Source organism: Nerophis lumbriciformis, linkage group LG35, assembly GCF_033978685.3.
Source record: "Nerophis lumbriciformis linkage group LG35, RoL_Nlum_v2.1, whole genome shotgun sequence".
Classification (NCBI taxonomy): Eukaryota; Metazoa; Chordata; class Actinopteri; order Syngnathiformes; family Syngnathidae; genus Nerophis; species Nerophis lumbriciformis.
This window is the reverse complement of record NC_084582.2, coordinates 18,841,421-18,985,599: the sequence shown is the minus strand read 5'-3', so window position 1 is coordinate 18,985,599 and position 144,179 is coordinate 18,841,421. Positions and strand designations below refer to the sequence as shown.

The window sequence follows — 144,179 nt, the reverse complement described above, 5'->3', positions numbered from 1 at the left end:
GTTAAGCAGGTCGGACACTTTGGAAAGTCCACTTCAGCTAAGTGAGCATTTAAAAGGTGTAATTTATTTGTTTGATAACGCCACCACAGATAAGGATGGGCGATATGGCCTAAAATCTATATTGAGATATACAGTATATTGCAGCCTCCTGCCATAACAATATACATAACAATATATTTTTAGGTATGTAAATGATAATAGACCCATTTCAAAACGGGTTACAAAAGCTTCTAATTTGGAGGCTGACATAGGCAGTAACATTGCATCATTTTCGGTTGTTTTATTTCACCAAAACAATTATTAATCTACTTGCAAAATCACTGTTAATGAATGATTTTGTGTTGAAACATGTTTCTATTTGCACTTGTGTTAAAATATAATAAACACTTATTTTTCTGTTGTTTTGATATTTTACAATAGTTTTGGAGGATACTACAAATGTGGGTATCGATGCAATACCAAGAAGTTGCAGGGGTAGTATTGACCATACCGATAATGTTTTTTTCAAGATCATTGTATGATAAAAATTTCGATCACATTTATAATCAGACAAAAACACAGGAAGGTGGTGTAACAAAATCAAAAACACAGGAAGGTGGTGTAACAAAATCAATCAAATATTTAAATTAATTCTTATTATTGGGTCTGATTTATATATTTTGTTTTTTGTCCTTAAAGCCCTCCTGTACACATGGACTTATGTCCTGAGTTTGTTAAGAATAATGACAAAATATTTTGTGATAATAAAAAAGTACCAACAATATACTGATATAATACCTGGTATCATTACTTTTGTTATTTGTGTCGAGCAACCCACCTTTGTTGTCAACATACAGCAGTTACCTTCATTTTACCCTTGCATGACCATTTTCCACTTCCTTGAATGCTGTGCGGTGTTTACAACAGAACTGTAATGTATTTCTGTTATTGGCAAAGTAAATAAACAATAATCAAATGTGTTCTGCACAGGACGCTGGTTCTCAGGAATACACAAACTAAGAATCATAGTGAAGGGAAAAGTCCTGCCTCCCCCGGTCCTTAGCTTTTTGTAACTTTGACCCCCTCCAGAACAATGGAGTTGAATATCCCTGATCTAGACCCCACGCACTACCCACAAACCTGCCCTCACAGTCTTATGAAAAATGTTGACTCTTGGACAAATACAAATGAAGGCTATTGGTTATTACAGTTAATGAAATGTTTTTTTGAATACAGGAAATGTTTTTAAATACCAACAAAATCCAGGTCCAGCATCAACAAATGTACTGTGTTCAGTCTTTAGGATTCCACTGTAAATTAATTACAACTGAAGCTTTGCAATGTGACCATGGAAAGAAATACAGTAAACATTTCCGTGAAGGAGGATTTATTGCAGGACACTGGTGTTGTACTCGATTATTTGATCTGGGTCACGCGAATGAAGCCGACAAAGAGGGACGTCATTGACCGTCAGACAGCAGCCGCAGCTGACTCTATAACTCAATACAGCTTAAAAATCCACAACCCAAGCGAGATGGTTTCATTTTAGAGTGCCATAAAAACAGCTTTTTTTGCTCAACACACACAAGTTCCTGCTCGCTGCATGTAGGGAGCTGTTGAAACATATTCTGCATGGCTTAGAAATTCACAAGGCATGTGTCAGAATAGTGTTTCAACAAGTAAATTGGAATCCTAAATTAACACATTTGGGATAAGATAACATCGGTTTCTCCTTGCATGTGATAAGGTGAACATACCCTTTTAGAAGCATGAAGAGGATCTGTTGGTGCGTGGAGATGTATTCCACCGTCGGAGTGCGGGTGCCAATCTGTCGTCTCACAATGTTACTGAACAGGTGAACCACATCTTTCTTTCCCTGTGTAAAAAAAAACCAAACCACTAAATCGAATGATCCTAATGACATGAACAGAACAGTTTGCTTTGGCCTGGCACACATAATTGCTTGCAAATGGGGATAAGTACCAATACTCGGTTCCATAATGGCACTTATGCAAATGTAAACATGAGTAACCAGACTGAAAAACTAAGTCGCTATTGTGTGTCTTTTCTGTGCTAAATGTAGCAAATTTCATTTAGCTATACAAAAAAAAGTGCAGTTCCCCTTTTAAACAAAGTCAGCCGAATGACAATGAAACCAAATTACATGAGTCAGCCTTTTATTGGCATGCACAAAACACCTATAGTTCTTATAGGACAGACATAATCTATACTTCCAATTGACTAAAAACTCTTCTTCACTCTCATGCTGGCCTCAATTCAGCAATGCAAACATTACTGCCCCCTAAAGCCCAACCTATGAATGACAGCTGAGAACCTTGCACAATACTGTGCTCCTGTCTCTACACAACTGTGAAAACTAGCATATTTTCAGTGTTCTGTATTGCTACTGCTTTTGTTTTGTTAATTATGACAATGTGTTGTGGATTTTAGTTCATGCAGATTAATGTATTACTTGTTGCATTTATATAGTGGCAGTATTTAAATTACTATTATTTTCAAGTTGCATGTCCTAAAATTCAGTAAAAACGAAAAAAGGTACGGGTTTGGAGAAAATAGGTATGATTTACTTCCTTAAAAGCACCGGCTTAGACATCGGCACTGTTTCGCCACAGGTATCGCTTATTATGTCAACAATAGCCATTCCTACCTGCAAACCCATACTTTTTGACATAACGAGCGTGTGTCCTACCTCAAAGTCAATCCGCTGCAAATTTGCAATGAGTGAAATGAGGAGGTTAGTGTTGTACAGCTCCTGTGCGAGCTGAGCCACCGCTTCAGTCTGAGGTTCCTTGTCACCTGTTCCGCTAAGAACCTCCTTCAGAGAAGCTAGATTTTTAGATGCCTCCTCTGCAACCTAAGAAGTGCATAGTGAATCTTCAAGTTATATACAGTGATCATAAACTAGCGTTTACCTTTACACATTCTCAAGGCATTCAATCGATCGCAACTGGACTGTTTAGTTTGTCTTAGAAGACATTTCACCGCTCATCCAAGTAGGCCTCAATAGTTCATGCTCTTAGATCGGTCAGATCTAAGACTTTAGATTAGTCAGATTTATTGGATTGGATCTATCTTGGTCAAACTAGATCTGGCCAATCTAAGTTTATGAGCAAGAACTGATAAAGCCCACTTGGATGAGAGGTGAAACGTCTTCTAGGACAAACCAGTACAGACAGTTGTGATCGATTGAATACCCTGAGAATACAATGACCTGGATGAAGAAGGCAGATAGACATCTTACCTTTTCACACTTTTTACTTTCACCAGCGTCCAGCTTTTCCATGTATGCAACATTTTCCTTCAAACTCCTCACTATTTCTGCTGGACTCTTCTGAGATTTACCAAACGGAAAAGGCATGACTGAGTGGGTAATCTATGTGAAAAAGAAACACATAGTGAGGAAATGGCTGCAAAACGCACACCTGAGAAAAGCAAGGCCACGGCTACCGTACGTTACTGCTTGCTGGAAAGTCGCTACTCTATGTAATAAACTATTGAGACCTGTGCGAGGCAAATACATAAACCTACCACAATTTCTTCCAAAGAGTGACGATTAACTTGACGTTTTAATAATCGCCACGTCTCGTTAAAGAATATATTTCCGAGCTGCAGCAATGTTCTTCGACAAAAGTTGGGCTAGCTTGTGACCTATAGCAGCCATAGCGAAACACGATGTTTAATAGTAGACGGGCGGTACAGAAAACAACATTATTTATATCAAATACTCTGAGAAGTGTCAAAACTCACCGAACGAATGTGATGTGAAGTTTGGAAGTTGGTGTACGCTTGCTGGCTAATAGTAAGCTAGCAGGCTAGCAACTTGTCCGACTTTCCGGTTTCACGGTTAAGTTGCGTTAAACGCGAGTAACCTTATCTCAGATCAGTAGCTTTTAGTGTCTAACTCCGAAGCAAAAAACGGCTGTTAATGTGTCTTACGGACGACCGTCATAGCGATGCTGCTTAAACTAAATTGGGCTACTGTGGACCGCCTGTCACCAACCTAGCTAGCTAGCCTGACAACTTAATTTCCCTGTTGTCGACTGTTGAAAGTCTCGTCCTCTTCTCGGTCCTCATCCCGAGTCAGTGGGTATGTTTTGACCCACGGAATGATTGACGTAGGTTTAAGCCAATCGTGTTTACAGTAAGCTACATTTGTTATTTGGTTGTTTTTTTAAACGCCCACTCAAACGTTACCCTTGTTTTATAAATACATGTGTTTTGTTTGGAGAGATCAATTCCACACTACATGACAACAATTAACAGGGATGTCCTGAAATAGAAATAAAGTACATCTAAAGTTTAGCTGTAGGACATGTATCACGTTTAATACCAATATTCTGTTGCGATACTGCCAATTTTAGTATCAATCAATCCATCCATCCATTACCGCTTGTCCCTTTCGGGATCGCGGGGGGTGCTGGAGCAATAATAAGTAAATGTAGTATTGCTTATACTTTTTTATTAAAAAAATAATAATAATCCAAATATTTAATGATTTTGTGATTGTGCCTTCATTGTGTTGATCATGAATATAATCAGAATAAAACACAGAACAAAGATTTTAGGCAAAATGTGTTTCTTTTTTTCTTTTTTCTTTTTTTTTTTAATTGACATCCAGCATCAGACATTCCTATCCATTACATCATATTCACATAAATCATATATCTATTGTCTGCCCTAAATGTCAAAATATGTTTGTTTATATCCCACCCATACCACCCCCCCCCCCACCCCCCCAAAAAAGAAAGAAACAACAAAAAAAACAAAGTAATATCTACAAATACATCGATTAAATAAACAGAAAAAAAGAAATAATAATACATTAATAATAATAATCAGAAATAAAATAAAATATAAACAGATACATATATATATATAAACATACACACACATACACATATATAAATATATATATATATATACATATACACATATAGGGAGTAATCCCTTTGGCAAAATATGGTTCTATCAACAGAACTTAACACTGTATAACTATTTATCAACAAAATAATACAATTGTTTATGTTTATTGGATGCACATACAAACAGTACAAAATAAGTAAATAACATTTAAAACTACTGGGCTCTATTTCAAATAATTTAAAGCTCCAATGAATGATTTCCTGAGTTTGTAAATGACACAACACGAATCATGTTGATATATGTGGAAAATAGACTTAAGAGAACAACAAATATCGATCTCACCACAGTAGTATCGATTCAATATTGATAATATCCTGGTATCGATATTTGTATCGACCCGCCCACCCCTACTGGCAAGTTGGAATGTCAACCTTTCTTTATGTTCTCAACTTTCAAGAAAGTTGTTTTGCTTAACAACACAGTAAAGCTGCAACACTTTTAGGTTTCAGTATTGCGGAGTGCCTTAAAGTCATATTTAAAACACTGATCAACTTCTGTACAACACGCATAGGTGTTTTTTAGGAGAAAAAACATATACTTCCTGGATCCTTCTTCCAAAAAGGAAGAATACACCACACAGTTATTTCTCGATATATGTTAGGATCAGTAACACCGCACTAATCTTAATACAATTTCCAATTTAAAATATGTAAATTATATAAAAAGGAATACCCAGTGTCAGCATAGTCTGATAGTATTTGCATGGGCTATACAATAAATATATCTGTTCTTACAAATATTGAACATACACTACATGCACTAAAAAGAAATACCAGTGTTACACATTTGTGTTTTAGTGCCTCCTGCTGGCGTAGTCTCTCCCCTGTGCCTTTTTATGTTTCACTTGCTGGAGCCAATTGACCTCCACCTATTTAGTCTCCCCTCATGCACTTGTTTGGTGAGGGATCCACGTAGTCGCTACTCGTGACGCCACGTCTATTTAGCTTGCTTCCCGGGTTTCCCCTGTGGTCTCCTTTTGTTTCTTGCTTGTTTTATTTGTCCTCTTTTTCGTGTCACTGGCTGTTTCAGTCCAGTGATATGAAATATGACATTGTTTTTGTTACTAATTTGCAGGCTTTTATAATCCTTGCCTTTCCAGTCCGGATCATCTCCTTTTGTTATTTGTCACTTTTTGTGAAATTAAAAGGACCAAATTGTATTTCTGCCTCTCTGGAATTTTGGGGGATTTCCTCTGGAGTCAAAGCATAACAACCTGTTTTTTTAACAGAGCATGAACTAAAGTCGTCTACTCGGATGAGAGGCAAAAACTCTTCTAAGACAAACCAAACAGTCCAGTTGCGATCGATTGAATTCCCTGAGTATACATGATGCTGTATTATTAAAAGAAATTCTGCATGTATCTTTCACCAGATTTACATTAGGGGTGTTCAAAGTGCAGCCCGGGTTGCCTTTTGCAACCTGTGGTTAGATTTTTTTATTTTTTTTTTGGTCTGTGGCTAATTAGTCTACTATTATACAGAACTGAATTGTGTGTGGGGCAGCACGGTGCCAGAGAGGTTAGTGTGTCTGCCTCACAATACAAAGGTCTTGGGTTCGATCCTGCGCTAGGGATCTTTTTGTGTGGAGTTTGCATGTTCTCCCCGTGATTGTGTGGGTTCCCTCCGGGTACTCCGGCTTTCTCCCACCTCCAAAGATATGCACCTGGGGATAGGTTGATTGGCAACACTAATTTGGCCCAGTGTGGGAATGTGAGTGTGAATGTTGTCTGTCTATCTGTGTTGGCCCTGTGATGAGGTGGCGACTTGTCCAGGGTGTACCCCACCTTCCGCCTGAATGCAGCTGAGATAGGCTCCAGCACCCCATGCGACAAGCGGTAGAAAATGGATGGATGGATGGAATTCTGTGTGTGTGTGTGTGTGAGTGTGTGTGTGTGTGTGTGTGTGTGTGTGTGTGTGTGTGTGCGTGCGTGCGTGCGTGCGTGCGTGCGTGCGTGCGTGTGTGTATATATACACACACATACATATGTATGTGTGTGTATATATATGGATATGTTTATACATGTGTGTGTGTATATGTATATATGTGTGTGTGTGTATGTATATATATATATATATATATATATATATATATATATATATATATATATATATATATATATATATATATATGTATATATGTATATATGTATGTGTGTATATATATATGTGTGTGTGTATATGTACAAACCCCCTTTCCATATGATTTGGGAAATTGTGTTAGATGTAAATATAAACGGAATACAATGATTTGCAAATCCTTTTCAACCCATATTCAATTGAATGCACTACAAAGACAAGATATTTGATGTTCAAACTCATAAACTTTATTTTTTTTTGCAAATAATAATTAACTTAGAATTTTCATGGCTGCAACACGTGCCAAAGTAGTTGGGAAAGGGCATGTTCACCACTGTGTTATATCACCTTTTCTTTTAACAACACTCAATAAACGATTGGGAACTGAGGAAACTAATTGTTGAAGCTTTGAAAGTGGAATTCTTTCCCATTCTTGTTTTATGTAGAGCTTCAGTCGTTCAACAGTCCGGGGTCTCCGCTGTCGTATTTTACGCTTCATAATGCGCCACACATTTTCAATGGGGGACAGGTCTGGACTGCAGGCGGCCCAGGAAAGTACCCGCACTCTTTTTTTACGAAGCCACGCTGTTGTAACACGTGCTGAATGTGGCTTGGCATTGTCTTGCTGAAATAAGCAGGGGCGTCCATGAAAAAGACGGCGCTTAGATGGCATCATATGTTGTTCCAAAACCTGTATGTACCTTTCAGCATTAATGGCGCCTTTACAGAGTTACCCATGCCTTGGGCACTAATGCACCCCCATACCATCACAGATGCTGCCTTTTGAACTTTGCGTCAATAACAGTCTGGATGGTTCGCTTCCCCTTTGGTCCGGATGACACGATGTCGAATATTTCCAAAAACAATTTGAAATGTGGACTTGTCAGACCACAGAACACGTTTCCACTTTGCATGAGTCCATCTTAGATGATCTCGGGCCCAGAGAAGCCGGCGGCGTTTCTGGATGTTGTTGATAAATGGCTTTCGCTTTGCATAGTAGAGTTTAACTTGCACTTACAGATGTAGCGACAAACTGTATTTAGTGACAGTGGTTTTCTGAAGTGTTCCTGAGCCCATGTGGTGATATCCTTTAGAGATTGATGTCGGTTTTTGATACAGTGCCGTCTGAGGCATCGAAGCTCACGGTCATTCAATGTTGATTTCCGGCCATGCCGCTTACGTGGAGTGATTTCTCCAGATTCTCTGAACCTTTTGATGATGCTATGGACCATAGATGTTGAAATCCCTAAATTTCTTGCAATTGCACTTTGAGAAACGTTGTTCTTAAATTGTTTGACTATTTGCTCACGCAGTTGTGGACAAAGGGGTGTACCTCGCCCCAACCTTTCTTGTGAAAGCTGTTTTTATACCCAATCATGGCACCCACCTGTTCCCAATTAGCCTGCACACCTGTGGGATGTTCCAAATAAGTGTTTGATGAGCATTCCTCAACTTTATCAGTATTTATTGCCACCTTTCCCAACTTCTTTGTCACGTGTCGCTGGCATCAAATTCTAAAGTTAATGATTATTTGCACAAAAAAAAATGTTTATCAGTTTGAACATCAAATATATTGTCTTTGTAGCATATTCAACTGAATATGGGTTGAAAATGATTTGCAAATCATTGTATTCCGTTTATATTTACATCCAACACAATTTCCCAACTCATGGAAACGAGGTTTGTATATATATATATATATATATATATACGTGTGTGTATATACATACACGTGTGTGTGTATAAACATATATATGTGTGTGTGTATATGTATATATAAGTAACCTACCAACCGCGGTTATAGTTTTGGGCTTTGGTTTTGTTTGGAAAATGTTTCAGTCATAAAATTTGATTCTTCAAAGTAAAACATAATCTTTCTCATTGAACTAATGATTTGAAATTATTAAGCAAAACATGAACAATTTAAAAACATAAGCAAGTTATGACAATTTGAAAACATCAGAAAGTTATGATTTTTAGTAAAAGGGCTGTTTGCAACCCTAACTCTATTGATTAATGAGCGCAAACTTTTCACTGTGTGTTTGTTAAGCATTATAACGTCTGGCTTCGAAAACATAATAACATAACTACACCTGTGCGTAACACACGCTCATGCATTAGCTTTGTGTATTGTTGGCTCATGACTGCAATTAGGATTGCTAACATTAGCTAACATTGAATATCTATTCTATCGTAACAACAACATGATTGCAAATTGTTAGTTGCTTCTCTTAGACTGCTTTTGTGTATGCACATACTCCCTGTTCGTGTGTGCAAGACGGCGGTGAGTGACAGGGCTGAACAAACAAATTCCTCAGACTGACAATCAATTTCTATTCAAAGCCCCACTCAAGAACTTTGAGTTTTGGTTGATTTTAGCAGCGCCAGTGACCAATGCAGTAGTGTTTTGCCTGAAGGAAGACCACATTTCCCATGAGGACCAGCGCACAGCGTCGTAAATAGTCAGAAACTACTATCACATATATACAAACTGACACGATAATACCACAATGATTCAGTATGACTTATCTTTCCACTGTAGGAACCAACATATTTTACTCAAACTATATACTTGCGGTTTGCAGTCATCGCATTGTATTTTCTTAATACAGTACTTTTGAGTTTGTTACGTGGCTAGTCGTGTCAGTGTGGAACTATCAAACTGGTGGCTAATCCAAAGAGGTTCATTAGGTCTTCAAAAAATTATGCAATTTGTTATTCTTATAGCCAGACCTGTGTGTTCACTTCCGTACCTGACGGTTTCGGCAACAATTGTAGCCGAAACCGTCAGGTACGGAAGTGAACACACATGTCTGGCTGTAAGAATAACAAATTGCATAAGCTGATGGCTATTTATTGCTATCACGCAAATTTCATTAGCATTATCATTTTGATTTAAGCATCCAAAAATCATTTACTAGTTGAGGAGTCACAGAGCTAAGGCTGCATTGAGTCGAAATTCCCTCGTCTGTGAGCTCACTGGTGTGAGCTCACAGACATTGATCCATGACTCAATGTTGATCCATGACTGTCCTTTTATCCGGGTAGCCTCCCTTTTTCTTGTTTTTGTGTCCTCAGGCAAAAGTTTTCATTTCTTAGGTTGCTTTGCAGCTTCCACCATGATAGCAGCATAATGTTGCGTTCTATTTACCTGGGAAGTCAGAGCTGGGAATGGTGTCACTGCCGAGTCCAGTTTCGATGTCGGAAATCGAGATTGCCACATCCATGAAAGCTAATTTTGCGCTTGTCTTGTCTGAATACAAACAATTTATGTGAAAATATGCGCTCTTTCTGCAACCTTCACACACGGTCGAGGAAGAGAAAACAGATGCTATTCTTGACTGGTGTTAGACTGATTCTGGTATGGTGCAGACTAGCAATTATACGCTCCAACTGTTTCACCAAGTTAGCCACACTGTCATGTTTTTGAGGTTTTCTTTCTTTAATTCAATTAATATCATCACATTCTTTTTCTCAGCAATGTCTTTTACACGTTCGTCCTTCCCATGCTTGGAAAAACAAAGTTATGTCAATCTCTAATATGAGCAAATGCTATCGATTATGTCGAGATGTTTTGGTTGGATCTTGCAGGGTTCACTGTGACATTTGCTACGGCACGGTGGGTTCTAATTTCAATTTTGTGTGCAACTTAAAGGGGTCATATTATGATTCGGTTTTTGTTTTTTTCATTCAAAACACTTCCTTGTGGTCTACATAACATGTATTGGTGGTTCTATGGTCAATATTTTACATAGATTGTTTTACAGACCGGTCATAGCGGCTTTCTGACCGTCTCTTCAGGATGTGCTGTTTAGTAGGCGGTCATACTGTATATACGTGCCTCCATTTCGACTGCGTCTTCTCCTCGTCATCCATGTTGTACTTTTTAACCCTTTCATATTTAGTCTACTTAAAGATATAAGTTAGAACCATACACTACTTTGTACTAGGAATGGCAACATCAGAAGTTGCGTGTGCACGTACGTGCCAGTCTGCCATACAAAACAGGATAGAAAAAAAGACAGAACTTACTGACTACAGTGTCGGACTATAATGGCGGACGCGTGCAAAGCAGTTTGGGTAAATGTATACCATATATGGATAATCCGCTGACATCATTGCTGCAAAAAACATCACAGGTTGTGCAAATTCCAAACAGCTTATTTGGCGGCAGTTTGAATAAAGGCATGAGACAAAATTTTATAAATATCTCCGCAATGCCGCCGCGGTTTGATTTCAAGTTTAATACACAACAGCAGGTACCAATAGGTAGGAAAAGTTGTTTTTGAGTAATAGGGCCTAATAAAAATTAGGTGATTGTCACACACACACTAGGTATGGTGAAATTTGTCCTCTGCATTTGACCCATCCCCTTGTTCACCCCCTGGGAGGTGAGGGGAGCAGTGGGAAGCAGCAGTGCCACACCCGGGAATAATTTTTGGTGATTTAACCCCCAATTCCAACCCTTGATGCTGAGTGTCAAGCAGGGGGGTAATGGGTCCCATTTTTATAATCTTTGGTATGACTCGGCCGGGGTTTGAACTCACAACCTACCGATCTCAGGGCGGACACTCTAACCATTAGGCCACTGAGTAGTAGGTTATCTGGTCTGAAAATTGTCAGAGAGAGTGGAAAGAAAGTACCTTTTTTGTTTGTATATTCAATTGTTCAAAAGAAAAATGGTACCATTAACCAATTTTTGTAATGATAAAAATAAAAAATATATACGTAATCATCGAGTTAACAGTAGATAGGCATTGTATGATGTATAAAGAATATACAAAAAATAGTAGGTTCGTAATGATTGATCAATATATCGATTTATATTCCTAAATATTAAGTACCGGTATTTTGATCTGTGCTCGACAAGTTTGCCTTCCGGAAGATAGGTATCGATCAAACATCGTTTTAAAAGGAATTGATTAATTTCATCGACACCTGAAAAATATAAACATTAGATTTAAGAACGGCAGGCTTTATATGAAGTTTAGCACTTTTAATGGAATTTATATTAAACGTTAAGTCTGTCTGCCCGTCTGTGGCATTATCAACACAAAAATGGCAGATAGCTCCAGTTGTTCAGAAAAGTCCTAATCAATTCAAACGCCACAAGACATCAGTAATTACAACACAAAAACTTTCAGCTATACAGCCTGATTGCAAAAGCCACAACAAATAAAATGACACAACACAATAATGTAAAGCCACAAGTTAACTTTAAGCCAAAAAGGATGCAACCGACACAACACAAGTAACAGCGGCGCAAGTTGCGGCGACGTACCGACTTCCGGAACACAACAACATGAAACGATAACAACTGTCTCCCGAAGAAAAGTCATTTACAAGAAATGGAGGAAAGAGCAATGGAGATTAGGAAGCATGGAGCATTCACCATCAACAGAAATGTGGGGGCACACATGCTTTGCACCTGGGACGCTGTCCTTCATCGGCGACGCCAGGGCGGAGAACAGATACTGTCGGGGAACTTTATTTGGCAGGCAAATCTACTGTTAAAATGTTGGTTATCGTAGTTTTATTGAAAATGATTTGAATATTGAAAATGTAAGCAGAAAACGATTCCACTTGTTCATTCGACCTTCAAGTGTTGGTTGCAATTTATTCAAATAAGATGTGAATGGACAGAATTTCTAGGCGCAGTCAGGGCGTTGAGGGTATCTGGTTTGGTGGCTGCAGGATTAGGTCTCTGTTATTTGCAGATGATGTGGTCCTGATTATTTCACCTGGCCAAGATCTTCAGCTCTCACTGGATCGGTTCGCAGCTGAGTGTGAAGCGACTGGGATGGGAATCAGCACCTCCAAGTCCGAGTCCATTGTTGTCGCCCGGAAAAGGGTGGAGTGCCATCTCCGGGTTGGGGAGGAGATCTTGCCCCAAGTGGAGGAGTTCAAGTACCTCGGAGTCTTGTTCACGAGTGAGGGAAGAGTGGCTCGTGAGATCGACAGGCGGATCGGTGCGGCGTCTTCAATAATGCGGACGCTGTATCGAACCGTTGTGGTGAAGAAGGAGCTGAGCCGGAAGGCAAAGCTCTCAGTTTACCGGTCGATCTACGTTCCCGTCCTCACCTATGGTCATGAGCTTTGGGTTATGACCGAAAGGACAAGATCACGGGTACAGGCAGCCGAAATGAATTTCCTCCGCAGGGTGGCGGGGCTCTCCCTTAGAGATAGGGTGAGAAGCTCTGTCATCCGGGGGGAGTTCAAAGTAAAGCCGCTGCTCCTCCACATCGAGAGGAGCCAGATGAGGTGGTTCGGGCATCTGGTCAGGATGCCACCCGAACGCCTCCCTAGGGAGGGGTTTCGGGCACGTCCGACCGGTAGGAGGCCACGCGGAAGACCCAGGACACGTTGGGAAGACTATCTCTCCCGGCTGACCTGGGAACGCCTCGGGATCCCCCGGGAGGAGCTGGACGAAGTGGCTGGGGAGAGGGAAGTCTCGGCTTCCCTGCTTAGGCTGCTGCCCCCGCAACCCGACCTCGGATCAGCGAAAGAAGATGGATGGATGGATGGAAGATGTGAATGTATTGGCCATTAATTGTTGTTTACTTGCTTGTTTGTATCCATAGTTAATTAACACCTAATTCCCCTACAAAAAATAACTGGAATATAGGAAACCTTGCTTGTAGTTTCAATATTAATTTCACAGCAACACTGTTTGATATTTTTTTTTTTGCTTAAAAGTTACTGAATCGATTTCAACTCACTGAATAGTTTCGGTTGGTGTCGTTGTGAAAAAATAATATTGTCTCTGAATCGTATCAGCAATCACAAATTATGAATCACATTGTTTTTAAATGAATCGTTACACCCCTAATAACTATATAAATAACTAATGACAAACATGGAAGTATCGTTACCATTCTTTGTTACACAATGCATTGAGATTAAGTACGTGCGTTTGAAATTATACTTTCGCATTTCGAAACATCAGAATGCAGGTAGGCGCCAAAAGCTTTATTTTGAAGTGCGCACCCGGAAGTAGCTAGAGCAAGGCCTTTGTAGCTACTAGCTTCACGGCGGTAGAGTGAGAAAAAGCACACAATCACTTGTGAAGGACGGGGGAGAAATTCAGTCGCCGCTCGCCACACTTTCCCCCTCTTCTTCACCTCTTGGCGCCGTAAGATAATAGTTGTAAGGTAAGACTTTTGTGTCGTGCTCTGGACGAAAGCCTCCGGGTTTCGTGGCCTGCGGTGGCTTGAGGGCCGTTGTGCTCGGCGCTGAAGCCGCTCGCTGCTCTCTCTGGTCGGGGCTACATCACGTATGGCGCTCTTTGCAAACACCCGCGCCTGGCAGCTCTATAGTCCTCATTTAAAGGGAAATATTCCTGCCTTTTCTGCTTAGGACTCACACACAACCACAAATAAGTCGCATTTTGTACACCAGTGGCCTTAATATTTCCCCACATTCAAAGCGGCCCAAGGAACATCGGGAGGTGTTGAAATGCTGAAAATGAGAGCAGTTTGTAGGTAGTTTGTTGGAGAAGGAGACACACACCCCCTTTCATTCAAAACTTTGTCAAGAAACATGGGGGAGTTTCCTCTTTTCACTTAAAACAATTGCACACGTTCGTCGTTGTCGCCATCTCATATTCATTTTGAGTGTGGGGAGTATTTTAGGTGGATACATAATAATAAATCATATTTAAGTTATTTACAGGAGGGGATTATTGTGTGTTTTCACGCCGCCGCAGTGAGGCAATGGTGGCTCTGCGATCATGGCAGTAGTGGTTCGTCCAAGACGTCGCAGCACATTTTGTGATTTATTAACAAAAGAAAACAAAACATCCACTCTCATTCGAATGTAAATATTAATATTGAAATGGCCCAGTGTGCTGCAACATTTATGGCCACCATTTAAAAAAATCACACACTGAACAAAAATGCACACATTTCTAAGAGGCGCATTTGAGGCTTGTTTTTCAAACATGCATAAGGCTAACAGTTTTTGCAAAATAATACAAAATATATTTAAGTAAGCAAATGTTCAGCAATTTTTGAAGGATCCTATTTTTGCAGATAGAATGGATACTAAATGAGTCAAACGTATTATGCTATTAGTTTATTTCAAACATGCATAGATTTACAATGTGGTGCTACACACATTTCCAGTTTCTCATTACATGTCCGAAAAGGAGTGGGAAGAAGCAGAGCTCATATAATCCTACTCCTTTGCCGTTTCATAGCAATTTGGTACAACACGTTTGTTTGTTCACTTCCTGTGCTTAGGCTGTAACAGACAATTAAACTATAAAGTTTGAATTAACAGTTGTTGGGCTTCACATAATGAGATGAATAAGTAGTTTTTTTTTAATGATATTGAAGATGTTTATGCTACAAATGTTAATAGATATTGTTTGTAATAGATATTGAAGCATTCTCTCTGAGCACAATGAAACACATTGGATCATTTTAGTATTGCTTTCACCCAGGCGGCTGCTTTTCAGATGTGGTTAAATTGATCCTGACTTAACCCTGAATGTTCCTATCCAACTTTTAATGACTGCTGATGTTGTGTTCACAGGTGTTTGCTGTTGTTGTTTATCATTTTGGGAAACCCCACATTCATCCTTCATTCTCTACAAATGCATCAGCAGCAGGGCTGTTGTAAAAATCACACTTGTAATTTAATTTGTAAATCAAAACCAAGCGAGCTGCATCGGAAGCAAACACTTGAAATTTACTCGGGGAATCATTTGCATGATAGCCACCACATGCTTCCTCCTCGCCCTACCCATCCACAATCAAACGTCTTCGCCGGTCAGGCTGAGTTGGTTTTACTGCCCTGGGTTTACCCACTGACGGCCGACGTCACTGGCGAGACATTGCTATCATTCATCAGCTTGCAGGTGGAGAAATCGTATTTATTACTTTTCTTTTGACTTTTCTTTATTACGAGCCTGAATGTACTGTCCTGTGGCTGAATGTGTCATGTTTTGACTGGGATTATTATTATTTGATGATTATATTAAAACAAAAAACTGTCCTTCTAGGACCTTCCATGAGAGCATTGGATATTTGTTTAAAGCAGAACAATGAGAACCACAATCGCAATTCTAAGCAAGAAAATCATGATTGTCTTTTTGCGGAATCTTGCAGCTTTAATTAGCAGAATAGATGATTCAGCATTTATGATCCGTGTTTTAACTAGCTACGTCTTAAACAATGTGTAGGATGCTCCTGTCTTGTTTTTTCCTTTTTCATTGCTTGTTTATTGGAGTTTTGTGTGCACAGAGTTTCTTATGGCGTATTTCCCCATATATTAGCAGATTGTGCCATTTACATCATTTTATGTCCTGCACATTCATCACATTCTATACTTTGGGTTTTAGTAAATTAAAACAAAACAAAACAGTTTTATTAGTATTATTATTTGACTCCTTAATGTCTTGTTTTGCTTTGAAGAGACTTAATTGGTCTTCTTTATGATGTTCTTCATGAGAGGTCCCAGAAGGACCGTTGAGAAAGGGGACTTATTTTGCAGAAAAACCATGGCATGCTTGCTCACTCCACAATACGTTCATGCATGTAACGATGACAATGATGGTCAGCACACCTTGCTGGCCAGGGTAGCCGAGTCAATTCGCCCTACCCAGCGAGACTCGCTGGGGTCAGGCACAGTGAGGAAGAAGAGTCAACAGCACGTAGTTGTGATTTAACTATACAAAAAGAAAAGTTTAGATATTTAGAAAGAAGATCAGACTTTAGTGGATGCAAGTGTGTGAATCACTCACACTCTGGTCTTACTTAAAGCAATTTCAATCAAGAAAAGCAATCGTCTTTGAGCGCCATCACGTCCTTACACTTATTTTCTCTTTCATTTTTACATTAGAAGGTGGCCAACCCTTAAAAGCCCCGGGCCATGTCTGGACAGAGGAAAGGTGCTGCGGCTCGTCTGCCTAAATGTGCCTTCTGCCGAACCAGCCGGGAAAAAGAGTGCGGGAAGCTACTGGTGTCCGACAGCCAGAAGGTGGCAGCCCACCATAAGTGCATGGTAAGCACAACACAACAAGATGACCACTCATTGCTTTTAAAAATTACATTAGCTGTCACTTGTGAACATTGCTACATAGTTTTGTCCAGAGGAAATTTTATATTTTATCCTGATTTGTTTAGCTTTTTGAAAGTACTTTTTTCAACCAATTACGGTAAATAATGTATGCATGTTAGCAAACACTGAAGTTATAGCCACATTTCAGCGGCAAAATATAATTGCTTTTGACATTATCACACCTAATGGGCAGAGAAATCAATACAAAAAAACAACAATACTAACAAAATAATTCTTCAAAAGTGATGATGAGACCAATTTTATAGCTATAAGGTTATGGAAGGCAGTTATTTAGGGAAATTAATCAATCAATCCCTCTGTTTGCAATGGATGCCGTGTGGATACGGTTACCGGTAATAATGTGAGAGTCCAGTCCCTAGTGGGGCCAGCAGGGGATCTTCTTGCATGTTCCACAAACAATCATACATATACAACTCAAATGCATAAAGGGAAAAAGTGTATGCATATACAGCATTTTTTTTAATACCACTTTAAAGCTGTTAAGTGACCAAGAACACAAACTGTCATTTTTTAATCTAGCTGCTGTCACACGTACTGTACTACTACAATAATGATGAAGCATTTCTTCACCTCGCCCTCCCGAATAATTTACTTGTTTATTAAATATATTAGTCTGCATTTATTAACTTATGAATCATACTCTTTCTTCTGCTTTTGATATGTGCATGAGGAGTTGCATGGCCTTACTGTCTATGAAATGCCCATTTTGACCCATTCACCTATTTATACTACTACTTGGGGCTTTTATTGTGAAAACTTGCATAGGATGCTCGCTGAACAAACTAGAAAGCATTGACAAGCAGGTAGTCTAAATACAAAATAATAAGCTGCCATGTCAAAACAAAATACTGGGTGTGTTAAGTCTTTATTTACCGGTACTCTGTATTGTCTCATCTTGCATTTGTCACGTGTAGAATGTTTGGTATTGTTTTAGATTACCGTTAGATAATTTTACAATATTTATGGCCCTTCCCTAAAACAAATATGATCTTGAAAGACCTATTTGCACCTCCAGATTCCTGACTTTTTTTTAATGAAATGGTATGTCTTTAAAAAATAAAATTATTCATATCAAAATCTCCTCTTGCCTTTATCATTGAGGAGTAAACATGTGAATTGTTGGGGGGTTAGTTACAATTTATCTTTTCGTTTCTAAGGGCTGTTTGTACTTGATTCTGAAGAGAGCTCTGAATTAAAATACATTTTAAACCTTATCTATGATAAAGGTTGGAAAATACTAACTTTTTGGGCAGCGTTTACATGCAATATATCTTGAAATTATGTTATCTTTATAATAAAAATGTAGCCTGTCAGAAAAAAGGTGTTTGTGGTATTAACTTATTTATTTCATGAAATACATTACCATTTTTTATATATTGATGCAAACACATCATGACAAGCCACACTCTTGAATTGAGGTAATTTCACCTTTTATTCAATGGTCTTTGAACGCACCATAATTGTGTGCTGGAGTGAAAATTACTGGCCCTGCGATGAGGTGGCGACTTGTCCAGGGTGTACGCCGCCTTCTGCCCGATTGTAGCTGAGATAGGCTCCAGCGCCCCCCGCGACCCCGAACGGAATAAGCGGTAGAAAATGGATGGATGGAGTGAAAATTACCTATAACCTTCTTTGATGGTGCCACATTACCATTTTTTCACCTGGTTCCCCAAATACCGATGCTCTGAGTGTCAATTCATAAAGGTGAGATTTCATTATGTCATTGCATCTTTGTTGCGTGCTAGTGCACATATTTAAGTTATCTGCCTGTAGCCCTGTGACGATCACATCATTATCCGCAACCTATTTGGCGTTCTGGACTAAGATCGTTTCACCTTCTCAACCCATCCCAGGATTCCCCGAAATGTTTAGTATGTTTAAGCTTGACTGGAATTTTGATTTCGTTTGGAGCTGTCTATAAACATACAGCATGTTAATTACACATATTGTGTCTCGTTTATCTGTATGTCTGTACAATACAGTAAAATTGAGCATATTTAAGATATAGTTTCAAATGGTGAGTAATCATAATTATGTTATAAATTGTGATTGATCTAATTCAAACGAAAAAAATCAGCTGTTAATCTTGCTTATATTTAAGCTCTTTCAGTTTTGATTAATAATAGGGATGTGAATCGTACAACAACTCACGATTCAAATGGATTCCTATTCTTGGCGTGACTGTTCAGAATCAATTCTTGAGTCAAACCAATTCTCATAAAGTATATTATTTGGTATATAAATGATAATAAACCTTTCAAAACAAGTTACAAAAGCTCCTATTGGCTTCTGACATATAGTGTATACATGCAGCAAGTAAGCTAAAAAAAATGTCTATTTAAAAATTGATTTGTGAAAATGATGTATTGATTCGGAAGTGTATGTAAATCTATTTTTGCTAGTACCCAACAAACAATTTCATTTTTTTTTGTGTATGTGTTTTGTATGATGCAGCTTTTCTCTTCGGCCCTGGTCTCGTCACACTCTGAGAGCGAAAACATTGGAGGGTTTTGCGTTGAGGATGTGAAGAAGGAGATAAAAAGGGGAAACAAATTGGTGAGTCTTTTTCAACATTGCAGTAGCAATAGCAAAAGATTGTGGGATCTGCTCATTTTTGTAGTTTCTCATTATACTTTTTTGTGCTTGTATTGTTAAACATTTTCAGAGGACCAAATAACTGATCTATAGAGTCCAACTTTTTTTGCTGTTGATTCGTTGTGTGTACTGTGGTACAGTAGTGGCAATGTTGAGCTACAAACATTGCATGACATTGTCTGTAAAATATTTTCCACAAACGTATCCTATTCCTCTTCTTAGCTGACGTCATTGATGTAAATTACTACTAGTATGTACACTTTTCTGTCTAAACATAAGCCATACATTCAGAATCTAGAACCTGCATACCGTCCTGTGTTCGTCTAAGTCAGTGGTGTCCAAACATTTCCACAGAGGACCGAATACTGAACATTCAAAGGATACAGGAGGCCGTTTTGATATTTTTCATATTGTGCAAAAGGCTAAAACCATCCATCCATTTTCTACCGCTTGTCCCTTTCGAGTTATCCAGGGAATAATGCATTAAATATATGTAATGAAAAAAACGGCTAAACCCTTGCAGTGTTTCGTTCGTGAGTGCGTGCGCGAAACAGAGAGTACAGACTGACAAGAGGGTTTTATTTATTCTGCTAGTTACCTTGAAAAGTGTTTGACAGATATTCATCTAACTTTTAGGAAATGTTTGAAATGGGGTCAGGAACAAGTTATTACATTTTGAAGGTTGTTTTTTTTTAGATCCCTGTTGATTCAGGACTGTTTTACTATTGAGAGTTAGGGCTGAGCAGAGGTCTGTGTTCCCAGAGTGCTTTTCTAATTTGTAATTTCCCATCCATCCATTTGCTACCGCTTATCCCTTTCCGGGTCGTGGGGGGTGCTGGAGCCTATCTCAGCTGCAATCGGGCGGAATTTATAAACCGCAAATACATTTCGACCGCCACAGATAGATTTGCAGCTCCCTGTTTATACTCACTCAAAAACACATAATCTGACTGTCTTGGATGTTGCTTGTCATAAAAACTCTGTTCAGTATATGGCATTGTCACTGTGATTTGTAACACGCACAGTCTGTGACATACCACATCTCTAGATTCCCTTCTGTTTAAAAAACCAAAAAAAAACAGTTGGCAAGAAAGTCTATCTTTTTAGGGGACTTTTGGAGATTGTAACAAAAGCATGTACCGTATTTTCCGCACTATAAGGCGCACCTAAAAACCACAATTTTTCTCAAAAGCTGACAGTGCGCCTAATAACCCGGTGCGCTTTATTACGATTCATTTTCATAAAGTTTCGGTCTCGCAACTTCGGTAAACAGCCGCCATCTTTTTTCCCGGTAGAACAGGAAGCGCTTCTTCTTCTACGCAAGCAACCGCCAAGGAAAGCACCCGCCCCCATAGAACAGGAAGCGCTTCACCCGCCCCCATAGAACAGGAAGCGCTTCACCCGCCCCCGGAAGAAGAAGAAAAAACGCGCGGATATCACCGTACGTTTCATTTCCTGTTTACATCTGTAAAGACCACAAAATGGCTCCTACTAAACGATCCGGGTCATAAAAAGACGCAATCTCTCCATCCGCACACGGATTACTACCGTATTTCACAGCAACTGAACCGCACTGTGGAACGGGAGCACGTACGGTGAATATTCGCTCCACAGGGAATGAGAAGTCATCCTTCACTGTGGTTCTAGCTTGCCATGCTAACTTCCACTCATGGTGATATTCAAAAGGAAGACCTTGCCAAAAGAGACCTTTCCAGCCGGCGTCATCATAAAAGCTAACTCGAAGGGATGGATGGATGAAGAAAAGATGAGCGAGTGGTTAAGGGAAGTTTACGCGAAGCGGCCGGGTGGCTTTTTTCACGCTGCTCCGTCCATGTTGATATATGACTCTATGCGCGCCCACATCACAGATGGTGTCAAAAAACAAGTGAAGCACACAAATACAACACTCGCCGTCATTCCGGGTGGATTAACCAAAGAACTCCAACCGCTGGATATTGGTGTCAACAGGGCATTCAAATCACGACTGCGAACTGCGTGGGAAAAATGGATGACCGAAGGCGAACACACCTTCACTAAGACGGGCAGACAACGCCGGACAACATACGCCAACATCTGCCAGTGGATTGTAAATGCCTGGGCAGATATTTCTGTCACAACTGTGGTCCGAGCTTTCCGGAAGGCAGGATTCACAGAACTGCTGCACAACAACAGCGACACTGAATCCGATGATTTCGAAGAGACGGAGCCCGCCATTTTGGAAGCCACGCTAGCGCAACTTTTCAATTCGGACACCGAAGACGAAGAATTCGAAGGATTTACCGGTACGAATGAAGAATAACTTCAGAAAGTGAGCGCTATGTTTATTTTGTGTGTTGTGACATTAACGTTCGAGCAACATTACCGGTATGTTGCTATTGCTCTACACCATTTTGAATTTTACTATGTTTGTGATTGCACATTTGTACATTTTGGGACAGAGTTGTTAGAACGCTGGTTTTCAATATATTATTAAAGTTTGACTGAACTATCTGACTGTTTTTTTGACATTCACTTTAGCGCAGCGTTTTTTTGACATTCACTTTAGCGCAGCGTAGGCGCGGCTTTTAGTCCGGGGCGGCTTATTGGTGGACAAAATTATGAAATATGTAATTCATAGAAGGTGCGGCTAATAATCCGGTGCGCCTTATAGTGCGGAAAATACGGTATGCCTTTTTACCACCCAGCAACGCGTCACCCACATGTAAAACACGTAAGTCACAGGCAGCTTTGTCTTTTAATTTGTATTTCTAACTTCACAGGGCTTCCGCGGGTCATGAAAAAACAAAAGTCATTAAATTGATTTTGCGAAAATTAAGCCCTTTAAGGGGAACTGCACTTTTTTTGGAATTTTGCCTATCGTTCACAATCATTATGAGAGACAAGAACACACGTCTTTTTTTTTTCTTCACGATTTTAAAGATGATAAAAAACACTTGAAAGATGTGGCTAATGGAAGGGACCGTTGTAGCCTTCAAAGCCCTCTAAAACAATTTCCAACCCTACAGCCATATTTTATATACACAGTGCAAGTCTGGTTCCCATTTTCTTTTCGAGTTCATTTAACAATTGTACTTATTGTTTCTAAATGCTAGCACCAAGAATCCTGCCTTATCTTATTGAGCTGTTGCAGCCTTATTTTCCCAGCAGGACCCTGAGGTCTTCAGGTCAGCTCCTCCTGGCTGTCCCTAAAACCAGACCCAAAACCAGAGGAGATAGAGCCTTCTCAGTGGCAGGGCCCAGACTGTGGAACAGCTTTGCACTAGCCATTATATCCTCCCAGTCTCTGAGCCAATTTTAATCCAGGTTAAAACATTTTTACTTCCTGGCGTTCAAATCCAGTTAGGCAGGATATTTTGATTGTTTTAGTTCTTGTTTTGTAAATTTTTTATTTATTAAATTTTATTATTTTAGTTGATATATTTTGCACATCTTTTTGTCATGACTTGGTCCTGGGTGTGTGCTTTTCCGGGATGCAACGGAAAGTTGGCACGGGCGAGACTGGAATTAAGGTACATGATTTATTTAAAGACTATAAATACAAAAAAAAGGATCAAACAAAAAGCGCGCACAGTGGTGGAGAATAAACTATGAAACCAAAAGACTATAGCAAAAAAGTACAAATGAAAAGCATGCACAGTGGCGGAGAACAAACTATGAAACACAAAAAGACTATAAACATGGAACAAAAACTTACTTGGCTTGGACAAAAATAGTTGCATGAAGAATGGACATGGAAAGAATGGACAGAGAATAAGTGTGGTGAGGTCGTCAGAAAGACAAACTGAAAAACACTGAACTTAAATACTACAGACATGATTAACGAAAACAGGTGCGTGACTCAAGACGTGAAACAGGTGCGTGGCGTGACGTGACAGGTGAAAACTAATGGTTGCTATGGTGACAAACAAGAGTGCACAATGAGTCCAAACGTGGAACAGGTGAAACTAATGGGTAATCATGCAAACAAGACAAGGGAGTGAAAAGCCAGAAACTAAACAAAACATGACTTAAAACAAATGACACAATGATTACACAGACATGACACTTTTAAGGTATATTTTACTATTGTATTTTATTCATCCTTCTGTGTTACAATGTAAATGTGATAGTGCGTGCACTTGGAATTTCTTTTGTCTTTCAAATTGTTTCTTATGTCGGTACAGCACATTGGCCAACTGGGGTTGTGTTTAAGTGTGCTATATAAATGAAGAAACTCAACTGAACTATATATAATGTAATAACAGACACGTTCAATACAATATGTAATATGTTCAATATTTACTGTATTTTGATCAATTTAATCATTTACGGTACTGATTTTTTTTCCACTCATTGATTTCTGTTTCCGTAGCAGCGCACGACTGACTTCTGACATGTGTGTTCCTACTTCCGTAATCAAACACTAGTGTGTTTTATAATCATGGCAGACTTGGTAATAGACAACAGAGATAACTATTTTTGGACAAATTAGGATTTACAACCTTATACTTTTGAAGGTAAATATACTGCTGCTTATAGAAGCGAGCACGAAGGAAGAGTGAGACGTTGGAGCAGATGGAAGCCGGGAGAGGGGGATGAAAGCGATTTTGACGCTATGAATATGGAACTGGGAGCCAAGCTAATTCGACGAAAATGGATTGCTTACCCAAAATCAACAGGAAACGTCCCCGGCCAGCCGGACAAGACAAATATTCATCTTAATCAGGACATTAAAACTAGATGTTTTTCGAACTGAAATAAATTAAAGTTTTTCAGTTAATCATAACTTTCCAAAATATTGGACAATACAATTGGTATTCAGCCCACCGATCTCTTTTACGGTTGCCTTTTTTTTCCTCCCTGAAAATAACCTTGAATGCAAGTAAATGTTCGACACTATCGGAAAATATATTTATTGTGGTAAAAAAACAATTATTTAGTCTGAAATTAGAAAAAAGCAATACTTTTTTAGAAATGCATTCTGGGTGATGTTATTTTGACCTATTGCATTAAGATTAAACATTGGCAGCCACCTTTGTATTTCAATAAATATTGTGTGAAGCTTCACATTGAAGTAATTTTGTAAAGGCAAAAATCCATCTGCGACATGTCTAATGGTGCAACATGTAACATTGGGTGATTTATGGACCTAAGCACAAAATTACATAATAAAGACCACATCCTCTTTATCTCACCTGTAAGAACTCTGGGTAATCAATTCAACGTTGGGACGCTACCATGACAACTTGGACATTTAGCCGAATGGGTAATACATCTGCCTTTCACCCAAACAATGTTGGTTCAAATCCCGGAGGGACCAAATGCACCAACTATTCTTAAAATAAATTTACATCTTTAATTCATATAGTTTAATTATTACTATTACGACAAACATTTATCATTTCTATAGTCATAGTACATTTCAGTATAGTTTCCGATTTTCAACATTGAGATAACTTCTACTTTTCAAGTATTTCTATATTCAAACAATTTTACAGTTAATAAGTGACAGTCCAGTTCATAGTAAGGCCAGCAGTGGATCCTCTTGTATGTAGACAGGTTAACAGCACAGAGACATCACTAAATGTTGCATAGAGTAGTGGTCCATCCCGGGTCCCAACCTGAAACAGCTAGCGCGTCGTCCGTGGAAACTAATCTGTGGCCACCTGATAACCTCTCCACGCAGGAGAGGGGGGCAGAGCAAAAAAGAGAGATGGCAGATCAACTGGTCTAAAAAGGGGCCTATCAAAGGCTATGATGTATAAATTAGTTTTAAGATGGGACTTAAATGCTTCTACTGAGGCAGCATCTCTAACTGTTACCGGTAGGGCATTCCAGAGTACTGCAGCCCAAAAAGAAAACACTCCATAGCCCACAGACTTTTTGGGCTCTGAAAATCACTAATAAGCCGCAGTTCTTAGAACGCAGATTTTTGGCCGGGAAATAGGGTACAATACAATCAGCAAGATAAGATGGAGCTAGACTGTTTAGTATTTTATTCGTAAGTAGTAAAACCTTAAAGTCACATCTTAAGTGCACAGGAAGCCAGTGCGGGTGAGCCAGTATAGACCTAATATGATCAAACTTTCTTGTCCTTGTCAAATGTCTCGCAGCTGCATTTTGTACCAACTGTAATATTTTAATGCTAGACATAGGGAGACCCGAAAATAATACGTTACAGTAATCGAGACGAGACGTAACAAACGCATGAATAATGATCTCAGCGTCGGTGGTGGACAAAATGGGACAAATTTTAGCGATATTACGAAGATGAAAGAAGGCTGTTTTAGTAACGTGTCTTTTTCGCGTGGTGCACCTAAATTAATTTCGATCACATCTAGGAATTGATATGGTGGGGACCTTGAGATTATTTGCTTGGTGCTGCGATAGATTTAATGTTTCGTAATTTGCCACCTCAGTATAATGCATGTCTGCCCATGGCACTAAATTGTTTTTTTGCGTTTAAAATGGTTATTTGTAGGGATGTAACGGTATCAAATCTCACGGTACGATATCACGATATTAAGTCCACGCCACGGTACGATAATATTGTGATATGTCCAAAAAAATAAGGCTTAAAAATGTTACAGTGAGTAAAATGAAGTGGCAGGAATGTTAAGGATAAATACACTTAATGTCATTGAAGACAAACATAATGCTAAAATGTTCTAATCATATTTATTACTACAAACATACATTTTTAAATACAAAGAATTGTGCAGGGACTGCCACTGTTCCAAGCAAATGTTTAAAAAAAAAAGTTAGTTTTGTGTCTTTAAAGTGACAAATGTAAACATCTTTACAACTTTCAACTTTTACTTACTGAGAAGCAGTGTCCTCCACAGACATGTTTATATCAGTCTGGAAAATGCTGTTTCTCAGAAAAGTAAACTAAGAATTAAACTTTTGATAATGTAAATACCTCACAAACTGATGTTTGGTTTCGCAGGCTTCAAATATACTTTCTGGATGACAGTTAATGAGGTGGCGACTTGTCCAGGGTGTACCCTGCCCTTTTGCCCGAGTGCAGCTGGATAGGCTCATTGTTATGAATCAAATCAATGAATCAAATTTTATCACATTTGTGCTCGATTTAGTTAATGTAAACTTGTTAAACTATTCAACATTATCATCTGTCAAAGGCTTACAATTTTGTCTCTACAGGCAATTGTAAGCTATTGACTTTATATAATAACTATCTGAAGTAGAGGTGGGGAAATAATCGATTTTTAGATGCATCGCAATTATAAAATCGATTAGTAAATGTCGATAATCTATTTATTTATTGTAAATAAAGCAATGCAGACAGTTCTAAAATTTGGCTGACTTCATCGAGCCACCTCACCGAAAAATCGACTAACTCATTTATTGTAGGGCACTTACCGTATTTTCCGGACTATAAGGCGCACTTAAAATCCCTTTTTTTCCCCTCAAAACTCGACAGTGCACCTTATAACCCGGTGCACCTAATGTATGGAATAATTCTGGTTTTGCTTACCGACCTCGAAGCAATTTTATTTGGTACATGGTGTAATAAGTGTGACCAGTAGATGGCAGTCAAACATAAGAGATACATGTAGACTGCAATATGATGACAGTATGATTCAACTAAATGGATTGTGGATGGATTGTCAGCGCATTAAACATACGAGTATTAATATGGTGTGTGTGTATAAGGTAAGACATACGTATCTGGCGTTTTGTTTCGCAATATTACGGTATGCAAAAGCAACTTTTCTTACCTTCTAGTACCTGATGTGTACACCCAAGTACTTAAGCTGTTTCTAGACATTTTAAAAGGAATATAAGTATTGGGAATATCAAAAGCAAAATCATTTACAGAGGAACACTCACTCTTAGCAAAGTTCAATTTGTAACCAGAAAAAGTTCCAAAAGTGTTGAGCAGATCAACTATCTTAGGAATTGTAGATATTGGATCCGAAATGAACAGTAACAAATCGTCTGCATATAGGGAAAGTGTATGTTCCAAACCGCATCTACTGATTCCTTTGCTAAAACTAGCTGATTTTAGTGCAATGGGTCGAGGTTAAATGGCCATAGCGAACAACGGGCTCAGGAGACACCATTGACGGGTTCCCCTGCTAAGTGAAAAATATTGGGATTACATCCCATTAGTGTTTACGGACGCTTTAGGGTTAGAATATAATAGTGCTATCCAAGATATTTAATTAGACACAATGCAAAACCTTTTACTTTTAAGACTTCTAACAAATAACTCCACTCCACCCTGTCAAAAGCCAATCCATTGATACCACCAGTTCTGGTGTCTTCCCAGATGATGGGGAAAAATAATATCAAGGAGGCGTCGTATTTTGGAATAAGAGTGTCGGTTTTTCATAAACCCTGTTTGGTCTGGTGAAATGATACTTGGCATAATCGTTTCAAGTCGCAAAGCCGGTGCTTTTGCTGGAATCTTGTAATCAACATTTAAAAGAGAAATGGGGCGATATGAACTGCATTTAAATTTTACTTTACCCGGTTTTAGAAGCAATAGCTTGTGCAGTCAACTTTCTTACAATCCGGGTTCTTAGACTAACAGTATGACCCAGCGGCCTGCGGAGCTGTGGAGCCACCGCTAGTTGCAATCGAGGGGGATGCAGGCGACCCACAGCAGTTGCAAACATGGTTTTAATGCAAGCCCGACGACTAAACTAAGGGCTAAATCGTAACTCTTACCTATACATTTTTTATTTTAAAAAAAATGGTGTGCGGTGGTGTATAGTATCTAGGGCTTGAACATAACATTTACACAGATGCCTCGTGGGTCACAACTTTCTTATGTATTTTACACAATATAGCCCGCCCTCTTACGGCTTCTCGTACGTAATGATGTACGGTAATTACGTACGAACGTAACACATTACTGCACATTGGCTTTAGGTATTGTTAGCTAATAATAGCAATTTGGATAGGTAACGTTAGCTGTCACTGAATGTATATTTTATCATAAAAACATGACTGCAAATGTTTGCTGCTTCTCTTGGTCGGCTTTTGTAAGTGTGCTCGTGCTTCCTGTGCTTACATGTTGACGAGACCGGGTGAGTAATAGCCGTAAACACCAATCATTTTATTCAAGCCGGCAAAACATTTTTATTACCGGTACATAAACTTTGTAATTGTGACAAATATTGACAATTGTCAAACATATGTTCCGTTAAACCACTAATGGTAGCATTAGCTAGCCGGTGGTGTGTTTTTTTGCTTTGAAAAATGTTACTGTGAAGAAGTTGCAAACGGCACCTTTAAACTTTTATTGTGCTTTTATGCAATGTTTGCTTCATTCGCCGTAAATTAACAATGGCGATTGAAGAGAGACGGGAAGGATTAATGGAGCTGAATCTATCCATCCATCCATTTTCTACCGCTTGTTCCTCTTGGGGTGATGGGGGGGCTGGAGCCTATCCCTGCTGCATTTGGGAGGAAGGCCATACACCCTGGACAAGTTGCCACCTCATCGCAGGGCCAAAACAGACAACATTCACACTCACATACACACACTAATCTAGTAATTATAACACTCATTTTAATTACAAATGTTGATACAAAATCAGAAGAAAAGCTGGCAGGAGGGATTGGAATATTTGCGACCAGTGGCACCTTGATGCAAACGTTTTAGTGGCGTTACAATTACTAGTTGTTTTTTTCTAGTCATGAATAGCGAGGCTATGTTTTATTTATCTGTAATCATTCATTCATGTCTTGTGTCATCATTATTGTTCTTATTTTGAAAGAAACTAAAACCGCTCCATGTCCCACAACAGATGTGCTCTTCCTGTCACCGGCCAGGGGCTACTATCGGCTGTGATGTGAATTCATGCCGACGGACTTACCACTATTACTGCGCTGTAAAGGACAAAGCCCAGGTTAAAGAGAATCCATCACAAGGACTTTACTTGTAAGTGACTTTGCCATTGGACTCTGGTTTTGTCGGATTTTGTCATACGTTTATGTTCGCTCCTAAATGTAGAGTTTACTGCCGCAAACATCGAGATGCTTCCAGAGATGACATTGAAGGCAAGTTTGCTCTCTCTTTACTTTGTGCCGTAAATAATTATTTTAGAAACTATGTTAAATATGAGTAGAACGTCTCTCTGGTGTTTCGTTTCAGATGAAGAGGAAGGTGTGGCCAATGACTCAGACTCTTCGCCTCCACAAAATAGGGGAAGAGGAAGATTCGAAAGGGGGAGAGCCAAGGTTCGCGGCCAATCAGAAGACGCCCGCTCCACCTCCTCCCAGGCTGCAGATGAGGAGACTTCCTCACATGTAGGAAAACTATCATTTGCTTGGTGGGTTGACTCTCCAAATCTAGGTCTGAGAGGTGTACTGTGTTTTTGCTAGCGGGAGAGGTCACCTCTTCGGGCCAGTCCAGGTGATAGCGGCCAGCGCTGTGGCTTTTGTCATGCTGGAGATGAGGAAAATGAAATGAGGGGAGTGCTTCATACCGATAATTCCAAAAAAGTGGCTGCTCACTACAAGTGTATGGTAAGGGTGCGTGCGTGCAGTGTACCTGCATGTGAGGCTAACCTGTTTCTGCAACGCACTTCAGTCTCATCAATGTGCTGTGTTCTTCATTACAGCTGTTTTCATCTGGAACAGTTCAGCTGACCACCACATCACGGGCCGAATTTGGGAACTTTGAAGTGAAAACAGTAATCCAAGAGATTAAAAGGGGGAAAAGAATGGTTATAACAGCTTCTATATTAAATTGTATCCATTCATAATTGCCGTCAGATTTCAAACTAAAAATAATGATTTGCCTTACTTGTTGCTTTTGAAGAAATGCACGCTCTGCACCCAGCTCGGTGCAACCATTGGGTGTGAAATCAAAGCATGTGTGAAGACCTACCACTATCACTGCGGTCTGCAGGACAAAGCCAAGTACATTGAAAACATGGCACGTGGAATCTACAAGTGAGCAACACTCTTACTGCAAAAAGTATTTCTCATTCAAAGTTTAATATTTCCCACGGGTAAACTAAGCCCCAACATTTTAATTATTATTGTGCCATGTTGGTTACGAATCGTTTTATATTTTAGGCTTTATTGCAAGAACCATAGTGGAAACGAGGAACGGGATGAGGAGGATGAAGAACGAGAGAATCGCAGTAGAGAAAGAGCAGCAACCGACCATGGAAGAACACCGTCACTGCAAGTGAATGGCAACTAAGTGTGAGTTATTAATGCACTTTATACTCTTAACATTGCCTACAACGCTTTTACAGTAGAAACTAAGAGTGGTGTGTGTGTGTGTGTGTGTGTGTGTGTGCGTGCGTGCGTGCGTGCGTGCGTGTACACTTCACAATGACATTTTTAATGTGTATACTGGCAAGTTAATTTCTGTATTAAGCGAACATCGCTAGTAATACAAGGCCCAGAATGCACCACACTTGGTGTGTTATGGGCTATCTTTCTGTTCCCTGCTTCTCTGTACAGTACACTTGTTAGCGCTTATTTAACTCTTTTAGATTAAAGTTCATTAATAGTTTTTTTTTTTTAAATAAAATACTCCACAAATTTCAAGGTTATATACAAGATTAATCTGCATCTGCAGTGACTGTAAAGTGGGTCTTTGGCTCCCCATAAAACCCAACACTTTTACTGCAATTTAAGTACCGGTACAATACTGAATGCAGCTGATAGGCTCCAGCACCCCCCGCCACCCAGAAAGGGACAATCGGTAGTAAATGGATGGATGGAATACAATACAAAATTCATACATCTGAAAAAATACTTTCTGACTTCCAGTATGCAACAAATGGTACTGAGCAGTGGTTTGGTGGTTGGACTTCCTAAAGTTGTGAATGTGACGTGAGAAATGCAAAACAAGTTTTGGAAATCTTTTGAGGTTCTCCTACCCAACTGTTAAGGAGATTTAGGAATGTCAAAAAAATATAAGCAAGCAAACACACACACCAACCCTATGATGTGGCTCTTCCACATCATGTAGAACAAGAGTATGGCATTTTAAACGTATACAGTGGGGGAAAAAACTATTTGATCACCTGCTAATTTTGTATGTTTCTCCAACTTTCAAAAGATGTGAACAGCCCAGAATTATAATGACAGTTTTATTGTAACAGAAAGAGACACAATGTAGAATAAGTAACATTAAATAAAGTTTATGAATGAATTTGTATTTTATTGAGAGAAATAAGTGTTTGCATTCTGACCCCCACAGACAAATTATGTGCCCATGATGCACACAAATTACTTTTGTAACTTTTTAAGAAAATACTCTTTAAGGGGAACTGTACTGTTTTGGAATTTTGCCTATCTTCACAATCCTTATGTAAGACAAGCTTACGTGTTTTCTTTTATGCATTCTAACTAGTAAATACAAATACCAGCAATATAATTATAGAGCCCGGTCCAGTTTTGCACACATTTTCATTGATTAAATAAATGTGATGGGAATTAATTTGTTTCTTATTACAAATGCACTGTTTTTAAAGTTGCAAGTGATAAATGCTTATTTGTTTAAAATGAAAAGAAATGTGAAACTACATTATTATACAAAAAATGAAGGTGCATCAAAAATCGATTTTTAATTGAATCGTAGCTACTGTATCAAATCGTGAGGTGCCCAAAGATTCCCTCCTCTAATAATATGTAATATTTACATATTTTGCTCATTGTTATTATACGGGGGTACATTAATTTCACGAACGCATTACGGCGCTGGCTTTTCACTTTAAAAACATCACTGAATACAGGATGTTATTTTCCTGTTTAGATGAATGACTCATAATCCTCACGTAAAAAAAGGTGGGTGGACACAAGCATCTTTTTGTGTCTTTCTCGCCATTTTCAAGTTTAGGTTGGCTGTCAAAGTTTACCAATTTGTCGGATTATGTCCTCATCCTTCTGCAATCCAATTGAGGCATGATTTATAAACCAGAATAAACTTTTTTGGGCTCCAAGGCGAGATAGGATCTTACCAGTCGATTATGTCAATATAAGAGCACAAGCTAGTTACCGGTACCTCTCTGATTACGATGCCGCTATAAACAATTTGTCTGTGTTAGCGCTTATAATAAAACTATTACTAATACTTAGTTAATATTCAGGTCACAAAATATAAATAGAGTATTGTTAGCGGTGTTTGGGTGGCTATTTAGAGGGCTTTATGGGCAGATTCGAGGATCTCCCATTGACTCCATTGTAAGCAGATTTTTATTTACAAGTTAAAATGGATTTTAAAAAATACAGTCGTCCTTTTGTCTCTCATGATTGTGAACAATAGGCAAAATTCAAAGAAAAAAAACCTATTGCTCTCCACCATTAAGACCGAAATGCTGTTAAAGGATCATTGTAGACCTACACAAGACTGATATAGACGACAAGACCATTAACAAACAAAATTTGAGAAAGAGGTTACTATTTCAAATCTGCTTTGTTTTGCAGGTGTGATTGGTGGCAAACAGCATAACCTAAACGAGGGAGAGCTCTACATTTTTGTATACAAAATATCAGCCTACTCTCAAGTTGTGATTTATAATTTCCCATAAACTCTGCAACACCTCGCCTTTCCAAATACCGTAAATGGACGCACTGCATCGAAACCAGATGAGATTTTCACGCACTGGTGATACGGACCGACCATGGACTCCTATGGGACTGAAAAAGCCAAAGGTTAACTTTTACAAGAGATAGTTCTGGACACATCTTAACTAAGTGTGCTGCTGTCACCAATTAGTGCTGAATGGACTAATGTTTTAATTGTCAATTCACAGATTACTACAACTAAAGAAACAGTGCAGTTTTGTTTGTCTTATCTTAAAAAAAGATATCATGTTAGCCTTTCTTTACGGATACATAATACTTTGCTACTGTGTTATCATCGTGTATCTTTTTGAATATGTGCATTTCAGACACAAGTCCTAAATTTTCCTGGCATGCACTTGCATTTTTCCACGTTCTAAATGTGGATTTTTGTTTTTCTATTTAGCCGCGCTAAAGAGCACAGTCAAGCTCGACAGGTAAGTGGACTTGGTTTGATGTGATGTTACTTGTAATCTCTGCAAATGTATCCAATCTTTCTTTTATTTTGCAAAGTTTTGTATTTTACATGTTTGCTGAAAAGTGAGAGAAAATGTACTTGTCATAGAGCTGGTAAGTGAGAGGAATGTCACACCAGCCCAAAGTATCAGGATGTCACTGTGTATCTCTGTGAATTGACCTTACTTTTACATTCTTTCATCAGACTGAAGCTTCTTAAGCTCATCTGGAACATTCATTCTGCCTTTGTAGTGTTTTCAATAAATCAATTTGTGCGTTTCATTCATGGAAATGCACAGATATCTTTTTTCGCAAACAAGTCTTCAGTTTGACACTTAAATGTTCTGTAGATACAGGGGTAACAAAATTGAGAAACACTGCGGTAAACTAATCAGTGTAAAAAAAAATCCATGAACACAAATTCCATCCATCCATTTTGTACCCCTCTCGGGGGTGGCTGGAGCCTATTCCTCCTGCATCAGGCGGGGTACACCCTGGACAAGTCACCACCTCATCGCAGGGCCAACACAGACAACGTTCACACTCACATTCACAATTCGGTGTTCCCAATCAACCTATCCCCAGGTGCATGTCTTTGGAGGTGGGAGGAAACTGGAGTACCCGGGGGAAACCACAAAGTCAAGGGGAGAACATGCAAACTCCACACAGAAAGATCAAACCCAGAACCCTCTTATTGTGTTCTGGGTTTGAAACCCCTGTGCCAGTGTCATAACATCCATCCATCCATTTCCTACCGCTTAATCCCTTCGGGGTCGCGGGGGGTGCTGGAGCCTATCTCAGCTACAATCGGGCGGAAGGCGGCGTACACTCTGGACAAGTCGCCACCTCATCACAGGGCCAACACAGACAACATTCACACTCACATTCACACATTAGGGCCAATTTGGTGTTGCCAATCAACCTATCCCCAGGTGCATGTTTTTGGAGGTGGGAGGAAGCCGGAGTACCCAGAGGGAACCCAGGCAGGCACGGGGAGAACCTGCAAACTCCACACAGAAAGATCCCGAGCCCGGGATTGAACACAGGACTGCTCAGGACCTTTGTATTGTGAGGCAGACGCACTAACCCCTCTGACACCGTGCTGCCCTCAAAACATCCATTGAATACAAATTCTGTGTAAAAAAAAATTTAATAAAGAATTTTGTGGTAAAAAAAAATGTATAAAAAGTCAGTGTAAAATAATCAGTGTATAACAATTCAGTGTAAAAAAAACAGTAAAAATTCAGGCACATGCACTAAGCCCTGTGCTAGTGTAAAAACATGCATTGATTACAAATTCAGTGTTAAATTTTTTTAAAATAAATTAACTATAAAAAGTCAATATAAAATATATATAACACAATTCAGTGTAAAAAAAAAAAAAAGTAAAAAGTTGAGTGTGAATAAGTCCATGAATACAATTCAGTGTAAAAAATGCATTGAATAAAAATTCAGTGTAAAAAAAATAATTGAATAAAAATGCAGAGTAAAAATGTATAAATCACTTAATTTGCTAGTTCTGAGACAGGATCGATTGCGTCAGTCTTAATTTACCGGAAGTGGGTCTTGAGTTTCAAAGCAACTAATATTGGATTTCTGCACTGAATTTTTATACAACTGTTTTTTTAATTTAAACAAAGACAAATTGAATTTGTGAACACACATTTTGCTCACAAAATTGTATTCACTGAAATTGTCCGCATAAATTGTTAAAAAACGAAATCCGTTCACAAAATTCCAAACGCAAAAATTCCGTTACAAAATTCAGTGTAAAAATAAAACTTTCGTAATAAAGACACAAATTAATATCATTACCATTGCTGCTCTTCAACCTACTATTGCAAGTCTTTGATTGCAAAAATCCAATCATCTTTTGGCTCACAGTAGGAAAACCGTGACTATTGGAAATGGATATTCATGAAAATACAGTTGGCGTACTATGTCAATCAAAGCATGCGGCCCAGGCACTCTAGCAAAGGGGGCGGAGCTAACATTTCCCTGCTCGTTTTGATTGGCTTCTTTCGTCATCCTGATTCGTGTTAACCGCACTCCATGCGAGAGACCTTGTGCTGAAGGCGGAAGAGAACGAAGCAGCTCGCTCCTACATGTGCCAGCTGTCCTAGGGGAACTACAACACGCTACCTGAACTGTTTCATATATTTTTAATCCCCGCCATATTGTGGACCACGCCGCATTAAAGGGAAGCCAGACGTAAACGGACATGGCGACATCCAGCCAGTGTATTGTGGTAAGGTCTCCCGCACAGAAGACAGCGACAGTAGCAGCCGCGACGTGCTGGTAGTACTCACACGCTGTACGTGGGCGTTACTGTGGTTAATTAGATAAAACTGTTATTTATTGAGCAACTCGCCCTTAAACACACATGTTAAGGCGCACTTTCAACGGTTTCCTAACGTGGCCTGTGGCTATAGTGACAAATGCTCACCATGCTTTGTGTACGTGACGCAGTCGACATTTTATTTTTTTTACCGCCATATGAATACAATCTAACGTGTCCGGCAGTTACTTCACATAATTAACGTAATTACATAGATATACGCTTATCACAACAGAAAAAAATACTTCAAGATATAACCTGAGACGTGTGAATTTGCTTGCAAGTTATTACTGTACTATAGTGCAAATCATTCAGTTTAGTCAATGTGAAATACAGTAGAGGCACAATTTACTGTATATAGTGCACTTAGTTATCTATTTAATGATCCCATTTATGTGATATAATTTTTAAACAACTACTTTAAAACTGGCCAGAAAGGTTCCATTTACTGGACCGACATAAAAAAAGCAACTAAAAGGACCGAGTAGGAAACTAGCCGAAATAAGACCGACAAGTGGAAAATAAGAGTTCCTGAAATAGCGTTCAAGTGCTGATGAGTGCGCAGTTGCTAAACTTGGACTTTGTTTGCAAAAACCTCAAGGACGCCCCGAGTTGACCTGCTTCTCAAACAGACAACATCCATTTTAAGTGGAAAATACTCCTACAGATCACGTGACTTGTGCTGTGTATGCCACTGTTATCTTGGTTTGATAGTGTGTAGCCCAAGCAGATGTTTATGTTCAGTTGGCCTTAATCGTAGTTAAACAGGATCCTCAACTAGGCATGGGCCGGTAACAAATTTTACTGGTCGATATATTGTCCCACAAATTATTGCCGATAAACGATGTTATTATCAGCATTATTTATGACCAAATTAAGCACTGATGTAAGTATTTAAAAGGATATACAACTTGTATTTCTTATTACTGTAGAATTGTTTACCATTGTAGTGTAAGTGGAAGGAAAATACATGTTACTCATCTCTGTAAGCAAACATTTAAGTTAAGTAAATATTGAACATCTTAAAATGCATTTTTTTCCCAGTTGGATAAACTATGTTGGGTGTTGTCTTTTTTTGTTGCAACAGTGCATTCTTTCCTCCATGTCGATGGGCTCATATTAGGCATCCAGTTTAAAGCTGAAATATTGGCTTAGTAATAGAGATTTATAAACAACTTTAACACTGTTACAAATATGGGCCACACTGTGAACCCACATCAAACAAGAATGACAAACACATTTCAAAAGAACATCTGCACCGTAACACAACATAAACACAACAGAACAAATACCCAGAACCCCTTGCAGCACTTACTCTTCCGGGACGCTACGATATAAACCCCCCACTACTCCCTAGCCCCCCTAAAGCCCCCCCAACCCCGCCCACCTCATCCTCCTCATGCTCTCTCAGGGAGAGCATGTCCCAAATTCCAAGCTGCTGTTTTGAGGCATGTTAAAAAAAAAAAAATGCACTTTGTGACTTCAATAATAAATATGGCAGTGCCATGTTGGCATTTTTTTTCCATAACTTGAGTTGATTTATTTTGGAAAACTTTGTTACATTGTTTAATGCATCCAGCCTGGCATCACAACAAAATTAGGCATAATAATGTGTTAATTCAACGTCTGTATACATCGGTATCGGTTGATATCGGAATCGGTAATTAAGAGTTGGACAATATCGGAATAATGGATATAAGCAAAAAAGCCATTATTGGACATCTCTACTTTGTAATTATGTTTTTCCTTTTTAATTTTTGTTACTTTGCGAAACATCTAACTAGGGAGTCGCAAGTAGGAAGGCGTTGTCCGTGAGTCTTGTGTGTGTGTAAGCTAACGGTCCTGCTCTCCACCCACGGAGACAAAGATTGTACATGACTGAAAAGAGATCTCACTGCGTTCAGTTGATTTTACTGTTAAACATGCTCAGGTGCCGAGAGCGATGCACACTGCAAAGTCATCAACTTCATTTTCATTTATAGTTCAATTAATTGACTTATTGGCGATCGGCCCAGGCCTACTCTCAACTATTTACAAACTAGACTAGCAGGTGCAGGAGGACTCAAAACACACTCTTATATGCCGTTGGTAACACTAGGTTGCTTGTGGTCACCCATGTTATTCTTAAGTCACCTCAAGTTTTGCGCCGGCTTCTCAGCTTTCACATGACACCAGTTATGTCATGACACAGGCGAAGTGTTGGCTGGAGGCTATTTGAAAAATACTGGAAACATTGTATAGTGTTGTTGAGCACTCCTCTGTATAGACAGATGAGGCTTGCACGTGTTTAGTGTTAGCAAATGGAAAAAATGGCAGACTTTCACAATGACATGTTAAGATTCCCTTCTTATGTAAGTGCAGCCACACAGTTACCTATATATTTGTAGAACTTTGTATAGGAGGATTGCGTGAGCCAAGAAAGACCGCAAAAAAACATATACAGTATCTTCTTGATTCACAGTAACATGCGATCTAATTTCTGAATACTATATTGACCATTTAAAAAAATACATGTACTTAATAGAGTGAGTATCAAACCTCCTCGCGCTGCCTGTCTCCCAGCAAACACGTCTCTCAGGTGCAGGTGGTGGTTTCAATGCCCTGGCTAGTGAGGCATGCTATCATTCATTAGCTCCGGACATAAACTTTTTGAACTGCTGCCCTCAGGCAGGAGATACAGGACAATAAAATGCCGGACAAACAGATTTAAGAACACTTTTTACCCGAGAGCAACAGTGTCGTTGAACACAAGGCATAAAAAAGAATGACTGCATGTGGGCTGTGTGATAGGTATTTTATAAGGCTGCAGCTAACGATTATTTTTCTATCGATTAATCTATAGATTATTTTTTCGATTAATCGGTTAATCTATAGATTATTTTTTTCGATTAATCTATAGATTATTTTTCCTTTTACCGATTTTTTTTTAAATTTAAAATGAAGATGAAAAAATAAATGTTGGCCAGTTTTTTCAAAAGGCATGACTTTTATTTACAAAAAAAAAAATGTATGGCCACTCAGTCAACATTGACAACAACATGACAAAATATTCTGTAACAATGTAAACACTTAAAACTTTTAACATTTAACAAAATTAAAAGTAGCTTATTTGCTTTTTAATGTGCAAATATAAAAGTAAACATCCAGTGCAAATCTTAATATTCTGCAGTAGTATAAGCATTTCAAAAGTAAAAGTATTGCTTATTTTGCTTTAAAATGTGCAAAAATAAAGATAAACATCCAATACAAAAAAGTGCAAAAGGAAATATTCTGTAACAGTGTAAACATTTCAACAAAAGTAAAAGTATTGCTTATTTTGCTTAATAACACAACAATGATAGTATGATTAAAGTGAAAGTTAATTGTTGGTTTTTACATAGTATATGTAACTGTTAATGTTGTAAAAGGTATTTGCACAACTAGTTAATGTTAGCGTTAAAGAGGAGCGCGTCTTTGTAAACACTGAACAGGCACGCCAAACGCGCCTCTCAGAGCGAAACAGTGTTTTAGTTTATGAATTTACAACGCAGATACAAATGACACATTCATGTTTTTGTGTAATGACGACAAGGTATACTCACGCGGACGATTGACTAGTTGATGGTGATGGCAAGAACGCTGTCGGGTGTTTTCTTTCCAAATGTTCCTTCATAGCCGTTGTGCTGCTATGATAGGCCATTTCCGCTCGACACAGTGTGCAGACAACAACTGTCAAGTGTTTTGCTTTTTTCGCTGTGCTTATCCCACACTTGAAGGGATGTACCAATGCTGAATGTGGCTTCTGGATTTCACTCAAAAGACCAGACCGTAGTTACTTATTCCTTTTATTTTCCTTTAGTTTGCAACAGTTTTTCCAACGAAGAAACAGCTTCTTTTTTCTTCTTTAGTCTTTTTAGCAGTCTTTAGCAGTGTTAGTAGACTTTAGTAGACTTTAGTTTCTTTAGCTGTCTTTAGTAGCCTTTAGTAGCCTTTAGCTTCTTTAGTAGGTGAAAAACCTTTAAGGACAAAACACCACAAGATAAACATGCTGTAAAAAATCAATCAATTATCAATACCATAATTTACAATTATTAATTAGGCTATCAAACTCTTAACCATTAAACAAGTGCAAGAAAAAACGACGTCGACGTATTTACGTAACCGATGACGTCGACGCGTCGTTTCAGCCTTAGTATTTTATGTATTATTTTTATCTATTTATCTGAGTACCATGTTCTTATGTTTTTTATGTGTCATTATGAATTTGCACTAAATTAGTTTGCTTGCAATTTCGTTGTACAATGACAATAAAGATAAAATCTATTCTATTCTCTTGGAAATTAACTTACTTTTCTTTTGATTTGTCTTTCAATGTTTATGAACGTGTTGGTGAGCATGCCATCTTTTTAACTTGATGGAATATTTCCTCTTTCTACTTGTTTCTGCTAAAAAAAAAAGTAGCCAATCAACAGTCCTCCAGGGTATTCCAGTAAAGAACAGACAACCAATTGGAAGTTTCTTTAAACACAATTAGTCAAAAACCTTTGATAAAAAATAATAACTAAGGTGTTTTATTTCAGTGCCATCTACACACACTATTGTGTGTGTGATTTAATTTTTTTGCAGATTCCTGCATTTTATGCCATACCTTTAATTTAACATACATCTTATTCCCAAAGTATTAGTCAAAGCAGGTGGTGGTTATCTTTGCTGGTAAGGTTTGGCCTTAGAAAAGGTCAGCTCTATTGTCCACAACACAAGTTTAAATACTGATATAAACAGAGTATTCATGGGAAAGAAGTGACCTTGCAAGATTCCCTTGTACTGTTACATGCCTGAAATATTTTCTAACTCTAGTTTGTCTCTTTCAGATCACTGATGAGGAGCAGGGCTATGATCTGGACCTGTTTTGCATTCCAAAGCATTATGCATTTGACTTAGAGAGAGTTTACATCCCACATGGACTCATTTTGGACAGGTGAGTTGTCACATGTGAACCAGCTTGTAGCAGGTTCAGAAGACATAGTTCAAACTAAAATCGGTTGTTTCTCTAAATCAGTGATTTTTAGCCTCTATGAAAAGGAGTGAGTAGCTTGTTATATGAGCTAAACTGGAAAATTATGTATCCTTCACGGTGTTTCCCACAGGACTGCAATCTATTTGTTGTGGTTGTTGGTTGTGGATAAATACCGTAACTATATAATCACTCAATTTGTATAATTAGCTGTGACACATTTGGAAAAAGTGGGTAAAAATGATAAAAAGTATCTTGAGGTCTCTAATTACTCTTGAAGTATAGCGACAAAGTCGCTAAGCAACACTGATCTTCCTATTCAATGGTATGTAAAGCAGGTGCATTAAAATTTGTTTGAGTAAAGGCGAGCATGTAGCTGCAAATGTATTTGTGACGGACAGTTGTTGTGGGCCGCCAGAAATATACTGATGTATTCCTCACACCGCTTCAGTTACCAAGGTTCTTTGTATTACATAAGGTTACCGTTGGTCATTAAAACGTATTAAAAGTCATTAAACCACTTTTTGAGTCTGGTTTGTTAGATTGCAAATAACCCCTCCATAATGGACGAATAAACATGGAAGTATTTTATTTGCCTAATGTTTGTGAGTGTGTTTGTTATTGACTTTTTTTCTATTCTCTTTAAACTGTGGCTGCTTCACACCTGAGGTTCTTAAAGGATAAAGTAAATGAATTAAAATTGGATTTTAAGGATATCAAAGCAGGCGAGAGGGCATTAGACAAAAAGGGATGACACGGCAATCTCAGTAGAGCAGAGGGGAAGGAATATGGCTGACAGCATATACAAGGATGCTCTCATAATGTTCGTCAATCTGTGATGTCACATATGTCCCTCTATTACAAACTTTGGCATTGTATTCCACGAGTGTCTAACAATATTTGCAAGTCAGAAAAATAGACAATTATTGTAGGTCCCCTTGAGCTGTCATAGAAGTAAGTAAGTAAAATTTGATTTACCACTGTAAATTGTAAAAAGTTACACAGCTGGCAAAATGTTGTGTTTGTGAATCAGTAGATCTCTTTCCATGCACTTTTGTCTTAGCTAGATATTTCATAACACCTTTATTAATGTTAAGGTTAATTTATGTGCTGATTATAAAGATAGTATACACATTGCAATCTAATATACTGTATCACTATATTGATGAGAAGAGGTGTTTTGTGTCATCTGTGGTGTTTTTTCTGGTTGGACAAAATGTGCATAGGATTTTGTTTTTACGTGAACATACTTTTTTTTTTTTTAATTCCACTCGCATAGATGGACATTTCTTTAACACAGGTGTGGTGGGAATGTGCACTTTTGTTGTTCAATCATGTCTTAAAGTTGTATTTTCTGACAGTTTGAGAGTCATTGAACGCTTTAAGGGATGCGGTTTTAGATGTTTTTTTGGCGCGGTTGTTTGAATAAAGTGGTTGATCGACCACCTCATTGTAATTCTTTCAACATTCGGGCAAAAGCTACAATATTTTATATCCATACAAAAACACCACAACATAGGAGATTGGTAACTTGCGGTAGACAAGGGCAAAATTCGGGAGTTGGCAGGTTTGCCAGTGCTTCCTTGCAGCAGATCTATATATACAATACCACAAACACATCTTCTGTCTCTGACTTTCTTTTCTGCTCGCCATGTTTACAACACAAAAGCCTCCACAACTCCTGCTTCTTCTTTGCCTCGTGTTACTCTATGCATATGATCGAGTAGTAAAACAAAGAAGCAGAGTCAGGTCAACCTAAATGTTTTTTTTTTCTATAAACCATTCCATTCCGAGAATGAGCTGAGTTAAGAATGTTTATCAGCGAGGGTGACAGGTTGTGCCCATCCATCCATCCATTTTCTACCGCTTATTCCCTTTGGGGTCGCGGGGGGCGCTGGAGCCTATCTCAGCTACAATCGGGCGGAAGGCGGGGTACACCCTGGACAACTCGCCAACTCATCGCAGGGCCAACACAGATAGACAGACAACATTCACACTCACATCCACACACTAGGGCCAATTTTAGTGTTGCCAATCAACTTATCCCCAGGTGCATGTCTTTGGAAGTGGGAGGAAGCCGGAGTACCCGGAGGGAACCCACGCAGTCACGGGGAGAACATGCAAACTCCACACAGAAAGATCCCGAGCCCGGGATTGAACCCAAGACTACTCAGGACCTTCGTATTGTGAGGCAGATGCACTAACCCCTCTGCCACCGTGAAGACAGGTTGTGCCAATTTATGTATTCATCCAAATGTATCTGTGGCATATTCACGGTGTGTGGGAAACACTGACATTGGTATGTAGAAGATTGGAAACCTGCCTACTGCTAATGCCTAGCGTAACCTCTGCGCATAATGTCATGCGTAACAGCAGTTTGGATGTCAAAGTTTTGTGCAACTTCAGATGCATATTTTTTTTAAATATTGTCTGAATGGTATGACATGGGGAGAATTTCCACTGATTTTTGCAAATCTTCAAGGACATTCTGTGACGCCGACATTTTAATGTACCGCCTCTGTGTTTGCACATACAAACACCATTGATGCATAACTTGTGGAAATGACATGTATGGCGTTATTAGTTAGGGTTCTAGTTGAGCTTTAGCAATGACACGATGTCTGCTGACACAAATAAAAATAAGTGTTAAAGTACTGCTGACTGTAGCAAAAAACTGAGCTGACCAACCTTTCTTCCTCTATGTACCGGTAATCGCAGGACAGAAAGACTTGCCAGGGAGATTATGAAGGAAATGGGAGGGCAGCACATTGTTGCCCTCTGCGTGCTGAAAGGTGGCTACAAGTTTTTTGCGGACCTGCTCGACTACATTAAAGCCCTGAACAGGAACAGCGACCGCTCCATTCCCATGACAGTGGACTTCATTCGCCTCAAGAGCTACTATGTAAGCACTTACACACGCTCATGCTTTGAAGCCATGAGAAAATTGAATGTGCAATGTGTTCGTGTTCGCTCAGAATGACCAGTCGACAGGAGAAATCAAAGTTATTGGAGGAGATGACTTGTCTACTCTGACAGGCAAGGTGAGCAGTCATACATCACCTGACAATACACACACTCCACTCATTATCATTCACTGCTGCAGTCTATTTCCCGTGTTACTGTGCAATACCACAAGAACAGAGCAACAGACAGCTGAGTAACACTCACGCTGCGTGTTGATATAGTGTTTGTAATCCACATTTCTGTTGTTTTTCGCAGAATGTCCTAATTGTGGAGGTAAGTAAATACACTCTACATCATTGCAATCATTGTCCTATTTATGCAGTCTTTAATATGAGCTTCTCCTGTGATGCGTTTAAGGATATTATTGATACAGGGAAGACGATGAAGACATTATTGCAACTCCTTAAGCAGTACGAGCCCAAAATGGTTAAAGTTGCAAGGTAATACAACTCTTCTTTCAAGCTAATGTACTTTCAGTAGTCCTTCTCAAATAGTGGGGTGGCCCCTCTAGTTGGGAGGGGTGCAATGCCAGGGGGACTGCCTGTGACCTTGGGGAACATGCTTTATTTTGCCACACTAGAATAGACCGGGGTGTTGTTTTCTTTAATATTAATAAGGATACAATTTTGTGCAGAGGTGTATTTGTAACAATTTTATAGACAATTGGTACTATTTATAGTTGTGATGAATAGTGGGGGGCAGATTATCTTCTTCCTACGGGGTGTGTAACATAAAATAACTGAGAAGCACTGATTTACAGTAACAATGTGCCTTATACACATAAACAGCAGTATCTGACTAGTGTTAATTGTATGTAGTGCATGATACTCAACATGATTTCTATGCACAGTTTGTTGGTGAAGAGGACGCCAAGAAGTGTTGGCTACCGGCCAGACTGTGAGTTTACGCTTCGTGACTTCTGTCTTTGATCATTCAAAAAGAACCAGATGTTGCTTTGCCAGCATTCATGTTATCAACTAAAGTGTCTTACTATTTGTGTTTCAGTTGTGGGGTTTGAGGTCCCTGACAAGTTTGTGGTGGGATATGCCCTAGACTACAACGAGTACTTCAGAGATCTAAATGTAAGTAGTTTTTACATCCGTAAAATCATATTGTTACTGTGTCCGTCCCATCAGTGTTTGTTGTATTTTTAAGAGCAAGAAATGGAAATCATATGTTCATGTTACCAAATGTAACGCATTAAGTGAGGGACAAGAAAGCAACTGCGTTGCGACATAAGTCGCCGAGTAGCAAAATACAGTGCAGCCTTTGGCGAGCAGGAGTCACGGTTGGTGATGGTGCCTTGGAGAAGCCAGAGCTTGAAAACAATCTTCTTCTGCATCGTCTGATTTACATAATTAATCATGAGCAATACTGCTTTCATGTTAGTCTCAAATTGTCCAATAAGATGAGAAAATGTTGGTAGTTAATTAAAAAAAAGACAATATAAAGGATCTGAACAGATTCAAGATTCTTAATTGTCAATTCACTCTGGGCCATGATACAAAACAGACAGCATTGAAACTAGGTTGCCTTCTCTCCACAGTATAAAAATAAATGTTCAATGTAAAGCAAGGCATTATTAAATATATTTTGTTTTAAACACATGCCAACATGGTAGCAGGTTAGCTGTTCAATGATCAATGACCGAGTGCGGGGTGACGTTAGCCATCTTTCCGAGTATATGTAAACTAGGTCATAGTTGACGAACTCGGGCTGTCAAGCGATTAAAATAAATAAATAAGCGTTTAATGAGATATGATCAATAATTAATTACTTGTATCTCTTTTTATAGTCTCATCAGAAAATGCTAAGAAAAGCCCTCGACTTGAGGTATTTTTATGTAAATTCATTACATTATTGTGGCAAATTAAAAGATAATTAATACCATATAACCAAAAAAGTGGCTTCATGAAGTCACTTCTTGTTTTTAACAGATTTAAACAGAAGCCGTTTTAGCCATTTACAGGTCTGTATGAAATGCTGAAGTTAACACGTGAAAAAACTGTTAAAACACTTTTGTTAGTGACATAAAAGCACGTATTGAACTCGTCTGGTTGAGATAATATAAAATCGATAAAACAGACCTATTAACCACAGTGCTGTAAACTACAGTAGATCATCAAAATAGCATTGTTCTTCATCATCCCAAAATTAGGTGATGAGGAAATTAACATTAGGCAATCGTCTCTAGTAGGCTCCAGAGGACAAAGCAGCTATGCTGACCTCATGCCTCTTATTTGTTCTTTGGAAAGAGCAAGTCATTTTTATAGGCTCTGAGTCAGAGATGTGCTCATATGCAGAGTGTTTTCCAGTCGTGTTTGGTAAGGAGCTAATGCTATGTCTTGATAAATTGCTAACATCTGTGCTGCTAACATTGGCCATGGCTGCAGCACAACTGGGTGATTAAGCTGCTTTGGTGGTAAGAAAACTCATTCTTACAAAAAAGGCATATCACTCTACCTTTATCAGTGGTGCAGTCAGGTGTTTTTGAAAAGTAAAATTCATATTCATCAGACCAAAAACTCACTAGCAATAGTGGAGTCTGCTGCAAAGAAGAAACAAGATGCAGATACTCCACTACTCACCGCTCCTCCCTTTGCTTGCCCACCTACAATGGAGCCCATCAGCTTCTGATAAACAGGCTCAAACACAATGAGAGCCAATCAATGTCCATTACAGGGTGTGACTGACTTTTCTGTTTTTTACACCCCAACAAGTCAAGCACATAAAGAGGGCGAGGAAACTATACGGAGACTGTAACTTTATAGTTTAACGTGATTTAAAAAAACATAATGCACAAAACATGACTGCAATTAATCAATCGCAATTGATGCCATCATTGAACACTCCTAGCGTTAACGCATGTGATTCATCACAAAAAAATATTCTTTACCTTAACCTCAAAAGCAAGACGTGTGTGCTTACGTGTATACATATGTTTATGTATATACATGTATATATGTGTGTGTTTAAGTATATGTGTGTATATATATATGTGTGTGTGTGTGTGTGTGTGTGTGTGTGTGTGTGTGTGTATATACTGTATGTATATAATTATATATGTATGTATGTGTATATGTGGCAAAATTTGCTTCAAAATACAACAATAAATAAATTACATGCATTCAATGAAAACATTTTACAAATGTTTGTGTATGACATCATACATTTTGTGTATGACATTATGAAATTGCATTTATGTCAACATATTGGAGTTTTTTTTCAAGTTGATTAAAATCATGCAAGTAAGTTACTGATATTAATTGCAAGCACCAACATTTGACAGCACTAATAGAACTACATTTTGTTACAGTCAGTTGAGTGGATCATGGAAAGCGTACAGGTAGCAAACATTGACCAGCGACAAGCCACATTTTATGGGAGTGATTATAACAGATAGCGGCATACCTAATTGTGGCTATCTAAATTTGTTTGTGGCAGGCCGCCACAAGTAAATACATTTATGGGAAACACTGTACTATACAAAAATGAAACTAGGATTTACTTTTGAGTATACTGTATAGTGTACAAGTTTTATAACAAAATAGATTTACTATTCCCTGAAAATGTCAACACGTTGTTATTATCGTTTAACGAGGTGGCAACGCCGATGAGTACCAAGACAGTTTCTCTACCATGAAGCGTGGTCTGGTGCAGCATGAGTGCCTTCTTCACTGTGAAGCTGCAATTCATTGAGGGAAAGACAATTTGTAACATGTACTGTGACAACTCCCTCCCTTGGGAAAATGTGCTGTATGAGTTTTTCAACATAACAAGCCTATTAAATGTACCTTTGCTTATTTTGTGTTTCAGCATATCTGCGTCATTAGTGAAACCGGGAAGGAGAAGTACAAAGCATGAAGAGCACTTTATAGTACACTCTGATGTGCATTTTCTTTGTAAGAGCCCCGTTTTATATTTGAGTGCTGCCTGCTTTAATTAAGCTTCCTTAAGATAGAGCAACATCTTGTATATACAGGATGGTGCACAGATATGCTTAAAATCCATAACCTGTGTGCACAATTATTCGGCCAGTGGATACCGGTAGTTGGCCTTAAAATAGTCAAGGCCTTTGGTTTTAAAACTTCAAAATGTCAGTATTTATTTATTTAATGTCCAATTTTGCAGGAATAATAATTTCACTCTTATTAAAGACATAAAACATAAAAAGTCATTGTTTATGATAAATATTTTTGCAAAAAAATTATTTTGGCAACATGCTGACCAAACTGGCATGCGCCATCTAACCCATTTGTGATGTTTATGAGAGGGACAAGCAGTAGAAGATGGATGTGTAGATCAGTGCTTCTCAAATATTTTCTGTTACGCGCCCTCTCGGAAGAAGAAAATATATCGTGCCCCCCACTCTCAATCATGACTATAGGTAGTATAATTTGTCTATAAAATTGTTAGATATAACATTGTAAGCTGACTAACATTAAAGAAAACAATACAGGAATACTTCGAAGACCTCCTGTATCCCACCAACACGTCTTCCTATGAGGAAGCAGTGCCTGGGGAATCCGTGGTGGGCTCTCCTATTTCTGGGGCTGAGGTTGCCGAGGTAGTCAAAACGCTCCTCTGTGTCAGCACCCCGGGGGTGTATGAGATCCGCCCGAAGTTCCGTGGACATCAGGGGCGGTACCTCTGGATTGGCAGTGGTGGTGGTTCCTCTCTTTAAGAAGGAGAACCGGAGGGTGTGTTCCAATTATCGTGGGATCACACTCCTCAGCCTTTCCGGTAAGGTCTATTCAGGTGTACTGGAGACCTCGGATTCAGGAGGAACAGTGTGGTTTTCATCCTGGTCGTGGAACTGTGGACCAGCTCTATACTCTCGGCAGGGTCCTTGAGGGTGCATGGGACTTTGCTCAACCAGTCTACATGTGCTTTGTGGACTTGGAGAAGGCATTGGACCGTGTCCCCCGGGAAGTCCTGTGGGGAGTGCTCAGAGAGTATGGGGTATCGGACTGTCTGATTGTGGCGGTCCGCTCCCTGTATGATCAGTGTCAGAGCTTGGTCCGCATTGCCGGTAGCAAGTCGGACCCGTTTCCAGTGAGGGTTGGACTTCGCCAAGGCTGCACTTTGTCACGGATTATGTTCATAACTTTTATGGACAGTATTTCTAGGCGCAGTCAGGGCGTTGAGGGGATTCGGTTTGGTGGCTGCAGGATTAGGTCTCTGCTTTTTGCAGATGATGTGGTCCTGATGGCTTCATCTGGCCAGGATCTTCAGCTCTCACTGGATTGGTTCGCAGCCAAGTGTGACAGAGTCTTGTTCACGAGGGAGGGATGAGTGGATCGTAAGATCCCCAGGCAGATTGGTGCGGCGTCTTCAGTAAAGCGGACGCTGTATCGATCCGTTGTGGTGAAGGAGCTGAGCCGGAAGGCTCTCAATTTACCGGTCGATCTACGTTCCCATCCTCACCTATGGTCATGAACTTTGGGTTATGACTGAAAGGACAAGATAAAGGATACATGCGGCCGAAATTAATTTCCTCCACCGAGTGACGGGGCTCTTACTTAGAGATAGGGTGAGCAGCTCTGTCATCCGGGAGGAGCTTAAAGTAAAGCCGCTGCTCCTCCACATGGAGAGGAGCCAGAAGTCTGGGCTTCCCTGCTTAGGCTGCTGCCCCCGCTAACCCAACCTCGGATAAGCGGAAGAAGATGGATGGAAAACAAATGTAACTTTCTCAACTACAAAATGTTGCCCTTTGTGACTTGCTTGCACGAGAATAACTTTTCCAATGTGTTATTCAATGAAAACAAACAAGAAGCGGTTATTACTGCTTCGGTAAAGGATTTTTTTTTTTCAGAAACTAATGACTGATCACTGTCCTGAAATGTTTGATCTTTTCTTTAGGTTAACACTGACAATACCTAAGAATAATGGGAAGGAAAACATTTTATTCCCCTAATAATTTTGCACACAGACTGTCTGTATGAAGAAGGCTTGAGGAAGATAAAGCTCACATTTAAATTCAATTCTTCGCTGCTCCTGTGCACCGTTGTCTTGTATCTTCCACAGTTGCTATGGAAATATGTATTAAAAGCAATCCTGCTTGCTTCAAGTAAAGTACAATATCACAATGCATGTGTCAATTAAGATGTTCAAAATTGTATAAATATATTTGTTTTTCTGCTTGGATTGAAGCTGTTACCAGATGTTTTACAATATATCACTATCAATATTTGCGCACTATTGATAGTGATGCACCAAAAATTTGGTCGTCTTAAATAAAAACCTAAACCTGATGTTGTGATGAAATATCCATTTCCGCTGGCGACTGCACACAAGTGACTTAGCTCGCCCAAAGTTGACGAACAAATCACATTCAGGTTGCATTGCGTTTAGACGGAAGTCACATTTGAAAAAATCAGATTCGAATCGGATCTGAACCTGATGCCAAAAGATCAGATTTGAAGCACTTTGGAGCGTTTAGACTGGCCAAAAAAATCACATCTGTGTCACTTGAGGGCAAAAAAATCTGATTTGGTGTGCAGTGTAAACGGGGCCATAGATTGATCTGACAAATCTAAGTCTATGAGCATGAACTGATGAAGCCTACTCGGATGAGAGGCGAAACGTCTTCTAAGACAAACCAAACAGTCCAGTTGTGATCGATTGAATGCTCTGAGATGTCATTAAAATGTTTAATACTTGTTGCCTCGCAGCTCAGAGCCTGCACAGTGGAGTTTAACCCAGTAGACGAGAGGGTAGCTTCCCTCCACCTCGGGACGGGGGTACGGGTCCGGACTGTTGCTTGAGCTTACGCACCAAACAACAATTTAGAGTACCTAACCTTTTTGAAGTCCCTAAATGGAGTTCTGGAGTGTGCTCCCCCTGGGGATTCCTTTGTTCTATTGGGGGACCTCAACACTTACATCGGCAACAACAGTGAGACCCGGAGAGGCGAGATTGGGAGAAACGGCCGTCCTGATCAGAACCAGAGTGGTGTTTTGTTATTGGACTTTTGTGCTCGTCACGTATTGTCCACAACAAACAGCCATATTCAAACATATGGGTGTCCATATGTGCACTTGGCACTAGGACACCCTAGGCCGCAGTTCGATGATCGACTTTGTAGTTGTATCATCGGATTTGCGGTCTCATGTTTTGGACACTCAGGTGAAGAGAGGGGCGGAGCATTCAACCGATCACCACCGTGTGGTGAGTCTGCTCCGATGGTGGGGGAGCATTTCAGACAGACCTGGCAGTCCCAAATGCATAGATTAGATTAGATAGTACTTTATTGATCCCCGAGGGGAAATTAGATGTTAGGGTCTGCTGGGAATGTCTGGCAGTCTCCCGTCAGAGTTTCAATTCCCACCTCCGGAGGAACTTCGAACATGTTCCGTGAAAGGCAGTGGACATTGAGTCTGAGTGGACCATGTCCCGTGCCTCTATTGTCGAGGGAGCTGTGGCCGCAAGGAGGTCAGTGCCTGCCGTGGCGGTAATCCCAGAACCTGCTGGTGTCCACCAGCAGTGAGGGATGCCCCCGCGACCCGACCTTGGATAAGCGGAAAAAGATGGATGGATGGACAATCGTGTTAATAAAATAAAAAAAATTCTAAACACACATTTATGTTACTCCTTTTTAATATGCTATTCTAAGATGGATGTGTTTCAGTGAAACAAAACTCCTTCTTTCAGAGTGTGCATCATACTACGTCTGTAGACTGTTAGTCATGTTTTGTGCTCAAATTTTCCATGTAGAGAAAAGAGGACTAACGTTCTGTTTAGCATCTTCCATATTGACTTCTGCAGCATGTCACTGGGAATCAACCGCACAATGCTGACACTACTTGGACAAACTGCCCGAAATGCGCTGCCACAGACGTTTCAAGCAATGTCTTAAAGACAATGCTTTGTGATATTCGTTATCATTTCATTATTTTGTCTTTACATTCTGCATTGTTTCTCCATCTCCCCAATTTTTCCGACGTTTTATTGTGTTATTATTTCAACTTTCAGAATGTGCTGCGGGCCGCACTTTGCACACCTCTGCTGTTCAATCAATCAATCCAAGTGCATTTATATAGCCCTAAATCACAAGTGTCTCAAAGGGTTGCACAAGTCACAACGACATCCTCGACTGAAGGTGGACCAGGAAAGTACCCGCACTCTTTTTTTTTTACGAAGCCACACTGTTGTAACACGTGCTGAATGTGGCTTGGCATTGTCTTGCTGAAATAAGCAGGGGCGTCCATGAAAAAGACGCCGCTTAGTTGGCAGCATATGCTGTTCCGAAACCTGTATGTACCTTTCAGCATTAATGGTGCCTTCACAGATGTGTAAGTTACCCATGCCTTGGGCACTAATGCACCCCCATACCATCACAGATGCTGGCTTTTGAACTTTGCGTCGATAGCAGTCTGGATGGTTCACTTCCCCTTTGGTCCGGATGACACAATGTCGAATATTTCCAAAAACAATTTGAAATGTGGACTCGTCAGACCACAGAACACTTTTCCACTTTGCATGAGTCCATCTTAGATGATCTCGGGCCCAGAGAAGCCGGCGGCGTTTCTGGATGTTGTTGATAAATGGCTTTCGCTTTGCATAGTAGAGCTTTAACTTGCACTTACAGATGTAGCGACAAACTGTATTTAGTGACAGTAGTTTTCTAAAGTGTTCCTGAGCCCATGTGGTGATATCCTTTAGAGATTGATGTCGGTTTTTGATACAGTGCCGTCTGAGGGATCGGAGGTCACGGTCATTCAATGTTGGTTTCCGGCCATGCCGCTTACGTGGAGTGATTTCTCCAGATTCTCTGAACCTTTTGATGATATTATGGACCGTAGATGTTGAAATCCCTAAATTTCTTGCAATTGCACTTTGAGAAACGTTGTTCTTAAACTGTTTGACTATTTGCTCACGCAGTTGTGGACAAAGTGGTGACCTTGCCCCATCCTTTCTTGTGAAAGACTGAGCATTTTTTGGGAAGCTGTTTTTATACCCAATCATGGCACCCACCTGTTCCCAATTAGCCGGCACACATGTGGGATGTTCCAAATAAGTGTTTGATGAGCATTCCTCAACTTTATCAGTATTTATTGCCACCTTTCCCAACTTCTTTAATTGTCACGTGTTGCTGGCATCAAATTCTCAAGTTAATGATTATTTGCAACAACAAAAAAAAGTTTATCAGTTTGAACATCAAATATGTTGTCTTTGTGGCATATTCAACTGAATATGGGTTGAAAATGATTTGCAAATCATTGTATTCCGTTTATATTTGCATCTAACACAATTTCCCTACTCATATGGAAACAAGGTTTGTAATAATGTGAGAGTCCAGTCCATAGTGGGGCCAGCAGGGGATCATCTTGAGTGGAGACAGGTCAGCAGCGGAGAGATGTCACCAACTGATGAACTACCATGAATTGATTAACGTGGACCCCGACTTAAACAAGTTGAAAAACTTATTCAAGTGTTACCATTTAGTGGTCAATTGTACGGAATATGTACTGTATTGTACGTGCAATCTACTGATAAACATTTCAATCAATCAATGATGCACAGATGAGTGGTCCACCCCGTGTCCCGACTTTGAACAGCTGGCGTCTCATCAGTGGTCACCTAACAACCTCTCCACGCAGGAGAGGGGGGCAGAGCAGAAAAGAAACGGCAGATCAACTGGTCTAATTATTTAGTGTATACAATACAAATGAGTTTTAAGATGGGACTTAAATGCTTCTACTGAGGTAGCATGTGTAACTGTTATCGGTAGAACATTCCAGAGTACTGGAGCCCGAATAGAAAACGCTGTTGGCCGGTCGCACGCCGGGGATGCTCCGACTTTCCGAGTCGGAAATCCGACTTCGACGGGCGTTCCACTTGAAATTCCGACGAGGAACTCGGAACATTCCGACTTCCCGGCACAGATGTAACGCACCGAGTGTTCTGCTCTGTGATAGGCCAGCTGTACTCGTCTTAAAGGGGCGTGAAGTTATCTGTTAGCAAGTTAGCAGCTAGCTTCTACGATGCTATACTCTGCAGAGCTTATGCACTATTGGGGGCGACTCGCCGAACCGGAATAATGCAACTCCACGTCGCGTACTAACGTCATGCGTAACCTAATTTGTTTCATTTAGACGTTTTATTTTATTTTATTATCGCGCTCAAACAAACATGAGTGGGTTTTAATCACTCTCTGGACATGGATGCTAGCGTGGATGCTAACTTAGCTCTTAGCCTGTGTAGTTGAATCGGCTAATGGTAGCGGGCGATAAGCTAACCCCAACATTAGCAAATGTTTTTTGTCCACGCGTTATCAGAACCACTCAATTTAAAATTACTTTTAACTCGAACGTTTATTTTTGTACTTTGGCACTAGTTGGCAATTGTAACCACGGTGAGCTACTCTTCAACGCGCTGGCATTCAATGGTACTCGTTGTTAGTCAGTGGTCACGCTTTTGCAACTATCAGCTTGCGAGTTAGTGGGCTTTGTGCTGGATTTTAGCCATCGCATGCTAACTCTGCGCCAGAAAGTTGGTGATTTCACATAACGTTCCGAACAACGTTAACTCGGACTCGTCGATGGCCTGTGGCATACAATTGCGACGGTATTTGTTTTAAACTAACATCGTTAAGTTTCCCCAATTGCAGAGTTTTGTACATTGGACGGGCCTCATTGATTGAGGTGGGTCTGACCTTTTTTTTTTTTTTTTTCATTAGCCGAGTAAGATGATTGATGGTTTTGCGTCAATGTGTCCCTTTTTAGAGAGCAAACATGTAAAGAGCCTGGGGTTGGACCTTTTTGATTCCAAAAAGTAGACCAGAGTCAATTTCGCAGTATGCTCAATTCAGGAGTCCTGCAGCTAGAAAAGATGGAGCTGGACCTGGGCAGCCCGTCCTCCTTGGTTCAGAGTGATGGACAGCTGAGGAGATCCAACAGTGCGCCCATGATCAATGGCCTAAGGTTTTAGTGGTTCATTTGGACTTCTTTCTTATGAAAAGTTAATTTTTGGGGTTTTCAGAGTGAGTATAAAATGCAATATAACCACTCAGTGGTTTACCATGAATTGATTAACGTGTACCCCGACTTAAACAAGTTGAAAAACGTATTTGGGTGTTACGATTTAGTGGTCAATTGTACAGAATATGTACTGTACTGTGCAAACTACTAATACAAGTTGCAATCAATCAATTAGTGGTAAATGGTTTTACTGCATTCAAGCCTAATTCTGAAAAGTCACCTGAAAGCTGACCAGCCCTAACATTTTGATTATTATACCCCAATGTGAAAAACAATGTTCTATGCAGTGGACATTTTAGGTTTTGGTTTATTTTGTCAGTTACAAAAAGTTTTATGCAAAGCACAAATGTCCACTGCTGAAGACGCTGGTTGTTAGGAGTACATGTGTTTAGTTCAATGCTAACCTGTTGGATGAACATTCTGACTAAGACAAGTTTGTCATTGCAGTGATAACTCCCAAGTGTTCCAGCGAGAGGTCTTGCGAAGCCGCAGAAATAGCACAACGGTGGTCAACAGGCCCAATATGGTACATCACATTTTAAAAATAAACTTGTCTGAGTTATGTCGTTTTGAATGTTCCCACTCTACCGGTAATTCATCTCATAGGTTCCTTCGTCTCCAATCCGTGTTCCCAGCACCAGGCTTCATCAAATCAAACAAGTAAGAATAATGTGACACTGTTTGATAAGAAGTGAGCTGGCAGACCACCGTCTCCCCCTCATGCCTTTTGGACGGGTGTTGTCTCATACGCATGCAAAAGTAACTTTTTGGAGTCAACAGGGACATCGGTCTTACATAGTTGATCGATTGGTAGTATCAGACTCCGACAGAGTCATGTTGGCAGAGAGGCAGTCGCTGGATGTGTGAATAAGAATCAACAGTACGGTATGTTCTGTGTTCTCATAGGAAGAAGGGGTGGATGTGATGAACAGAGAAACAGCACATGAACGGTAAGATCATATGTACACAAACACTTGGATTACCTCGATTACATTTTTTCAAGTAATCAAAAAAACTCACTTTCCAGCCCTAAAGTATTTTATAGAAAATAGTTGAAATAAACACAGATGACCTTTACTCTTTCTTAGAAATAACTGTGGCATTGCACTTTTACCAAGGGAGAATCGCTAGTATGTTACTTAAAAAAACACCAAAAAAACCTGTGTAGCTAAAAAAAACAGGTGATAAGTAATAATGGACAAAACCACACAAAATGACTGATGGTATGTATAATACGTACGTAAGTATGATACATTCAGTGATAACATATTAAACACACACATTTGAAAATGTATTGCTTGATTTTTCAACCAACAACTCGTTAGCATTAACATACAAACTGTAGATGCATGTCCTCACATTTAAATAAAACCTCCAGTACAGTGCAACGTGACTGCCTGGCTCTGTGTCGCCTTGGAAACGCTCAGAATGGAGGTTGCGCACTTTGCCATGCAGATTGCAGACTTTCGCCAGGGTTTGTGTGTACAAACAATTCCTCTTATCTACTACGAACACACTTCACTTCCTGCTTACGGCGTTACACCCCCACCCACGGTGCGTAGAGTAATTTGGGAGATGTAGTATGATTTTAGACCCGGTCAACGCTATAGCGCCAGAAACAATATCACACACCAAGATTTGTTTCATACAGTCACGCGTCACGGCATTATTGTAAAGACCTTCTGACTGCTATATCACGGTATTTAAAATACCGTTACACCCCTAAGAATATGTGTTCGTCTTACATAGGGATTGTGAATGATAGGCAAAATTACAAATAAAAGTACAGTTCCCCTTTAGTACTTGCATGGATTTCCTACTAAAAATGGTGTACACTCGAATCCAGAAAAAGTTATACGCTATTCAGATGTATTAAAGGGGACCTATTATGCAAAACCAACTTTTCTTTCTTATTGGTGCCTGTTTTTGTGAATTTTATCTGCATAAGTCCCGAAAATTTGAAATCAAACTGAAGGCATGGCGGAGAAATTTCTAAAACAAGCTGGCCTTTCTTCATACCTCCTCCGTACGAGCCATTTGGAATTTTCCCCATTTGTGACGGTTTTACAACATATGACGTCAGCTGATTTCTCCATTTATAGTAAAGTTTTACCCGAAGAGCTTTGCGCGAGTCCGCGTTTGTCGTCCGTTTTATTCAATAAGTTCCTTCTTTTTCCCTATCCTCTTGTTGTCGGTCGGGCACACTGGCCGTAGATGCACATGCATACTCCGCTGTTGCCATTTCTAATACAAAGTATCGTATAGGACAAACTTGTATCTGTCAGAGTCGATATGGAAGCGCTATAAACTACAACATGGCTGACTGGGAGAAGATTCAGTCAAAGGAGAAGCACATACATATTAGAATATAACCTTTTTGTTTTTGCACTTAAAAAGTACAATGAAATTAGTTTTCAGTACAACCCGTTCAAGCAACAGGAAGACTGATGGGTTGCCACCTGGTAGCATAAGACCACTCAAAAAACGGTGCATTCTGAAGAGATGGTCAGAAAGCGGGTTTAAGATGGTTTGTAAAACATAATCTATGCACATTTTGATGAAAGAACCACCATTACTTGTTATGTAGACCGCAAGGAAGTGTTTTAAAAGTAGGTAAAAATCACAAGATGACACCTTTTCATGTATGCACACACATTAATCCAACATCGCTACAATGTTTTTTGATAGCATTTGCGCATCACGTACAGTATTCTCTTTACATTGATTGAAAATGTTTCCTGTTGAAATATACATATTGGTCATATGATGGCGAGCAATGTCTGTGCAGCCAATGGCTCCAATTACATCAGGAAAACCAACTTTTGCTTCAAATTGCGCTTTAATTCAGGCAATTTCAGCTGCCTTGTATGCTGGAATTTAATAGGCTAACATGCTGATAATTTAATGTTTGTTTTTTTTTCACCGCTTTGCAAAAGCTTCTATATCCTGAGACAGAGTGACTTCGTCGAGATCTGCGGGAGACACCCGGCGCGCGCACGCACACACACACACAAACACACTGCACCAGAGATACGCACACACATTCACTCCGGTGACCACGTAGCTTTTATTCAAACCCGTCAGAGCATTGAGCACACTTGATGCCTCTACCTATCCTCAGTATCCATAATTGACAATTCTGGCGAAACAAAAGTATTCTCAACTTACCTGGTCATTTTCGCGGTCGCCGGAGTTAAACTGCGCTGACGTCATCGCACACATTTTAAAGCGTCATTGTGGGGCGCAGTTCAGTGACGTCACTGTCACTAACAACTTTTTTTTAAATTTCATTTAAAAAATATTACCGTATATTGCATAATGACATTTGTCACTGTACATTGCATATTTAATTTTGCTATATTTTTCATAATTTTAATACATTTTGAAAGAAGCAGAGTTTCTTTAGCCTATATTTTGCTTAACTGATGATTTTGTGTTTTTTTTAATGCTCTGGGGGAAGGGCCTAGAATATAAAAATATGCTTTTACCTGGCATTGAGGTGTGTTAGGTTGGAGCCAGTGCTTGTCAGCAGAGGAGGAGAATTGTTTGGGTTTTTGTCTACTTTTACAAAGAAGGTAAAATACTTTAAGGCCTACTGAAACCCACTACTACCGACCACGCAGTCTGATAGTTTTTATACATCAATGATGAAATCTTAACATTGCAACACATGCCAATACGGCCGGGGTAACTTATAAAGTGCAATTTTAAATTTCCTGCGAAACTTCCGGTTGAAAACGTCTAGGTATGATGATGTATGCGCGTGACGTCGATGGTTGAAACGTAAGTATTGGGACGCCATTGTATCCAATACAAAAAGCTCAGTTTTCATCGCAAAATTCCACAGTATTCTGGACATCTGTGTTGGTGAATCTTTTGCAATTTGTTTAATGAACAATGGAGACTGCAAAGAAGAAAGCTGTAGATGCGATCGGTGTATTAGCGTCTGGCTACAGCAACACAACCAGGAGGACTTTGACTTGGATAGCAGACGCGCTATCCGACGCTAGCTGCCGACCGTATCGATGATCGGGTGAAGTCCTTTGTCGCTCCGTCGATCGCTGGAACGCAGGTGAGCTTCGGTGTTGATGAGCAGATGAGGGTTGGCGTAGGTGGAGAGCTAATGTTTTTATCATAGCTCTGTCGAGGTCCGTAGCTAAGTTAGATTCAATGGCGTCGTTGGCAACAGCATTAAGCTTCGCCAGGCTGGAAAGCATTAACCGTGTAGTTACAGGTCCAGGTTTTAATAGTATTGTTGATTTTCTGTCTATCCTTCCAGTCAGGGGTTTATTTATTTTGTTTCTATCTGCAGTTAAGCCCGATGCTATCACGTTAGCTCCGTAGCTAAAGTGCTTCGCCGATGTATTGTCGTGGAGATAAAAGTCACTGTGAATGTCCATTTCGCGTTCTTGACTCTCATTTTCAAGAGGATATAGTATCCGAGGTGGTTTAAAATACAAATCCGTGATCCACACTAGAAAAAGAGAGTGTGGAATCCAATGAGCCCTTGTACCTAAGTTACGGTCAGAGCGAAAAAAGATGCGTCCTGCACTGCACTCTATTACTTCACTCTCACGTTCCTCATGCACGAATCTTTCATCCTGGCTCAAATTAATGGGGTAATCGTCGCTTTCTCGGTCCCAATCGCTCTCGCTGCTGGTGTAAACAATGGGGAAATGTGAGGAGACTTTCAACTTGTGACGTCACGCTACTTCCGGTACAGGCAAGGCTTTTTTTTATCAGCGACCAAAAGTTGCGAACTTTATCGTCGTTGTTCTATACTAAATATTTTCAGCAAAAATATGGCAATATTGCGAAATGATCAAGTATGACACATAGAATGGATCTGCTAGCCCCGTTTAAATAAAAAAACGTAATTTCAGTAGGCCTTTAAGTGTCACACAGTAAATGAAATACTGTTAAAAATAGTTTATGTAAACATTTCTGCTAAATACATTTTCTGGACATGTTGACCATTTTTTCAGTTTTTGTATTTTGCACCTAATTTTTCTCATTGTTGAGGAGAAAAAATATAAATTTTTTAAAGTTATTCTTTTGACTTGCCATTATTCCACCCTAATTGTGGGGAGTGAAGAAGAACCCCGCAACATATCCATGGCACTCACTGGGGTGTGTTCATTGTTCTTATCTCTGATATGCACATCAATCTTTCTGAGTAATTGTATAACATTTAGTTATTTAAGCTGTAACCCAGTATCACCTCTGAGTGTCGCCAACATATCCACAGCTTATAGAAATGTGCGTACAACCATGAAGTTGGCGCTAGGCACCGCACATTTCCACCTTCAGTTCACTCTTTATGGATCTCAACTTTGCTGTGAAAAACGCTAAATACATGAGGCCCCTGGTCGTAATTTGTTCATGAGAATGGGTGAACACAGAGCTCCAAATCTATTTGTGGCAACCCACCACACTGTATGGGAAACTGAGCTTTGTGAATTGAGTATGTGGTTTTCATCGATGGAAGTGTGATAGAAAATGAACATCTCATTCTTTTCTTACTGTGTTTGCACAGGGAAGTGCAAGCTGCTATGCAAATAAGCCAGTCCTGGGAGGAAAGTCTGAGTCTGGTAAGGAAGCTTTATGATGTTGTGACTCATGGTATTTTGTTGTTCTTGGAAAATCGGCATGCTTTGCGCCCTCGACATTGCTGCTCTCTTTTGTAGAGAGTGGGCATGGACAAACATGCTAGAAAAAAATATTTGGGAGTTATCAGGGCCACCAGTCTTTCAAGATCAGACTGAGTTGGTAGTATAATACTCCAACATTATTAGTACTATATTACAATTGTAACTACATTAGTGTGTGTGATGACCCATTTTTTCAGGCCCTATTTTTGCGTTTTTAGAGCGACAATGATTTGGAAAAGACTGCATCATCATCATCCCCCAAGCGGATCGACTTTGTGCCCGTGTCCCCGGCACCATCTCCAACCAGAGGGATAGGGAAAAAGGTACTTGTGAACTTGGTTTGTTTACATGTGCATTATGTGATTATACCTCTTCACTAAATGGATAAAGGCAGTGGTGAAACGAATCTAAACTAACTTAATTCCCCACTAACTCCAAACTGGTAATTCAATGAAAGCTGCATGATGTCCAGCAGGAAGTAATTTCTAAACAATAACGAGCAGCGTCCGTGAAGCAGCTGTTAGGTTTGCTGCAGAGACATAAACAACAACTGCTGTGCTCAAGCTAACAATTTACAAGGCTAACAATCTATTGCGAAACACGGCCAAGGACGTACTGTTGATACATTTTAAATGTCCTACTAAGTGAACGATTAAAAGGCCCAGCAGAAGAAATGGAAGGGTGTTAAAGCTACTAAGCTAGCAGGCAACACATCCTTGGACCAGAGTGTAGAAATAGAACTGCGTAGAGCACAGCCATTATTTTACTGCAAAATTGAAGGATTTGTTTCTAGATGTCTCATCCTTTTTTGTACAACTGTTTTCTTCGCTGGGAGCAGCAGTGCTTCTCTCCGTCTCTACAAATTCTTGTGAGCAGCAACGGCCTTACTCCCAGTCCCATACCGAGTCCAACACGACGCTTCGGGTGAGTCTTGGACTGATTGTGACTTTATTGGAAACACTTCTGCCCTTTAAATGAATGCATGTTTATCTGTTTGCTTTGACCAATTGGTAGAAATGTGGTTCATCATGTTATATTTTGCTAAATAAAGCACTTGTCTTTCTGTTTTGATTTAAATTTGGTATACTTTACATTATTAATTATGTTAAGAACTGCACTTTCTTGCAGTAGATATAATTTGTTGCATAATTGTAAAAATGCAAAATCTGTTTTTCTTATTTAGAACAGCTTTATTTAAAACTGCATTTTTTCCCCCCTTCAGCCGACGGAGCCAGAGTCCCATCAACTGCATCCGAGCTAGCATACTTGGGCCTATGAAGCGCAAAGGTGAGCTACTGTGTATATCTTTTTAATAGTCCTTTAGTCACAGTGTGGTTCCTCTTTTAAATTACCAGTATGTGCATTTAACGCAGCAGTTTTTGATAATTAACAATTTAGTTTGATCATGTTGACATCAACAAGATTATGTTGTGTTAACAACATTACATTGTGTTGTCATCAACAAGGTTATGTTGTGTAAACATTGTCTTGAAATGCTACTTGATAATTAACTGCAGAGGAGGCAAGTCATTCAAACTTAACTTGTTTATTGCCTCGACAGATTGGTGAGAATTAGAAGCATGTACCGTAATCAAAGACGATGTGCTGTTGTAGTTCTCACATGTCAAGAGAAAGCTTGCATGTTGAACTCGAAATGTAAGAGCTATGTTGTAAATCTGAAACAAAGACTAGTGGAAAGTGAATGGATTGAGATCAAGCTCATCTATATGTCTGCAAACCCTCACTTTTGCTACATTCCAGCTGGTGTTGGTCAGCTGCTGGAATGTCACTGCTCATCCTTAGACCACTTTTTCATTTTGACATGTTCATACTTTTTTTTTTTTTTTTTTTTAGAAAATAGCTAGAAAGGCATTGTTAATTACATAACCTCCAGGTGGAGGTGTTAATAGTAACAGTAGTTTGTCTGACCGAATATGTGCAGGATTGCAAGGTCAGCTCTTGAGTTGAATATCACTCACTTTTCATAAAAGGGTTATGTTATTTTTTTCTACATTTAATAAACATCCTTGTGGTTATTAGAAATTGAAACAGTGGAGGATTTTAGAGTGCATGTACAAGCCAGTCTGCCTCACAAGAGGATAGGGGAAAAAGAAGGAACTTATTGACTACAACTGAATAAACATGGCGGACTCACGCAAAGCTCTTCAGGTAAACCTCTACCTTTTTATATGGAGATATCCGCTGAAGTAACTAAGGCAAAATGCGTCACTAAAGTTTCAAAATCCAAACTGCTTATTTGGACCTACTTTGGAAAAATGAAAGATTGTTTTACAAATATCTCCTCCGTGCCTCTATGGTTTGATTTCACATTCTCGAGACTTATTGGGAACCCAAACGCACAAAAACATGTACCAACAGGTAAGAAAACGGATTTGCATTAGAGACCAATTGCACGGCAGATACCGATTTATTTGTAGTCAATTAGGTCAATAACCGATATTTAGAGCCTATATTCTTTTGCAGTAAAATTTAGCCAAACATGAAAAGTATACCTCAGTAAAGAGCTGGACATAGCTTTAAGTTGTTAACATTATTAAGGAATTGCCGGCCCAGTAGCAACGCCATGTTTAATGCGGCGCTAATGTTGTGGTTATTTAGTAGCAAAAAAAAACATCAGGGCATATTACAAACACCTTATACACAAGTGTCTAAGATTATCCAAATTTGCATTTCAAAATATGCGAAATCTCCTGAAATTTGGTAAAAATATGGGATTTTTCTACATTGCTAATCGATTTTTATATCAGTTTATGGATTTAATACATTGTAACATTGTAAGGTTTCCTTGTGCGAAATGGTTGATTGGTAGATTGACATTTATTTGGAACATGTTTACAGTTTCAATATGATACATCAAATACTTTACATATTTTCATTTCTCTTTACATGTCCGAATACGAGTTCGGAAGACAGAAAGCTTATTTAATCCTACCCCTTTTCCACTTCATAGCAATTACTTACACATATGTTCACTTTCACAATGTACATCAATGATTTCCCAATGGTATGTATGATTGATAGGAAATATATGATTTCTAAATATTGCAAACATTTAAATAAAACTAATTCTGGGATCCCTCACGTAGCTTATAGGTGAGTAATTTTTCAAGCTGGCTGACAATTTCTTCCTCAATGTTACAGAAATCTGCTACCTGCTTATCTTTACGTATTATATAACTCTCCTATTTGTTAGTGTGGATTTTTGGCAGAGATACAATTTTTTTGTTAATTTCGTGTCCATCCATTTCTGTCGTGTTGGTAATTTCATTTAATCACGGGACATAAAAACTCGCTGCACTCCTTTTTTAATGAGCCCAAGCACGCTTTGTGTGTTGAGGACGGAGGCTTGTCGTGCAACTCGCTGCAGTAGCGAAAACACAAAATTTGCTCAAAGGTTCATTGTCTTCTCATTCATATACTTTTCAAATGTTCTTTTCGTCGGACAATATTTTTGGTATACTGAGTGGAATTTTTACCTGACATGTTTCATCTGTCATCGGCAGTCCTCTTCAGAATGGTCACCTGACCACAGTATTGCCTATCAGTTATATTCTTATAGGCGTGGCCAACCAGGCAGACCTGTCAAGTGTACCTGTACTCACAGGGACATTTTTAGTATTGTATCTTTTCGGTCTTTCACCTACATGAATATGGTGTTTTGTGTGCCCTAAAAGGATTTTTGAGAATGGGTTACAGGGTAGGAAAATCTGACATCAGCGCCTTGTCGCTGTTATGCGGACAAAGAAACCACCACTTTTTTTTTTAATGATGACGTTGCCGCCCCATCACTGTCACGTGACTAGAGGGAATCGGACCCAAAACAAAAAACACCCATTAGCGTTCCCATGTGGACTATGCCTTAATTGGACCTCAGTGTTTCTCCCACAGGACTGAAATGTACCTGTGGTGTTGTTTAAATGGTGTCATTGTATAATATGTTTTACATTTTATATGGATCATAATATAATAAAGTTGATGATAATGGATTAGATTTTATATCGCGCTTTTCTATTGTTAGATACTCAAAGCGCTCACAGAGAAGTTGATAAAGAATTAAACAAACCACACTTGCACTAAAACAATTCAACAAGAAGCATATGTGTGTAATTGGTGTTTTTGTGGACGGTTAAAACTGAGTTTTTTCGTTTGTCATAAAAACATGTGCAGCATATTGTTTGTAAACCTTATTAAACAGAACATAAAGTTGACTTAAGGTTTTATTGTATTTCATGCAGCAGTAAAGGCCTGTATTCTAATAACATGCATGAGCGATTTCAAAATAAAAAAAACGGTAAAATGTGTTGTGACCTTGTCAGCTGTGGTAGTGGTATTTGCAATGAGGTCTGTTAAGAAACCGTCACAATGTCTTCATCCAAAAGTATCTAAGTATACCTTTTTGTAAATACACAGTTGTGCAAAGTTAGGTCTTTTGAAAGTCCTTTTGAGAGATGATCCTGTAGCCACGTTTCAAGAGACAAAAATCTTACATGTCTTCGACTTTGCAGGTGAGATGGAGACAGAGAGTCAGCCAAAGAGGCTCTTTCAAGGCACCACCACAATGCTGTCCTCCGATGTCTCCAATATGTCGGACCTCGGCTCCTGGTAAGACTTCTTTACAAAGTCGGAACTTGCAAACAAAAACAAGTAGCCATTTTAGTATTTGTATTGACATACTCTGCTAGTGTTCTGATACCAAAAGTTAGCGTTGCCTACTTTTAGTGGTTAATAGCCTGTAAGATAGTCTCTGGCGTTGTGTACTGGCCTCCACATTACCAGACACCTTCCCAATTGGCCCTTTTTAGACTGTTTATGAAACCATTTTCCATGTTGATCATCAGAATGAAAAGTACAGCACAGAACTCCATCCCACCCTTTTGTGTTATAAGTAGGGATGTCAAAATGAACGCTTCAATGCAGATGAATCATCATAAATCTGATTGAAAACACATTTTTGGCAATGTCCAAGCAGTGTTACATCCATGTGCAAATAGGGATTTTATCTGTTAGGGACTGGCTGCAGAAGCAAACAATTCAATGTGGAAGACTATACAGCATGTTGGCCCTCTCTGTGGAAACTAAGATTTAAAAAAACATGACGGAACATTTGACCGACATGAAATATGCACACTCTGAAGGAAGGAGTTTTCTTTTCACCAAAGTACTTCCACAAAAGGATTAACAGGTCCACATAAATGTGGATAAATGTTTTAGAAAACATGACACGCTAATAAGCATGTTATTTATATTCCCTTCTTTTTTGAGTCCCTTGGCTCATGCAAAATGAAGCACTATTAATGCAAATTAATATTTCATCAAGATTGATTTACTTGTTCCACAGCAACCCTGTGACTATCTTGACTAAAAAAATGTGAACCATTTAACAAAATTAATCATTTGACCACACTAGTTAAACGCAATTTGTGTGACTTTAAAGGGGTCATATTACATTAAAAACCCTTCCTTGTGATCTACATAAGATGTAATGGTGGTTATTTGGTCATAATCTTGCATATATTGTTATACAGAACATTTTCAAACTGCTTTCTGAGTGTCCCTTTAGAATGCAGCGGCATTTGTGGCTCCAATTTGAATGCATCTTCTCCCAACCATATTTGTTGTAGTTTTTAGCACTTCCGCATTGAGTCTGACAAATATAAGTTAGAACTATACACTACCTTTTGTATTAGAAATGGCAATAGCAGAGGATGCTTGTGCATTTACAAGCCAGTCTGCCCCATAACAAGAGGACAGCAAAAAAAGCACTTATTGACTACAATGGCAGACCCGCGCAAAGCCCTTTGGTTAAATGTATACCAGATATGGATCAGCCGCCGACGTCACCAATGGGGGAAAAACATCACCACATGGGCAAATTCCAAACTGTGCAAATTCCTGAAAGTATGAAAGAAGGCAAGATGGTTTTTATAAATATTTTGGAATGCCACCACGGTTTGTTTAAAAATTTCCGGGACTTATGCAGATGGGTATACTACAAATAACTTGTATTTCAACAAAGTAAGTGATTTAGAATGTATTGTGGCATCCTTACAAAAAAGCCTAATATTCAGTTGAACAGATACTATTTTTAACATTTAATTAAACTTATAGTCATTTCTCTTTCTCTCCCTTTCTCTCTCAACTTCCCTTTGTCTACTGCGTCATAAGAACAACCTCAACTTGTTTTTAACAGGCACATAATCAGGTAGGAGGAATATTTTACTCCAACATACAAAAATAACCTTGTAAATATGGCCACGGGTGTGTAAGGTCACTGGAGATGCACCATCCACATTTTTAAAATCTTCAATCTTATCCCACTGCTGTACCTAAATTAGAATATTTGTTGATTCTGTATTATTTTGATATTATAGCTGTTTGCGTTAATATCATTATTGATGACTTTATACCAGGCTGAAATAATTGCCTCTACAGTCAAGTGTATGTATGTACACACGAATGTCCCATAATGCAATTTGTTGGTAATTTTAAAGCAGTGGTTCTCAATTTTTTTTTTTTATTACCAAATACCACCTCAGAAAACACTTGGCTCACAAAGTACCACCATAATGTCCAAACTTAAAGTACAGTAGCGTGAAGGCCTAATTATACATTTAAAACAAGGCAGAGGTTATATTTAACAAGTATATTTAATAGTTTTGGCCACTGTAACATTACACGCAGTTTGAAAAGTAACACTGTTTGAATATTTAATTATTTGGCGTACCATGAGTTGAAAATGACCACAGTTGGAAAATTCCTGTTTTAAAATAATACAAAAACGATTAATACAGGAAATGCGACGCTGCAGAGGAGGTCGCTAAATAAGTTAAATTATTGTAGGTCGCGATACAGCTTCAGCCTCTATGTACAAGGCTTTGCGAATACAGTATGCACTGCATGTTGCTTTGTACTTTGTTACTTTACAACATTGCAATTACACGAGAATATCCATACAAATACATCGGTGGTCATTTTCTGGATGTAAATGGACACTGTGATGTCACATTGCAAAGTGATAAGTATAGTGGTCCTAAAGGATCATCATTGCTGCAACTCCACAGACTTGATATCTGGCTGCTGTGAGGCGCTGATGAAAGCATTGTCTGATATGAGCGCTCACATACTAAGAAGAATGTGGTAGTAGTAGGGATGTCCGATATTGGCTTTTTTGACGATATCCGATATTCTGATATTGTCCAACTCTTAATTACCGATACCAATATCAACCGATACCGATATATACAGTCGTGGAATTAACACATTATTATGCCTAATTTGGACAACCAGCTATGGTGAAGATAAGGTCATTTAAAAAAAAAAAAATTGATTAAATAAAATAAGATAAATAAATTAAAAACATTTTCTTGAATAAAAAAGAAACAATATAAAAACAGTTACATAGAAACTAGTAATTAATGAAAATGAGTAAAATTAACTGTTAAATGTTAGTACTATTAGTGGACCAGCAGCACGCACAATCGTGTGTGCTTACGGACTGTATCCCTTGCAGACTGTATTGATATATATTGATATATAATGTAGGAACCAGAATATTAATAACAGAAAAAAACAACCCTTTTGTGTGAATGAGTGTAAATGGGGGAGGGTGGTTTTTTGGCTTGGTGCACTAATTGTAAGTGTATCTTGTGTTTTTTATGTTGATTTTTTTTTTTTTTAAAAACAAAAAAAAAACGATACCGATAATAAAAAAAACCCGATACCGATAATTTCCGATATTACATTTTAAAGCATTTATCGGCCGATATTATTGGACATCTCTAGGTACTAGCATAGTTGTTTTATGTATGACATTTCACTGTACATCTTATCACCCGGTTTGATTCTTCAGCATCTGCACTGAAGAAAATGTGTGCACTTTTACTGAAACCACCGCTTTCATGCAGTCACTCTCCAGATGGAATGCTGGACGGCAGCCTGAGCAGCGTCTGCTCCTCGACAGATTCCCCGGGCAAAATGGAGGGAGTGTCCCTCTCATCATCCAGCAACTCTCCCTTCGCCTCCCTCCAGGATTTGTCTCCAAAATGACAGCACCAAGGCAAAAAAAAAAGGGAACCGTCGGAAAACCATCTTTTTTCCCTGTTTTAGACCTTCTGCCTCAGCGTTGCCTAGAGGAATCCGTGTGTGCTTTGTAGTGCTTTCATCTCGTGGTCATGCAGTTTGAGGGCAGTAAGTGAAAGGAATGGTTGAGATGTTGTGTATGGAGGTAAAATCTAGTTGTGTGGATGTGGAGTAAAAATCTGGTGAATCTAGTAAAGGCCAAGGATGCTGAGCACAAGCTGCTAGTCTTTGGATGGTGCTTGGCTTCAAAATACTGGCATTTGTTCTTAGAAATAGCCATCATTCACGTGTCGCCCCTTTTTATAGAGGTGGCGAAATGAAGCACTGGACAAACAAAATATATATTTGGATTAGTGTATCCCCTTATTTGTGCTGGAACATTTATGTCCATCAGGCTTTTTTGTATGTACAGTCTTGAGATTTTGTAAGATTTAACTTATTGTTTCTCTGCAATGTTTGCTTTTATGTACATATTTAACCTTGTGGATTTTGTGTATAAGTGAGTGATGAGGGGAAGGAGTATAAATGGGAATCCTTACTGTTCTACTGTAAGCGGTTTTACTTTTCCCGTCAATTGGTTAAAACTGTGGTGTTTTTCATTTTCAGTGGCCTGATGTTTGCCTCCTGTGTCATGTTACCCTTCGGAGCAACTGTGGCTTACGTTGTATTTTTAGTGTGTAACACTAAAGACTTATGGATTGTTGTACAGTTTTTTGTTTTTTTTCCTGAAAAACAAATCTTATTTATGGTTAAAAAAATGATTATATAAAAAGATATATATGAAAAAGGATGGCGATAAGGTTGTTTCTCAAGTAAAAGTCCAAGTTTGTGTTGTGGTAATCTGGCTGCAGTCATATGCAGCTAAAATCCCAATGACAGCATGTTTATTTTCTGCTGTGGTTCACGTTGCACAGGGTACCCGTTTCTTGTTTTATTTTCTCAGCCTTTGTTAAAAGTCTTAAGTGGAGAATTTTAACATGGCCTCCATTTGTTAAAACAAGAAAAGGTCATAACGGTATGTAAAGGTTAATAAACCCGTACTGTGATTTTTGCACCTGCATTTGTTCAACTGTCTTCCTTGTGCCCCAGGTGGCTTTTTAGCCTGCGTGTACAAACAAGGATGTGATTGTAATCATTAAGAAGTCATGCCCATGAAGAAAGGCTTGTTTGCATTCTACCATTTATTGAAAGTCTTTTTTTTGGTCCATAATTAGAACAAGGAAAAGCAGTTTGCTTGTCAATGCAAAACATTTCTCCAGGGCATGAACTTAATAATGTCCAATGTCTAATCAAGCTTTTGCCTTTTTGTTTTTGCGCTCATATCAAAGACAAATAAATTATTTCTTTAAAAATGTTGTCTTCACAAACTTAATCCACATTTATCAAGTTCTTGAAATGGTTTTCCACAGGACTGCAATGTAGTTGTGGTGGTGGGTATTTTTCGTCATGCTGCATGTGAATTGTCTTTTTGATGGACATTAAAGTGAGCAAAAAAAAAAACATGACAAGCAAATCAAATATGCTTAAAAATGTAAAGGGACTTTATCCGCATCCTTCGTTTTTTATGTCACAAGCAAGACTGAGCTGCCTGTGAGTGCAAGGGAGGCCCCAGCTAGGACACGTTGCTTGTTAAAAAGAGCAATACCTGATTTCATGTCAATGTCCAACAAGGCATTGCTATTCGTGAGGGGTCTGAAACCTTACCAAATATAACAAATTGGAAAGACTGATCCCACCTGCTATGTCATCTTATTCTCAGGCAGGTCAGCTAAATTAAGCTAAAGTCACAGACAGACCCAGTAAAATGTGTTAATGAGTGAGGGCCAACAAATGGAGCCAAATCTATTTGTGGCTGTCCAAATTTATTTCTGACAGCGCAAATAAATGAATGGGAAACACTGATGTACTGACACTTTATTACATGTTATGAATATTATTGTACAACAAATATCTTTAAAAAAAAGGCCTTTTTACATCACAGTTGGGAAAATGCAATTACATGGGTACCAATCCATGCAGAAAACTGCCCTTTAAGTCTTCAATCTACACTACAATGATTCAAAACATCAATTTGTTGGTAACACGCATAAACTATAAGAAAACTGCTATGGCTTTATATACATGAATGTTCCTTCACTCTGGCGTACTATTCGGTTTCATAGCAGACAAGAAGCATGAGGCCATCACAGGAATCACACTTCTTCACAGGTCCTCATTCTGGGACTTGTCCACTGCAGCCACTGTTTGCATCAGTGTGTCAAACAAACCTGGGTTAGGGAAAATGAAATACTCATGTTTCAGGAGTGAAGGCATATTGGGAGCTTTGAACTCCTTGCAGCGGTGGTATGTGACCATGTCTGATATTCTTGTCCATCATGTGCGGAGGATGACCATCGTAAGAAGTCCTACAAAATTACAATATAGATGCATTATTTTTCCCCAATTGCAACTCATTTCAGTCCTTACTAATCTTTCAAATACACAAAAAAAAAAGAGGGGTTTTAACGCACCAAGAACATAAGCAGCTACAAGTTTTTTGTTAACACTTAAGTGGAGGTAGACAGGCACAGTAGATTCTTGCTCCCCCAGGGTTGGGAGCATGAGGGCAGCCACACACACCAGCCCCAGCAGCACCGTCAACAGACTTGGTCCTCCTGTTACAGGACGGCTCTCTGCAAGACAAAGCATATCCCAAATTTTACAAAATTTTGGCCACATGATCAAGCACTAAAAAATTAAATTTGAGACATAAATGTGTGATATTTGACCATGTGGATCAGTGTTCCTAACAGCTCTCAGTATTCTACACCATTGCATACTACAACAACACTATTAATGGTTTTATTTTTATGAGGACATATGTTCCTATTAAAATCTATTTTAGATTCCCAGCAAAAACTATTTGGTAATCATAATAGCTTTTAGTCTAATACTAGATGAGGCTGCTTTAGTTTAGACATGTTCTTGTAGCGCTTAATGAGCATTTGTCTCAATCTAGTGGCCATTTTTGGTCCTACCTGTTTGAAAAACGGTCTGTTCAAAAAACTCGCTGTCTGCCAGCTGCTCTTTGACCCTGCGTTCATCATCGTGTGAGCGTTGGCTGCTCAGCTCCTGCGAGGCTGAGGGACGCAGCGTGGCCGTGACCTCCTTACGACCCAGAGCTTTCCGCTGACTCTGCTCCGACACCTGCAGGCGGAACTTGTCGTACACGCCATAATGACACGACCGCACGTCTCTGTGTCGGATTACTCTGCAACACAACACACACAACCAACCAAACTGCTTTTTCTTTGACTAAAAGTCAAACTCTAAACTAGACATACATATGCTATAGGTTGTCATATCTTTACAAGAAGTAATAGTGAAACAATTGAACAGTGAACCTGTTTAAGGCAATGCCCCTCAAACTGGCTGACTGATGTCAAAATAACCAAAACTAGCCATTTCTTGCACTTTTGACTTTGGACAAATTACAATGAACAATAAAGGATTATTTATTTTCTTCTATTTGTGCATTTTTTCATAGTTTTTATGTAATTTTGCTGTGCTGATCTTTCTTCCAGTGGCTAACAAAAACATGTCAGTTGCTCTGCTAGAATCCAGGTTAATGCCATGCTTTTATTTTGAAGCTTACTTTGCCCTGAACAGGAAGTCACTGTGTGCACATTTTAATGCTGTGTAATTAGACAGTGGTTATGTCACTGTTGTCGTTTTATGCTGCTTAGTGATAATGACATTACCAATACTACAACACATGTCCATTACCGCACCCATTTTTACAGAAACTATCCGCTTAGGTTTCATGTTTCATATCGGCAAAAGCTGTGTGATTTAAGCGGGTGGCACTGTCATGCCCCATCCATTCATCCATTTTCTACCGCTTGTCCCTTTTGGGGTCATGGGGGTGCTGGAGCCTATCTAAGCTGCATTCGGGCGGAAGGCAGTGTACACCCTGGACAAGTCACCTCCTCATCACAGGGCCAACACAGATAGACAACATTCACACTCACATTCACACACTAGGGCCAATTTAGTGTTGCCAATCAACATATCCCCAGGTGCATGTTTTTGGAGGTGGGAGGAAGCTGGAGAACCCGGAGGGAACCCACGCAGTGACGGGGAGGACATGCAAACTCCACACAGAAAGATCCCGAGCCCGGGATTGAACTCAGGACTACTCTTCTCTAGTGACTCAAAGCGCTTTACATAGTGAAACCCAATAAGGTGCATATGCGTTTGTGTGTAGACATAGACAGTTTTGAAACTACACTCATGTGGGTAGATATTGTTTTAACCTCGAATATGCGTTTTTTTTTTTAAATATCCGTGTTTGTGTGGACATGGCCTTAGTAATAATAATTCCGATCAGGGTTTTATGCTGCCAATTTCGATAATCCATGTGTGACACCAACCAATACCAATACCAATACAGATCACATGTATTAACTGTAGGGGTGTAACGGTACACAAAAATTTCAGTTTGGTACGTACCTCGGTTCAGAGGTCACGGTTCGGTTCATTTTTGGTACAGTAAGAAAACAACAAAATATACATTTTTGGGTAAGTTATTTACCAAATTTGCAAAATCTTCCACCAAAAATATTTTTCTTAGTGGAATATTTGATGTGAAGTAATCAGAACCTTGCATAGGTCAATAATTCATAATAACATTGATTTTGATTCAATATTATGTTTTGAGCAATGACAGTTTGAAAGAAAAAAAAACAGCTTTGTTTTATTAGTCAACATTGCAACTTTTTCTAAATTACATTTAACCTTTAAGCTTTTTTATTTCACTTTTGTTATGTTTTTGTTTATTTTAATAGTATTTTTAGAATGTGCCGTGGGCCTTTAAAACATTAGCTGTGGGCCGCAAATGGCCTCCGGGGCACACTTTTGACACCCCTGCTATAGATAATAAAAAATTAAATCTGATAAATCTATGGATAAAAAGCAGAGCCTGGCGACGCGTGCGCGTTTATCATAACTCTCTCGCTCTCTCTGTCTCTGCCCCTCCCTCACGAATGCTGCTGCACGCACAATTTGTTTTGTTTTTAACCCCTTCTTAACCCTGAACGTACATTGACAATACACGCAACCCTTACTCAAAATGCCGGACATTTGAGGCATTTAAGAAACTCCGCCCGGACAGCTCCGCAAAAGAGGACATGTCCGGTGAAAAGAGGACGTATGGTCAGTCTATCGTAGCCCGTTAGCTGCTAGCATGCCGTGTGTTGTGCCTCAGTGTGCATTGTTTACACAACGTGCAGTACGCTACTTAATATGTCCGTGTGGAAACTTGTTCTGTACACCTCTGGACCGAACCGAAGCCCCCGTACCGAAACAGTTCAATTCAAATACACGTACCGTTACACCCCTAATTAACTGTAAATGTTCCTGTATATTCATGGTAAGTGATACTGAAAGTCTAACAATATATACACAAGCTCCTAATTTTCTTGTAATACATACAAATATTTCAGCAAAACAAAGTCAATAGTACACAATAAATAAAACAAAAAACACAATTTACTGCTCTTTTAAATTCCTTGGTTTTGCCCTCGAAGTCCTTCTGTGTCCAGGGAATTATTCTCTAAATGTGTAAACATTTTGATGAAATGAAAATATCGAGCTAATCACTTTAGTATCAATCATATACTGATACCAATTTATGGATCAAACTGCTTTCCTACATGTCGTGTACTGACTGTGACAATGCTGACACACCAGTTGTCATATGATCCTCTCTCTCAACTCTCATTATTCTACCTGTTAATAACTCCTTACTTCCTGCTGCAACGTGCTTCCATCTTCACTTAAAACTTTACTAAGCACGTATTTTTGGGTTGTTTAAAGCTAGCTTAGCTGTGAGCTTTGCTCTTGGTGTTTAACATGGTTAGCCTTGTCCTCCAGTGACTCCAGTACTTGCGATATTAAGCAATGTAGTTTAATTGGGGCGGTATAGCTCGGTTGGTAGAGAGGCAGTACCAGCAACGTAAGGGTTCCAGGTTCGATCCCCGCTTCCACCATCCGAGTCACTGCCGTTGTGCCCTTGGGCAAGACACTTTACCCACCTGCTCCCAGTGCCACCCACGCTGGTTTAAATGTAACTTAGATATTGGGTTTCACTATGTAAAAGCGCTTTGAGTCACTAGACAAAAGCGCTATATAAATATAATTCACAATTCACTTAATTGTGTATGGACACACATAAATAGCTGCTAACTTGTCAGCCAGGGGACTAAAAATAAATAAAGTGTCAGCCAGAGTAGATCAGTATTACTCTGCAATGGCTATCATATTTTTTCATTAAAATCGTCCAATACGGATCGGAGGCCGATTGATAGTCCCATGTCTAACAATAAGAACACAATGCACCAACACAGATTGGTTGTCGACATAAGTGGGTTCAAGGGGGGGTTACCCACATATGCGGTCCTCTCCAAGGTTTCTCATAGTCATTCACATCGACATCCCACTGGGGTGAGTTTTTCCTTGCCCTTATGTGGGCTCTGTACCCAGGATGTCGTTGTGGCTTGTGCAGCCCTTTGAGACACTTGTGATTTAGGGCTATAAATAAACATTGATTGATTGAACTGCAGTAGTTTGCACTGCTGTACAAACTGCTCTGCATTATACTGATATTTTGTTAAATGTTCCCCTCAATGGTTAGAATCAGTTATCATGGTCCTTAACTGCAGTTGTACTTGACCGTGGCCTACAAATACATGAAAGTACATGAATATTATACTTTGTCACTCACATGTCCACACAACACTGCGGCTTGACAGCTCCAATGGCGTCCACCACAGTGTACTTGTTTGGCGCTGTACACAGCACTTGGGGGACAGAAGGAAATACAACTTCATCGAGTTGAATAAGTCAGGTGCCTGTGCCGTTTTGTCTACTGACCTTTGAACTTGAGGGCAAATTCATAGGGGTTGTAGAGGGTGAGCACCTGTTTGTGAGACGTCTGCTCATCGGCGTAGAAGACGAGCTCAGTGGGGAACACGAAGACGGGAAGGTTTCCTTCCACCAGCTCAGGCTGTCGATGCTGCTGCTGCATTGGCCCCAGCTGAGCTCTCCTCCGTCCCCGTCCACAGTCTGCCAGCCCCCCACCTTCCCGCGCGCCACAAGCTATGGCGTCAACTTCCCTTTAGAAGAATGCACTTGTGGCTTCTATGGCATGGTACTGCGGAGACACAAGATTGTCCTGTCATTGCTATTTACTCCACTCGAACTTTAAAATATTGTCAAAATGGACAGCACATGCTTTAGTTTAAAATCTCTCAGCCAATAAATGTAGAAATGGAATCATGACAACAATATTATTCCTTTTGAAACAGCCTTACACATTTCTTTTTTTTTTTTTTCATTTTTATTTATCTCCTTCATTGATGTGCATCTTTGATCGATAGACAATTATACCTCAATTATTCAATTATACATTTACACACCAATGCCTGAGAAGGAGCAGGATGAAGAAAAATCGTATATTTTCCTGCCCCCTTCAACATAATACGTAGTCTTACTTAATGGATATCATACAAACCAACAATTACATCCAAATATAATGAAAACAAACAAAAAAACACACAAAAAAACTTCATGAAGTAAAAACCAACAAAAAAAACAAGTAATATACACCTCACGGGATGATACAAAACAAATACAAAACCAGGCAAAAAGTAAAATAATAAATATAAAGCACACATATTTTACCTTATTTAATATAAAAATACTCTTAGACATCTTTTTCCATACATGTGCAATATGAGATTTCCATGTCAGACCGTCATCCAGTTTTACTCCTAAAAATCTAAGTTCAGAAACCCTTTCAATATAAATTCCATCTATTGACAGTTTGATCGTTTCCTCCCTTTTCCTCTTACAAAAAATCATGAACTTTGTTTTTTTTTTTTACATTTAATGATAATTTATTGACATCAAACCATCTCTTAAGTTTAATCATTTCCTGTTCGACTTGTCCAGGGTGTACCCCGCCTTCCGCCCGATTGTAGCTGAGATAGGCTCCAGCGCCCCCCGCAACCCTGAAGGGGATAAGCGGTAGAAAATGGATGGATAATGTTTGATAACGCTTTAAAGTCATGTCCCGAACTATAAAAGTTGGTGCCGTCCGCAAATAGTACAAATTTCAATAACTTTGATACCTCACATATATCATTAATATATAAAATAAACAATTTTGGTCCCAAAACCGAACCTTACATCACCTGACATGCAATTATTTCCTATATGTTGGAAGCGGCCTGCTCTTGTATTTACCGTATATCTTATTTTTCATCATCTCAATTTACTATTTTCTTTCATTTTGTTGCACTGCACAATAAACGTATTCCCATGACAACAAAGCCATTGTACTCAATGCTAATAATAATAATAATAATAATAAAAAATATATAAATGAAAGTTTTAAAAATTGCGTACGGTAATACCAAGTCACATTACCTAATTGTGCTATATATTGTTCCATTATATTTCTACCCTGCCATCTACCTGAATGTTGTATTAGAAACAGGTAGTGGTTACATTGACCCCTCTCTGAAAGAGTAAAGGACAGTGTGTTATTTTTCATTGATAAAATATTTGTTTTAAATGTTGAATTCATCTATTTTTTTTAAATATTAGATTCCTTCAAACTGTTTAGGTTACATAAATGTATGTTTGTGAAATTAAGTGTAAATTCCTGAAGTAAGAAAAAACTGCAATGTACTTTATTAATTTTCTAGGATTAAAACAGTGAATTTCTGTTCCAGGTGTTTAATTTCAACATGGGTTCTATATAAAAAGGAAATACAAATGTCATACTTGCCAACCCTCCCGAATTTTCCGGGAGACTCCCGAATTTCGGTGCCTCTCCTGAAAATCTCCCGGGACAACCATTCTCCCGAAAATCTCCCGATTTCTAGCCGGACAACTATATTGGGGGCGTGCCTTAAAGGCACTGCCTTTAGCGTCGTCTCTCACCTGAAAAGGAGACTGTTACCGTATTTTTCGGACTATAAGTCGACGTTTTTTTCATAGTTTGGCCGTAGGTGCGACGTATACTCCGGAGCGACTTATGTGTGAAATTATTAACACATTATTGTAAAATATCAAATAATATTATTTATCTCATTCGTGTGAGCGACGAAGAAAATGTCCGCAATCGTCACACACACGTCAATAATCGTCACTCACACGCCGACCAATAAGAATTCGGTGGGGGCGGGTCATGGAAGAAGTGCATTGTGGGCCATGATATGCTAACTGCTATATGCTATACGCTACTGCCGGAGCTATTAAAATGGATCACATCAACAATCGCGGTAACTTATAAAAACTGAGAAGGACTGAACTAAAATGGCACCGAAAAGGAAATCATATACTGCAGATTACAAGCTGGACGTAGTGAAATATGCTGCAGAGAACAGCAATCGAGCAGCAGAAAGTAAGGACGCTAGCGGGGCGCATACCAGAGGCGACACCGAGGAAAAAGATTTCATTGGATTTAGCGATCGGGAGTGACAGATTGTTTGGTAAACGTTTAGCATGTTCTATACGCTATAGTTATTTGAATCACTCTTGCAATGATGTGTTGCGTTAACATACCAGTCACGTTCTCAGTTGGTTATTTGTGCGTCATATAACGTACACTTATTCAGCCTGTTGTTCACTATTCTTTATTTATTTTAAATTGCCTTTCAAATGTCTATTCTTGGTGTTGGATTTTATCAAATACATTTCCCCAAAAAATGCGACTTATACTCCAGTGCGACGTATATATGTTTTTTTCCTTCTTTATTTTGCATTTTCGGCCGGTGCGACGTATACTCCGGAGCGACTTATAGTCCGATAAATACGGTATTTTTGTCTCCGTTATCCATAGGTTTATCTATAACCCATAAAGTAGGCAGGCACGGAGCTATTTCTCAGCGTGTGTTTATTCCAGCCGGCACGTTAATACACTGACACAGAACATCCGGATTCCCATCATGCATTGCTTCAAAACTACGGCAAGTTGTAATATCCAAAATTTCCAGCCGTATAAACAATATAGGGGGCGTGCCTTAAAGGCACTGCCTTAAGCGTCCTCTCACCTGAAAAGGAGACTATTATATATGTCTCCGTTATCCATAGGTTTATCTATAACCCATAACACGGTGGCCGAATGGATATAGTCACTCATGAACGGTCAGCGAAGCACAAGACGGCGGCAACGCAGTAATATGGCCCACCTTGCAAGCAACATTCCGTTCTCATTTGCGGATGTTTTCAACAAATCCGTGAAGGATATGTTCCCGGATTCAGAGATCGCTCGCCAGTACTCAAATGGCAGAACAAAAGCTACTCAAATGGGGAAAGGTAAGTGTTTTTTTTTTTAAAGTAAGCAGCAAGTACAGTACAGTTAGTAGAACAACTTATTTTCATTACTGTTTACTGAACTACAAATATATACATATCTATATATATATATCTATATCTATATCTATATATAGATATATATATATAAATATAAGAAATATTTTAATTTCAGTGAATTGTAGCTATAAATATACTCCTCCCCCTTAACCCCCCCCCCCCCAATCTCCCGAATTCGGAGGTCTCAAGGTTGGCAAGTATGACAGATGTTATTTAAACATTTTTAACTTTTTTTTATTTAAACTGCGTCTGTGTGTTTTGACTCTAACATAACTTTCTGTGCAGTTGTCCGTGTGTCTGAAGAGGTTTCAATAAGTGGGACCTAATCATATGTCTCATGTTTCGTGGCACAGTCGAAGAAAACAACGCTCCTCCACATGGTAATGTGTTCACATGTGCTGTTGCGACACTTTGTTCCCCACAAACACACAGAAGCACTCAAAACCATTTCATGATTCACGTTGAAACCAACAAAGTCACGTGACACTCTAGGCTATTTAATGCAATAATGTGCTGTTGGGTAGCTAAAGTGCAAAGTAATCATGGATGCTAGTCAAGTCAACATAGCCAAGAAGCCCGTATGCTGATGACTTTAAACTGGTTATTTTACAAAGACGGTGCTTACACACACCCAATATCAATCGCTTGTTAATGACAACTACTTTAAATCCGCTGACATTATATTTTAAGCATGTTACATTGTTATAATACTGTAGCTAACGCGCTAGCGTGCTACGTTAACCAAAATCCTATCCGACAGCTTGTGTAAAGTGTCTCCGCGCTGTGTCATGCCTGGCCGTTAAATTACTCCCAACAAGATGACACGAAAGCGAGATTTTACCTTTCGTTGAAAGTCGATTACACCAGCGGAGGCAATTGCCGTCCCGAACCCACCCTGTTGTTGCTGGGTTTTTTTCTTTTGTCAATAAGGGGCTACTGCAGACCTCGCAATGCATGCTGGGATGTCAAATCCAGAACGTGCACGACGTCAACTCAACGACTTCACATCAATCGTGGTCAATCATGTCACTAGGGTCATGTTTACAACCACATTCCTAACTGGTATTGGTAACAAATATGATGTACAAGATGCTTGAGTCAATAGTTTTATTTGTAGTTGTTTTTTTTGTTTTATGTAACATGACGAGTTTAAGCAAATGCTATGCTAAACTAGCATACAAACATACGTGTATTTAAAATGTATTGTTATTATTATTGATAAGTTGTCGGTTTTTATCAAATTAAACATAGTTTTATTTTATTATAATATTGTCTTTGAAGAAAAACACAAGGTATGTCATGGACAAATACTGTGAAGCTTAGCTATAGCATATGTACATCAAATTGTGTGACAACAATATCGTATAGGAAACAAACTACTTGGCAACCGGATGTTCTAACTTGGGGGCAGATTCTAATACCGATCGACGATACCACGGGCGTATCAGCAGAGGTTTGATACTTGTGTGATTACGTCAATATTTCTGATACGTATGTGTATTTGTTGTGTTCTAATACTCAGTTCTAATAGGCACAAATGTCAAACTAAAGGCCCACGGGCCAGATTTGGCCCGCCACATCATATTATGTGGCTCGCTAAAACCTGGAAATAATATGTGTTGTGAAGTACTTAATCTTTTCTTACTAAATGTATTTGTTCTTCACATTGTGACATTTAAAAAAAAAAACATTCTGCATGCAATTGCATATGTTTTAACTGTAATATTACTGTATGTAATAATGAAACTAGATATTATACAATCATATATTTAAAATACAATGTTTTTGTTAAAATAAAGATAAATACTTTAATATCTGCTTGGCTTATGATTTCAAAGCAAGTTATGCATCAAATTGCACACTGTAAAAATGACAGTAGATTTTACAGAAAAATTCTGGCATCTGAGTTTTTTACAGTAATCAACTTTGGTACCCTCCATTCATCCATTTTCTATCCCATTCGGGGTCGCGCGGGGTGCTGGAGCCTATCTCAGCTACAATTTTTTTGATTGCTTGATTGAAACTTTTATTAGTAGATTGGACAGTACAGTACATATTCTGTAAAATTGACCACTAAATGGTAACACCCGAATACGTTTTTCAACTTGTTTAAGTCGGGGTCCACGTTAATCAATTCATGGTACACCCTGGACAAGTCGCCATCTCATCGCTGGGCCAACACAGATAGACAACATTCACACTCACATTCATACACTAGGGCCCATTTTTTTTTCTTTGGAAGTGGGAGGAAGTACCGTTTTTCCATATACACTACACTATAAAAACAACCGCGCCGTTGCAGGAATTTTACCATTCCATTTAATTTAATTCCATTTATTAATTTTTTTATATGCTGTAAAAAAAAACACTGCACATTTTATGGTAACATTCTCCAGTTTGGTTACTGTAAAATCAAAATATTTTTTGTACAGCCTAATGACAAGCTTGAAATGCCTAATGTAAGTCATTTTATGCTATAGTCTTAACAAACTTAGGGATACTGTACAAGAGGGCTTTGGATGATTTTATTGCTAATGTAAGTCATTTTATGCTATAGTCTTAACAAACTTAGGGATACTGTACAAGAGGGCTTTGAATGATTTTATTGGTAGCCGATAATGGTTTTCCTTTTTTTTTTTTTCAAATATCCATCCATCTTCTCCCGCTTATCCGAGGTCGGGTCGCGGGGGCAGCAGCCTAAGCAGGGAATCCCAGACTTCCCTCTCCCCAGCCACTTCGTCCAGCTCTTCCCGGGGGATCCCGAGGCGTTCCCAGGCCAGCCGGGAGACATAGTCTTCCCAACGTGTCCTGGGTCTTCCCCGTGGCCTCCTACCGGTCGGACGTGCTCTAAACACCTCCCTAGGGAGGCGTTCGGGTGGCATCCTGACCAGATGTCCGAACCACCTCATCTGGCTCCTCTCGATGTGGAGGCAGTGAAGTGAATTATATTTATATAGCGCTTTTCTCTAGTGACTCAAAGCGCTTTACAAAGTGAAACCCAATATCTAAGTTACATTTAAACCAGTGTGGGTGGCACTGGGAGCAGGTGGGTAAAGTGTCTTGCCCAAGGACACAACAGTAGTGATTATGATGCGGAAGCGGGGATCGAACCTGCAACCCAGTGCTGCTCTGCTTCTGCAGATAGCTCCGACAAATAAATTGCCGCTTTTTTGCTACATTTGTTTGTTTGTTACATTTAAAATGCCTATTTTAGTTTTTCATCTTTTTTCAAATAATTGTATGTAATCCGATCGATACCAATTAGTTACAGGGGCAGTATCGGTCATGCCAATGTTCATACGTATTCTTTAAATTCAAGATCATTGAATGATTACTTTTTTGATATTAATACCATTTATTAATTATTTCCTAATGCAATTTCAAGGAAAATCTATCGGTATCGGCCCTGTGTATACCCGGTATTAGCTCGATATCAAAACTCGCAGACTTGGCTATGCCTCATGTTTACACACGAACCATGACGCCGACCTCGTTGCTGCTCGTTTATATAGATTCTACGCGAAAGAGGCGTGTCCATTGCCCGCCCCGCCGAGCCAATGGCGTTGCAGAGGAGGGAAGGGGCGTTCCTTTCGTTCGGGAGCAGAAGTTGAAGAGCGCGAGCTGAGACAGAGCACTGGAAAGGCGGATAGAGGGAGGGCAGAGGCAACGGCCCTCTTCTGGAGGGGGGGCTTATTATAACAAATATATACACACATGTGTGAACTGCTTGGCCGTACTGTAGGTCATATGTGGCTAACAGTTAATTTAGACAAGCATACAAGAGTGGCTTTACATTTAAAATGCCTATTTTAGTTTTTCTGTTAGACACGTCCGCCTCTATGAATCAGCGCACTTATTTGGGTACGACGTATCTGGACATTGCTAAAGGCGCGGTTGAGGTCTTTATGAAGGTAACGAATGCTTTTACCCGGACTTTTTTCTAGAAAGTGTTCACCTTTGGTGCTCCTAGGGTTCCTTCGGCGAAATCGGTCGAAATTAATATATGTTGTTTTGGTTTTCCTTTTTTTGACAGCTGCGTGCCCGAGACCCGGCTAGTAGAGGCGACAGGTACATGCTAGTTACATTCGATGAGCCACCATACGGAGTGAAGGTAATTAGCAACTGATACAATTGTTACATTTTCCAGGCCAACTGGGTTTTTTCTGTAAGTGGAATTTTATTGTTGCCGGCTGTCGGTGGCTTCCTGATAGCAAAAAAGCGGCAATTTATTTGTCGGAGCTATCCGCAGAAGCAGAGCAGCACTGCCTCCTCACATCCAGCGGACATTTTGCTTTTGTGTAGAGAAAAGTCTGGGGCGTTGAGATGGAGGCGTAGAAATATATTAGCCCCCGTGACGTCATATTTTCCTCGCAGTTCACTCTGCGTATTGGCCGCATAGCCTGCCCGTCATCATTAGCCCCGCCCCTTGTCCTATTCGTGTGTTACCATTGGCCCAACATGAGGTGAAAGTTGATAAACCTCCTTCTCGAGATGTGTGTGTGCGGTGGAACAATATATGATGATTTATTTTTTTATTGCCCATACTGCGAGGACTGTGTTTCAGCACATAATCACACCCACCCCCTCCCAAACTGTATCTCTCTCAGACGCCCACACATGTTATATATCTTTTTAGGGACTCATCTTTGTTGACAGTCAAATGAATGTCTGGCTGTCTCCCTATTCATCTACACTTGGATCAGAATTTGAATAAATATAGTGCTATAATAAATAAAGCAATATTACATGTTGATGCAACCTGTGAGTGACACCCTACAATAATTCCAGAGCCCCTTTGCTATCTTGTTGACTTGTTTTGTAACCTGCCACCTGACTCTGGTCATTTTCATGCCAGGTGATTAATACCCATCCTATTTGTATAGCACCAACTCAAAGGGAGACTGACCTTAATACACATTAAAATGAAGAAAATAGCAAAACATTTATCCCAAAACAAACTACTTCGATCACATTATACTGGAGTACTGTGCCCCATTATTCTGTATTTGTAACATATTGATATACAGGTTGAAAGTAAATAATTCCACCAAGTGCCTATGAAGTGGTTCTTGTCCAAGCCATAACTATTCTATTATGTAGTCACGTTTACTTGTCATACTTGAAAGCTGGGTTGTTCTATACAGTGTACTTCACTGCACCTTCACAAAAGATTCATCTTGCTGCTACACGGCCACTTCCTTATGACTTCAATGAATACAACATGTCTTCATGAAAACATTTACTGTGTCACATTGAGATGATGTGCCTTAATCTGGATAGGCCACACAGTCTGCGCATTAGTGTCTCGTTGCAACTGATGTGTTCAATGTCTTGGGGTTTTCTCAGTTTTCTTTGGCACCATTGAAAGTGAAATGAGGCAAGTTGAGGTCTTAAAGCGGCTGTAATGCTTTGACCGTCCTTCCAGTATTGTCATTGTTTACTATACTATACAATCAGCACTAAAATATTAGATGATAATGAGAGGGTGTCCATGGTAATGACTTTTCATACATGATCAATCAGCCACTCCTTTTCTATAAGGTGGCATAGGGTCCTTGAATAGTCCTCAGTAGGACATTTTCGGAGGGTGTAATGAAATACACTGTCACATTTTTTTTTTACAGCAAAGCATTTTTATTTCTTTGATGTGGTGGATTTTTCATAATACTCCAATAGTACTGTATTCCTTAGATGCCCTCTTATCTGTTTTCTAATTTTACAACCTATATTTGTGTTTGTCATATGCTGACATATATGAACCTGTTAAATTTATACCATAATATTATCATTATGTCTGTATCCTGTTATTCATTTATGTGCTCCATTGCTAAATTTGAACATTCCCTCCTTTTTGGCATATAGTCTAAGACTATGCCAGTATATGGGCAACACATAGCTCTTCAGCCTCCTTGTTGTGGCTTTTTTTAAACACGCAGTTCTATAATTTCTGACTTTATGTGAGGCTGAGTCCTGACTTGTGATTATGAGTGTGAGGAAGGCAAGGAAAAGAGAACAGGAGTCGCTATGTGTATAAACAAGAAACTAGAGAGGTGAATTCCTTGGCCTTCCCTGCCAACAATGCTGTGTGTTTGATATGTGGAGAGAAATTAGCAAATACTAAAAGATGTAATGTTGAAAGACATTTTTAAAACAAGCGCCTAGCATTTCCTGAAAAGGTAGTAATATCTATGAAAAAAGTGCTGCAACCAATAATCAAATGATTAGATTAGAAAAAACAGCTTCGATATATATTCTGTTGCTTCGATTAATTGTTTAATGAGTGCTACTAATAACAATTGATAAAATCCAGAACTCAAATTATGCAACTATAGTTTCCACACGACCGCTGCAATAGAGAGCACATGAGAGCGGTGGTGTGTGGGTGCTGTGATATTTGTGGCGACAAACAGCAGAGTTTTTCAATAACATATTGCATCATTTTTGGTTGTATTATTTTGTTAAACCTATTATTATTATTATTAAATTCTTCTAAATTCCTGTATTTTACTTAAATTTACTGTTAATAGTTGGTTACTTTCTGTTGTAATGTGGTTCTATCTACACATGTTAAAATGTAATAAGCTTTTATTCTTCTGTTGTTTGGATACTTTACATTAGTTTTGGATGATACTACAAATTTGGGTATTGATCCAATACCAAGTAGTTACAAGGGCAGTATCAGTCATACCAATGTTCATACAAATTTTCAAGTTATTTGAATGATTACTTATTTGCTATTAATTTAATATTTTAATTATTTCCTACTGCAGCATTTACTTTGATTTACATGCTTTGTTTTTTGCCCTTAAAGTTCTGTGTCCAGGGACTAATTTCCTAAATTTGTAAACAATAACAAAAACAACAACAATAAAAAAATATTAATCTAACCACAGTAGTATCAACCATATACTGATACTATAATTAGTATTTTCATGGTCGATAATGGTATTGATCTGCCCAACTTTGTTTGCATTCAAGAGCTCATGCTTGTGGTTAGTAGTGGTAGTGTTCTTCTCGTCCTCCAGTGATAATGATACTCGTAAGACACTTAGTTTATTTGCCACCATAGACTTAGGAGTGTGGCTTTGAACTGTGGCAGGACATTAGTAGCTTGTGATAATGCTTAGTGTGTTGAGGGTGCCTTTGTTTTCTTGTCGATGTCAAATTTGCAGGACACAGCTAGAGTGTGTCATCAACATGCATTGTCACAATGTAACGATAGTATTAAAAGCTCTATCGCATATCGTCTATATCGCGCAACCCTACTGCACACATGTTAAGAGTGTAATTAAAATGTTGATAAAGTGCATTTATTGGAAAAAAGAATGAATGTTATAGCAAACCCCCCCGCGACCCCAAAGGCAATAAGCGGTAGAAAATGGATGGATGGGATTATAGCAAACTTTTTTTTTTTAATTATTTCAACTATTTGCTATTTTCCCTAAAATACACATTGAGGCTTTAGTGTAAAGAGTTTTGTTATTTGATGACTCGATTATTCGGAAAATCTACTCTACTCGATTATTAAAATAATCCATTGCTACAGTCCTATTTAAAAGTAGACATTCATGCACTTTTCTTTGTTGTATTCTGTTTTTGTAACAGGTAAAATTAAAAAAAGTTTATAGGCTGTTACATTTTGTGGTTTCAGACTATTTTTGTTTTGTAGAAAAGCGAGCAAAAAACCCCCTCTTGATAGTAAAGGTTTCTGGACCTGTGCTTGACATATGCACACTGGCTAAAAAAAAGTGCCACACACTCTATCTAGTACACTTAATTTTTTAGTACTATTCAATTATATCACTGACATACTTTTTTTATGTGTAATTTATGCATACCCAAACACTCTTTTGTACAACTGTTTCAGGATGCCTGTCTTTATAGTTACAGTAAAAGAGGTGAAAATTAAATGCATTTCACTTAATTTATTTTTAGCATTTAATCTCATTTTATCATCAGAATTGCAGGTTTTAGTAAGCCTATGTTATGCTGTGCTTTCTATACAGTACACTGATTACATTCATTAATAGTGCAGTCTGCTCTCACATTTTTAAATCCAAGATGCAACATTTGTTTTTCTTCCTCTCTTTGCTTGCTTATGCTGTATGTGTGTGCATGAAGGATTATGATGGAAGGACAAGGTTTTACTGCTCTGATTATGCAGTTACACAGGCAATAAATTGTTGATAGAGAAGGAGAGAGCGGCTGGTGGGTGGGATAAAATGAACATTTTCTGTAATCTGAATTATTGAGTGCAATCTCGGCACTATTACTGTATGTTTACGAGTACAAAGCGTAAACGTCTGTGTTAGTTCTCTACTGCGCTGTGGCTTGAATGAGCTAATATCAAGCATGCAGCAGCAACGAGGTTCCACCCAGATCCTGGTTTTGGAACTTAGATACAAAATACTACCTTGTGACAATTTTCTGTAAAAACATTAGATCTCTACTGCCTCTCCCTTTCTGACATGGGAAGCAGTTGAGTAAGCTTGCAGGTCATCCTTAGATTAAGCATGAAGCTGCAGCACTGAAGTACTTGACCTTACTGGAGGAAAGTCTAAGAGCAGTTCCACACCCACATCCTCTCCAGTGGGACTCTTCACAGAGAAGAGGCAGCAGTGGGAGTTGTATTTTTGGACGCTCCCATAGAAAATGAGGCTCTTCGGTGTGGATCAGCTGTCTTCTTTTGCAGACCTGATTTGTAAAGATACAACATGTCTTATATTATTTCTTCTGCGTTGAACGCTGTGTTCACTGTTTTCTAGCACTTCAGATAACATTATAGTGATTTATTTGCTGTGTTTCTTTCAGGCAGGCTGGAAGGAGAATCACGCCACCTTCATGTGTGAGCTGAAGAACCTGCAAGCGTCCGGGCTGACCACATTAGGCCACGCTCTCCGCACAGCGTTCGACCTGCTTAACCTCAACCGCCTTGTCTCAGGCATAGACAATTACGGACAGGTACAGTAGGTGGTGCCAGTGTTATTTTCTGCAGTGTTTTAGTTACCGGTACTTTTGCAGAAGCTTTAAGGATAAGTATATAGCTAGAACAGCCTAATCAAGTTTATTTAATGTAATTTTATTTTAAAAAATTTCATTATAAAATTGGCTTTTTTTTGTTAATTTCTTATAAACTGTCCATTTAGATCAGGGGTTTCCAACCTTTTTTTCTTTTGAGAGATACTTTAACTAAATAAAAATGGCACAGAGATACTTATTTTTTATTAAATTTATTTTCATAGCAATTTCAACCTAATCAAAGGGAATAAGCTTGTTTTGCCAGAGCATTAACAAAATGGTGGTATCCCTAACTCACATTTTGTATCAAAAATGTTTGTTCATCTACATCTTATATAAATATATATTTTTTTTTAAAGTACCAATGATTTATGTTAAAGGTGTCCTGTTCGCCCGCAACCCCGAAGGGAATAAGCGGTAGAAAATGGATGGATGGTGTCCTGTACGCCTTTTTCATTTCATATACGATACCGATATTGAAGCCTTGAGTGTTTGCTGATACCGATATTAATTTGATACCATATCAGCAGGAATCATAGACCATACTTGTATTATTTTTTTGTGTGGAATGTTAGAAAAGGTTTGATCAAGTAAAATTAATCAGAGAACAATGTTAGGTATAAAGACACAAACTTAATAACACAGTTATGCTTTTGAAGGAGCATTAGTTTGTTTTGACAACTCCTATTGGTCACAAAATTTCATTAAATTCAAGGTATGATGTAGGAAGTTGAATGATGCAGACACATTTATTACTCAATACTTTCTAAAAAATTTCTGTCTTTGAAACTTTGGATGTGTAAGTAATATGTGACTATTATTATTATTTTATACTTTTTTATATTGGCAAATGCCAATGTCAATTACGACTTCTTATTATGTAAGTCTAGTTTGTGTGCTCAACTGTTGTGTAGCTTACCATGAATTGATTAACGTGGACCCCGACTTAAACAAGTTGAAAAACTTATTCGGGTGTTACCATTTAGTGGTCAATTGTACGGAATATGTACTGTACTGTGCAATCTACTAATAAAAGTTTCAATCAATCAATCAAAGCTGCCAGCTCCTGTAGCCTATATAGCCTACCATGTTTACCTTGTGTAAACAATTTCACAAAAATACAACTTGTGTGCTTTTTAGAAGACATTTAGATGTTATTGTTAGCTTTGCACAAGTAAACACTGCTTGTATTGGAGCTTATATCTGAGATTTTAATTGTAAGCCGATATCATCTGATACTTGTTTTTTTTGCTTATATTGGATTGGGACTCCCCTAATTTTAGTATGCATTTGTTTCTAGTGCAGGTTTTTTAATCACTTTATGAGCTATTCTGACAAAAGAAAAATGTTATGTTTTCATAATAATAATAATAATAATGATAATAATAATAATTAAATGATAAATGATAAATGGGTTGTACTTGTATAGCGCTTTTCTACCTTCAAGGTACTCAAAGCGCTTTGACACTACTTCCACATTTACCCATTCACACACACATTCACACACTGATGGAGGGAGCTGCCATGCAAGGCGCTAACCAGTTATTTAGAAGCATTTTTCTAAAAACTCAAGACATATTACATTTTACAGGGCGGCGTAGCTCGGGTAGTAGAGCGGCCGTGCCAGTAACTTGAGGGTTCAAAGTTTGATCCTGCTTCCGCCATCCTAGTCTCTGCCATTGTATCCTTGGGCAAGACACTTTACCCACCTGCTCCCAGTGCCATTGTAGCTTAAGTCTTTGAGTCTCTCGAGAAAAGTACTATATAAATATAATTCACTTCACTACATTCAGCCATAAAAGTAAAATAAATTGAATATATGAATAGCAATGAATACAGAAAAATCAGTGATTAACTTAAAAATAGAAAAGCATTGAATAAAATGAAAGCATTAGAGATTAAAAGCTGTTTAAAAAGGTGTATTTTGGCATTATATATTAGGAAGCAGCGGCCTGTATCCACTCAACAGTGGGTCATTGTCTTTATACAATTTTTGGTATTTTTTCATTAAATAGAGGCATCGTTTCTGAATTGAACAGTTATAAAATTAATGAGTTTCATCAAATATTCTTTCACCCTTTGGTGAGCTACTCAAAATCAGCTGAAAAGTTAGTAATTGGAGACCCCTGTTTTATATTGTATTTATGTGTAAATACATTCAATCAGTTTATGGGATACATGCATCCTCTCACTGGCCACAACATTAAGTACACCTGTATAATTTCACCAAACACACAATATAACAGCTGCAAAATAAAAAGTCGTCTTTAAAAAAAATTATATATTGGTCAGCTTTAAATTAAACTATTAGTTCATTTTACAGTAATTGTAATAATTGTGAGTACAGCGATGGAAAACTGTACTGCGTTATGGGACTTGAGAGCTGTATGTAGTATTTTGTTTACCTTACAAACTGTAACAACAATTTTATTATTTCTATGACACTCACAGGAAAACTGAATTATATTTCCTAATAGAGCGCCCCAGTGGCTTTATTTACTAAACTGAAAATTGTGGGTGCCTATTAGGGGTTTGGTATTTATTAGAAAAAAATGGCTTTTTTCAGCAATGCATTATTGTTTTAATATTCATATGTTCATCGTTATTTATTGGTATCACCACCTGTTTATTTATTCAAGTGGAGGGCTTAACCATGGGGGCGGGGGGTGACATAAATTAAGTTTCATATTTGTCTATGTTTATGTAGTTTTTATGGACACTGCAGGAAATTAACTTTCGTCTTAAGTGTCTGAAAAGTCCAGAAGAAGTTGCTACATTTGTCGCTGGTTGCCTTTTTTTTTTAAAGAAAAGTCCAGAGGGTGTGAATACTTACTAAATGTACTAGATATATCAATAAAGTTGCTAAGTTGGCAACACTGATCCCCCCTGCTGAATTTTTTTTATTCTCTGGCAGACCAGGTGCATATGAGGTGTGTTAGGAAACAGAGTCAAGATGTCATCTACCAAATCTATCTGTGGAGGGCTGCACACATAAATAAATGTATGACAAACAGTACACATGTGTCTTTAGTAATAGTTGGATATACAGCATACCATTTTGAATAGTGCTCACACATCCATGTAGACTTCGCTTGAGTGAAGGATTTGATGGCCATAACAAAGCGTGTAGTTATTCATCAGAGACATCTAATCCACTACTCCATCTGGCTTCATGTTCTCAACTCGTCTCTCATATGGATTCCTCTGTGAGTAGGCACGGGTGGATTACTCTACTGAAGTAGTGACACCAGTTCTCCAGTGTGTAAATCTTCTTAAGTATTCTCTCTGTGATGCAGCAAGACAAGGCTGACCTCTATCGTGCAGCAGTGGCGGCCTGGGTCTCATAAGAGCAACACAAAAAAAGCAATCATTTTTAATGATGGATCCTGACAACAACAAGCGTTCACTGTCTGATTTTTATTGTTTGCATGATGCTAATGTATTATTCATTATTGTTGGAGAAGTCTGCCTCAGTGCTGGATGTTTCAAGCTGTATTGTGTGTTCTTTCTCCAAATCTTCAATAGGTGTGAATGTGAATTAATGTTTTTCTGCTGGGACAAGTTCCAGCTTCCCATTGACCGTGACACGAATAAACAGTACAGAAAACTGATGGATTGTTAAGTTGCTAATGATTGCTGTTTTCTCCGCAGGGGCGTAACCCTTTCTTCCTTGAGCCATCTGTGATCATCACAATTACTGATGGCAACAAACTCACACACAGCTCGGGGGTCCCAGACGAGGTGGGAGAATTGTATTGCTATTTTCTTGATAACGTCAGCTGTTCATAAATTATGTTCTTAATATACCTTGCCCTTTTATTCTGCCCCTGTGCAGCTCCACCTGCCTCTAAACTCCCCTCTGGCTGGCAGCGAGCTGACCAAAGAGCCCTTCCGCTGGGACCAGAGACTGTTTGCGCTGGTGCTTCGCCTCCCAGGAGCAGCAACGGCAGACAACGAGCAGCTCGGTAGCGTCCCCACTGATGAGTCTGCCATCACCCAAATGTGTGAAGTCACAGGAGGTTTGACATTCTCTTCTAAATATGCTTTAGTAATATTTACTGTAAATATGTAAAATCTGAACTTTTTCTGTGTTAATAACACACGTTTCTGTTTTTGTCTCAGGGCGCTCATACTGCGTGCGAACGCAAAGAATGCTGAACCAGTGTCTGGAGTCTCTAGTCCAAAAAGTTCAAAGTGGTGTAGTCATTAATTTTGAGAAAACTGGGCCAGATCCGCCTTTTGTAGGCGAAGGTGAGTTCCTCTGCAATGCACAATAAATCTGATAATCACTGTGAAAACATGCAATCAGTGTAAAGATTGAATTCTGTTGTGTACTGCAGACAATGTACAACATAAGAGTTTTAGATAAAGAGTTGTGGGTGATAATTATTGTAGATAATATAGACACTCTGGGAGAGATACAAAGAGAGCAAAAAACTTGAAAACAAATACAACTTAACCTCCTTCTGTGTTTATTTTTTGTGGTTTTTATGTCACAAACAAAACAGCTAGGGATGGGTATTGTTTACTTAATATGTGATACTTGTACCAAGTTGGTACTTTAAAAACAGTGGCCAAACCGGTACTTAAAAATAAAAAGCATTCACATTTTTGTAAAATAAAAAACACTGCCTCCAGACTAATATTGGAAATACCTAAGTAATGCATTCAAAAATAAGAAATACAATCTACAACGGGTTGTCATAATTATTGAATGTGCAAAAAAAACACTTAGTGAGTTGCAATGTTTGATACTCACAATTCCGGGTATTTGTGAATGCAACTTCGCTCGCTGTCATCATCATTGGTGCATAATGAGGAAGTGCTGTGTTGTTGTTCCGGCTACTAGATAGTGATGTTATAAGGGCTGCTTTTGACATGTTAATGGAGAACTATACTTTTTTTTGGAATGTTGCCTTTCCAGCTAAATAGTAAATAAGTGTGATCAAAGTCCGCTTAGAATGGAACCTATGGGAGTCGCTCTATTCTGCTTATAAAGCACTCTAAAAACATCCAAAGTCCCCCATCAAGGTTTTATATCCACACTAAGTATATTTGTAATGTAGTAATAAGCACATTTATAATACCATGTAATATTTCAATGGCGGGCCGTGCGTTTCCCACTTAGGCCTTCAGTGATGTCCGACTTCAATGATTACCTCTCAAAATACCATCATCAATCAATCAATGTTTACTTATATAGCCCTAAATCACGAGTGTCTCAAAGGGCTGTATGTGACATCAATGATGTCACCACATCACCATTGCTGGAGAAATACTATCCAGAAACACATTTACACACTACTGCACATTGTACAAAACGGGTTATTTTCTGACGCATTTAAAAATCACTAAACCCGCATCAGCACTTAAAACATATCTTATGTAGTACTGTCAAAATTTAAATTGCAAAAAGCATTTTAAACGTGAAAAAATAAAGAAATAAAATATCTGAACTCACATTTCATCGACAGCTGAGCTAGCTTCTGGGGTTGGCCGAGATGTTCTCACAAGATGTAGTTTCTCTAAATATCCTTCTTGAAAATTGCCTTGCAAATATATGTGTTGTCTTGTCTAATCATAAAAGATGTCTACACTAACAACCTAAACGGGGCTATTGCACATGCTCTCCACTACTGTGACATGCTAGGTAATGGAGTTCTTATATTACCTGGCTCATACGTCACTATATATTTGCCTTAGGCCATCTAGAAGGCCTTACTGACAACACAGCGTGATCTGATTGGCTATTGTAACTGTCTATCACTGTATGTCCCCATTCGCTTACAGCGCACGGACGCCCACGATGCTGATTCTGAAGGCTCTAGGCAGATTTGGTACAGCATGGCAACATAAGCTAGCTGGATTCTGATTGGATAAAAACTCTATAAACTAAAAACAACAGCGTGGAAGGAGCATTATATGACATGAAGAGAATATGAATACTTATAGATATTTAGGGAAAGTAAATAAAAAATTACTTTTATCTTTAATTATGATCATGATTTCTGGTTATGTTAGGCCAGCAGAGAAGGCCTTGCTAGCCCTGACGGCACACCACTGTAATATTTACGTGTTTTCATCATTTTAAGCATACACGGCGCATTAATTAAAAAAATGCATCAAAACAATCGCTTTTTTTTATTTTAACCTCTTTGATTACCGTACTACTCACTGCAGACTTCATGAGAGGCAAAAACACCATAATAAAATTTCACTTACTGTACAATGCCTGCTGTCATTAGGATGCAGACTGATTATATGTTGAAATATTCCCGTTTAGATGAAGAATGACTCAAAATTCTCGCGGAGAAAAAGGTGGGTGAAACCAAGCGTCTTTTTGTGTCTTTCTCGCCATTTCCGGGTCAAATGGATGCCAAAGTTGGCATATTTGTAGGATTATGTCCTCATCCTTCTACTATCCAGGTGAGAGACAATATTTATGATATAGAATACACTTCCACAAGATCAGATGTCAATATAGCGGCAACACGCTTTATGCTCTCTGTGACCATGCGCCGCTAAAAATAGTTTGTCTGCTTTAGCACTTATAATAACAATATACTAATATACTTGGTTAAAATTCAGGTCACGAAATGTAAATGGAGTATTGTTGCCGCTTTGTTTTGTTCGGAGGACTTTATTGGCGAAAAAGAGGACCTCCCATTGGCTCCATTGCAAGTGGACTTTTATTTATGTTTATTTACAAGTGAGAATGTATTAAAAAAAAATACATCAGTCATCCTGTCTCTCATAATGATTGTGAACGATTGGCAAAATTTCAAAAAAAAAAGTGCAGTTCCCCTTTAAGGTCGGAAATAAAATGTATAAAGAGCGTCAGACTCTGTGTGCTTCTGTCAGGACGCTACTTGTACAATATCACCTTCAAGCACTTGTTGCAGGTTGCTGAGTCTGCATTGATTGAGCACCATCAATGGCTACTTGTTTTTTTGCTTTGGTTACTGTTGTTTACGTCAGCACAAGTGCCCATCACTGCCCACAGCTGCTTGCAATGTTGGACAAGCTAGTTGGAAAATATACAAGATATGTACATAACATTCACAAGATAGAAATAATAATACAGAAGTAACAAGTAGTACAGTAGTAATAATACATAACAGCCAAACAACTCTACTGACTAAATGAAGGACACAAAATCATCTCCCCTCCTCTCATTCTACTGAACATATTGCTGTGTAATTTCTTGTCTGTTCAGTCGGTCAAGTCTTTCTTGGTGAACATGGCACACAGCAATCACAGGCGGAGCTACCAGTTCCTCTTTACGACCCATCCATCCATCCATCCATCCATTTTCTACCGCTTGTCCCTTTCGGGGTCGCGGGCGTGCTGGAGCCAATCCCAGCTGCACCCGGGTGGAAGGCGGGTTACACCCTGGAAAAGTTGCCACCTCATCGCAGTGCCAACACAGATAGACAGACAGAATTCACACTCACATTCACACACTAGGGCCAATTTAGTGTTGCCAATCAACCTATCCCCAGGTGCATGTCTTTGGAGGTGGGAGGAAGCCGGAGTACCCAGAGGGAACGCACACAGTCACGGGGAGAACATGCAAACTCCACACAGGGGATCGAACCCAGGACCTTCGTATTGTGAGGCACATGCACTAACCCCAGTTCCACCGAGCTTCCCCCTCTTCACGAACCCGATTACAATAATGACTTTTTTTTTTACCTGAAACGCACCATTAGAATAGCGCGTAAACACCGGACTCTACACGTACTACATTGTGAATTAGTTTAAAGAACATTTGAGACACTCGTTATTTAAGGCTATATAAGTAAACATTGATTGATTGATTGATTTTCATTTGGGTGTGACAGCTCGATTGCACCATAATTCTGTATCCCCCATGCACAAATCTGTGGGAAAGTTGTGTGCAGTTTGTATTTTCGTTCACGGTGCCATTTTACAATGAAAAGAGAACCGTTGTTCCAGAAATGTCCGTTTGAAATGTCCTTAGCAGCCAAATAGCATGCCATATTTTGACTAAACAATGTCCTCTCCTGTTTTGTAGAGAACTCTGAGTCTAGTCGTTCTGTGTCGTCCTTCAGCCCACAGTTGTGGCATAGCTGCCACAAACTCATCTATGTGCGTCCCAATCCAAAGACAGGGGTGCCAGTTGGGCACTGGCCCGTCCCAGAGTCCTTCTGGCCGGACCAGAACTCTCCTACGCTGGTAAGCAGAGATTAGGATACTTTGTCTTGTTTTGGAATTTGTCTGTTGATGAACCATCTGACAAGAACTAGTTGGTTATTGATTTCCAGCTCATCGAATATTGTTTTGTGTTGTTTTTAACAATATCAATCAAATTGAGCGTCAGTTTCTTTGTAAAGGCAGCTCTTGTGTTCTTATTGCTGTGACCTGTAAATGTAAATTAACGCCGGGTTAATATCCTGTTCCCAGCCGCCCCGGACTGCTCATCCAGTGGTACGTTTTTCCTGTGTGGACTGCGAGCCCATGGTGATAGACAAGCTTCCGTTTGACAAATATGAACTGGAGCCTTCTCCTCTCACTCAGTACATTCTGGAAAGGAAGTCTCCACACATGTGCTGGCAGGTCAATATCCGCAACACATACCTCTCATACCTCTTTTGATCCTCGTGATTCAGCCCACAAATAATTGACTTCATATGAAAAGATAACACATCTTCTTTCCTCAGGTGTTTGTTAACAGCAGCGGGAAGCAGAATGACCTGGGCCAACCCTTTGGTTACCTTAAAGCCAGCACCACTCTCACATGTGTCAACCTCTTTGTCATGCCTTACAATTACCCCGTGCTCCTCCCACTCCTCGGTGAGACATACAGTGTTGTCTTATGATGTGTGGTGTGAAGCCATTATCAATCTGACAGTAAATAAGGTCAATATTAGCTGCTCCTCACTCTCTTCATTGTTTTTGCTCCAGATGACTTGTTCAAAGTGCACAAACTAAAACCAAACCTTAAGTGGCGACAAGCCTTCGAGATGTACCTGAAGACCATGCCTCCGTACTTCCTTTTAGTAAGTCGCTATCACTTCTCTTACAGCCGTTTTTCAACACCTCGGGCATTGAAATTGTTCTTCTTGCTATCTTTTGACAGCCTTTAAAAAAGGCTCTGAGAATGATGGGTGCGCCTAATTTAATCGGAGACAGCATGGACTGTGGTCTGAGTTACAGTGTCATCTCCTATCTGAAGAAGCTCAGCCAGCAGGTAAACACACCAGACGGCCACCACTCCATGTTCTTGCATGCCACTTGTGTGAACGCTGTGGAAAGAATGTGGTTGACCATTTTAGTGTTCGTGAAGCCCAGAACTAAAGTTTGAACCCCCAATGTCCAACACTTATTCTCCTAGTAGGCTAATGAACATCTGATTTTCAAATTTAGAATCATCTTTGCCCGTATGGAGTAGATCTTTGATGATGAGCGGCAGACTTACGGGAAGTGGGGAGGGAGGATGACCCACTGTTATACAGTGTTCCCGACAGGAGTGCAATTTATTTGTGGTTGCGTGCTGCATAGTTGGCCATGGTGCATAAGCATGTAAAAAAAAAATATTTGTAATAATATATTTATATTTAAAGTGGTGCTGTTTTGAACTTTGATTAATGATTATTAATCCCAGGTTATTACTTGCTTGCATGATTAAAATAACCTAAAAAATAGACCAATATTTAGACACAAATAAAATTTTATTGTCAGAATGTCATACAGGAACTTTTATGTTTTATTTGAATGCACGCCATTTATTTGCTCAAGTTTTATTTAAATTTCAGTCAGGTTGCGCTTTGAAGTAAAATTTGCCAGCAAGTGAAGTGTGAGTTAGTGAAGTGCATCATATTTATATAGCGCTTTTTCACTCATGACTCAAAAGTGCTTTACATCGGGAAACCAATTAGATACATTTAAGTTACCTTTACACCAGTGTGGGTGGCACTGGGAGCAAAGTGGGTAAGGTGTCTTGCCTGTGATCCCCACAAATATACAGATCTCATTTGCGACTTTTTCCACCTGAAAAAGGCTTAATCATGGCAGAGATTGGATGCGTTAATAAGATTCTCAGATCGGCCCAGCTAGGATCGGCTTTGGGTATGGTGGACATAGAGAAAACAACCAAACTTGACTATCCAAGTAGTAAACGTCGCAACAAGGTTTCCTTTACCATAGAGAGATCGTGAGGGGGGTTTCCTATCCGAGTGAACTGGCTGAAGCTGCACCCTGGCGACAAACGCCTGGTTCAATTTCCGGTGAAAGGTGCCCAGCAGCTCGGGGCGCCCTGATTGGCCCTAGGTCCCTCATTTCAGTACATCCTCCCAAGGCTTTAGGTACTCATCTCGCTTCCCTCTCATGAACGCAAGAGGAGGTTTCTACTATGCTACCCACTAAATACAGCAACAAATTCAGTAAGGTCCAAATGTATTTGTGGTGGCCTACAGCAAATTAAATAAATATATGTATGTACTACGCACCATTGACAGAGAAGTGAAAAGAAGGCATTATTCAAGTGTTTCTCTTGCCATCACCGCTACCCTTTTGTGATACTCACACAAACAAAATCCAAAAAAAAAGCAAAACAGAGTTTTGGAGTCCATCATATAAAAATTTTGTTTCCTGACAACTCGATTAGAGCTGCAACATCTAAGCGATTAAAATCGATTATAAAAATAGTTGGCAATTAATTTAGTCATCGATTCGTTGGATCTATGCTATGCGCATGCGCAGAGGCTACTTTTATTTATTTTTATTTTTTTATTTTTTTTATAAACCTTTATTTATAAACTGCAACATTTACTAACAGCTGAGAAAAAATAATAAAAAAAAGTATGGTGCCAGTATGCTGTTTTTTTTCAATAAAATACTGGAAAGGATAGAAATGTGGTTTGTCTCTTTTATCCGATATTAATCGATTAATCGAAGTAATAATCGACAGATTAATCGATTATCAAATTAGTTGTTAGTTGCAGCCCTAAACTCGATCATGGCTGACAGCAGTACTCTGGATTTCCCTGGTTGACTTTCATGCAGCTGGCGCCTGTTTGATAACACTGGATAACAAAAGTTATCCAGTGGTACTCTCCAGTGCCGTTCACAGGCCCTTGTAAATAAGAGAAATTGTGACAGCAAGAACCTCCCACGTTAAAACCGAGCCAGTTTTTGATGGAAGATGCCATTAAACAAAACTGAATGTGACCTTAGGCACATGTTCCAATGGTCCATCCTGGCTGTTCCTTAGTGGGCTGGATGAGTGGATGTGTTCTCGGTCAATACTGGCTAATAAATAAATGACTTGAGTTGTAAAATGGCGTGTTTTCCTCTTGTTCTTTAAGGCAAAGATAGAGTCGGAGCGATTAATTGTGTCTGTGGGAAAGAAGGCTCCCCCGGAAACTGGCATAAGGGTGAAGAACCACTCCAGCTCGCTGTCTCTGGCCCACCGGCGAGACTTTAAACAGCTACTTCAGGGAATCACTGGGGAGGTTCCGCTTCGCATTGGGGACATCAATGTCAAAGAATTTGCAGGCTTCCAGATCGCCCTGCTCAACAAGGTGGGTGGAGGATGACGAGAACATTTCTTCATGTTAGATGTGTAACTAGAGACATCGCGTTCACAGGACGTAAAACCTCAAGCTTACCGAAATGCCTACGACATCCCAAGGCGGAACCTTTTAGATCAGCTTACTCGAATGCGCTCTAACCTACTGAGGACATCACAAAAACTAATCAGAGGGCAAGATGAAGGTATTGATCACCATGATGTCGCAACAATCCACTCAGATTTACGTCCAATTCCTGTGTGTGTCACTGCTGTTAGATTACCTGCACAGTATTCCAGTGGCTCAGATGGGAAACTACCAGGAGTACCTGAAGATGATGCCGTCTCCTCTGAGAGAGATCGACCCAGATCAACCTAAACGTTTGCACACGTTTGGGAACCCTTTCAAGCAGGATAAGAAGGTATACAACCCAGCGAGGACGCCTTACCTCCTATGTACACTTTTGGCTTACATTTTTTGGGAATCCAGCCAAATTCATATATTGGTCCTTTGTGAGTCTGATGCTATCTGAATAATTTAATCATGATAACAACAATACTAATGAAGTGGCCCAGATTGCATTTTTGAGAAAATCCCTTCTGAGAACTAGCGTCCTCTTTTGTTTTAGGTTTAATGCTTTTGGTCACCAAAAACAAGTGTCCACTGTAGAGGACGCTGGATCTCAGCAGGTTCAACATGTCCATGTGCCCATTTTGTTCCCTATGATGCAGATTGTGGCTCTTTCACATTCAATTGTTTCTGTTTCCCAGGGAATGATGATCGATGAGGCTGATGAGTTTGTTGCAGGCCCTCAAAACAAGAAAAGGACAAATTCCGGTGATTCCAATGCTGGTGCCATGCTGAAGAGAAGGCGGAGCATGTCACCATTACTACGGCGACCCCAGACTCCACCTGTCAGTCCCAACCACATTGTGATTGGAAAGAGTCCTGCCGGGATTCAAGGGCAACAGAACGTGCCAAAGGTGCTACCAGCACAGCACAAAGGTAAGACTGCAGTATTGATGGTTTGCAAAATTAGATTTTGTTCAGATCAGGACAATTTTTTTTCATCTGCGCAGGAGTGGATGGAAATGTGGCAGACATCGAGAGTAATGGTGATAGCGCTCCTGGGCCGGGATCAGGGGAAAAATGGCCCAATGAGATGGACGTTGTAGCAGAGACACGCCTGGAGGGGAAAGTAGTAGCAGCAGTGGATAATGGGGAGGACGAAAACACGGGCGAGGAGACACCAGTGGTTGAAGATGGTGAAGAAGACCAGCCACTAGAGGAGCGATACAACTGTGAACGTCTGAGTCCACAGAGCCAGATAGAGAGCATAGACTCTGACCCGACCGTGCTGGAAACTATCTTCATACCCCCACTAGATGGCAGTCAGGCAGAGCTGAGGACACGAGTCATCAAGGAGGTCCGCAAACCTGGAAGAAGTGAGTAAGAGCCAGTGAAGCATCCACACATCAATTTTTTATACCGCTTATCCTCATTAGGGTCGCGGGTCAGCTGACTTCAGGCGAGAGGCAGGTTACACCTTAGACTGGACGCCAGCCAATCGCAGGGCACATATAGACAACCAACCATCACACCTATTGACAATTTAAAATGGCAGTACCACAATACAATACCACACATGCAAATGTTACACTGTTGCCCAGAATTTTCACAATAATTTTACTTACAGTCCCTGGAGATCCCAGACATCTGCTACTTAGTGGAATTCCGCTATTCTTCTTGCTAAATTGGTATTATTTTGCATGTTCTCCACGTGACTGCATGGGTTCTCTCCGGGTACTCCGGCTTTCTCCCACCTCCAAAGACATGCGCCTGGGTATAGGCTGATTGGTAACACTAAAATTGGCCCTAGTGTGTGAATGTGAGTGTGAATGTTGTCTGTCTGTCTGTGTTGGCCCTGCGATGAGGTGGTGACTTGTCCAGAGTGTACCCCGCCTTCCGCCCGAATGCAGCTGACATAGGCTCCAGCACCCCCCGCCAACCCTGAAAGGGACAAGCGGTAGAAAATAGATGGATGGCTGGATGGATGGATGGATGGATAGATAGATAGATTTCTGTATGAAACCACTAAAACAATCTGTATTGATCGAGTCTGTTGCCTTCGTATGTTTTGGTGGGTGTCGGTGTCTTCCGTTGACATTTGGAAACGCTCGGAGGCAAAATGCAGCAAGACTGTGTGCTATAAACAAGAAAAACAAAAATGATGATTGCTGCGTTTTTGCTAGAAAACGTATCCTAAACATCTTTGCATTTTTAGGTGCTTGTGTGTTAATTTAGATGGTGTATTATGGGTAAAAAATCGTGGATTGATTTTCATTTGAAATAACACAATCGTGTTTCGTGTAATTACGATTATTTCAACAAAGAAGGAGAAAGCCAGGTCAGAGAAGCCAAGGAAAAGATAATCAGATTCCACTCCAGTAAAATCTTTCAAAAAAGAAAGATTTAAATCCAGATGTGTCAATATTTTGCTATGCATTATGTACATTTGTATATAGCCATCATATCTCACGTATTCATGAAATGCCTTTTATTTTTCGAGTGAAGAGATTTTCTCAAACCAAACAAAACATCGAACTAATGAAATAAACTATGGCTGTTGTAAATTTTGGAATGGCTTATATTGGTATGGTGAAGGTATTTTCTCAACAAAAAACAGGAACTATTGATGCTGTGGGACAGTCATGAAAAAGAGGTGTGGCTTTTAGTTTATAGCATTCAATAGATAGAAACCATTGGTAAGTTTTCTTGCATTTTTACAGAATTTCTATGTAGGAAATGCCTTCCAAATGATGAAAATCTCTTCAACTTCAGCGGCAGATGCTCTGTTATCCCCCAAAAGGATTGCCTTGACCCTCGGCTGATATTTTTCAATTCCTCTATTTTTATTTTACCTAACTGGGATCCCTGAGTCTCCCAAATATATATATATATATATATATATATATATATATATATATATATATATATATATATATATATATATATATATATATATATATCTTTTTTTAAATTTATTTATTATTTTTTTTATTTTTTTATTTTTATTTTTTTTAGCGACAAAGTCAGAACACGTGAATGATTGAGTGCACCACATTTTGCACCAACATGGCTGTGCTATTTTAGGATATTTAAAATTTTCTTCGAGTGTGATAAAAAAATAAAAAAATAAATAATATATATATATATATGTATATATATATATATACATATGTATATATATATATATATATATATATATATATATATATATATATATATATATATATATATATATATATATATATGTATATACATATATATATATATATATATATATATATATGTATATATATATATATATATATATATATATATACACACACATACATATATATATATATATATATATATATATATATACATACATATATATATATATATATATATACACATACATATATATATATATATATATATATATATATATATATATATATATATATATATATATATATATATATATATATGTTCTTCCAACAATGTTGTGGTACTTTGTGTTATTATCATACATGACCATCTACCTTGAGTTCCCTCTTCAATCTCTCTTTAATATACACAGTATTCTTCCGTCCTTCCATTAAAATTCAGGTACAGTACAACACCACTTTTTATTATTCTGCATACTTCTTGTTCCATTTTGCTTTGTCTCTCTTATTGACAGACATGGAGGCAATACTGGGATTACTGCAGCAGGTGAAAGGACCGGTAAATGTCCAACGTTACTTCATCCAACATGCCATCAAAGAGGCCTCCAGGTAAGAAATAATGACTAGTGAGTAGCACATGGCTCCCACAGTCCAAAAACATGCCTGTTAGGTTGGTCTAAATGAGCCATTGCTGTGTGAGCCAGAATGTTACTGTACTTACACTCATCATGAGCACAGGTGCAAGTGTGTTTTGCTTTGTCTTTTTTGAGCAGTGTAGTTTTAACTACTTAGTGGGTAGGACTCATGTGCCGAGCAGGATTGCATTCAATTTATGTGTGAATGGGAATGTAAATATGGATTTGAGACGTTGTTGACAATATGTGCAACCTGTTGCGCCCGTGATCATAAACACATTATCATGGGACCGTCTGTGAATGTAGCCTGTAACTATGCTTTTTTAACACAGCTCATACGTCCCGCTCTGCCAGGGACTAAGAAGACATAACAGAAGGGATCAGTGTACTAACTTAGCGACTTTGTCGATATATTTAGCAAATATTCATACCCCTCTAGATTCTTATTTTCTAAAAGAGCAACTAGATGTAAGTTGCTCATAGGAAAGAGCAATATGTGCTTTCATGTTAGAGCTTCCAAAAGTGGTAGATGTTTGCTATTTGTGTTTTTTTAAAACAAAATGCCTAAAAGAGTCTGAATGTGCATGTTAGGAAAGAGTACAACATGTTACCCAGCCTGCTTTGTGGTGTGTAGATGAAGTATAACATTTGCATGTATGTTTAGGTGTTTTTTTTGTCTGTATGCTGCAGTAGATACAAATGTTTCATGTGTTTCTTATGTGTCAAGTGTTGTTATTGTTGTTGACACCATGAGTGAGGTGTGTGTGTTTGGGTTTTCTCACTTAATGGTCCTTTGTGTCCTGTTGGCTAAGCTAGTCATTGTGATAAAGAGCACTTACTTAAGAAAACCAAAGTTTAACTCTGAATAGTTACTGTGTCACTTAAAGTGGACCTATTATGCAACACCAACTTACCTTTTGGTATGTGGTTTTGTGTATTTGGGATCCGCAAAAGTCTCACATTTGAAATCAAACCATGGAGGCATGGCAGAGATAATTATAAAACACTCTTGCCCTTTTCCCTCTAAACGAGATGTTTGAAATTTGCTCCATTTGTGACGTTTTTTCAACATGTGACGCTAGCGGATGTCTCCATATGTGGTAGAGGTTTACCCGAATAGCTTTGTGCGAGTCTGCTATTGTAGTCCAACGCAGTCAAATAGGTTCCTTTTTTTCCGCTATCCTTTTGTTGTGGGGCAGACTGGCTCGTACATGCACATGCATCAATCGCTGTTGCCATTTCTAATACAAAGTAGCACATGGTTCTAACTTATATGTGTCAGTAGACTCCACATAGAAGCGCGAAAAACTACAACAAAGATGACAGGGAGAAGACGCAATCTAAGTGCAGCCATGTAAATAAGACCGCCCACAAAACAGTCAGAAAGCGGCTTGAAGATGGTCTTTAAAACATAATCAATGCAACATTTTGACCAAAGAATGTTACATGTTATGTAGACCACAAGGCAGTGTTTTAAATGTAGAAAAAAACATAATATGACCCCTTTAAGCCTGTTACAAAAGCAGTAACATCAGTGCCTCCTGCTTAGTCTTCTTAATAGACCAGGGAGGGGCCTCATGTATTAAGCATGTGTACGCACACAACCATGTGTACGCCCTTTTTCACTGCAAAGTCGAGATGTATCAAGAGTGAATTGAACGTACAAAATGTGCAGACTGATTGATATGCACATTATAGACATATGAACAATTAACACCTCAACCCCGTGCGTGCAATTACACTAATGGCTATAAAAGCAGAGGCAAAGTTGTGCAAGAAATACAATAAAACTATGGCTGCCTTAGCAGCATAAAACGATATAGCAAATGGTGCACTGCCAAGAGAGCGTGTTCTTTGAGACAGAGAAGATTTATTGGCAAATGATGACATCTGGCTCATGAGCCGCTTTAGGTTCCCTCGAGCGCTCGTCCTGGAACTGTGCGCAGAGCTAATGCTGCTTGTAGAATTCAACACAGTGCGGGGCCGTGCGCTGCCTGTGCCCACACAGGTGCTTACCACACTGGGGTTCCTCGCAACACGGGACATTCTAGAGGGAGCTGGCCGACTGATCGGGACTGTGCCAGTTGACCTTTAGCCACACCACGTGTGGGATGGAATTATGGGCATGTATGGATAGGTATATTCATTTACCATAAAATGCAGTTGAACAGGGTAACGTTAAAGCACAATTTGCAGTGACAGCCACTTTTCCAAATGTAATCTGGGCTATAGACTACACACACATTGCTTGCCATCATGTGATGAATATGTATATGTCAACAGGAAACATTTTCATTCGATCAATGTACAGATCACATTCAATGCACAATTGCAATAAAGCAACATTGTAGCGATGTGGCCTGGTCCGATGTATAATTCTTACATTCTAAGTTACAGTAGGGAACAAACAACTAGCTGGCATTGTGCACCATTTGTGATTTCTTGGTGAGTACATTAATTTATGTGATTGTCCTAATATTAATCCGTGTGATGCACATCAAGCATAATTACCTCGAAAAGTTTGTATCCCATCGTTACAGCATCATTACGAGTCAGTGGTTAAAGTTAGTGACTTGCTGTTTTATCTGGTTAAACTACATCTTAAGATATTTCAAACAAGCCTGTGTGCAAAGAAGACTCATGTTTAAGTGCAAGATGCTAAACCACACCTTTTCCCCTGCACATCCACTAACCTGCAACAACACTGAAAATAGACTACATTTTTATACTCCAGCAAGAAGCACCTCCAGCTCATTGTCCGTTAAATTCTTTTCTTTTGCCATCTAGCTCATTAATAGCTTTCTGATTTCTGACCTTCTGACTGTGCAAGGGGGAAATCTCAGGCACATGACCAATTTAAATGTGATTCCCCTGTTCAAATGGGGGCGTGGACAGAGAGTGACACAGCCACTCAAAACATGTGAGCTCACTTTCACGGTGATTGGGCTGTACAGAAGAAAGATTCTAGGAATAATAAGTGTGAACATATTGCATCTGAATTTGTCTGTGCTTATGACGTTCTCGGGATTTGAGCGTACGCAATTTAGTAGTAGGAAATCCATGCAACTCTTAATACATGAGGCCCCTAGGTGTGTTAAGGAAAATGGAGTTACCATCCATACTGCCATCTAGGTGAGCTGGAGACCGATCCCAGCTGAATTTGGGTAAGAGGCGGGTTACACACCAGATTGGTCGCTAGCCAAATGTAAGGCACTCATAGACAACTTGTGGGAGGGAAAACGGGTATTGCCAAATGTAAGTGGTAAATGGATAATGGGTTATACTTGTATAGCGCTTTTCTACCTTTTTTAAGGAACTCAAAGCGCTTTGACACTATTTCCACATTCACCCATTCACACACACATTCACACACTGATGGCGGGAGCTGCCATGCAAGGCGCTAACCAGGACCCATCAGGAGCAAGGGTGAAGTGTCTTGTCCAAGGACACAACATACGTGACTAGGATGGTAGAAGGTGGGGATTGAACCAGGAACCCTCAGGTTGCTGGCACAGCCACTCTCCCAACAGCGCCACGCAGTCCCCAATGTATTTGTGGCTGGCCGTAACAAAACACTGCCTTTGCCTAATCACTACAAGGGGTGTCGCAACACAACTTTTTCACTTCCGATACAATACCGTTATTGAAGTCTTGAGCATTAGCTGATACGGATATTGATCCAGCACGATATCCGCGCGAATCATACATACTGTACCTTTCCTATTTAGTTGTGTAGAATGTCAGAAAGGCTTGATCAAGTGGAATTAGTCAAACTGATAACAACAGTATGAAAAACACCAACCTTTTTATTATTAACCATCTTTAATGGACGTACGTTGTCTTTAATTAAGATTGTTTTTTGTTCAATTAAAGGCACGATGCAGTAAGTTAAATGATGCGGACATGTTACTTGGTACTTTCTAATGTGCTTCTGCCTTGGAGACTTTGTATGTGTAAGTAATATGCAACTATAATTATTTGATAATGGTTTATATTGACAAATGTGGTGTTCGAGACTGCAATATTGTTCAATTAGGGACACTTATTACATATGTCTAGCTTGTGTGCCATTGTGTGCTTAGCTGTTGTGTAGCAGCAAGCTCCTGATAGCATATAGCCTACCATGTTTACCTTGTGTAAATGACTTGACCAAAATACAAGGAAAGACCCTCCTTGTGTGCTTATGGGAGGACATTCAGATGTTAACTAACTGTCCAGCTTTGCACAAGTAAACATGCTGCAGGACTGATTGTAGCGGAAATTTTAGGTGCAAGCTGATATAATCCCATACTTGTTTTTCCGCTGATATCAGACCAATTTCCGATACAATAAGGTGAGGGTGGCCTTAATGCCACAGAGTTTAGGGGTGTCGCACACAGACCTGCATGTGCCCGTTGCGTGCAGCCAGCCAGCTGGGAGATTTGTGAAATGAATGTTTTAAAAATGGTTTCTTTGTTGTGGTGAGTGAGACTATTAAACATTTTCAAATGTGTGCTTTTGTAACATTACATTATCATTTGGCTGAGTGTGTGTGTGTGTTTGTTTGTATATATGTGTGTGTGTGTGTGAGTGTGTGTACTATTAAGGTATAGCGCATTATGTCGAACCAGGTACTAGAGCAGTGGTTCTTAACCTTGTTGGAGGTACCGAACCCCACCAGTTTCATATGCGCATTCACCGAACCCTTCTTTAGTCCATCCATCCATCCATTTTCTACCGCTTATTCCCTGGGGAATTGGGGTCGCGGGGGGCGCTGGAGCCTATCTCAGCTACAATCGGGCGGAAGGCGGGGTACACCCTGGACAAGTCGCCACCTCATCGCAGGGCCAACACAGATAGACAGACAACATTCACACTCACATCCACACACTAGGGCCAATTTAGTGTTGCCAATCAACCTATCCCCAGGTGCATGTCTTTAAAATAAAATGTTTTTTTTTTAAATATAATTCAAGACAAAGTTATGTTTTTTTTACTGGTGCACAAAATGAACCGTGCATGAACATCACCTTGTTCAAAGAACAAAACCAACACAGTGCATAAACTCACAACAAATTACACACCTGTAAATCAGATGGAAAATTAGAGGGAACTTTGTTTGGGGGTATCCATAATACGGCGATAGGGAGAAGTTTTTATTCACACGATGAGTTGGGTGTGTCTAGGGCTCCACCGAACACCTGAGGCCGACTCACCGAACCGCTTGGGTTCGATCGAACCCAGGTTAAGAACCACTGTACTAGAGGGAGAGTTACAACTGGTGGACGTCGTTTTTTTTTCTCCAACTCTCAGCATGGCCCATCTAAATAAGATTAAATAAAAACGATTAATAAATGATGTGGTGCTTTATGTGAAATTTAACAACAAATTTAATCGCCTTACCAAATTTTGTTAGAACGAGTGTTTTTGAAGCAGAAACTGTGAGCTCGATCCCTTTAACCGTCTAATTAAATTGTTAATTAGAGAATAGCCCAGTTACTTTATTGTTAACTTTCTTGTTTTGTACTAAAAATACATTATTGAACAATTTGTTTGTCAATTATTCTGTAATAAGCCAAAACATGTATCTAAATATTTGAGACAAATAGAATTAACATTATTTCACACAGATTAAAAATCGCCACCACACTGGTAGTAGTGAAGACAATCGGTCGGCCAACTCTGCCAACAAGTTGTGTTGATATTTTCAGAGAGTTATTATTATTATTATAGAGGTTTATTTGAAATAGGGACGGATACAAAAACATAGACATCTGAGACAGTTATCCAATGTATGCATCATAGTGTTTGTAGCCAAAGCTAATTTACAACACTTGTCCCCAACAACAACAACAACACAGATCCAACATCATTAAAATAGGAAAATAAAAAATAGAATAAGGCAAAGATGAGTCGATAATAATGATAATAGAAATAATACAAAGTGCAAACTAGATAAAAGCCAATAATAATAATAACACAGACAAAGTGCAGACTAGATACAACCCAATTAGTAAAAATGAGTAAAAACTAAACATGGGAACACGATTGTTGCTCAACTAGCCATAATTTTGTTTGTTTTTTGAAAGTGACAAGTGCAGGTATACTTTTCAAAGTGTCAGGTTCAAGTGTCAGTTCCATAGTTGTGGTCTTTTTATTGAAAAGGCAGTCTGGGCAAAAGATGTCCTACGAAATGGAACGGAACAGTTGCCCTTTGACATTGCTCGGGTGGTGGATTTGGTACCACTTTGGTAACCATAGTGGCGACTTGCAGGCAATATAATGCGGTGGTCGACGAGTTTGATGCTATTAAGAGGGAATAATAATAGTTGTATAATTTGATCAGTTGTTGGTGTTATTGTTTGTGTGTTTTATTTTATTTATTTATTTTATTTAGCCTTTATTTAACCAGGTAAAATACAATTGAGATCAAATACCGTATCTCTTTTCCAAGGGAGACCTGGCCAAGAGGGCAGCAGTAAGGTTACATTAAAAACAGTAAACAACACATAAAACATCACATTTACAACATTAAAACTTGCTCACATAACACATTTGCATACAGACAAGGTAGATTGCAGTCCTTTCACAGAAGCTTTAAACTCATTCAATGTAACAAGGGTTTGAAGTTTAATATTCGATTGTAGGTTATTCCAAGCCATCTGTGCTGAAAACCTAAATGCTTTCTTGCCCAGTTCAGTTCTTACTTTGGGGACGACAAATTGCAGAACATTCATTGAACGAAGATTGTGCAACTCATGCTGACTTACTCGCAGTGGCTCTCAAACTTTTTTGACTAAGTACCCCCTCAGAAAACACTTGGCTCTCCAAGTACCACCATAATGATAAACATTAAATCACAATAGCATGGTAGGCCTAAATATTCATTAAAACAAGGCAGAGGTTTTATTTAAAAAGTATATTTAATATTTTTGACCACTGTACCATTACATACATACTGTAACATTATTTTTTTATTAAGTGATTATTTGGCCTATGATGTACTAGTTTGTTGGCTTCCTTGGTCAGGAGCTAACAATGCGAATGTTATTGGAGCTGGAACTGATGGATCTGTTACAACTACCGTATTTTTTGGACTATAAGTCGCAGTTTTTTTTCATAGTTTGGCCGGGGTGCGACTTATACTCACTCAGGAGCGACTTATGTGTGAAATTATTAACACATTACCGTAAAATATCAAATAATATTATTTAGCTCATTCACGTAAGAGACTAGACGTATAAGATTTCATGTGATTTAGCGATTAGGAGTGACAGATTGTTTGGTAAACGTATAGCATGTTCTATATGTTATAGTTATTTGAATGACTCTTACCATAATATGTTACGTTAACATACCAGGCACATTCTCAGTTGGTTATTTATGCGTCATATAACGTACACTTATTCAGCCTGTTGTTCACTATTCTTTATTTATTTTAAATTGCCTTTCAAATGTCTATTCTTGGTGTTGGCTTTTATCAAATAAATTTCCCCCAAAAATGCGACTTATACTCCAGTGCGACTTATATATGTTTTTTCCTTCTTTATTATGCATTTTCGGCCGGTGCGACTTATACTCCAGAGCAACTTATAGTCCGAAAAATACGGTACTTTAAATGCAAATGTTGATCCAAAATCATCAGAAGAGTGCTCCCTAAAGAGAAATGTCCAATGATGCAAATTAGATGACATCATTTAGCGACCAGCCAATGGCTTCTTTCCTTACTGCCTTGCTCACCACCGATGCTCCTGAGTTGCATCCATCTTACTCCGCCATGATCTCTTCCAGGTTCAAGAAGCGTGTGTTGATTCAGCAATTAGAGCTGGCCCTCCTGGAGCTGGACGAGAAGCACGGCGCACCGTCACAACTTCCTGACGACCCCGGTAGTTAGTTGGGCCGCTGCACTAACAAGGACTTCACTTGAGCCGTGTGCCAAGAATGAGAAGCCTGAAAAAACAAAGAAAGACAAAGGCACTTGTACTGGAGCGGTCTGTTACATCACGTCCTGTCAAAGGCAAAAGGAGGGCTTATCGGCGAAAACATCCAGTGTGGATGAGTAGATGGACTTTCTACATAATCCTCTTCACATGACATCCACAACACTTTGTCAAGAAGCCATAAAACATCCTTCTAAACGGCAGCTGGTCTGGAAGGGTTGCTAAAAGCTCCAACAACATGGCCGACCTCACTGCCACCACTCTTTTCACAAGAAGTCATCGTACTTTGTGGAAGCAATACAGTATATCATGTTGCTACAGTCACAGTCAGGATGGTTGGTTCACTTCATTTCAGTCTTTGCCAAAAAATGCTCATGAAGTCAGTTTGAAGTGTAAGAAAAGTCGTGTTGCTGCTGTTGTTAAAGTTATTTTTTTAAGGTTTGCACAAACTTTATGGGATGGCTAATGAACGTTTTAGTGAGATTTGGGTCAAACTTGTTTTTGATAAAAAAGTCTACATCGTGGAAAATATCGCCCCAGGCAGCCTGATTTATCACAAAACTGAATCAGCACTGAATATTTAATCAATGAGAGTGTGGCCATGTTTTGGCCTTCATTGTCTCATTGCAGATTTTAGCTCTTGTCAGCTCTTTTAGGCAGTAAAACTTAACTTAACTTAACTAAATCTTTCATTGGATGGATAAGTCATTTGAGTGCCTATACATGTAAAATGATATTAACATTTTAATTGCGCATCCACCATTATTTAAATTATAAAATAAGTACACACTTTTTCTTGGTCATTTGTTCCAAAATGTCTGAGAAAATACAAATGGTACACAACCCAAATGCATATTTTTTATAAGAAATTATGTAAATCCAACCAATATAAATAAATAAATGATAAATGGGTTGTACTTGTATAGCGCTTTTCTACCTTCAAGGTACTCAAAGCGCTTTGACACTACTTCCACATTTACCCATTCACACACACATTCACACACTGATGGAGGGAGCTGCCATGCAAGGCGCTAACCAGCACCCATCAGGAGCAAGGGTGAAGTGTCTTGCTCAGGACACAACGGACATGGCGAGGTTGGTACTAGGTGGGGATTGAACCAGGGACCCTTGGGTTGCGCACGGCCACTCTCCCACTGCGCCATATAAACACACAACACATTTTATCCTCAATAATACTAGTTGTGCATTCAAAAAACTGTGAAAAATAAATCATTTTCATGGTGGGCCACATTGCAGTTAACATGCCACCATGTAATTGTGCATGAAGTCATGACACAGTTGCTGCTTTCGTTTGATTATCATATTGTGTACGCCAACAAACTGATGGGAAAATGGCTTTGCAGTCAGAAGTCACGGTGACAGGTGGATATTCAAGTTCAGATATTGTAGAATTCATTTCAAAAAGGGTTTCAATAACCCCCTCAAAAAATGCTTGGAATAGCTGTTTTTATCCAATAGTATTAAATTAGGAAGAACTGCAATTACATGCCGTGCAATTTGGAAACACATTTAATTTTTTTTGACATGACAAAATGCCTTATGGGCACACATTTGCAGGTTTTTGTAAGCCACGTAAAATGATGTGTGATAAAGGCTCTTAATTTTGCATAAGGCGTCATTTATCTAATTATTTTGATCACAATTATAATCAGACAATAACACTGGATGGCCGTGTAACAATATCACCAGAATAGTTCAATTATTTCCTACTGTTGACTCTGGTTTAAATCATTTGGTGTTGCGATAAACCAGACAATATTAGGAAAACCGGCACAAAAAATTTGACAAGAAATTTCTTCGAAAAGTAGGGCATAGGAAAACGATGTACTGTACCTCCAGGTAGCATATTTCTTACGTAGGGAAGGGATTCGTATGGGTAGGGTTAGCCATTTTTCAATGCAGTCTGCTAAAAATGATGGAAAGCACCACTCTACATAGCAACAAAGTTTGAATTGCCACATAACACTTGTTAGGACATTCAACACTTTACTGCCAGCTGACTGCCAATGTAGATAGTGCAACACCCCCCCCAATTGGTCACATTTCATGTGTCAGGTAAACCGTGGCGAATGGGGCCGTATGAATCCCCTTCCTACTGCACATGCTGACGTTCATACCTGTTACCTGGTTTGCTGTATTTTCTCGGTATTAACAGAGAAGCACATGCAGTAAGGGAGTCAGGTATATCCTCCAGACTGCTATTTTCCAAGGAAATGTCCCTAGTTTCAGTGGTGAGTGTTATGCAGATATTGTTTACTAATAATAATAATAATAATAATGTCAATTCAAAGGTGCCAATTATCCTGACATGACTGTAACACATTTCTTTTAAAAAACAAACTTCAATATGATTGAAAAGAGCATCAAATGTATGTCACACGTGCACCTCCATGTTGCCAACAAACATGCAATGGTGGTCCTTATTATTCCAATGAATTGGTATTATTAAACACACAGAGAGAGGGGTCACACTTCTTTACAGCAATAGAAGACGTTCTTACTTGTGCAGCTGACAGTGTCCATCGTGAACACATTTGGATTTTTTGGGGAGATGATGAGCTCAATTCCAGGAATTGGACCGGAACCATAAGCACACAGCTGAAAATGCTGTCTCCCGGTTGAACAATTCACTCATAAAAGATACAGATAAAAAGTCCCTAGAAGTATGCCAAGGCGTGTACGCACACACAGAGACATCACAATATCTCCATTTAATGGCAGTTAGTTTCTTTGGAGGGGATGTCTTTTCTTTCTATGACCAGTGTACACTACTGTTTTCATGTTCATACGCAAAACTGATTATTTTTCTCAATGTGTTCATGTCAGAGGCAGACAAATATTTTGAAAGCCAATTTTGTAAACTTAGAATTTTATTGAATTTTTTTTTTTTTTTTTTTTTACAAAAAGAAATAAACCTGTCAAATGGTATATTTACTGTTTTCATTATGTGTGTATATAATATGTATTACAATTGATGATTTTGTTATAGTACTTAATAGGGGTGTGGGAAAAAATCAATTCGAATTCGAATCGCAATTCTCATGTTGTGCGATTAAGAATCGATTCTCATTTTTAAAAAATCGATTTTTTTTTTGATTTTTTATTTTTAATTTTTTTCTAAATTAATCAATCCAACAAAACAATACACAGCAATACCATAACAATGCAATCCAATTCCAAAACCAAACCCGACCCAGCAACACTCAGAACTGCAATAAACAGAGGAGACACAAACACGACACAGAACAATCCAAAAGTAGTGAAACAAAAATTAATATTAACAACAGTATCAATATTAGTTACAATTTCAGCATAGCAGTGATTAAAAATCCCTCATTGACATCATTAGACATTTGTAAAAATTAAAAAAAAGAACAATAGTGTCACAGTGGCTTACACTTGCATGGCATCTCACAAGCTTGACAACACACTGTGTCCAATATTTTCACCAATATAAAATAAGTCATATTTTTGGCTCATTTAATAGTTAAAACAAATTTACATTATTGCAATCAGTTGATAATTGTCCTTTACAATTATAAAAGCTTTTTACAAAAATCTACTACTCTGCTTGCATGTCAGCAGACTGGGGTAGATCCTGCTGACTGAAATCTTATGTATTGAATGAATAGAGAATCGTTTTGAATCGGGAAAAAAAATCGTTTTTGAATCAAGAATCGTGTTGAATTAGAAAAAAATTCGATTTTGAATCGAATCATGACCCCAAGAATCGATAGTGAATCGAATCGTGGGACACCCAAATATTCACAGCCCTAGTACTTAACTTTGTTTTCACTTCCCAATTCTCACATACTCACATTTGATCAGAGGGTGGATACAATTGTAATTTATGACCTTCTCCACTAGAGGGTGCAATTGCACTTAGCAGACGGAGGATCGTACTTTGTACTATCGTTTCGCCCTTTTAATGTATGGATCATTTTAGCAGAAAGCCAAAATGTTTAAGTCAAAGTACGCCATCAATGTTGTTTACACAAATTAATTTAAACTACCTTAAACATCGGAAATTCTCATTTGTTGCATGTTCTTGCTTCCTAGAATTAGACTTTACTATGAAAAATATATTTTTTAAATTCCTTATCTTAACTATACTTTAAGAAAGTGACAATAAGGGACTGATTTGATAGAACGACTTAACTTATTGAGGCACATAATGAAGATAAAGTTGGTTGTACTTCAGAGTAGTCAATCTATAGCTTGTATAACGTTATACATTCACTAACTAATGACAATATATGGCCATTATTGTCCAAACACTGCAGTCATTTGCCGAGATAAGTGCTGCAGTTCATCGAGCAGAAGTGTGATTATCACCGATTCACCAGAGGCGTCTAAGAGGGGCCATTGTACCACCCCTAATTACACACCTATGCATGGGTTTAGAACATGAATTAAAAAGACATGAAAGTTGTATTATTCGTGTTTAATATTGGAGTGTATCTCAATACCAAGTAACTGCAAATGAGTCGTAACTTAAAACGCTTTTAAAGGTCACACCGTGTTAAAGTTGCTCTGCTGACACCTAGTGGCCACATTAGCGACAGCCCAGTTGATTGACATGACGTCACTACATTTTGAACTGATACGCGCATGAAATGTGTTCAGGGTAAAATCGGGTTGCTTTTATTAAATTATACATGAAGAAAACGGCAATGAAAACAAAAGTACTGTACCGTTATTTCACTTTCGGGTCAGTAGATTTAGACTTTGTGATATTACCTGTGGCAAATATCAAACCTTTTATTGCAAACAAGAGCTACGACCAACAAGCTAATGGCTGCGCAAGTATCTCCTACAGTCTGATGAAATGAAATGAAAGCCTTCATACAGAGCATATTCAGTGCAAAGGAGAGAAACATCCCAAGTGGTGTCAGTAGGGACAACAATGGCTAGAAGGGGGTCTCTGTATTTTAAGACTCTACAGCATTTCCAAACAAACACCTGCTGGAAATACGCAAGGGTTGGCACACAGGTGGAGGCGGACATGATGGTGACTACTCATGTGAAGTGCGTGTTTGTACAGCATGATACATCGTTTATGTACAAATACATGATAAAAAAAAAAAAAAAATAGGGGGTGTGGAGTTGGGACTCTGCCCCCCCGACCCCCTTGTCTAACATGAACAAAACTCCTAAGTGACGTTAGTCATCTCACAGGCAGGGAAAAGGCCAGTCTTAGTGCAAGTGCTCCAGCTTGCGGAGCCGTAACGGGTTGGGAAGCGCTTGCTGCTGGCGTAGAGAGGACGCCTCCTCCTCGGGGCTGCGGAACAGCACTCGTCCTCGGTGGTTGAAAAGGTAAAAAGACGGATGATTCCTCAGCGTATCGAAGGTTCTGGGGAAAGAAACATGACATGTTTGAGTGCACGCACGCACGCACGCACGCACGCACGCACGCACGCACGCACACACACACACACAGCACTTCTTGTTGCAGGACAACATCACTTTAAACTAGTGGTTCTTAACCTTGTTGGAGGTACCGAACCCCACCAGTTTCATATGCGCATTCACCGAACCCTTCTTTAGTGAAAAATAAAATGTTTTTTTTTCAAATTCAAGACAAAGTTATATGTTTTTGGTAACACTTTAGTATGGGGAACAAATTCTAAGTAACAAAGACTTAATTTAGATTTTTTTGGACACGAGGGGAACATATTCTAAGTAACAAAGACTTAATTTAGAGTTATTTGGTTAGGGTTAGAGCAGTTGTTCTTAACCTTGTTGGATGTATCGAACCCCACCAGTTCCATATGAGCATTCATCGAACCCTTCTTTAGTGAAAAATAAAATTTTATTTTTTTTCAAATTCAAGGCAAAGTTATGTTTTTTTTACTGGTGAACAAAATGAACCATGCATGAGCATCACATTGTTCAAAGAACAAAACCAACACAGTGCATAAACTCACAACAAATTACACACCTGAAAATCAGTGTGACTTCTGCTGTTGCCTTTGAGAGACCAGTTCAGATATGCGTGGCTTCACCTTGGCAAGTGCCACTCTCATGTCATTTTAAATGATAAATGATATGAGATGCGTGGGCAGCACGGTGGAATGAGGGGTTAGTGCGTCTGCCTCACAATACGGAGGTCCTGAGCAGTCCTGGGTTCAATCCCGGGCTCGGGATCTTTCTGTGTGAAGTTTGCATGTTCTCCCCGTGACTGTGTGGGTTCCCTCCGGCTACCTCCCACCTCCAAAGACATGCACCTGGGGATAGGTTGATTGGCAACACTAAATTGGCCCTAGTGTGTGAATGTGAGTGTGAATGTTGTCTGTCTATCTGTGTTGGCCCTGTGATGAGGTGGCGACTTGTCCAGGGTGTACCCCGCCTTCCGCCCGATTGTAGCTGAGATAGGCTCCAGCGTCCCCCACGACCCCGAAGGGATTAAGTGGTAGAAAATGGATGGATGGATGGATGGATGATAAAATAAAATTATTTATTTATTTTCACAGCAAAGTCTGTTCCTTTTCTTCGTTTTCCACCCAGACATAAAATACTAGTACACAGCTCATGAAAAACAATATTTTTTGTTATTGTCGTTGTAAGTGGGCCAAAACACTTACCGGTATATTAGAAAATAATCCCATGGAAATGACAACTGTCATTTGATTATAATAATAAAACATTTAATTTGTTATTTAGTCAGGTTTGGGACAGGTGTGCTCACATGTGCTCCAATGAATACTCAAGAGGTTTTTGCGTTTGCTCACGCATATGGAAAATTAGAGGGAACATTGTTTGAGAGTATACATAATACGCCAATAGGGAGAAGTTTTTATTTACACAATGAGTCGGGTGTGTCTTGACCTCCGCGGCGGAGACTCCACCGAACCCCTGAAGCCGACTCACCGAACCTCTACGGTTCGATCGAACCCAGGTTAAGAACCACTGGGTTAGAGGGTTAGGGTTATAATAAGGCCATGCCGAATAAGGCATTAATTAGTACTTAATAATGACTAGTTAAGAGCCAATATGTTACTAATTTGCATGTTAATAAGCAACTAATTAATGGTGAATATGTTCCCCATACTAAAGTGTTACCATGTTTTTTTTACTGGTGCACAAAATGAACCGTGCATGAACATCACCTTGTTCAAACAACAAAACCAACACAGTGCATAAACTCACAACAAATTACACACCTGCAAATCAGTCTGACTTCTGCTGTTGCCGTATCTGTAATACGCCGATAGGGAGAAGTTTTTATTTACACGATGAGTCGGGTGTGTCTTGACCTCCGCCGAACCCCTAGGGTTCGATCGACCCAGATTAAGAACCACTGCATTAAAAGTTGATATATTTGCATAGTCACCTCATCAATCTCAGAGCTCTACAATCCCACTGGTGTTAAAAAATTAAAAAATTAAAAAAAGACTCTCCAAGCCCTCTGAAGGAGAAAACATTGTGTTGACGACCACTGATCTAATTGTTATTGGCTTTTATCGTGGTGGGCAAACCACAGAACAGGAAATAGAGATTGTAGGAGAGTGGTATTTAAAGTGGTACCTCAGTTTTTGTACATTGTCTCGTCCATTGTACGACCAAACATTGTAAGTATCATTTCGCAGGAAACAGTGCCCAAACAAAGAATCCCATGCGTTGCTTATTAAGTATGACTGCAAAATAGGTCACCATAGGGGCCAGAAAAAGTTGCAAGTGCCAGCACTTTCATAAAAAATGTGAAAAGCACTATTGAAAGGGTAACAAAGTGCAATGGTGACCGTCCCTGTGGCTTTCCCCTCCGTGTTCAATAAAAAGGTAAAAGTGATGTTACATGTATCCATTTCATGTCACTTATAATGATATTGATTTTTTGCATGTTTAACTCTATTTATTTTCTGGGAATTATGTTAATATGTTTGGGTGCCAGGAAGGGATTGATTGGTTGACATGATAGAAAAAACATTTTTTGGTTTTCGTCTGACCTTTTGGAACAGATTACTAACAAACAGTGTGGGACCACGGTATCGCTATGTCTCCATTTGCACCCTTTCAGTTGTACTGGTAGGTCGGAATTTTTGAGTTCGTAGTCAAAAATTTCAACAGGAACGCCCTTAGCTTCAATTAAATAATTAATGTAAAACTATGAAATGTAGGCCTGGGCCGATAACAAGTATTGCTGGTCAATATACTGACCCACAAATTATTGCCGATAAACAATATTATGGTCAACATTATTTTGAGACCAAATTAACCACTGGTGTAATGATAATACATAATAATATTGCAAGTATACCCTTTCAAATGTAATAAACTCATATGTTTGTAGGTTTTAACATTGTAATTGGAATGTAAACTTTTAAATATCCAAGTTAAATAAAAAACAATGAAAAAAACCATTAAAAACCAAAAGCATTAAAATAGGTTATGTCTCTGTGAAAGAGGGGGTGAAGGACCCGCAAATATACATAACCAAACTATAAGTAAAATGGCTAAATAAAGTTATTGTGAGCAAAATGTTAATGGCTACCATTAATATAAAGAACTTATACACACACTAAAATATTTTAACCAAGTTGTATTTGTTTGTAATAACTAAAATAAATAAAGCCATATTATTTTTATGTATGTGTTTAAATACCGTATGTTTTTCTTCTTCCATTTTAATTTGTAAGCATTTTAGAATGTTTTTTTAATTCAAATTGGGTGTCAGTTTTTCACTTCCGGTTTATGTGACGTCACATGAGTTCACTTCCTGTTCAACGGATGCCTATCTTTAACTTGACACTGTGGAGTTTATATCGATCACTTTGTACAAAGACCACACAGCCTTTATGTTCAATGTGAATACTGTATATTAGTACTTTAGACAGCAATTATACAAGTTTTAAATGGGGTATGACGTTTCTTAATGGGAAACGTTAATGTAGCTTGATTTCAATTTAGCATTTAGGCTAGCTCGTAAGCTAACGCTAGTCCTTTCGTATGTATATCAATGTGCAGTTATCAATTACGTTTTTTCGATTATTTTAATTTAATATGGTAACACTAACCGTCTGGAATTTTACAGCGGTTATCATTATTGATAACCGCATAACAGTGGTTATTATAGTACTGCATGCACATGAATAATGTGCGTGCAGTACTAACACTCGCAGCTGCTGAAACAAGCAAAAAAGTGACAGCTCTGTAACTTAGAGACTTCGACTTCCTTTTATTGTCATTCAAATTTGAACTTTACAGTACAGATAAGAACAAAATGTTGTTGCATTAGCTCATTGGTAGTGCAGGATAAAAAAGCAATAAGGTGCAAATATAAATAAATAGATTACTGTACAGATAAATATATTGCACTTTTGCAATATATGCTTAATGCATGCATGCGGAGGTTATCGACCCTTGAAACGAACCTGACTTTATCTTCATTTATCGGTCGGTTTATTGACTCATCGAATATCGGCCCAGGCCTGATGAGATGTACCCCTCAAAATGTAGTTATTTTTACGGAAAATATTTTTCCTCTGCAGGTTTTTTGAGAATGTACAGATAAGAAAAAAAGTGTTTTTGTTATACTTCAGTTACTTTGTTTCCACACATTGTCAGAATACTTTTTCATTGTGTCATCCTTTCTCCAATATATAAAAGGTGCATGACGGTGACAGTTTGACTCTGTAACTGACTTTCATTTATCAAAAAGGAACATATTGTTTTTTGCATCATATAATAGCATAAGTCAAATAATGTGTACCGTATTTTTCGGATTATAAAGTCGCTCAGGAGTATAAGTCGCACCGGCCGAAAATGCATAATAAAGAAGCTTACTCCAAACTTTCTTTCTGCTGCTGGATTGCTGTTTTCTGCTGCATATTTCACTACTTCCAGCTTGTAACCTGCAGTATAGGATTTCCTTTTCGGTGCCATTTTTGTTCAGCCTTTCTCAGTTTTTATAAGTTACCGCCAATGTTGAAATGATCCATTTTCATAGGTACGGAAGTAGTAGCAGGAAGCATCTTTTTTTTCACAATGCACTTCTGCCATGACCCGCACCCGCCAAATTTTTATTGGTTGACGTGTGTGTGACGATTGCTGATATACGCCTAGTCTCTTACGTGAATGAGATAAATAATATTATTTGATATTTTACGGTAATGTGTTAATTTCAGACATAAGTTGCTCCAGAGCAGACCTGGGTATTCTACGGCCCGCGGGCCACATCCGGCCCTTTGTGCGTCCCTGTCCGGCCCGCGTGAGGCCAATCATAAATTACAAAATACATTTTAAAAAGTATCTATGTCGAGTGTGCAATACGACAGTGCTGCTTTTGTTTTGAAAAGCGTTATTTGTATTACTTCCGTGTGGACGTATGCGTGTTTGTGAGTGAATGTGAACAGCCACAATCACAAATTACAAAATACATTTTAAAAAACATCTATGTCGTGCGTGCAATACAACTGTGCTGCTTTTATTTTGAAAAGTATTATTTATGGGTGTATGTCCATGTGTAACCTGTGAGTGAAGGTGCACAGCACAAGTGATGCACGGTTACCCCCGAGACGCTAAAAGAAAAAAGTTGATGACGAATGCCGTGTTTTCAACAAGACATGGACTGTCATGCATTTCTTTACAGAAATTAAAGGTAAAGCCGTGTGCTTAAATTGTGGTACACAGCTTGCTGTGTTTAAAGAATATGATTTGAATCGCCACTACACGAAGCACGAGGAAAAATACCGGAATCTGTCTGATGAAGCGTGCGCAAGGGAGGCTGATGCGTTGATGGTAAAACTGCAAACCGAACAAGGACTTTTTGCCAAATTTCACCCCCCCCCCGATATGCAGCCGTCAGGACAAGTTTCGTCATTTCTCACAAAATCGCCAGAAAAAGTAAGGCGTTTTCTGACGGACAGTTTATTAAGGAGTGCTTATTAGACTCTGTTGCGCTGATATGCCCGGAGAAGAGGGGCGCATTTGAGAACGTGTCACTCTCCCGACGCACTGTAACGAGGCGGATTGAGACCATCGCTGGAAACTTGGAGCTTCAGCCGAAGAACAGAACGGCCGACTTTGACTGTTTTTCGCTGGCTTTGGATGAGAGCTGCGATGTACGTGACACCGCCCAGCTGCTCATCTTCTTACGTGGGATAACTGCAGACTTTCAAATCACGGAGAAGCTGGCAGCCATGCAGTCAATTAAAGAGACAACCACAGGTAATGACTTGTTCACATAGGTAAATGCGTGTTTGGACATCTTAGGACTGAAATGGGACAAGCTGGCAGGTGTGACAACCTGCTACCCTCTGGAAGGAGGTATAGATCGATTCGCGCCAGGACCACCAAAATGTCTCACAGACTGTATCCCCAGGCTGTGAGACTGCTAAATGAACAGTCTGCCCCTTTGCTGCCCCGGACCATCGTATTACCTCACTCTTCACCACATCAATAATTGTGCTCTGGACATTGCATTGCTGCAACATCAACGTAACACCCATCAGACATCCGACTGTTCCCACCCCCACGTCCCTCTATTCGCCATCTTCCTAACAATGCTAAACTGTAAACTATGGTCAACCTGCACTTCAATGCAGTTTCTATGCCGCTGGACAAAGCTCAAACAAAATCTCGTTGACATGTATGACTTAAGTGTTATTATGACAATGACAATAAAGGAATTGATTGATTGATTGATTGGACAATTCTGACGGGGAAAAATGTTGGACTTTTAAAGAGGATGCAGGATAAAGTGACAGAAATTGACATTTTTACATTGTATTATACATTAGGAAGTGTTGTGTAAGACAGTGTTAAAAATAAAACCATCAAAGGCAATCTGCTTTTGTATAAAGTTAAGTTAGGTTAAATGAAAGTATTTTTATTATTATAATTTATCTTACGGTATATCAAAAATAATTTGAGCAAAATTTAATTGAAATATTGTCGGTGTGGCCCTCCAGCAGTGCTCGGGTTACTCATGCGCCCCCGGTAAAAATTAATTGCCCACCCCTGCTCCAGAGTATAAATCGCACCCCCGGGCAAACTATGAAAAAAAACTGCGATTTATAATCCGAAAAATACGGTACATGTTTACTTGATTTTTCTACTCAACTTTTTCTGGCATATTTGTGAAATGAAGTACGAATCCTCTACCACATGCATTTAAAAAAGGAAGTTAACATCAAAGTCCCTAAGAGTAGGGGCTGAACTGGTAAGGTGAAAAAGACTTTAAGTGCAACGTACTTGTTCTTGAGCTCTGATGAAGCATCCATGTCCTTGAACTCTCCAGCAATGTGGACAATACCATAACAGGTCATGACGAAAGACAATAAGGTTTGCAGCACAATCTGCAACACAACATCACAGTTCTATGGGTGCATTAAAGGATTCAAAGAGTCGTGTCACACATTCGCACATCCATTGGACTTGAATCATCCTAAACCTGGGATAAATGAATACAACTCACGTCAATTGGCAGGGTTTCGTTTTCCTTCTCTGTGAGTCTCATGTAAGACCGATCTGATGGGAGAAGAACATGAAATTAATGTTGCATGTAGGAGAAAACTGCAGTCCTCCCAGCATGTACACAAGCTTCCAACCAGCTGAGCTGGGTTAGCATCTTGCTAGCTCGCTGTCGCCCCACAAGGCCTAGCGAGACTGCTTCAATTAGTCTCCCCGCGAGCCCCTCTCCCGACAGACAAAAGTGCTGACGCCCGGACAACCACTTCGCCCGACAAAACTCACGCTGTGCCGCCGAGAATGCTGCGTGTGCTAAGGCAAAAAGTCCAATGCCGACGACGCCTTTCCAAAACGACGACGCCATTTTCAACAGGACAACGATGAACTCTGTGCAGTGTCGTAAACCGGTGTCGTAAAAAGCCGCAACGTGATGAATAAATGGAATATGATTGTACTTTATTCTGTTTTATTGGTGTACAATGATGTGTTTATTCAGTAGCTGGTTGATTCTGTTTGGAAAAAAGGGAATCAATTAAAACTTAAATCTCGTCGTATTTTACTCTGTTGCCATTGGGGGCGCCACAAATACGCATACAAAATAACATTTATAGGAGAGTTGCATATGACGTCACATCCGTTTTTCTTCTTCGAGGCTTAACTCACGTGATAGCCAAGCAGCTTGAGCGTAGCATTAAAACAAGTGAGAGTAAATGTAGACTTAGAGCATAAAATATATATACAAATATAACATAATATATCAGTATATATTATATTCTGTATATATAATATGTAAATATTACATATATGTTATATTTTATATTGCTAATACGGTACATTTTTAGTCTACTTTATACCTGCATTATCCTTTCCATCCTTTATAACTGAGCTACTGTGTGGAACAATTTCCCTTGTGGATCAATAAAGTTTGTCTAAGTCTAAAATGACGTATTGCTGTTCTGTTCTTGGGTGTTCCAGTCGTTCAAATAGAGAGATAAGAAAGAGCTTTCAATAAACTATCCATACACTTAGGTAAAACGGAATCCATCCTATTTGGGTCCCAAATCAATCTCAAGAAAGTCAGTGACTTCCCTATAAAAGTGGGTGACATTGTTATCACCAGGAAATATGAGGTCACCACCTAGGTTCCATTCTGGAGGCTAGTCTTTCCTGTGATAAAATGGCAACTAAGGTAAATAAATAAATGATAAATGGGTTATACTTGTATAGTGCTTTTCTACCTTCAAGGTACTCAAAGCACTTAGACAGTATTTCCACATTCACCCATTCACACACTGATGGCAGGAGCTGCCATGCAAGGCACTAACCAGCACCCATCAGGAGCAAGGGTGAAGTGTCTTGCCCAAGGACACAACAGGCTTGACTAGGATGGTAGAAGGTGGGGATTAAACCCCAGTAACCAGCAACCCTCCAATTGCTGGCACGGCCACTCTACCAACTTTGCCACGCCGCCCCTTACCAATGAACGAGATTTCTCTACAGAATCTCCTCTGTGGTCAACAAAAGCACCTTGAAGATTCTAGCGGGAACTCTCGCTCAACCCTTTTTCAATTACGCTTGCACCTCCTGGTACCCTAGCACCTCCAAAACCCTCAAATCTAGACTCCAAACATCCCAGAACAAGCTAGTCAGGTTACTTTTAGACCACCCCAGATCACACCTCACTCCAACCCACTTCTCCAAAGTGGGCTGGCTCAGGGTGGAGGACAGAGTAAAACAACTTGCACTGAGCCTAGTCTATAAAATCCGCTACACCTACCTGATACCGAAGTACATGTCAAACTACTTCCTTAAAGTAAATGACCGCCATAACCACAACACCAGGGGGAGTTCCACAAACCACGTTAAACCCAGATTTCGATCTAACAAAGGTCTTAACTCATTCTCCTTCTACGCCACATCCAGGCACGTGCACACATAGGGCCCTATGGGTGCTTGAGCCCCTGCCCTTTTTTGCCTCGTCTTAAAAAGTGCCCTCTGCCTGTGTGTGTGTGTGTGTGTTTTTTTTTTCTTTAAACAACATTAATAAATTCCTGTCAGGGATGTAAAAAAAAAAAAAAAACCCAAAAAAACAGCGGTACAAAAACTCCACGTTTTCTTGAAATACCGGGTTGTTTGAGCATGCCGCTTCCGCCACAGAGAGAGAGGGCGAGTGAGTGAGTAAGTAAGAGGAGAGAGCCAACTGTGCCCTTGAGGAGACGTGACAGTGGAGCAACTTGAACCTTGTCCACTTATTCAGCATCTAATATAGGTAATATTTCAGAAAAACGCTGTATTATTCTATTATTCAATGTGTCAGCTTCTGTTTTTGCCGGACGTCGGAGCACGGCACATCAATTCCACACAGAGCAGAGCGGATCGTGCGGGACAGGAAGTAGTGTACAAAATACAAAATAAAACACAGAGTTAATTTTCAAAATAAAATGCACTGTGTTTACGGCGGATCACATTTCTCTCACAGTAGAGGTTTAGATATAAAGTTTATTGTGACTGCTATTACTGTGTGGGTTAACAAAATAATAATAATAATAATAATAACAATAATAATAAGAATAATAATTATAATGATAATAATAATGATAATGATAATAATAATAATTATTATTATTATTAATAATAATAATAATAAAATAATAATTTCAGCATTCTGGGGATATAAGATGTAGGTTATCTGTTATGAATATTACCATCTGTATTTAAACTTGATTCATGTTGATTATGCCTGCAACACAATGCCAAAAAAAGAAAGGATACAGAAAAGGAAGGAGAAGGAGCGCCAGGAAGCAGCTAAGGGTAGCAGACCTCTTAATGCATGGCTAAAACCAAGTACTAGCACCAGAATAAGTTACAACTTGATGGTGTTTTCATCAAGTTAAGGGAAGAAGGACAGATTTTCACATTGAAGTTTTTTTCCATTTGGGTATTTATTTTTGTATTTTTTTTTCAAAGTTCATTTTGCACTGTTCAATGTTCAATATTAAAGTGCTTATCTTTAACAATAAATAGCCTAACAATAAACCAGTGTTTTTTTGCTTTTCATGTCTTCCAAGCCTATGATAATGTGAATTAACTCATTATGACAATAATTTGTTGACACAAAAGAAATAGCAATCACTTTTACCTACAAAGGACACACAGCTAAGTAGTTAGGTTCCTATTAGCAAATTTAATTTGACATTAATTTCCATATTGTGTAAAGGACCAAAAAAAATGTCCTGCCCTTTTCTGACTTTGAGCCCCTGCCCCTCTATAATCATGTGCACGTGCATGGCCACATCCATATGGAATGCACTCCCAACAAGTGTAAAAGAAAGTGCATCTCTATCCTCCTTCAAAACCACACTAAAACAACACCTCCAGGCAACTTCAACCTCTGACAAACACCCTCCCCCCTCCACATCCCACCTCCCCGGATTGTAAATAACCAAATGTAAATAATAAAATGATTCCTAAGGTATATACTTGTTCTTATGCCATCTGAACTCACTATGTTCTCTGCTCGCTGTACATATCCTACCAAGTCAGACCTAAGTCCATTTCTCTGATGATGCAATTGTTGATGACTGAAGTGCTGTTATCAACCAAACCCTCCTCATCCCACCCCCGTATTGTAAATAATGTAAATAATTCAATGTATATACTCTGATGATTAACTTGTGTGATGACTGTATTATGATGATAGTATATATTTGTACCATGAATTGATTTACGTGGACCCCGACTTAAACAAGTTGAAAAACTTATTGGGGTGTTACCATTTAGTGGTCAATTGTACGGAATATGTACTGTACTGTGCAATCTACTAATAAAAGTTTCAATCGATCAATCAATTCATAGAGTCACGAAAAAAGTGGTCCATTAAGGTGATAAAGTCGTGGGAAAAAACGAAAGTGTATCGAAGGAAATGGCTCTTAAAGATATCCCTTTCATCATCTTGTGGAATACAATCAGACCATGCTTGTGTCTGCAGCGATCACTTTGTAAAATGTTTGAACATTCGATTTGTTTGAGAAACTTTCTGTGATGCAATCAAGTTTATTCTCTATTACATTGTTAGTGTTTGATAGCAGAACTGAACGTAAGAAAAGGACAAGGGATGACATTAGTTTGTGTTCTTTTGTGGTTGCTATGCCTACATATAACTACAAAGACCTTGTTGTGCAAATAAACTAACGTCATGTTAAGTTCTGGGAATAAATATTGTGATTGTTGGTCCAATCCACTCTATTTTTTTTGTCGATCTTAATAACAAACAAAAATGTTTGTTGTTGTTGATGTGCAGGAAAGCAAAGTGCTTTATTAGACACGGATGACCACATTATAACGTATTTGGTGATATGCTCTAGCATCAATAAAATATCCTTAATAGTATTAATAAACTAGATGAATACATATCTCGAAGGCTCAACAGCATATACTAAATCTTGATATGGTGAGCATTGCTGAACAACAGAGACATCTATAGCTAAATAATGAGACAAAATATGAACTTCACACCATAAAAATAACTGCAGATATGAATTGTAGATGAGACTAATATTTATAGCAGGAATTCAACTTCAAACAAACATCTTTTTTCTCATTCGTGTCACAAACACAGAACACGGCACTCGTTATGGCAATCAAATACATTACTTAACGATGCATTAATAAGTCCAACTTTGTCTTATACGGATTAATGCTTAATTTGTGGCCCTCTAAGATGTAAAGACATGATGTGTCTCCAATCTTTTCTTCTCTAAATTCTGTGAGGGTCAAATGAAGTGAAGTTGTGGCAAGCAGTAACTTCTTGGTGATGATCATTGGTTGAAATCCTTAAATTGTCATTTTAAATATTTTTTCATGATCGCTTATATATATATCACTTCTAAACATTTCAAAATACGCCCAAATCTGCACGGATTCAGGTAAATAAACAATAGCCTCTAATGGGATCCTAGAGGCCTCGAACAACGCCTGAAACCCAGAAGTGCCCGGATGTGCTTCTAGGGCACGTGATTTTGCAACCCACCTATTGTCCATCCATCCATTTACTACCTCTTGTCCCTTTTGGGGTCGCGGTGAGATGGCGACTTGTCCAGGGTGTACCCCGCCTTCCGCCCGAATGCAGCTGAGATAGGCTCCAGTACCACCGCAACCTCCACCTATTGTATTGTCTTTTATTTTGATGGTCCAAACTGGACAGCAACATCACACCCGACCACCCTTTCCGAGTCAGTGCATCGGTCTTTATTATTCACATTTAGCCGAGTCATTTTTAGTATTTTCATATAATGTATTCTCATACCTACTATTATGTTCATATAATTAAACAGAACCATGGCATAAACCATTAATAAGAAACTATACTGAATCGTACGGCTCTTATTTTGAAGAGCCAAAATAACATCGGCATCACGCCCACCACCCTTTCCGGTTACTCGTTTCTGCCAAAGCCTTCATGGTCCACATTTAGCCCACTACATCTGTGGCTTTTTTTCAAACTTGATATTGTATTTATATAAATTAATCCAAACATGGCAGAGGCCATTCAAAAGAAACTGAAAGCCGAGCTAGAAAAATATACTCAGATGCAAAAAGGTAACACTCCATGCTTCCTAGCTATGCTAGTTTGCTAACGCCTTGTAAGAACAGTCGCTTGTATGTGAGAAGAGTTTAGTGTATGGATTATGAACATTGTAACATTATAGTTGTTTATCCTGAGAAATGTGCTTTTATTGGGTTGGTGTAATACATGTTCCTTAACTGGCTCACTACATGTCGCCTATCCGCTGTTTAGATGTTAGCAAGAGCATGTCAGCCCGACAGAAGCTGGAGACGCAGCTGACAGAAAACAACATCGTCAAAGAGGTAAAATATGTCAGCGATTTACTCACGCATACTTTTTACCTACATAAAAATACATGCCTACGTTTTCTATTTAAAGGAGCTAGATCTATTAGAAAGTGCAAACACAGTCTACAAACTCATTGGCCCTGTCCTGGTGAAACAAGACTTGGATGAGGCCAAAGCTACTGTGACAAAAAGGCTGGAATACATCAACGGAGAGATGTGAGTACTAATGACTAATGACATTAATACTGATGATGATGATACGCAGTCTACATGATCATATAACTAGTTATAATGCACACTTTTCACTTTGCCCTATCCTACAGTTCCATTTTTTTAGGTTTATGTCTTGGTTTAAAATAAAAAACATTTTTTTAAACATCCTCAAACATGTCATTGCTATGCAGACTAACAGTGTTGTTAAAGGAAAACTGTTTTTTGCAAACATTGCCTAACATTCACAATGTATGTGAGACAAGAACACATATCTCTCTCTTTTCTGTGCATTCTCGGTAGGGCTGGGCGATATGGCCTTTTATTAATATCTTGATATTTTTGGGCCATGTCACGATACACGATGTATATCACGATATTTTGCCTTAGCCTTGAATGAACACTTGATGCAGTATGATGATTCTGTGCGTCTACATTAAAACATTCTTGTTCATACTGCATTAATATATGCTCGTTTTAAGCTTTCATGCAGAGAGGGAAATCACAACTAAGTCAATTTAGCAAAACTGTATTTATTAAACAGTTATCAAGCAGTGGCACAAACATTCATGTCATTTCAAAACAAAGTGCAAGATTGTCAGAGACATTTTAAAACAAGCTATGAGTGCACTTTTGTGCATGATGTCACTAAGATGACATATCAAAACAAGACTAAATTAAAGTGCACTTTTTGTACAGAACGCCACTATCCATCCATCCATTTTCTACCGCTTATTCCCTTTGGGGTCGCGGGGGGCGCCGGAGCCTATCTCAGCTACAATCGGGCGGAAGGCGGGGTACACCCTGGACAAGTCGCCACCTCATCGCAGGGCCAACACAGATAGACAGACAACATTCACACTCACATCCACACACAAGGGCCAATTTAGTGTTGCCAATCAACTTATCCCCAGGTGCATGTCTTTGGAGGTGGGAGGAAGCCGGAGTACCCGGAGGGAACCCACCCACTACAATAGTTTAAAACAAATAACATGCACTTTTGTGCATGATGTCACACAAGATATTTCAATAACTGTCAAATAAAAATAATAGGTAATCAAATAGCAGTGCTGCTACTTTTTGTAGCAACGCTTTTTCCGCATAATTGTTCAACATATTCCCGCTTGAAGCTAAACCACCACCAGACGATGCACCCCGTGCCGTTTTTCTTGGGAATTAATTCTTCCTTCATTTGTTACCAGATTGGCACCTTCTTTCTCTCGTATTACCACTCGCACCACTCCGTTAGCATCACAGCTAATGTTACCCATGTAGCTACCTCTCTGCTCGGGGAGGGCGTGTGACGTTGCACGCGTGACGTATGTAAGAAGGTGCGCTTGTTTATGTATCTGTGAAAAGGAGAGACAAGAAAGAGTGGGAAACGCATGCAGTGTAATGCCCCCAGCTAAAAGCAACTGCATGAGAACATATACTCGAATATCACGATATAGTCATTTTCTATATCGCACAGAGACAAACCCGCGATATATTGAGTATATCGATATATCGAGTATATCGATATATCGCCCAACCCCAATTATAGATAGTAAAAAAAACTGCTCGCACAAGGCGGCTAACCATGCAGGTAATGGGGATTCACCTATTCTGCCAATAAAGCCCTCTAAAAAAACATAAACCTCCAACAATGTTTGCTATACATGCTGTATAGGGCTGGGCGATATGGACGAAAAAGTATATCTCCATATATTTTTACTTAAACTCGATATTCGATATATTTTCCGGTGAAAGTATGCATATAAAGATATTCATTTTTGAGCGAGATTCACTGAAATTGAAGTGAATGACAACTGTACTGTAAACAGTCAGTGGCACTTTTATTAACCCAGTTAGTCAAAATGGGTATTAACAGCACAGAAAATAAACTGTTTAAGGAGCACAGAATTACATAACATAAATAAAATAGAAAAATATGATTTCTACGTAAAATAAATAACATAGCTGTGCAAATAATACATTTTTGGCAGCATTTCTCATGCTGGCAACTCGAGAACAGTTTGAATTTGGGCTTACATGGTAAACAACTCAAATGAATGTTTTATCCAGACGCATACATTTGTCGAAATGTGGCCAAGTAAACGCATTGTGGGTTTCCTGGACGTGGTCTACATCGCTAAAAGAAAAAATCTAAAGAAGAGAATCCCTCTGCCATCTTCTACCATGAATTGATTAACGTGGACCCCGACTTAAACAAGTTGAAAAACGTATTCGGGTGTTAGCATTTAGTGGTCAATTGTACGGAATATGTACTGTACTGTACTGTGCAATCTACTAATAAAAGTTTCAATCAATCAATCAAATCTTCCACTAGTTTTTTAATATATAAATCGCTCTTCTCTCCTACGACTCTCTCGTCGTCATTTGGGATGTCTGTTGTGATTTCCTTTCCTGGTTCGATGACCCGCCCTATCTTGCCTCTGATTGACCTAAACTCAACCAATCGTGACTCATCATAGTAAACAACCAACCAATCATGGATGTTCCTATTGTGCAAGCACGTCTTGGAAGGAAGAAGGGGAGGAGTTTAGTAGCCCATGAGAGGGTGTGAGGAACGGGGGAGAACAAGGAACACAACAAATAAGCAGCGTTTGGTCATTTTAACGTGAAATAAATTATATCGATATTACGATATTTTCTTAATTCATATCTTGTTTAAAATATATCGATACATCTTAAAAACTCGATATATCACTCAGCCCTAATGCTGTAACTATGGAGTGAGTAATAGGCACATTCATAATAACATAAACATTTAAGCAGAGGTTCTTAGCTTCTTTGACCTCAGGGCCCAACTTTTCCACTACACTGACTACATTTGATTGTAATTGTATTCAATAACTAAATGTAACCTACTTACAGTTACAGTTTACAGCTTTGTCAAATGATTTGAAACCATGTGTTAATTACAAAGATTATTTATTTAGCACATAAACTTTAGGCTTAGCTCATGCTGATTAGAAAAACTGAGTACTAAACAAATGTGCTGCATAAGAAGTAATGCATAATTAACCGACGAAAAATAAATGTACGTACAATTATGTTGTGCTAAAACAAATGAAGTAAATTAATAAGGAATGTGTTTCTTAACTAAACTGTCAATAAAAGTAAATTGCAAGTGAAAGTGCAGGTTCACCACTTTTGTCATATTTATTGCGCTTAAGAAACTTCTCTATGAATTTAGCTCCAGACTTGTTCTGTTTGTTGGAGATTGTCATTGCTGCCACAAGTGGTGGAAATGTGTGTTACAACTGAGTACCTCTGCAGCCCATACGGACCACAGCTGCGAAACTGATATTTTTTGGCGGCCAAACAATGTATTTTAGTCATTTTAAGCATTACCGCAACTTCTTTCCTGGGTGCATTGATTTCACAAAACGCATAGCTCAGGCTGCAACGATTAGTCAACAATGTCGATAAATATTGACAATAAAATCTGTCGCCGACAATTATACTTGTGGACAATAGTCGAGATGTAATCACTCGTGTTTTTCCGGGCGGTAGTGGTTCACTCGCAAAAAGTGAGCAATAGCTAGCTAGATAACACGTCAAGTTTTAGGATATTTCCTCTTATTCTGGTTAAAAGCTTGAATACCTTGCTCATTTTTTAAAGTGGACCTTGTTTTTATGGCAGTACATCTGTGTTACGTGAGCATTTAAAGCGGAGAAATGATATCGGACATTTGGAGTGAGGACGCCGTCTCAACCTCGGTAAGAGTGTTAGCTTCTACCTTGCTAGCAAGCTAACAAGAGTGAGACTACGTTTTTTTAATTTATGAATATAGTCGTCATCTTTGTTATTTGTAAGCACATGCCTAAAATAACTGAAGCTGCATTTAGAAGTGGATGGAAAAATTAAAGCCATTAAATATGTGTATGCTTTATTATTTGATTAGTCAAAAATTGTTAAGATAATTGTTGACTAATCGACTTACAAAATATTCGTGAGTTTCAGCCCTACGCATAGCATGGAATGCTAGTTCCACAACCACAACAACCGTTATTCATTGCACACTTTTTGAAAGCTAACCACGACTACTTTGGGACAAATGATGATCCAGAACCTTATCTTTTTGAGCCTGAATATACAAAGGATTAGCTACAAGTTTTAGAAGCTGGGAACTAAGCAGATCCAATTGTAGCGTAACACTAAACCATCATGTAACCATAGTGTTAAACAACAAATACAAAAAAAGAACATAAGAACACATTGATTTAAAATGTCCGCTCTCACTGGGATGCAGACTGATGTGATGGTTGTGTCTTTTAGCACAAAACTTGTGCTCCCTTTTTGATATTACATTCAGCATAATTCTCACTCCTCAGGTAAAAAATACTTTGAGGAAAGGGGCATCTTGCCACATCTTCCTAACAATGTTGAGTTAAGAGCCGGTTTACAGATTCAGTCGGTCTGGCTATTAGGACCAGCCTAATATTCCACACGCTACCAAGCGTGTGGAATTCCTAAAGGCTGGAATATACTCTCGCGTCGCCTAGCTTGCGTCCCCCCTCCGGCGTCATCTTGTCTGATTCATAGACTTTATCGTGGCGCCAAACTTGTAATTCTTGTCCAAAACACTAAAGGGCAGTGTCTCCAGAAGGAGCAACTGTAGACTAGATACTGTGTATTTCCTTCCTGTGAAGAGTGACTATATACAACCACTGAACAACTTTGTCTACACTAGAACTAATCATTCACAATAATCAGGTTACTTTTAATGGATGTTTTATAAACCTTTGTGAAGATTAACTTTGCAACTTCTGAAGGAGTCGCGGCCGTTCGGGGCATGTAATTGTAAATAAACAAAACTGTTGAATAACTATTTAACTTAACGACATGCTGGTGTTTATCACAATGGTCATGTTCAGAGTTCACAAATGTTTGTAAATATACTGTGCCTAAAAGATTATTGACGTATAATGAGAAATGTGTGTGAGAGAAAAAGACGTGTGTGCATGAGAAAGAATATGTGCTTTTCCAAACTCAAAGGTGGTTCAGCAGCAGCAGAAATTTGAATTGCTAGCATACCTCCTAGTTCTCAATACTACTGTGAACAAGGCGCTGTGTTACTAAGCCTGAAAAATAGGTCCTTGGTGTTAGCTCCCACAGTAACAATGTCGCTATAGACTGTTTTTGATCACGTGATGTCACAGCGGCAACCATACTGGATGGGTGTGTGTTTAGCAAAGCTAAATTATTTGTCTAAGATGAGTAAATGCAGGTTTGATTTGTTGCTCCAGCGCAAACAATTTAATGCATTGTTGAAAGTGGTGGAAACATATCCAAAGCACACTGCACTTTCTGCAAGAAACTTGGAACCTTTGGCATGGAGGCATTCTACAACTATGAATGGGAAACTAGGCTTACATTTAGTTTATTGTGATCTTATAAAAGTGTTAAGATGTAAATTTGACTTATTGAAGTCTGCAGAGACCCTGTTTATATTCATGTACCCCCATGACATTTTGGGGGGACCTAGGCCTTTTAATATTGATAAATATAAACCTATATATAAACCTATTGTCTTGATTTAGTAAACCAGGGGTGTACTAAGTGGGAACCAGGAGGGTTTCTGAGGGTCATTAAAATGATTTTATGAAAATGAAGGCCTTCAATTACATTAAAAATAATTAATTTCAATGTCCAGAGTCATTAGAAAATGTCATACAATTGCAACTGGCAACAAAACACACCACCCGACCCAGTTTTTCAATTTGGGGAAATGTATTGAAGTCCAGTTTATGCTAACAGAGTTTGAGAGTCCATTTTATTTTGATATTTTTTTACCTCCATCCATCCATTTTCTACCGCTTATTCCCTTTTGGGGTTCGTGGGGGGCGCTGGAGCCTATCTCAGCTACAATCGGGCGGAAGGCGGGGTACACCCTGGACAAGTCGCCACCTCATCGCAGTATTTTTTTTTACCTATTTAGGATCATTAAAGAGGGACAAGCAGTAGAAAATGGATGGATGGAAGTTATTTACCTTCCAATTACAATGGTACAAAATACTACAGCAAAGAAAAACATGTTTATTGCAATTAAAAAGGTTATTTGCATTGTTATTGTATATTATCATTACATTAGTGCTTATTTCAGCCACAGTTAATGTAAACTATTCAACATTATTGTTGTCAAATGCTTACAATTTTGCCTATACCAACAATTGTATGTTTTTGAGTATATATAATAACAATATGCAGTATGACATGGGCATTAAAAATGTATTAAGTTGCATTAAAAAGTAATAAAAAGTGTTAAATTAGATTTGCTGATACCTGCAGAAACCCTGTAGATATTACAGTACTTTGCTTTGTCAACTATAACACAACCCTAGGATGTTGTGTTTAAATAGCTTAGCATAAATTGACCTGCATTAGATAGATTTTACCATCTTTAATGTGCAAAATGTATCAAAGTGGCCCCGGTTCCCCTGCGCTTAAAGTACCAGTAGAGTGGAGAAACAAGTTGACTTCATATGCTTAATTGTGTTTGATTGTATCCATTAAACCATATCCAATTGTATTTACAATCTGCAAAGTATGTGAAAATACCGTATAAACATCACAAAATGCCACAAATTCAGTCAGACATTTTGAATATTCCGCTCCGAACGTCTTCGGTAATTTCCGTAGATTGACATCACTGTAGTAACACGTCTGCACTCTGACCATAGTATCAGATCAATCATACTGGAAATACGCAAAATTAGAGAGAGGTGTGCTGTCACTATCATACACAATCCCTATATTAGACATGAACACATGCTTTTTTTAAATGCATTTTAAGTCATACATAAATAGTCTGTGAACGGGGGTTCTCTATTCCGCCCAGGAAACCCTCTAAATAACCATCCAAAACCCGCCAACAATACTCTATATACATATTCCATCCATCCATTTCCTATCGCTTGTCCCTCTTTGGGGTCGCGGGGGGTGCTGGAGCCTATCTCAGCTATATTCGGGCGGAAAGCGGGGTACATATTGTGACCTGAATATTAACTAAATATTAGCAATGTTGTTATTATAAGCTCTAACACAGACAAGCTATTTTTAGCGACAAAATGATAACACACAGCTAAGTAGCCTTCTGCTGCTTTACTGCGAGCCGGTCGTGATGTCCTGCTGCTCCCACACCATCGCGTCTTGGCTCGTCAAAGTAATTCTGGATTATGAATCATGCCTCTCATGTGCATATTAGGAGGATTTAGCCATACATCTAGAAGTTGTTCATCTGTGATATTCAATTCATACCCGGAGATGGAGACAAACACACAAACAAGACAGTGTCTGCAGGGAGACTTTTACTTGTTAACCCTTCGTGTGCATCATGATTAATTCTTCATCTAAACGGGAAGATATGGACATCCTATCAGTCGTCATCAAAGTAAGAGCAGACATTGTACAGTAAGCTATTGTTTTATTATGTTTGTATTTTTTGTTTAGCATTTAGCTATACTGCTACATGATGCTTAGTGTTTCACTAAAGCTTGTAGCTCATCTTCCTTATATTCAGGATCAACAATATACGTTTCTGGATCATAATTTTTTCCCAAAGTAATTGTTGTTGGCTCTCACAAAGTCTGCATGATTTGCATTGTTGTTAGTGATGAAGGGATCTGTGGTTACGTGATGATGTGGCTCTGGAATTTCCATGAGATTGATACTAATTTGATCATATCTATTTACTCGCAAACTTTGTAAGACTTTCGGTGTCGTAAATTGGATATATATGATTATAGCTTCTACAGAGGCAACTTTTTTTCCCACTCTACTAGTACCTTAACAGTAATGACCATTTGAAATTGGCTTTTTACCAGCAGAGGGCACTGTTGGATTCAAACTTTAAAACATGGGTTGTTTTGGAGTTTTCACTTAAGATTACCATCATACAGATCAACATTTGACTATTTCAGAAAATTATTTTCCTATTTAGGGAAAAAACTGTGAGTTAAATCATGACAATGTTCAGATTAGTGTGTAACATTCTTCATTTTGATGTATTTAAACTTGATGGAGCTTATATGACAATATACTTTGAAATTATTTTTAACATTCTTGTCTTTTTCCTCCTCCTTCACTATTCCAGTCAGCGGTATGAGACGCTTCTGAAAGACATGGAGAAGAAATCCGACCAGCACCGAGAGCTTTTGTCTAGTTTACAGCAGGAGTTTCAGAAAGCACAAGGCCTTGCTGTAGGAAAAGTCTGACCAAGTGAAGAAGTGCACAAACACACACACACAGACACACACACCACAAAGCTCAGTTTTGGGAGTCCATTTCAATGAAATCGGCTTGTATCTTTCACTTGCTGGGGCGACTCTTCTGCGCTAACTAATAAACATGTTTTTTCATGACACTGTTTTCCTGTCAACATGAATGTTAACACAAAAGGTTTAACCAAAGTGGGTACAAACTGATGGAACTACTATGGTTGTAGAAGACATGTGCATTATCTCTGTAGGGAGGAACATTAGTTATTACATTCAGAATCTGTCAAAAGTTTAATCACATGAGGAACTTGGTGTCCAAACTGTTGTTTGTATCAGTAGTAGACAATGCCTTTTAATCTCCTGCTTAATGGAGTCACTGCGGTGCACACTAGAGCTGTGCACGTCATGAACAAGTCCCTCAAAACTTGCAAGTAGTTTAAGTGAATTGGGACTAGTGGGTTTTCTTCTCCATTAAACACTTCACATGTTAAATTTACTCTGCTAAGACTAGCTAAATAAATGAAAAAAACAACAATTTAAATTTGACTGATTGTGCAGCTGTTGCTCAAACTGTGTTTAAATGTATTAGCACTTGGGAAACTGGTCCATATTTGTCAACATTTCCATTCGAAAGTAATTTAAATTTCCTGATTTTTTTTGGTGTAAGGCTGTTGGTTTTTTATTCCATAATTATTTTCATATAAGTTTATTGTACAAGGAAAGCAGTAACGTGTTAAGAATGATAGTTATCATAATGTATCAAAAGGCATGCATTCAAACAAAGTGTGTAACAATATACTTTTTAACTTTTAAAATGGTACCAGTTAACATTGTTAAAGAGAGCATGTAACGCAACGGAGGATGTGCTGATGTAAAGACGCTGGCGGCCTACTGAGGCGTAAAAGTTATTTTACCGGCGTGCTTTTATTTTGTAGCCCGGACCTTACGGGTTGTTGTGCTTCCGAGCAGACCGGAAGTCATAACGTGCGGCTTTATTCTATACAACGAACAAGGCGACATCGCAAAGCATAAAACAGACTGTTATAAAGGCCGTTTGCATCCTGTACAAACATTTAGTTAAATCACCTTTTGATTGAATTCCAACATTTAGTTTTAACTTGGTAGTCTTTGCACTCTCATGGTTCCTTTGAAATTAAGTCCGACCAAAACTGTAGAGAGGCACAAATAGACGAATGTATAATATATTTTGTAGACACAGCTGATAAAACAGAGTACACACAGAGTACATTTTATTGTCATGACACCTCCTTAACAAGGTCTTACTTCCAAAGGTGTCAGCTTTTGACACTCCAGCTGTTGCTGCACACGAGCCTGCATGTGTCTGACATGTGGACAATAATACCACACTGTTTATGTCCCACGCACACACCCTTTAGCTAGTGCCGATAGTTCATATCTAAGCATGTTTCAGGCTGATTGAATGAGTGAGCCTGTCATTGCTTTATCACAATTAACCAGTAGGAGTGGGTAAGTAAATCAACCTCCACTACCTGTAATCTGACTAAAGCGCTGTGTGCCTCCGGTACACCAGGGGGCGCTTGTGGTCATTTCAGATGGTTTGTGTGGGATTGTTAGTTGAGCAAATTAACGCTAATTGCTTTGATTTTACTGACGTCGCGCCCGCCCCCCATTAAATATGCGTGGTGGTCAAGCCAACTCCGTTTTAATAATAATAATAAAAATAATAATAATAATAATAATGACCTTTATTGTCTCTGAGGAGAAATTTGTCTTGGACATTAAGACACAGCGTTTTACATACATACATCATACTTGTCAACCCTCACGAATTTTCCGGAAGACTCCCGAAATTCAGCACCTCTCCCGAAAACCTCCCGGGACAAATATTCTCCCGAAAATCTCCCGATTTTCAGCCGGAGCTGGAGGCCGCGCCCCCTCCAGCTCCATGCGGACCTGAGTGAGGACAGCCTTTTTTCACGTCCGCTTTCCCACGATATAAACAGCGTGCCTGCCCAATCACGTTATTCCATACGAGGCGTCCGGCATACCGCAGATGAGCATGGTGCAGATGGAGAAGATCTTCTCGGCGTCCGTGTTGGCGCACACGTTGCCAAAGCCGACACTGGTCAGGCTGCTGAGGGTGAAGTAGAGGGCGGCGATGTACGAGCTGCGCACCGACGGGCCGCCGACCGTGTTGTTGACGTAGGGCATCTCCAGGCGTTTGCCCAGCTCTTGGAGCCATCCTTGGGGAAGAGATGGGAGGACAACAGGGTGACAAGAACTAAATCATCCAGACTAGAGATACATTGTATTATTGTGTTTATCTTACCTAAAAATAAATATATTTATTAATAAATAAATAAAAAAACTAAATACATTTTTACTATATTTTGCTAAAAACATCAAAATTAATTGTATTTTTATTTGTATTTTTTCTGACTCCTTATTACATTATACATTATACATTAAAATAAACATATTTGAAATAATTAATTTTAAATGATCATAATAATTCATTTAAAATGACCATATTTAATTATTAAAATAATTGCTTGTTTATCAACAACTTTAGCATTTTATTCATTACATTTTCAAGCTCTCAGAAGCTAAGTTATGTTATATTCCTTAAGATTTATTTATGCAAGTTTGAAGTATCAATGATCTAAATACAGTTTTGTTTGCATAATTTCAGGATGTATATATATATATATATATATATATATATATATCTATATTAGAGATGCGCGGTTTGCGGGCACAACCGCGGAGTCCGCGGATTATCCGCGGATCGGGCGGTTGAAATAAAAAAAAAAAAGATTTTAAATAGATTCAGGCGGGTGGCAGTTAAACCAATTCGGAAATATATATACATAGTTAAATGGTGTTACCCACATACGAAAAACGAGCAGGCACCTGCTGCATATGCCACAACAGAAGAAAAAAAAAAAAGAGATGGACACTTTTACGGAGCGGAGAAGGGACGCCTCGCCGGGGTCCGGGACCGAGGCCCCTTCCCCCGAGAGGGCCCCACCGGGAGCCGTAGCTGAGGCGATCCGCGAGAAGGGCCCGACGCACGTCCAGGGTCACCACCGCGCCCACCGCACCGACACCCCGCCTCGTCCGCCTTCGCCGCGGCCGGCGTCACGCGCAGCAGGTAAGCAGCTTACCTGCCCGCCACCCCCGTGGCCGGGGGCTCGTAACAGGGGTCACTCCGCGCGCTCCGCCCGCGCAGCTTACCTGCCCGCCACCCCTGTTGCCGGGGGCGCGTAACAGGGGTCACTCCGCGCGCAGTGCGCTCACGAAAGGGGTGGGGCTCACCCTGGTTGATATAGACAGCAGGACGGTGGCCATGGAAGTTGGAACCCGCTAAGGAGTGTGTAACAACCCACCTGCCGAATCAACTAGCCCTGAAAATGGATGGCGCTGGAGCGTCGGGCCCATACCTGGCCGTCGCCGGCAGCGAGACGCGCTTGGAGGTGCGCTCAGCGCGGCTACCATATGATTGCGCACTGGTGTGCGTCTGGGTCGTGACAGCGTGGCACGCGAATATCTGTGCTGCATTGGATCAGTCTCCTTTCTTTAACAGGCAAAAGCTTTATAACCTCACTAATGCCTTGCATCGTCTATATTAGATATATAACAACGGGCGGGTGCGGTTCTGATCAAATGTTAGGTCGGGTGGATGGCGGATGGTTGACGACTTTCTGATGCGGTTGCGGATGAAATAATTGCCTATCCGCGCATCTCTAATATATATATATATATATACGAAATACTTGACATGGTGAATTCTAGCTGTAAATATACTCCTCCCCTCTTAACCACGCCCCAACCACGCCCCCGCCCCAAACCACGCCCCCCACCCCCACTTCCCGAAATCGGAGGTCTTAAGGTTGGCAAGTATGACATACACACATACACACGCATATACATACATACAGTTCATCCGACAATACAGTGATGGCAGTGAACAGTGCCCAGGTATATCAGTTGGTTATGAGATCACACATTATACGAAGGTCCTGGGTTCGATCCTGCGCTCGGGATCTTTCTGTGTGGAGTTTGCATGTTCTCCCCGTGACTGTGTGGGTTCCCTCCGGGTACTCCGGCTTATTGTTGATGACTGAAGTGCTGACATCAACCAAACCTAACTCCCCTGCCCCAACCTCCTCCACATCCTACCCCCCGGATTGCTAATAATGTAAAAAATTAAATGTATATACTCTGATGATGATTAACTTGTGTGATGACTGTATTATGCTGATAGTATATATTTATACCATGAATTGATTAAAGTGGACCCCGACTTAAACAAGTTGAAAAACTTATTCGGGTGTTACCATTTAGTGGTCAATTGTACGGAATATGTACTGCACTGTGCAATCTACTAATACAAGTCTCAATCAATCAATCAATCCTCCCACCTCCAAAGACATGCACCTGGGGATAGGTTGATTGGCAACAGTAAATTGGCCCTAGTGTGTGAATGTGAGTGTGAATGTTGTCTATATGTGTTGGCCCGGTGATGAGGTGGTGACTTGTCCAGGGTGTACCCCCACATGGCACCCCAAACCATCACCCAACCATGCAAATTTTGCATTTCCTTTGGAAATCGAGGTCCCAGAGTCTGGAGGAAGACAGGAGAGGCACAGGATCCACGTTGCCTGAAGTCTAGTGTAAAGTTTCCACCATCAGTGATGGTTTGGGGTGCCATGTCATCTGCTGGTGTCGGTCCACTCTGTTTCCTGAGATCCAGGGTCAACGCAGCCGTCTACCAGCAAGTTTTAGAGCACTTCATGCTTCCTGCTGCTGACCTGCTCTATGGAGATGGAGATTTCAAGTTCCAACAGGACTTGGCGCCTGCACACAGCGCAAAATCTACCCGTGCCTGGTTTACGGACCATGGTATTTCTGTTCTAAATTGGCCCGCCAACTCCCCTGACCCTAATTAGCCCCATAGAAAATCTGTGGGGTATTGTGAAAAGGAAGATGCAGAATGCCAGACCCAAAAACGCAGAAGAGTTGAAGGCCACTATCAGAGCAACCTGGGCTCTCATAACACCTGAGCAGTGCCAGAAACTCATCGACTCCATGCCACGCCGCATTAACGCAGTAATTGAGGCAAAAGGAGCTCCAACCAAGTATTGAGTATTGTACATGCTCATATTTTTCATTTTCATACTTTTCAGTTGGCCAACATTTCTAAAAATCCCTTTTTTGTATTAGCCTTAAGTAATATTCTAATTTTGTGACACACGGAATTTTGGATTTTCATTTGTTGCCACTTCAAATCATCAATATTAAATGAAATAAACATTTGAATGCATCAGTCTGTGTGCAATGAATAAATATAATGTACAAGTTACACCTTTTGAATGCAATTACTGAAATAAATCAAGTTTTTCAAAATATTCTAATTTACTGGCTTTTACCTGTATACCGGTATATGAAATACTTGACTTTGAGAATTCTAGCTGTAAATATACTCCTCCTCTCTTAACCACGCCCCCGCCCCAACCACGCCCCCCGACCACTGGGTTGGGTTTGGAATTGGATTGCATTGTTATGGTATTGCTGTGAATTGTTTTGTTGGATTGATTAATAAAAAAAATAATAATAAAAAAATAAAAAGTAAAAAAAATAAATTAAAACAAATAATTGCTTTTTTTTAAATGAGAATCGATTCTGAATCGCACAACCTGAGAATCGCGATTCGAATTCGAATCAATATTTTCCCACACACATATATATATATATATATATATATATATATATATATATATATATATATAAGAAATATATATATATATATATATATATATATATATATATATATATATATATATATATATATATATATAAGAAATACTTGAAAATATATACACACACACACCCCCACCCCCACCCCCCAACACGCAGACCTCCCGAATTCGGAGGTCTCAAGGTTGGCATGTATAGGGTGTCCAAACTTTTGCCACCCCTGCTGTACGTGACAATGTATATAAATACTGTTATTTCAGTCGGATCTGACGCC

At 39.2% G+C, this 144,179-nt stretch overlaps 8 protein-coding genes and 1 non-coding gene across 14 annotated transcripts in view; 6 read left to right on the top strand and 3 right to left on the bottom strand.

The window, feature by feature from the left end:
• cab39l1 (calcium binding protein 39, like 1) overlaps positions 1-4,262 on the bottom strand; it is a 10,393-nt gene extending 6,131 nt beyond the window's left edge. The window contains exons 1-4 of one of the 2 annotated variants that reach the window (XM_061927530.2): positions 4,001-4,262; positions 3,242-3,373; positions 2,690-2,854; positions 1,737-1,855 (exon numbers count right to left, since the gene is read on the bottom strand). In XM_061927530.2, the coding sequence (XP_061783514.1) occupies positions 1,737-1,855; positions 2,690-2,854; positions 3,242-3,358 (401 nt within the window). In that variant the 5' untranslated portion in view covers positions 3,359-3,373; positions 4,001-4,262. Of the gene's footprint in view, positions 1-1,736; positions 1,856-2,689; positions 2,855-3,241; positions 3,374-3,747 lie in introns of both variants that reach the window. The other variant, XM_061927529.2, reaches the window with a different exon arrangement.
• Positions 4,263-14,007: 9,745 nt separating this feature from the next.
• On the top strand, positions 14,008-34,007 carry phf6 (PHD finger protein 6). Its single transcript, XM_061927600.2, has 11 exons — positions 14,008-14,149; positions 16,842-17,003; positions 19,536-19,637; positions 29,438-29,571; positions 29,644-29,690; positions 29,785-29,939; positions 30,015-30,158; positions 30,254-30,358; positions 30,454-30,587; positions 30,714-30,845; positions 33,081-34,007. Exons 2-10 carry the CDS (start codon positions 16,872-16,874, stop codon positions 30,841-30,843), a joined length of 1,083 nt encoding a protein of 360 aa, XP_061783584.1. The 5' UTR covers positions 14,008-14,149; positions 16,842-16,871; the 3' UTR covers positions 30,844-30,845; positions 33,081-34,007.
• Positions 34,008-35,707: 1,700 nt separating this feature from the next.
• hprt1 (hypoxanthine phosphoribosyltransferase 1) lies at positions 35,708-50,044 on the top strand. The gene is made up of 9 exons (XM_061928006.2): positions 35,708-35,922; positions 40,863-40,969; positions 43,724-43,907; positions 43,981-44,046; positions 44,225-44,242; positions 44,327-44,409; positions 44,820-44,866; positions 44,975-45,051; positions 47,786-50,044. The coding sequence occupies exons 1-9, from the start codon at positions 35,896-35,898 to the stop codon at positions 47,831-47,833; spliced, it is 657 nt and encodes a 218-aa protein (XP_061783990.1). The 5' UTR covers positions 35,708-35,895; the 3' UTR covers positions 47,834-50,044.
• Positions 50,045-53,506: 3,462 nt separating this feature from the next.
• pabir2 (PABIR family member 2) lies at positions 53,507-70,054 on the top strand. Of its 3 annotated transcripts, XM_061927579.2 has the most exons (12): positions 53,507-54,615; positions 54,697-54,894; positions 55,399-55,477; positions 55,558-55,611; positions 55,858-55,901; positions 60,488-60,542; positions 60,821-60,925; positions 61,441-61,526; positions 61,825-61,889; positions 65,129-65,225; positions 66,789-66,825; positions 68,528-68,673. In XM_061927579.2, coding segments are annotated over exons 2-11 (711 nt in total). In that variant the 5' UTR covers positions 53,507-54,615; positions 54,697-54,769; the 3' UTR covers positions 66,790-66,825; positions 68,528-68,673. The 3 variants fall into 3 exon arrangements, with proteins under 3 accessions (XP_061783563.1, XP_061783562.1, XP_061783564.1); XM_061927578.2 differs by lacking the exon at positions 66,789-66,825 and having other exon boundaries at positions 53,529-54,615; positions 68,528-70,054; XM_061927580.2 differs by lacking the exons at positions 54,697-54,894; positions 66,789-66,825 and having other exon boundaries at positions 53,536-54,615; positions 68,528-70,054.
• On the top strand, positions 60,644-60,742 carry LOC133575439 (small nucleolar RNA U109). Its single transcript, XR_009811501.1, has one exon. It is a non-coding gene; the product is annotated as a small nucleolar RNA U109 (small nucleolar RNA).
• A 545-nt stretch (positions 70,055-70,599) lies between the features above and the next one.
• Positions 70,600-80,127, bottom strand: mospd1 (motile sperm domain containing 1). The gene is made up of 6 exons (XM_061927581.1): positions 79,966-80,127; positions 75,615-75,894; positions 75,466-75,541; positions 71,720-71,952; positions 71,213-71,374; positions 70,600-71,107 (listed from the first exon to the last, which is right to left on the bottom strand). The coding sequence occupies exons 2-6, from the start codon at positions 75,766-75,768 to the stop codon at positions 71,076-71,078; spliced, it is 657 nt and encodes a 218-aa protein (XP_061783565.1). The 5' UTR covers positions 75,769-75,894; positions 79,966-80,127; the 3' UTR covers positions 70,600-71,075.
• Positions 79,379-112,106, top strand: ints6l (integrator complex subunit 6 like). Of its 3 annotated transcripts, XM_061927575.1 has the most exons (18): positions 82,758-83,035; positions 83,158-83,235; positions 87,936-88,085; positions 91,794-91,883; positions 91,978-92,161; positions 92,265-92,393; positions 96,181-96,341; positions 96,570-96,722; positions 96,827-96,959; positions 97,071-97,165; positions 97,246-97,356; positions 99,473-99,688; positions 99,755-99,881; positions 99,955-100,097; positions 100,447-100,681; positions 100,756-101,121; positions 103,407-103,500; positions 111,297-112,106. In XM_061927575.1, the coding sequence occupies exons 1-18, from the start codon at positions 82,925-82,927 to the stop codon at positions 111,397-111,399; spliced, it is 2,679 nt and encodes an 892-aa protein (XP_061783559.1). In that variant the 5' UTR covers positions 82,758-82,924; the 3' UTR covers positions 111,400-112,106. The 3 variants fall into 3 exon arrangements, with proteins under 3 accessions (XP_061783561.1, XP_061783559.1, XP_061783560.1); XM_061927577.1 differs by lacking the exons at positions 82,758-83,035; positions 83,158-83,235 and adding an exon at positions 79,379-79,504; XM_061927576.1 differs by lacking the exons at positions 103,407-103,500; positions 111,297-112,106 and adding an exon at positions 101,182-102,607.
• Positions 112,107-116,094: 3,988 nt separating this feature from the next.
• mmgt1 (membrane magnesium transporter 1) lies at positions 116,095-124,314 on the bottom strand. The gene is made up of 4 exons (XM_061927582.2): positions 124,160-124,314; positions 123,882-123,934; positions 123,659-123,762; positions 116,095-116,819 (listed from the first exon to the last, which is right to left on the bottom strand). The coding sequence occupies exons 1-4, from the start codon at positions 124,236-124,238 to the stop codon at positions 116,663-116,665; spliced, it is 393 nt and encodes a 130-aa protein (XP_061783566.1). The 5' UTR covers positions 124,239-124,314; the 3' UTR covers positions 116,095-116,662.
• A 4,966-nt stretch (positions 124,315-129,280) lies between these two features.
• pfdn6 (prefoldin subunit 6) lies at positions 129,281-138,307 on the top strand. The gene is made up of 4 exons (XM_061927753.1): positions 129,281-129,472; positions 129,672-129,742; positions 129,819-129,943; positions 138,040-138,307. The coding sequence occupies exons 1-4, from the start codon at positions 129,409-129,411 to the stop codon at positions 138,158-138,160; spliced, it is 381 nt and encodes a 126-aa protein (XP_061783737.1). The 5' UTR covers positions 129,281-129,408; the 3' UTR covers positions 138,161-138,307.
• Positions 138,308-144,179: the final 5,872 nt, after the last annotated feature.

What these genes read in the sequence shown, in the direction of transcription:
- mmgt1 (XM_061927582.2), bottom strand. Translation starts at nt 124,238, where the DNA reads ATGGCGTCGTCGTTTTGGAAAGGCGTCGTCGGCATTGGACTTTTTGCC. An exon ending in ACGAAACCCTGCCAATTGAC is followed by an intron (nt 123,763 to 123,881) that starts GTGAGTTGTATT and finishes GTTGTGTTGCAG; the next exon opens with ATTGTGCTGCAAACCTTATT. An exon ending in TCATCAGAGCTCAAGAACAA is followed by an intron (nt 116,820 to 123,658) that starts GTACGTTGCACT and finishes TTCTTTCCCCAG; the next exon opens with AACCTTCGATACGCTGAGGA.
- pfdn6 (XM_061927753.1), top strand. Translation starts at nt 129,409, where the DNA reads ATGGCAGAGGCCATTCAAAAGAAACTGAAAGCCGAGCTAGAAAAATAT. An exon ending in ATATACTCAGATGCAAAAAG is followed by an intron (nt 129,473 to 129,671) that starts GTAACACTCCAT and finishes TCCGCTGTTTAG; the next exon opens with ATGTTAGCAAGAGCATGTCA. An exon ending in GAATACATCAACGGAGAGAT is followed by an intron (nt 129,944 to 138,039) that starts GTGAGTACTAAT and finishes TCACTATTCCAG; the next exon opens with TCAGCGGTATGAGACGCTTC.
- phf6 (XM_061927600.2), top strand. Translation starts at nt 16,872, where the DNA reads ATGTCTGGACAGAGGAAAGGTGCTGCGGCTCGTCTGCCTAAATGTGCC. An exon ending in CCATCACAAGGACTTTACTT is followed by an intron (nt 29,572 to 29,643) that starts GTAAGTGACTTT and finishes TCCTAAATGTAG; the next exon opens with AGTTTACTGCCGCAAACATC. An exon ending in ATGGCACGTGGAATCTACAA is followed by an intron (nt 30,588 to 30,713) that starts GTGAGCAACACT and finishes TTTATATTTTAG; the next exon opens with GCTTTATTGCAAGAACCATA.
- pabir2 (XM_061927578.2), top strand. Translation starts at nt 54,770, where the DNA reads ATGCTCAATTCAGGAGTCCTGCAGCTAGAAAAGATGGAGCTGGACCTG. An exon ending in AGAGAAACAGCACATGAACG is followed by an intron (nt 55,902 to 60,487) that starts GTAAGATCATAT and finishes GTGTTTGCACAG; the next exon opens with GGAAGTGCAAGCTGCTATGC. An exon ending in TGGGCCTATGAAGCGCAAAG is followed by an intron (nt 61,890 to 65,128) that starts GTGAGCTACTGT and finishes TCGACTTTGCAG; the next exon opens with GTGAGATGGAGACAGAGAGT.
- hprt1 (XM_061928006.2), top strand. Translation starts at nt 35,896, where the DNA reads ATGGCGACATCCAGCCAGTGTATTGTG. An exon ending in TGTTGGCTACCGGCCAGACT is followed by an intron (nt 44,867 to 44,974) that starts GTGAGTTTACGC and finishes TTTGTGTTTCAG; the next exon opens with TTGTGGGGTTTGAGGTCCCT. An exon ending in AGTACTTCAGAGATCTAAAT is followed by an intron (nt 45,052 to 47,785) that starts GTAAGTAGTTTT and finishes TTTGTGTTTCAG; the next exon opens with CATATCTGCGTCATTAGTGA.
- mospd1 (XM_061927581.1), bottom strand. Translation starts at nt 75,768, where the DNA reads ATGCAGCAGCAGCATCGACAGCCTGAGCTGGTGGAAGGAAACCTTCCC. An exon ending in CCGCAGTGTTGTGTGGACAT is followed by an intron (nt 71,953 to 75,465) that starts GTGAGTGACAAA and finishes GTTGTGTTGCAG; the next exon opens with AGTAATCCGACACAGAGACG. An exon ending in TGTAGCTGCTTATGTTCTTG is followed by an intron (nt 71,108 to 71,212) that starts GTGCGTTAAAAC and finishes GTAATTTTGTAG; the next exon opens with GACTTCTTACGATGGTCATC.
- ints6l (XM_061927575.1), top strand. Translation starts at nt 82,925, where the DNA reads ATGCCTATTTTAGTTTTTCTGTTAGACACGTCCGCCTCTATGAATCAG. An exon ending in GCATAGACAATTACGGACAG is followed by an intron (nt 88,086 to 91,793) that starts GTACAGTAGGTG and finishes TTTTCTCCGCAG; the next exon opens with GGGCGTAACCCTTTCTTCCT. An exon ending in GCTACCAGCACAGCACAAAG is followed by an intron (nt 100,682 to 100,755) that starts GTAAGACTGCAG and finishes TCATCTGCGCAG; the next exon opens with GAGTGGATGGAAATGTGGCA.